The sequence below is a fragment of the Phyllobates terribilis genome, unplaced genomic scaffold (assembly GCF_046119375.1).
Source record: "Phyllobates terribilis strain yellow unplaced genomic scaffold, ASM4611937v1 Scaffold_4__5_contigs__length_816908805, whole genome shotgun sequence".
NCBI lineage: Eukaryota > Metazoa > Chordata > Amphibia > Anura > Dendrobatidae > Phyllobates > Phyllobates terribilis.
In genome coordinates this window covers 281,972,522-282,116,700 of record NW_027362764.1, presented here as the reverse complement: position 1 = coordinate 282,116,700, position 144,179 = coordinate 281,972,522, and the positions used below count along the sequence as shown (strand labels likewise).

General features: G+C 42.9%; 1 protein-coding gene across 1 annotated transcript; it reads left to right on the top strand.

Annotated features, from left to right (window-relative positions):
* The first annotated feature begins 39,629 nt into the window (after positions 1-39,629).
* Positions 39,630-109,070, top strand: AVL9 (AVL9 cell migration associated). Its single transcript, XM_073678283.1, has 16 exons — positions 39,630-40,034; positions 60,852-60,972; positions 62,585-62,670; positions 62,983-63,054; positions 63,553-63,642; positions 64,860-64,926; positions 66,008-66,048; positions 78,407-78,445; positions 82,866-82,935; positions 83,982-84,493; positions 94,468-94,602; positions 97,874-98,093; positions 98,608-98,725; positions 100,356-100,409; positions 100,509-100,597; positions 100,712-109,070. Exons 1-16 carry the CDS (start codon positions 39,939-39,941, stop codon positions 100,816-100,818), a joined length of 1,917 nt encoding a protein of 638 aa, XP_073534384.1. The 5' UTR covers positions 39,630-39,938; the 3' UTR covers positions 100,819-109,070.
* Positions 109,071-144,179: the final 35,109 nt, after the last annotated feature.

Here is a 144,179-nt window from a genome sequence, read left to right as displayed (position 1 = left end):
GATGGCAGAATCATGTTGTGGGGTTGTTTTGCTGCAGGAAGGTCTGGTGCACTTCACAAAATAGATGGCATCATGAGAAATGAAGATTATGTGGCAATAATGAAGCTAAATCTCAAGACCTCAGCCAGGAAGTTAAAGCTTGGGCGGAAATGGGTCTTCCAAATGCACAATGACCTGAAGCATACTGCCAAAATGGTAACAAAGTGGCTTAAGGATAACAAAGTCAATGTTTTGGAGTGGCCATCACCACAAAGCCCTCATCTCAATCCTATTGAAAATTCATGGGCAAAGTAAAAAGGCAGGTGCGAGCAAGGTGACCTACAAACCTGGATCAGTTACACCAGTTTTGTCAGGAGGAATGGGCCCAAATTAGGACCAACTATTGTGAGAAGCTTGTGGAAGGGTATCCCAAACGTTTGACCCAAGTCATTCAGTTTAAGGACAATGGTACCAAATACTAATGAAATGTATGTAAACTTTTGACTTTGCAGTAAGTAATAAAAATGCCTTAAAACATTCTCGCTCTCATTATTCTGGCATTTGGCAAATATTAAAAATTATGGTAATCCTAATTGACCTAAAACGGAAAAGGTTTATTCTGATTTCATGCCAGATATTGAGAAAAACATGCATGTGTCTTTTTATATAGTGTATGTAAACTTCTGGTTTCAACTGTATTGCCTCATCAGATTCAACTTCAGAATCAGAATTCTCATAATCACTTTCCCCACCACTTATGTGGTCCTCATCGTTGGACACTTTGGCAAGCTTTTACAATTGAGGCAGTACCCCGAAACACAGTGTCTGCAAAATTGAGATTTTGGTTTTGGCTATTATCCTAAGTCATGTGACAAGACTCGTTAAAGGGTCGATATTGACTTTTAGGATTGCTACTTCCTATAGGTGGCACTAGAGTTCTAGTTCTCTTCCTCTCTGAAGAGTCAATTTGCATATTTCCCAGAGGAGCATTGCGGTTTAAAAGTCTCCTCACCTTGACATGCTTAACATGTACCTCTCTGCAAGGAGAAACATTACTTCTTGGATACCGGTCAGACGCCTCTCACCCAGCCAAACCAGATCTCACACTTTGCACTGACGAGGGGCAGTGCCCCTAAACACAGTGTCTGCAAATTGAGATTTTGGCTATTATCCTAAGTCATGTGACAAGGCTCGTTAAAGGGTCGATATTGACTTTTAGGATAGCTACTCCCTATAGGTGACACCAGAGTCCTAATTCTCTTCCTCTCTGAAGAGACAATATGGATAAAACAGAAAATGCTATTTTTTAGTAATTATTATGGCACAATGTTTGACCGTAAAAGAATTAATGTTAGACTATATACTTGTCGAGCGACACTTGTCTAAAGGTTTTTCCAATTAAGGAAGACACATTTTCCATGGCTGCAGTATTTAGTAAAAAAAAAAAAAAAAAATGTGCTCATCCTCACAAGTTACAGCAATGAGTTTCCATCGCTGCGCTTGGTGTCTGGTATTGTCTGCAGCGCTAACATCACATCGATAGTGCTATAGGCAATTACCAAGCTCAGCGGCTTTGGCCAAGTTTATGGCATGAGGCACTCAGAACTGCAGAGCTCCATTACAGGTTGCAGGAGTGTGTTTGACTTCATAGTTACAGAGAATAACAAACATCTGGAGCAGCACCAGAGACTCTATGCTAAATACAGAAAGAGTGATTAAAGCGCATGAAATAAATAAATAGCTGATTAAATGTTTTTTTTTGTGGTTTTGGTAAACCACTGTTTGGCCCTTTAACCCGTGACAGCACAAACTGTATGGGGACAGAAGCAATCATTAAAGTAAATCTGTCACATCCCTGAAACTGCCCTGTGCCTGCACAAAAAGTGTGGCTACTAAGAAAAAATTAACTTTATTCCTTCCAACAGCCTGGAATTTTCAGTCATAGAGGAGTGGGTTCAGTCACCATTCATTACATAGTGAGTGTTGGCTATAAGCACACCCAGGCACTGACAGGTAGCTCGGCACTGATATACTGTCGACGAGTCATGGTTGCAGCCGCTGCTCACTGTGTGCTGAGCGGTGACTGAAGCCGCGTCTCTAAGACTGAAAGCCAGAAACTGCCGGAAGGATCAATGTTCATGTGTTCCCTATGTTATGGTAAATATTTATACTTTGCTTTATTATTTAGACAATTCATATATCTTTGATAATTTTGTATTTTAATATTAGCTTTAATAAGTGTTATTCGTAAAAGCAAATGACATTTGGCGTATCTAATATAGAGATGTCTTTGTATTAAAACCTTCTTGGTTCTGGAAGTATAGTAAAACTACATATAACCAGTCTCTAAGGAATTTAGCAGAATACATAATTTACGACTGTTTTTCCCAACTTATCTTCCTTTTTAGGTAACGTAATTAGTGTTGAGCCACCCCCGTAGTGTTCGAGTTCGGTTCGGTTCGTCGAACACCCGTGTGTTCGCCGAACTGTTCGTCGAACTGTTCGTCGAACACCTTCGAACACCGTTAAAACCAATGGCAGGCAAACAAAAACACATAGAAACACATAGAAAACACCTTCAAAGGTGTCCAAAAGCTGACAAACTGCTCACAAGACATAACTAACACATGGAAAAGTGACAAGTACATATAGTCATGCGAAAAGAAAAGAGGTGGAGGAGTAAAAGGAGGGGGAGACACAGATATAGGCATGTCATGCCCTTCTAAAATCCAAAAAGTGAGAAGCTGACACGGCCAGTCCGCTCCTGCCCGTGCCACCTCCGTGTCACCGGGTTTGTGCCAGAGCCGCGGTGAACCCTGACGGCCAGCCCCCCTCTCCCAATACTGGTGCCTGTCCGCTGGTGGGTCGAGCGAGCCCCCCTGTGGTGGAGGCAGCTCTAAGCTTTTTAATTTAAATTGTCTCTCTAATTTGAATGAATACACTTTAAATCCATTTACAAGGATCTATTGGAGGGCAAGTCTCATGCCAGCAGCCGCGTAATTCCAGCTCCAGTAGCGTCCACTAAAGCTGCTGCAGTTAAAAAGCTTTTATAAGGATCGAGCTCGGCTGTCCACCGCAAGGCATCCTACTGCCAGTCCCAGCCCCTATGCCTTGGGGTGCCTCCTGATGCTCTTCACTGAGTATCCCGTGGTCCCGAAGCATTTCCTTTGAAAAAATTAAGTGTCCAAACTACAGGTGGTGTAGCTTGCTTAACAGCCGGGATAATCCGCTGACTAGCAGACACTGCTACTAGGCACAAAGTATTTCCTGGGCTAGATGCAGTTAAAAATTTGTAATTAGATACTCTCGTTGGATGCTGAGAAAGCATTCCATAGAGTCTCCTGGCACGCCATATATTATTCTCTTAAAAAGTTTGGGGTAGGGGTCTAGGGGACCCTTTTATAGCCAAAATCACGGCCCTGTATCGCAATACGTCACCTAGGCTGAAGATAAATGGAACTGTAGCACCCTGAGGGCTCGGTTGCTACAGAGGTATTGCACCTCACCCAGAGGTGTGATATCTCACTCTCAGGTAAGGATGGAGTGTGGATCAGGACCCGACACCTGCATGCATTACACCACATTGCCGTGGGGCAGGGCGACCAATATGCCCCTGAGATGGGCACGACAGTCCCTGACCCTGGCTGGAGTGGGGGGAGGGAACACTGAGGAAGGGGAACCCTGTAGTGCAGGAGCAGGGAGGAAGCAGTTCCTGGGTGCATTGAGAAGGGAGTATAAAAGGTGGGCACCATCTTAGTTCAATGCAGAGAAGTCTGAGCAGAAGTGACAGGGAGCAGGGGCTCTGCATGAGCTCTGCTCCGGAGGCGGGCCTAGTAACAGAGGCCCAGGCCTGGAAGAGGGAGAAGGAAGGAAGAGGAGCGGAGAAGGCTCCAGGAACGAGGAACGAAGGGATCCCAGGGGTGCGGACGGGCGAGTCGCCACCGCATGCCCGAATCCACCTGCGTGGAGGGGTCAGGCCAAAGGGGGAGACCGGTCCCCGAAACTAGTGGAGGCGGGAAACGACCCTCAGCTAGAAACCGGAGGCTGTGACATTTTATGTGGCGCAGCCCCTCGCTACACCCGCTAGGAAGGCACCACATAGGGTCAGGGAAACTGGCGCCAAGTTTACCAAGAGGAGGCCCGAGGCAGCCGGACAGAAGGGTTGGTAAGAAAGGCAAGACAAAGGACACACAAAGAGGGTCCTGTGAAGCGCTCCAAAGTTATCTGGGAGTTGTCTGAGCACCTCACCTGGTGAGCACAGTACGACGTGGGCAGCCGTTACCTGCAGACGTGGTCTGGATAATAAGAACTGTGAGTAAAGGCCCTGGACTGCATCACTGACTCCGTGTCGTTACTGCTGCTGCCCTGCACCATCACCCCCATCCTCCGCATACACTGCCCTGAGGCTATACTCCTCCCGTGGGGAGTTATGCTACGCTCTGCTGCACCCACAACACCAGCCACAGCGGTCTGCCCTGCAGCGGCGGTTCACTCTGACCGCAATCCACGGGTGGCGTAGTCGGACATTTAAACATCAAAACCACATAAATAGTTCGGCCACTGGTTTGACCGCCCTGAGCCACAGAACCGGGTCGCCGTCACGGAGACTACAACCACCAGCATCCACCAAAAAGGGTCCGGCTCCGGGTGTCCCAAGGCCCAGGGGGCGCGTCAGAACATTTTCATCACCTTTCATAATCACCAATGGGACAAGGCAGGGATGTCCTCTGTCCCCTCTCTTATACATCCTAGTGACGGAGCACCTGCTCTCATCAATTCGCCATAACCCCAATATTAGGTGGATTGAGGTGGGACGCACCGAGTACAAGTGCTCTCTATTTGCTGATGATGTCTTAGTATATATCACTCAATCACATATATCCATCCCTGCTGTTATGGCTGAAATAGATCACTTTGTTACATGGACAAATTTTAAAATCAATGCAGCGAAGTCTGAGGCCCTCGATGTCTCCCTCCCCAAATCCATACAGGATTCCATCCAGTCCAACTTTCCCTTTGCCTGGCCCTCACAGGGTATCAAATACTTAGGAATTCGTATTCATAGAGACCTCTCCCATCCACGTTATCTTAATTTTGGGCCCTTTATTGAACAACTCCATACAGACCACGGTTGGCAAGTTAGAACTGTAAGATTCACTACGTGAACCACTGGTGTTTTGTGGAAAAGCACATGTACACTGTGTTCCAAATTATTATGCAAAAAGTGTTTAGGAGTGATAAGGGAAGAATTTGTTTGTTTGTCAGTTAAACTCATTGATGGTGATGTGTGTCAGGGCTCTTTATATCACTGTAAGCAATTGCAGACACCTGTGCTAATTAGTTTGGCAGGTGTGTCCAATGAAAGGCAAGACTACTTAAGAAGGCTGTCCCACATTATTAAGCAGCCTACATTTTCTGCCAAAATGGGCAAGAAAAAGGATGTGTCGGCTGCTGAGAAGCAACAAATTGTGGAGTGTTTAGGTCAAGGCATGACTACAATCAACATTGTGCGATGATCAGGATGAAGTGTCTTGGCAATCAAGAAGTATGTAGCTGATTCACAGTAAACACGTGTGCGTGCTGATAAGGGCAAATTGAGGACTCTTTCCTACAGGCAATTACGTCAGGTTAAAAGAGCAGCGGCAAAAAAGCCTTGTCATAGCAGCAGACAAGTTTTTGAAGCTGCTTGTGCCTCCAACGTCCCCCGAACAACAAGATGCAGGGTCCTTCAGAGGTTTGCAGCTGTGCATACGCCATCCTGTCGACCTCCTCTATCCACTTCACACAAACAGAAACGGCTCCAGTGGGCCAAACATTACATGAAGACTGATTTCAAAACTGTTTTGTTCACGGATGAGTGCCGTGCAACGCTCGATGGTCCAGATGGATGGAGTGGAGGATGGCTGGTTGATGGACACCCCACGCAAACACGGCTACAGCGCCAACAAGGAGGAGGTGGAGTAATGTTTTGGGCTGGAATCATGGGGAGAGAGATTGTCGGCCCCTTTAGGATCCCTGAAGGGGTAAAGATGAACTCCATAATGTATGTGGAGTTTCTCAAACAGCACTTCCTGCCATGGTTCAAGAAGAAGAACCGTGTATTCCACAGCAAGATCATTTTTATGCACGATAATGCACCGTCTCATGCTGCACATAACACATCTGCATCTCTGGCTGATATGGGCATAAAAGGGGACAAACTTATGGTGTGACCCCCATGCTCCCCTGACCTCTACCCCATTCAGAACCTCTGGAGCATCATCAAAAGGAGTGTCTATGATGGCGGGAGGCAGTTCACATCTAAGCAACAGCTCTGGGAGGGTGTTCTGTCCTCATGCAAAACAATTGAAGCAGAAACCATCCAAAACCAGACAAATTCAATGGACGAGAGAGTTCAGAATCTCCTTTCGAACAAGGGGTCCTATGTGCAAATGTAACATCACCTAGAATAAAGTTTTGAGTTGAAAACTGTTTGATTTCAGTTTCTAATAACCTGCTAATGCTTATAATTTCAAAAATGACCATTTTTTTGGTCTTTATTAAAATTAAAAGGTTGGTCGAAGAGTGTGGGGGATCTAAGAGTGTGGCAACCCAGTAGTCAGGATTACTTCGAATTCTGACAATCTGAGGGTCATGTTGCAGGTAGTGCAGCAAGAAGGCACTTATGTGTCTTGCGCATCTCGGAGCCCCAAAATTATTTTCCGGGCTAGATGCAGCTAAAAATTATTATTAATTTTAAATCTGGTGGAGCTTAATATAGATGGCCTAATAGAATCAGTACTTCACACTGCTACAAAGCCCAAATTATTTTCCAGCCAAGATACAGATAAACATGATTAGTAATTTTAAATCTGGTGGAGCTTAGTACAGATGGCCTAATAGAATCAGTACTGCACACTGCTACAAAGCCCAAATAATTTTCCAGCCAAGATACAGATAAACATGATTAGTAATTTGAAAGCTTAAAATGGTTGGTGAGGTGATTTTAACCAATCATCAAGCTTTTACTCTCCCCAGGATGACACAGGGGTAGAAAAGTCATTTCGGATCCATGATTTGTTCATCTTTATAAACGTGAGTCTGTCTACATTATCAGTGGAGAGCCGCGTGCGCTTATCTGTCAGCACACCACCAGCAGCGAACACACGTTCAGACAGAACGCTGGCTGCGGGGCATGACAAGATCTCCAAGGCGTAAGTGGCTAGCTCCGGCCATTTATCCAGATTGGAAGCCCAAAAAGAGCAAGGGTCCAGTGACACAGTCATGGCTTCAATGTTTACTTGGAGATACTCCAGTACCATCGTCTCTAGGCGTTGACTATGTGTCAGACTTCTTGTCTCCTGTGGCCTTGCAAAGGATGGGCTAAAAAAGTGGTGAAATGTTTCCGCAAAATTGATGTTACCAGCAGATACTGTGTTTCTGTTACGGTTTGAGTGCTGAACACTCGACGGTCCCACGGTTGGCAAGTTGGAACTGTGAGATTCAGTACGTGCACCACTGCTGTTTTGTGGAAAAGCACATGTAAGATTCTGCAACAGTCTCTGCTGATACTCCTGCATGCGTGCATCCCTTTCTATGGCAGGAATAATTTCTGCAAATTTACTTTTGTACCGGGGATCTAACAGTGTGGCAACTCAGTAGTCAGGATTATTTCTAATTCTCACAATTCGAGGGTCATGTTGCAAGTAGTGCAGCAAGAAGGCACTCATGTGTGTTGCGCATCCAGGAGCACCAAGTCCCTGTTGTGTTGGTGACGAGGTAACAATCATGCTTCCTTCCTCTGTCCTCTCCCCCCAACCTCGCACAACAAAAATGTGATCAAGGTCTCCCTCATCTGATGAGTCTTCCATCAGTTCGTCCTCCACTTCTTCCTGGGCTCCTGCACCTTCCTCACTAGTTTGGCTGCTACCATGCGCCCTAGTAAAACCATCTCCCCCACCCTCACATGCCTGCCGCCTTGGTGCTGCCGACCGTCTGGACCTTGCAGATGTTAGCCCATCCGCATACAACTTCTCCTCCTCTACTTCCTCCACCTCCTCTTGTGCCACCACCTGACTCCGAATTCTGTTTAACATGTGCTCCAGCATGTAAATCACCGGAATAGTCATGCTGATAATGGCATCGTCAGCACTAAACATCTTCGTCGCCATTTCAAAACTGTGCAGAAGGGTGCATAGGTCCCTGATCTGAGACCACTCCTCCAGCGTGATTTGCCCCACCTCTGGATCTCGTTGGCCCAGGCTATACGTCAGAATGTATTGCACCAGGGCTTGTCGGTGCTGCCACAGTCGCTGCAACATGTGCAGAGTTGAATTCCACCAGGTAGGCACATCGCATTTTAGCCGGTGAAGTGGCAGGCCTAACGACTTCTGTAGAGATGTAAGTCGCTGAGCTGCAGGATGCGAACGGCGGAAGTGAGCACACAGCGACCGTGCCCTCTGCAGAAGGCCATCTAGTCCGGGATAGTGGGCTAAAAATTGCTGGACAACCAGGTTCAACACGTGAGCCATACAAGGCACGTGTGTGACATTGCCCCGGTGAAGGGCCGCACCCAGGTTTGCAGCATTGTCTCACACAGCCTTCCCTGGTTTCAGGTCCAGTGGAGACAACCATTCATGAAATTGGTTCTCCAGAGCTGACCACAACTCCTCAGCTGTGTGACTCACATTTCCGAGACATTTCAAAGTAAAAACCGCCTGATGACGTTGAGCCCTACTGCCAGCATAGTAAGGAGGTGTGCAGGATCCCTTCTGCGCAGTTAGAAAGCTTGTGGCATGACCAGACAGGCTTTGGGTGCAGGTGGAGGACCGAGAGGAGGTTGATGAGGCAGAAGCAGTGGAGGAACTTTGAGATAAAGAGGATTGACGCACAACTCGTGGGGACGGCAAGACTTGGACAGCAGCCCCTTGTCCTGCTGTCACCATAGTTACCCAGTGCCCAGTCAGCGACATGTAACGCCCCTGTCCATGCCTACTCGTCCAAGTATCTGTGGTGAAATGCACCCTGTCACACACAGAGTTTCTCAAAGAAGCGGTGATGCTGTGTGCGACATGCTGGTGGAGCGCAGGCACACCTTTCTTTGAGAAGTAGTGCCGACTGGGCATCTGGTACTGGGGCACTGCGACGGACATAAGGTCTCGAAAATCCTCTGTGTCCACCAGGCGGAAAGGCAGCATTTCTGTAGCTAAGAGCTTGCAGATGGTGAAATTCAACCTCTTAGCTTTCTCATGGCTAGGAGGAAATGGTCTTTTACTTGTCCACATCTGAGGGACCGAGGGCTGGCTATTGTGCTTAGACGGGGTTGATAAGGGTGTCCCCGGCAAACTGCCGGTCTGTGAGGAAGATGCAGGCGGACATGTTAGGTTGCCTTGATCCAAAGGTGGTGCTATCGATGTCGGACAGTGCTCAACACCAGCTGGTGTTACCACCTCCAAAGAAAATGATGACCTGCCAATCACGCTGGCTGTTGCGAGTAAAGAGGTGGCAGGTCTGCGCCCCAAAACAGGTGTGACTGCTGTCCCCCCAGTCACAGAGGATGAAGAGGCCGCGGATGCACAAGATATGGCAGACGGTGGTTGGCCCGGCCGGCTAGGCCGCATTGTAGCACACTGAGCTTCCCACTGCAACTTATGCTTCATGTCCATGTGCCGGTTCATGCATGAAGTACTCAAACTATGTATTTTTTGGCCTCTACTTAGCTTTTGCTGACAAATGTTACAGATAACACGAGTTGGGTCATCTTTATCGATCTGAAAAAATGCCCAGGCTATGCAAGGCTTAGCACCCATCCGACCTGAAGAGCCACCATGACTTGTGGTGAGAGGCAGAGTTGTGTTTGAGGATGCAGTTGTTGACGTGCTTCCAGTACTACGTCTCTGTCCAGGAAGGCGCAATCTGACCTCGTCGTCACTAGCATTCTCCTCCACCTCCTCTGCTGACCTCATCTCTTGGCTGACTGTGGGTTGACAGTAAGTGGGATCTCCAACCTCATCATCATCACCCTGTGCGTTATCACACCCGTCGTCCTCAGAGCCAACCTGTTCCTGCCCTGACAAAAAACTAAAGTTGTCGCTCCAATCAGGTATTTGAGTCTCATCATCGTCTTCCTCATTGTCTCCACCAACAGGAGTTACAGTTTGGAAATGAGGGTCTACATTATGGTCAGAACCTTCAGCGTGTGGTCCTGGATCCGATTCATAATGATTCTGGGCATCAGTGCAGATCATTTCCTCGTCTGGATTCACAGAAGCGCTGGAGTCGACCTCTGATTCCCAGGCTATAGTATGAGTAAACAGCTCTGCAGACTCAACCATCTGTTCTACCTCATACTCAGACGGGCAGCTGGAGATTTGGGAGCTGTGAGGAAGCAAGTGCGATTGGGGTGACATCTTTGAGGACTGGAGTATTTGTGATGTTGAAGTTGATGTGGAGGAGAGCCCACTTAAAGGAGCACTTGATATCCGTTGAAGCACCTGCTGTTTTTGTGCCTCATTTGGAATTTGTAGCAATTGGCGTGGCCGTAAGAAAGGGATCTTATCACATTGTCCGCTAAAAGAAGTAGACATTTTAGTTTGGCTGGAAGATGGTCTTTCTTCTGCAGATGTTACTGTTGCTTTAACACCTACCCCACGGACACAACCTTTTTTCCCCTTCCCAACACGCCTATTCCCCTTTCCAACAGCAGCAGGCCTTTTTCCACTCATTTTGGTGGTTAACTAATTCACAACTCTGGAGTTGTTTGCACAAAAAAACAATGGATGGGAACCGAGCAGAGCTGAGTGGCCAAACTGTGGTATTAGGACAAAACTATTGGCTGGGTTAGATGCAGAAAAAAATTATATTCAATTTGCAACCTGATGGAGGTCAGTATAGATGGACTAATAGAACAAGTCCCACACACAGCTAGAAGCCCAAATATTTTTTCAGAGGAAGATGCAGAAAAAAATTATATTCAGTTTGCAACCTGATGAAGGTCAGTATAGATGGACTAGTAGAACAAGTCCCACACACTGCTAGAAGGACAAATATTTTTTCAGAGCTAGATGCAGAAAAAAATTATATTCAATTTGCAACCTGATGGAGGTCAGTATAGATGGACTAATAGAACAAGTCCCACACACTGCTAGAAGGCCAAATATTTTTCAGAGCTAGATGCAGATAAAAATTATTTTTAATTTGCAACCTGATGGAGGTCAGTATAGATGGACTAATAAAACAAGTCCCACACACTGCTAGAAGCCCAAATATTTTTTCAGAGGTAGATGCAGAAAAAAATTATATTCAGTTTGCAACCTGATGGAGGTCAGTATAGATGGACTAGTAGAACAAGTCCCACACACTGCTAGAAGGACAAATATTTTTTCAGAGGTAGATGCAGATAAAAATTATTTTTAATTTGCAACCTGATGGAGGTCAGTATAGATGGACTAGTAGAACAAGTCCCACACACTGCTAGAAGGCCAAATATTTTTTCAGAGCTAGATGCAGACAAAAAATTATTTTTAATTTGCAACCTGATGGAGGTCAGTATAGATGGACTAATAGAACAAGTCCCACACACTGCTAGAAGGCCAAATATTTTTTCAGAGCTATATGCAGATAAAAATTATTTTTAATTTGCAACCTGATGGAGGTCAGTATAGATGGACTAATAGAACAAGTCCCACACACTGCTAGAAGCCCAAATATTTTTTCAGAGCTAGATGCAGAAAAAAATTATATTCAGTTTGCAACCTGATGGAGGTCAGTATAGATGGACTAATAGAACAAGTCCCACACACTGCTAGAAGGCCAAATATTTTTTCAGAGCTAGATGCAGACAAAAAATTATTTTTAATTTGCAACCTGATGGAGGTCAGTATAGATGGACTAATAGAACAAGTCCCACACACTGCTAGAAGGCCAAATATTTTTTCAGAGCTAGATGCAGATAAAAATTATTTTTAATTTGCAACCTGATGGAGGTCAGTATAGATGGACTAATAGAACAAGTCCCACACACTGCTAGAAGCCCAAATATTTTTTCAGAGCTAGATGCAGATAAAAATTATTTTTAATTTGCAACCTGATGGAGGTCAGTATAGATGGACTAATAGAACAAGTCCCACACACTGCTAGAAGGCCAAATATTTTTTCAGAGCTAGATGCAGACAAAAAAATATTTTTAATTTGCAACCTGATGGAGGTCAGTATAGATGGACTAATAGACCAAGTCCCCCACATTGCTAGAAGGCCAAATATTTTTTCAGAGCTACATGCAGACAAAAAAATGTTTTTAATTTGCAACCTGATGGAGGTCAGTATAGATGGACTAATAGAACAAGTCCCACACACTGCTAGAAGCCCAAATATTTTTTCAGAGCTAGATGCAGACAAAAAATTATTTTGAATTTGCAACCTGATGGAGGTCAGTATAGATGGACTAGTAGAACAAGTCCCACACACTGCTAGAAGGACAAATATTTTTTCAGAGCTAGATGCAGAAAAAAATTATATTCAATTTGCAACCTTATGGAGGTCAGTATAGATGGACTAATAGAATGATGCTATGCCCAAAAGGTTTTACTTCACTAGGTGCAGTAAAAAAATTGGTATTCTATACACAGGTGGTGTATCTTGCAACACAGATAGGCTACTCCACTGACTAACACACTCTGCAATAGGCCAAAAAGGATTAGCTTTGCTAGATTCAGCCAAATGCTGTGAAAAAAACTTGCACAGCACTGGCACAGACCTGCCTGGCAAAAACTGATAGGAACTGATGTAACTTAGTCCTGAAAAGGACTGCAATTACAATTAGTCTTTACTCCCACAACCTATTTAAGAGCACAGACCAGCCTGATAAAAGTCGTAGGAAATGCTGTAACCTAGTCCTTAAAAGGACTGCAATCACAACTATTCCTTACTCCCAAGCTATCTGTAGATTTGTGCGAAAATTGGCTTGAAATTAACAAGGTATAGCGCACACAGCAACAGCGGTGCCGTCTAACACGCAGCTGCAGCAGTGAGAAAATGGTGGCGACAGGGAAAATGGCTGGGTCTTATAGGGCAAGGACATGTGACATACACTGCCAATGACACATGCCCTTGCTTGTGTGAAAAAAAGCACTTCGCTCCGTGTGTGCGCTGCTGATAGGCTGACAGATTGCACCTCCCCACTGTAAATGCGGGAAAGAGAAAAAAAAATGGAGATCTTCATTATTCCTGCAGAGATCCATCCCCTGCCCCTCCCCCCGCCCCGCTGTACACTCAAACTGCGTATTAACATTAATTTTCATCATTACTGAGAAAAAATCCAGTTATGATTTTGGTGCACGAACAGTTATCGAACATAACCTCGAACAGCCGAATTTTTCTCAAATCGTTCGTGTTCGCCGAACGGCTCGAACACCGCCCAAAACAGCTCGAATTTGAGATTGGCGAACAGTTCGAGTCGAACAACGCTCATCTCTACACGTAATGTAAGCAATTCCCACATTCCCTATCTTTGTGGTTTGTAATAAAAACTTGTGACCAGGCATCTGAGTGCAGACAAGTCTGGGACACAGACAGCATTGGTTGTGTTTCCCTTGTCTTCGATTGATCGACTCCCTGATTTGATCAAAACTGGCAAACGTGTGAAACCTTTTGAGTTTCCCCTAAACTTTCCATATAGGTTTCTCCATCATTACATGGTGCCGAAACCCAGGATTGTCAGAACTGGACCTCCTTTGGACCCGGCTGCAAGGATATCTCTCTCGGAACACTGAATGATTATTCGCGGTGAGTAACCCATTGTGTTACTAAAAATCCAGTGTTACTTAGAGGGCTCCAAGACGGGTAATTGGTGGTTCGAACAAGACAATCAGTTGAACCTTTGCCGGTATTTGAATTTTTGTATGTATATTTTATGGTCTGTCATATATTTCAATGTGTCTTTAGATGTATAACTGATGACTGAATGACGGTTGAATGAACATTGAATGAAGTGACAAGTAGCCAATCTTGCCAAACGATGATGGTAAGGCGCCTTTGGAGTTCTGCCTGCAAATTTCAGGAGTCGGAGGATTGTTATATGTTGTCCTCACTGTCTATGTGATTGTAAAGTCTGGAGTGATATTGTTGTAAACTATGAGGATCCTTGAATGTGGGACTGAATGACTTGAGTGACCATTAAGGGACTACGGTCTCTGATTGATAAGGGATCCCTTTAGGTGTGTTCCTTCACATGTGGTGAAGTGAAAAATTGGTCCTTAACAGGATCAGGGAAGTGTGACTATTTATAACAGAGGAATCCTTCACGGTAAGGTAGTATTCGGAGGGTATTATTATTATTATTGTCCCCTGTAAACTGATAAGGGCACTCTCTTGAAAAAGGCGCTGAATGCAGCCTTAGCCCAAATACAGCAGGAGGATTTTATACCAGCGATTGTGGAGTGTGGATTGAGTGACTGGCGTATTGTAAAATTTTGTTGATGAATCAGAATCGTTGTCCTCAGTGTCTGTGCTCTGTTTTATGTGAACTAGTTCTGATGAATCATCATCCTTGGTGTCTGTGCTGTGTGAACTCAAGAGAGAAAATGTAATAATCGGAGTTGTAGTCCATCCAACCAGTATATCCAGAGAAGGGAGAAGTAACACAGATTTCAATGTCAAGCTGTGCCCCCTGCAGGATGTTGAGGGGAACTCCTTGTTTGAAGTACTTAAAACCTGCCATTATGCTCTGATCTATGTAACCCCTCCTCTTTTGTCCTACAAGTAATCTGTCTAAATCAGAGGAGGTGGGCAAAGGTTTTGTAGAAAAAGAATGTATTCTCCCATGACATGTTATTTTGACTAGTAGAAGTAATTGCAATAACTATTGGTAGTATAGTTTATGGATTGTTATTTGTTTAGTTGTGTATCAAAGTTGCACGGGTACATAGGGCTGGTTACCTACTATTGATATTTTCTAAAAATTCTCTTTCGAGGACAGAGGTTCTGGGAGTTGAAATCCTTCTCTTTCGAGTTAACTGGAAGCTGGGAGAAGAGTAAAGTCTTCAGTTCTTCGGTTAACTGCGGGCACTAAAGTTGCAGTCATGAGGACTGGCAACTGAAAGGAAATAAGCAATCTGAGAGGTATCATCTTTGTCCATGCATGTGATATAGTGAAAAGACTAAGAAGGAATGGGAGAAGTGTTTTTGCAATTGGGAAGGATTACTGGAAGATAGATAAGAGCAGACTTGAGCTGTTTAGGATTTGGTTAGAAGTATTCAAAGCGTCTCTCAATGAGTGAACATAAATCAGAGGGGAAAAAAAAGACAGAACTGTGTATGTAATCTATGATAGTATGAAAACATAGAGATCCCTGTAGTCTCTGTACTTGATGTAAAACTTGTATCCTTTGTGACACCCCGGCCTTATGCAGGAATTGCAGATATTTGTGTACTGAGTCCCCGTGGGGTTAATTACTGTGTCCTGAGGGTCCCCATGTCTATGGATGTCCAAGGTGCATTTGCCCCCATGAGGACCACGAGTCATGTACAATTTCTACCTCCTAGGATAAAAAATAAACTGCTGGTACATTATCCACCATAGGTATAGCCAATAGAATAACAATGGCCCTTGTCCCCCAGTGAGCTCATCGCTCTTTGTACCCAGCTCCCGGAACATCTAACATTTATAATACGTCTCCATGGTGTTGAGGAGGCATATCGGGCCACATGGGATGATCTAGTCTCAGTCATTTTACAGTGGTCCTTTATTATTGCTGCAGTGTTTCATGAATGGCCGTAGACCTATAGTCAACACCGCAGTACGCACTACTCGCTCGGAGTGGTGCAATAGATTGATCTGAAGGAAATAGCCCGGGGGGGCTGAAGTAGAAAGCATGTGAAAGAAAGAGTTAATTAGGAGCCTCCAGCAAGAAAGGAAAGAGGGAGTAGGAGAGGGGGAAGCAAAGATCAAGAAATACAGTGTTAGGAGGGCGGTTGCAGACAACTTTATTATAATGGAACGCAACCGACCCCAGGGTCCGCGATGCAGCCTGGAGGATTGCTGCCGAACACTTTCCGGGTGGAAAGTAAAGTAACCAACTTAAATAATAGACCCTTCCGTGTTACTGTACACAGGAACGGGTATAGCGGTTCGCTCTATCTCCGTTAGCAGCACGAGAGATAGGCGGAGAAAAACTGTAGTCCTGTTAACTACATAGGGACTACACTGGCGGCGCTAGGATGCGTGTGTGACTACGCCGACGGGTACACGTGCCTCCAGCCGGCGTGCTACCAGACTGCAGGGTATTACTCCACGTGTCTGACAGACGATAGCCGTGAACAGGACGTCTGCGGACTGCTCGGGGTGTTAGGCGACCCCTTTGGCTGAGCCAGACTGCTAGACGAAGCTACCTGCCTCTATGGAGCTAACCTGCCTAGCGGAAACTACACGTGGAACAGAGTCGTCCACACACCAGCATCACTGCTCGATGATCAGAGCGCGCCGCCATGTTTGTGGGCGGGCCTTTTAAAGACTAAGCCCTGCCCACCGACGCGCCATTGGTGACGCTACCCGTGGACCAATCAGGCGGTGCCAGGTCACCGGGTCAGGTGGGTGCCAAACCACCAATCACGATCCGCCAGGTCACGGGCATGCTCAGTGCGGCAAATCCTGGACTTAGACTCCAAAAGCCCTGTCTCCCTCTGCAACCTATGCTTAACATTGCTAGGCACAAATACCCAGGAGACAATGTGCACATCTCGTGGACCAGCTAGGCGTTGGGGCTGATGATGATGCTGAGCAGCATCAGCCCTGGCTGCCCCAAAATGGGAGACCGCAGAAGGTTCTGGACCCATTTCGAATCCAGCACCAGACCAACACCTAACATTATCCCCCCCCTCCACTTGATGCTCATTTTCCTCCATGAGCAGGGGGGCAAAAATGTGGTCCACCAGGTCACAGAGGGGATTCACAGAACCGTGACCCCTCCGGTGTACAGGGTACCCTTTTTTAAAGCGGGGGGGCAAACCTCGCAGATTACCCGCGTACTTTAGTATTACGAGCCGTTAGCCACACTCTGTCGCCCGGATAGAATACGGGAGCAGGACGACGAGAAGTGACAACCGACTATCTATGTGTGGAATCCGTCACGGGTGACAGATGGGGAAGACCCGCCGGACTTTGGCGGAAAGATTTATCTCCTGCACAGACAGGACATGCGAGGACAAAGACCTTAATGTCCTGTCGCCACCGGGGCCACCAATAGGAACGTTGAAGGGACTTAGCGGTACGTTTAATCGCCAGATGAGCTCCGATCTTAGGGGCATGAGCCCAGGAGAGCACCATATTCTGTAGATTAGGAGAAACAAACGTCCTCCCCGATGGAACCTGGTTAGAGGACACAGCAGTCACCCTCTCTACCTGAGAGCTCCTTTTGACATAGTCTGACAAGACCCGGGTCCTGGTGACAGACAAAGAATCTGTACCGGAAGCCACAACGGTAGAGGGATCAGAGACTACCCTCCGGGTGACTGCGACCATACACTGAGACGCACAATTCTCACTCCAGGAAGAAATTTCCCCCGTAGTCCAGTCAATGTGTGGAGTATGACAACGTCACCAGGGGAGACCCAATAACACCTCGTCTAATCCACCGGGAATAATAAGAAATGAGATGACCTCCCGGTGGCCCTGAGGAAATGACATGGTGAGGGGAATCGACTGGTGGGTGATTTGCGTGTCCAGGAGTGAACCATTGACAACATTAATGTTCATGGGTCTTGACAGTAACTCTAAAGGGATGGCATTCCTCTGGGCAAACGTAGATGATAAAAAATTGCCATCAGCACCAGAGTCCACCCACGCCTTGGCAGTAACTGCAGATGTACCAAAGGACAATGACACATTATATAATAATTTGGAGGAAGAAGTTCCAGAATTTAATATACCTCCTCCAACGGTGGTAAGACCAACTCGTTTACCCGACTGCTTGGAACCCTTATTAACGGGAGACTCCAAGAGATGAACAGGTCGGGAACGAAAAGAGTTAGACTCAGTTCGAGATACATCCATAGCCTCAGGCTCCGGGTCGGGAGTCTCGGGTTTGGAAATGGGTCTAGAGAAGGATGGTGCCAACTGATACTGAGGTCTGGCGACCTCCAGCTCTAACTTGTGTTCCGCATGACGCAAGTCTATACGGTTAGCGAGAGATATTAACTCCTCCAGGGAGGTTGGGATTTCTCTGGTAGATAGAGCATTTTTAACATGACCAGCCAGACCCTTCCAGAATATCGGGATAAGCGACCGCTCAGACCAATCCAGTTCAGCCGCTAGGGTTCTAAACTGGATGGCATAGTGGCTGGCGGTGGCCGAACCCTGAATCAACGCAAGAAGCTTAAGAGCTATATCATGTGTGACCTGAGAACCTAGGAATACACATTTTTTAGGGTTCTGAGAAAGAGACCCGCATTAGTCACTACCGGATCATTGCACTCCCACAAGAGAGTAGCCCACTCCAGAGCTCTGTGGGAGAGTAAAGAGATGACATATCCCACTTTGGCTCTTTCGGAGGGGAACCGTGCCTCCATCATCTCCAAGTGAATGGAGCATAAATTAATAAAACCCCTGCAGGATTTACTGTCCCCAAAAAAAATTTCCGGGAGAGCAAAACGGGGTAATGGGGCAGTTGCAGCTGTCGCAGCATTTATCGCAGCTGAGTTAACCAGATTGGCTGCTTGCGAAGCCGCGTGGGTAGCTACTGCAGTGATATCAGCGGCCGGAGCTTGTTCCAGGGACCTAAGTCTGGTCTCCAGTTGCTGTACAAAATGCTGCAGTTGCTGGTTGTCGGCCATGTTCGGCAAGACCCTGGCACTCTGATAATGTTAGGACGGTTGCAGACAACTTTATTATAATGGAACGTAACCGACCCCGGGGTCTGCGATGCAGCCTGGAGGACTGCTGCCGAATACTTTCCGGGTGGAAAGTAAAGTAACCAACTTAAATGATAGACCCTTCCGTGTTACTGCACACAGGAACGGGTATAGCGGTTCGCTCTATCTCCGTTAGCAGCACGAGAGATAGGTGGAGAAAAACTATCTGTAGTCCTGTTAACTACATAGGGACTACACTGGCGGTACTAGGATGCGTGTGTGACTACGCCGACGGGTACACGTGCCTCCAGCCGGCGTGCTACCGGACTGCAGGGTATTACTCCACGTGTCTGACAGACGATAGCCGTGAACAGGACGTCTGCAGGCAGCTCGGGGTGTTAGGTGACCCCTTTGGCTGAGCCAGACTGCTGGACGAAGCTACCTGCCTCTATGGAGCTAACCTGCCTAGCGGAAACTACACGTGGAACAGAGTCGTCCACACACCAGCATCACTGCTCAATGATCAGAGCGCGCCGCCATGCTTGTGGGCGGGCCTTTTAAAGACTAAGCCCTGCCGACCGACGCGCCATTGGTGACGCTACCCGTGGACCAATCAGGCGGTGCCAGGTCACTGGGTCAGGTGGGTGCCAAACCATCAATCACGATCCGCAAGGTCACGGGCATGCTCAGTGCGGCGAATCCTGGACTTAGACTCCAAAAGCCCTGTCTCCCTCTGCAACCTATGCTTAACATTGCTAGGCACAAATACCCAGGAGACAATCTGCACATCTCGTGGACCAGCTAGGCGTTGGGGCTGATGATGATGCTAAGCAGCATCAGCCCTGGCTAGACTGAAATGGGAGACCACAGAAGGTTTTGGACCCATTTCGAATCCAGCACCAGACTGACGCCTACCATAGAGACTGCAGCAAAGTACATGTTGGTGTTGTGGGAAAGAAAAAAAAAAAAAAAAAGGGGGCCTTTATACAGCCAAATGTCCTAAATCAACAGCTACTATCCTGAACCCCCATAAAAAAACTGGCAATCCAGATGTCTCCCTGTGCCCCCTTATCAACCCCTCAGGGACCCACAATCACTATCCCCATTTCTCTGGGGAGGGACAAACTGTTACTTTCATGATAGATACTGGAGCAGCCAGTACAGTATTAATGCAAGAACACAGATCAGAAGACATACTGTCCCCCGAATATGTAACTTGTGAAGGGGTAGAGGGACGAACTACTAAATTATAAATGACTCAGCCCCTCCAACTGAATTTGCATGATTAAGTTTCAATTGTGACCCAGGTTTTAGCTTCTCTGATGTAACTTTTAATTTGTTCGTGACAGAAGTGTTGCAGAAATTGGAGCCCATATCACCTGCAAATGGCCCCAAGATGATCACCCCCTTAGATGAAGACATGCTGTGTAGTCTCTTGTCCCTGACGCTTCCTACAGCCCTGGACAGTACACGCTCTGAACCCCATTCCCTACCTACTTAATTCAGGAACATAATCAGCCAGCTGTGGGCATGTTACAAACTTTATTTGGGAAAACTACCGATTCCTGGTGAAAGTAAAACTTAAACCAGGTGTCCATCCCCCTGTATAAAATAGCACCCTATTAGTACTGTGGAGAATGAGGTGATACATGATAATGTCTGGGAGCTCCAGAGAGGAGGTCTTATTGTCCCTATAACCTTCCAGTTTAATATTGCTCCATATAGCTATCAAACGCTGTAATGTTCTAAATCCAGCTACGTTATTACCAGTGGATTTAGAAAAGGGAGGAGAATATCAGGGTGGGGAAGAGGGAGGGACGATGAGTCAAGATCTGCCCTTGTGTTTCAAACTAGCAGATGAGGAAGCTTAGTGTGACATTGACACATGAACATGACGGTCAGGCACTGATGGATGCAGAGACAAAGGACTTGTTAGATATCACTTACGTACCCCTCATTAACCCCTCTGCTGAGTATTTTGTAGATGGTTCCAGAGCTCGGGATAGTGATCAAGGACGGTTCATCACCGGGTATGCAGTAGTCAACAATGGTAAGGCAGTAATACAAGAACCACTCCCCTCCAGTTGCTCTACGCAGAGGCCGAGCTTAAGGCATTCGCTGCAGCGTGCAATCTGGGAAATGGTAAAGAGATTTATGTATTTTCGGACTCAAGATATGTTTTAAAGGGTTGCACATGACTTTGGCGCCATTTGGCGGAGCTGTAATTTTCTGGCCTCTGCTAGCAAACCTAGGAGGTGGTAGAGCATCTACTCACAGCACTCACCCTTCCCCAAAGGGCAGCTATCGACACACATACAGAACAAACTCCCCTTGCAGTAGGGATTGCCTTGGCCAACCAGGCAGCTAAGGAAACAGCACAACTACCTCAGACTGGAATACTGGCCATAGCAGACACGTCCCCACTAGGGGACTCAGTGACCGAAAGTGCAGGAAGCCCCCTCTTGACAGAGGAGATTGTCACCGCACCGGCCCCAGTGGCCATTGATTGTGAACTACTACAGGCCATTCAGACCCAGGTTCCCCTAAACAAACAGAACGCATGGGCCAAAGTGGGTGCAGTACGGTCAGCCAGGGGTATGGCAGGTGAACACCAGGATTTGCCTCCCAAGCTGCCTGTTCCCCATGATGGCTGCCCTAGCACATTTCCCCGGTGCACAACACAAAGCGTGTTATGTGTGCAGTGGTACTACATAACTGGTGCGCCCCAGGGTTCCCGAATGCGGCTACAAAGTATGTCTCGTGTGTGCAAAATATAACCGGTAGACCTATTCGAGTCCCACAAAATGCACACCAAAACCAGATTACCTGTTTCAGAGACTGCAGGTGGACTACATAGAGCTACCTAAGGCGGGTACTTATGAATACATCTTGGTATACACTGATCTCTTCCCTTGGTTGCCTGAAGCTTGAGCCGTGACCAAAGTTCAAAATAAAGAAAATTGATAAGTGAGATGGTTTGTAGATATGGGGTAACCAAAACCATAGACAGTGACAGAGACACACTTCACTGGAGAACTGATGAGACAGATCATGGTCACTCTGGGGATCGAACAGGTTTTCCATTTCCCTATCACTTGCAAAGTACTGGGAAGATGGAACGCCTTAATGGTACTCTAAAATTAAAAATCCAGAAGGACATGGAGGAAACACACTTGTCCTGGGTAGATTGCTTGCCCATTAATAATAATCTTTTTATTTATTGCATTGTATTCATTGAGGACCGCCCCAAGGTGTAGAGAGAAGCTGTCGTCCTATGAAATACTGTTTGGCAGTGTCCCTAAGACAGGGTTGTATTTCCCGCAGCAGCTGCAGGCCTCCTACAGTCCCCTCACTGAATATGTCTTGGAGTTGCACAAATATCTGACTGTTACTCATAACCATGTTCTTTCCTCCATCCCAGACCCCAACTGTATAAGCAGCACACACATTGGTACCAGGAGACTGGGTCGTGGTCAAGAGGCATATGAGGAGGCCATTGAACCCAGATACAGTGGGCCTTTAAGGTACTAAAGACCACTGCTATTTCCGTCAACCTCCAAGGCAAAGATACATGGTCCCACGCCAGGCACTGAAAAAGGTCCTGATCCCCGGCAGCAGCAAAGATGATAATCCTGCCCTTTTTGGACAATTCTGATGGTAATTGCATCCCTTGCCCTAACTCTCAATGACGTACTAAAAGAGGAGAGAACTGGGACAACAATCTGATAAGTATCAGCAAGTCCTGCTGTGAGACATAGTTTCTAAAAACATTCCTAAAAACGGCTGGCTATGCACCCATAGCCCAATATCCTCTGATATTCTGTCATATGAGGCTTTCAACTATAGCTGATTCCACAACGAGACTTTTGATACTGCCCGTTATGACGGAGGAAATTTCCGATGCAAGGACCTATATATATGTTGTCTTGGGAGACTCACTGACATCATACCCTGCATACTGCCTAAGGATTTATATCTAGTATGTGGTCACCAGGACTATAAATGGCTTCTCCCGGGTGCAGAGGGAACCTGCACCTTAGCACGCCTTACACCTGCTACCTTCATACTTCTGCATGGTGACCTAGATATAAATGCTGTCCCCAAACATTCCCTATATACATGAGCGGCAGACAATCCAACCAAATGGTAGACCTCATAGTGGAAATGGGGATACGGAATAAGAGTATATGTATAATTCATTACATAAATGCTGGTACTACTAGTGTATGTAACCACTAGAACTGGTATATTTGTTATGACGACTCTATGTAAAGAGACGCAAAAGATCAGACATCATAGACCGTCAGTTAACACATCTGCAAAATATCATAGTGCTCCTTCAGTAAACATATAGGACGAGAAGAAGATATCCGTCAGTGAACGGGATTTGTCCCCTCCAGGCTCCCATAGCATGGGGAAGTAGCTGATGGATAAATTGTCTGTAAATAATAAAAAGGGACGAATTGTTATGGTAAACATTTATACTTTGCTTTATTATTTAGACAATTCATATATCTTTGATAATTTTGTATTTTAATATTCGCTTTATAAGTGTTATTCGTAAAAGCAAATGACATAAGGCGTATCTAATATAGAGCTGTCTTTGTATTAAAGCCTTCCTTTCTTTCTGAAAGTATAGTAAAACTAGATATTTTTAGAGACTTTTCCCACTTTCTCTTTATGCAAAACTAGATATAACCAGTCTCTAAGGAATTTAGCAGAATATATAATTTACGACTTTGTTTTTCCCAATGTATCTTTCTTTTTAGGTAACGTAATGTAAGCCATTCCCATATTCCCTATCTTTGTGGTTTGTAATAAAAAATTGTGACCAGGCATCTGGGTGCAGACAAGTCTGGGACACAGACAGTATTGGTTGTGTTTCCCTTGTCTCCGATTGACTCCCTGATTTGATCAAAACTGGCAAAAGTGTGAAACCTTTTGAGTTTCCCCTAAAACTTTCCATATAGGTTTCTCAAACACCTATTGACCATTTGCCGCACTGAAACATTATTTATGTGCCCCGTGTAACTAATCACTGGAGAACAAGCACTTTGTCCATTAGACAGTATTGTAATGCACCTATTAAGTGTGTAAATGAGACTTCTGATTTATAAAACAATTTTAATAACATACTTTACAATTTAATTTTGCATAATAATGGTATTTGTGTGTAAAATATTCTTATTTTACTCTTTTAAAAGGTATCTTAAATGTGATCAGTTCAGAACACTATCGGAAGTACAATGTCAAAGTTCCATAATTTTTGCACAATCGACCATGAGATTTTATAAATCATGTAATGCAGCGGCATTACAGTGGACTATAAAAAGAAGACATTACAGTACTGGATGAGGCAGATGGAATTTTTGAAGTCCAGAGTGAAACAGAAAAATCTTGTGTATGCAGTTTGGGCTGGCCCTGATGGACTTTGCAGCACATGCAAGTATTGGTACCGATTTCTATTGCCATGTAAGCTCATCGATATGGTGTTCCGTTACACACCTTACAAATGCGGCAATAAAAGCATCTTCTATAGAAAAACCCTTTTTATTTTGCTAGACAATGACTGTTTTCAGGAAACTACAAACAAGATCAAACAAGAGGAGCCGGAAGACATGAGCCAAGAAAATATGCTGGATGATGAAAAGTTGATACTTCAAGTTTAACCCCAGGAAGAAGTAAAAAAAAAACATTTCCAAACGTTAATGTGTAAGAGTGTTGAAAGAGCTTACTGATTGAGTGTATATTTTGCAAAATGCTGAATTTATTAAGATGCTAGAGGGCAAATTTACAGAATGGCTTTTAATGGTGAGAGAGAATATGTCTTCTGATCTTGGAGTAGCATTAGTGCCCATGCAGAAGACTTTAGTTAATGATGATATACATGTTCTCCCCAAAAGAAAATATGGCAAGCAAAAACAACCAGAACTGCGTAGAGTGGGGATTAAAGCTGACAGAGAAGGAAGAGGTGTGGGAGACTGTAATCGGGGAGGACACAAACGGGTCATTCAGTGAAACTAAAGATAATGCTTGGGTGCAAATTAACAACATTAAATTAACACAAGATAATAGAGCTGGGATTTGCAGCAGTGATTGGCTGGATGACAATATCATAAATATTTGTCAGTATCTGTCATCAAAACACCCAAACATTTATGGATTCACGGATGTGATTTTCGCCCATTTAGATACGGAGGACACAATTGGAAACCATGTAGTCCAAATCCACCATTTAGGGGCTCATTGGGCTGTATCAGTGTACAGTAGTGCTATGGTTTCTGTTTATGACTCAATGCTGTTTACAACTGTTTCAGATACCCAAAAGAAACAACTAAAAAATTGTATGGTTCACTGTTTGAACTGGTCAATAAGTGTCTGGATGTGAAATTCCACTGCGTTCAACTACAAAAATGATCAAGTGATTGCGAACTTTTTGCCGTAGCTAACGTGACAGCAGTAACAGAAGGTGTTGACCTTTCATAGTGCCCCGGCCCCTCCACCTGCTTCCAGTGTTTATATCTGCCTCACTAACATACAGTGAAGGAAATAATTACTTGATCCCTTGCTGTTTTTGTAAGTTAGCCCACTGTTTGACATGAGCAGTCTATAATTTTAAGAGTAGGTTAATTTTAACATTGAGAGATAGAATATCCCAAAAAAAAAATCAAGAAAATCACATTGAATTAATTAGATACATTTATTTGCATTTTGCAGTGAGAAATAAGTATTTGATTCCTCTGGCAAACAACACTTAATATTTGGTGGCAAAACCCTTGTTGGCAAGCAAAGCAGTCAGATGTTTTTTCTAGTTGATGATGAGGGTAGCGCACATGTCAGGAGGAATTTTGGTCCACTCCTCTTTGCAGATCATCTCTAAATCATTAAGATTTTGAGGTTGTCGCTTGGCAACTTGGAGCTTCAACTTCCTTAATAAGTTTTCTTTGTGGTTAAGGTCTGGAGACTGGCTAGGCCACTCTATGACCTTAATGTGCTTCTTTTTGAGCCACTCCTTTGTAGCCTAGGCTGTATGTTTTGGGTCATTGTCTTGCTGGAAGAACCAGCCATGACCCATTTTTAATGTCCTGGCGGAGGGAAGGATGTTGTCACTCAGGATTTTACGGTACATGGCTCCATCCATTCTCCCATTGATGAGGTGAAGTAGTCCTGTGCCCTTACTAGAGAAACACCCCCAAAGCATAATGTTTCCACCTCCATGCTTGACAGTGGGGATGGTGTTCTTTCGGTCACAGGCAGCATTTATCTTCCTCCAAACACGGCGAGTTGAGTTAATACCAAAAAGCTAAATTTTTGTCTCTTCTGACCACAGCACCTTCTCACAGAATCATCCAGGTGTTCATTGGCAAACTTCAGACGGGCCTGCACATGTGCCTTCTTGATCAAGGGGACCTTGCGGGCACCGCAGGATTTTAAACCTTTAAGGCATAATGTGTTACCAATGGTTTTCTTGGTGACTATGGTCCCAGCTGCCTTGAGATCATTAACAAGTTGCCCCCGTGTAATTTTAAGCTGATCTCTCACCTTCCTCATGATCAAGAATACCCCATGAGGGGGTGCGTGGCCTGGCCGGGCATGTGAGCAGACGTGAGGCAAAGGAGCTCCTGTGATCCTGTCTTATAATCCTTCTTGCCCGAGGGAAATAATACGTCTAAAAGAACTTACTCGGTGGCCTGAGGTCTCAGGAGTGCGGGGGAGCAACCTGCAGTGCAGCACAGGATGACCAGGCAAGACAGCAAGCTGAGGCAGGTGGCCGGCACAATGCAGCACGAGGGCCAAAATGGTGCCGCGGCCTCTGAGGCGGTGGCCGAGACTCCAAGGCAGTGGGAGAAACGCATGGAGGTAGCGGACCGGCTCTCCAAGTATGCACATGATGGAGGAGCTGAGGAGCCTGCACCCGGCAGACATCAAAAAGCACGGTAACAGAGGGGGAGGTGGAGAAGGCAGCAAAAGAGATACAGGGGAAGCCACATGAAGAGAAAGTACAGGCTGCCAGAACAACAACTACCCCCAGCAGGGAGGCTCAGGTTACCAGTGGTGCTGACTGAGTGGCAGAGGATGGTGAGCCTACTTTAAAGGATGTGCTGCTGGCCATCTCACATAGTAAAGCAGATCTCACTGAACATATAGGGTCTGTGAAAGTGGACATATCTCATATATGCCATTAATGCAGAAAATGAGGGAGCGCCTCACTGCAACAGAGGGCAGAGTGGGGGATTTGGAAGATACTGTGACTCCTATGACTAAAACACTTAAAGCAGCTACTGACTCTATTAACTATTTAATCAACAAAACGGATGATCTTGAGAATCGTCTGAGAAGAAATAACGTGCGTATTGTGGGCGTGCCTGAGAAAGCAGAGGGCAGAGAAGTGGTGGATTTCTTTGTGACATGGCTGCTGCAGTCCTTTGGTAAAGATAAGTTCTCTAAAATGTTCGCCATTGAGAGGGCACACCGGGTCCCCACTAGACCTCCACCGCCTGGGGCCCTGCCATGTACAGTCTTAATTAAAATGCTGCATTTTCGTGACAGAGATAAAATCCTACAACTGGTGCGGTCGACTAATGATTTATGTATAGAGGGGGCGAGAGTATCCTTCTATCCGGACTTCTCTGTGGAGGTTCAAAGGAGACGCGCCCAATTTCAAGATGTCAAGCGCAGACTGAGGGCACTTCAAGTACCCTATGCAATGTTATATCCAGCACGGCTACGGGTCACAGCACTGGGTGAAATTCATTTCTTTGATTCTCCGAAGGAGGCTGCAAAGTGGCTGGATTTAAAAGAGAGACAGATTCGGGCGGGCTGACACCATTTTTGAGAAGATCCTTAACGGAGTATAATAATTCAGGGATTTTGAAACCTAGTGGATAATGCTCCGCTGTTGCCTAATGAATCTCTGTTTATACATGTTATGATTGTTATGTTACAGTTATTGCATTCTATTTAAAACCTGGCTTTCACATATACCTCGGGCAAGCCAATATACTTATATGGTTGGTGAGGTGCTGGTTTCACCTACAATGTATAAACAGGGAAAAGACGCTCTGCCGTTTGAATGTTCTGGGAATGTTGTGTGGGGGAAAAATGGGGGAGTCTGTGGTGCAACTTATGTCACGGCGCCTCGTGTGCTTAAGGCGTGTTAGGTTGCATGAGGCTAAATATCAGGCTCTTCATGTTACGGCTGTTGGTATTCATTTGATTAAGGGGGGGGGATGTTAAATGAGGAAGTAATGGGGGGTAAAAGAACAAAATCTACTTTGATTAATACAGACTGTGTATTAGAAAATGTTATAATGTTGATGGCCAGACGCACGAGTGGGTACAGAGGGGGGCATGTGACAGTTCATTTTCAATCGTTAAAATATGGTTAAGCAGGTTAATGTAGTATCCTGGAATATTAGAGGTATGGGTGATCACAACAAAAGATTTGCGGCGCTTAAATATCTTAAGGAATATCGGGATTCGATAATCTGTCTGCAGGAGACGCATTGCAATACGGAGGCCGCTGCAGCACTGAGCAAGCTTTGGAGGGGGTCGGCCTATCATTCTACACATAGTACTTATTCTAGGGGGGTTAGTATATTGATTCATCCGAATTTACCCTTTGAATGTGAAAGAAGTATTTGTGACAGGGATGGAAGGTATGTATGTCTAGTGTGCAGAGTGGCTGGGCTTAGAATTTGCCTGATTGCTCTGTATGTTCCTCCACCTTTCTGTATACAAACTTTGAGCCAGCTATTCCCGTGGATAACGGAATTTGCTACCATATCCCTGTTAGTCATCGGTGATTTTAATATGTACCTACACGCTGAGCTTGATAAATATAGGGGTAATGTGGGGGGAGGGGCTGCTCAAAAGGGTCTTGCAGGAAGTTAGCTTGGTAGAAGTGTGGCGGGCTCGATTCCCAAATGTTAAGCAGTATTCGTGTTATTCAGCATCCTATTCCTCTCTGTCCAGAATTGACCTGGCTCTGGGAAATAGTCATCTAGTCCCTTTAGTTACTAAAGTAGAATACTGCACGAGATTGTTATCTGATCATTCACCATTATTGGTTGTTTTGGGGGTCGATCCTGGCACCATAAACAGAAGGGCATTGTGGAGGTTTAACCCCTACTGGCTGGATGTATTTGGGAAACAGAGGGACTTACCAGGTAAATTGGATCATTTCTTTAAAGACAATATAGGCTCTGCCCCTTTAAATACAGTATGGGAATCCATGAAGGCATTTTTAAGGGGGATCCTGATTAAGGAAATTTCCATGATCAAATCCAAAAACAGGGCCCGTCTTCAGGAACTGCAGAGGGAAGTAGACATATTGGAACAGAGGTATCTTAGGTCCCCAAGCATAGAGAACAGGGAGCACTGGACACGGGCACAGGCTACACTAAATGATCATATATTGAAACAAGCAGAGCATAAACGGTTCTTTCTTAAACAGCAATTTTATGTAGAGGGAGAGAGTGCAGGGCATTTGCTGGCCACTATAGCCAAGGCCCAGACTGGGGCACCTATGATTGCAGCTATCAGGGATACTAAGGGTGTGGTAATTACTGATTCAAAGGCTATAATGGAAGAATTTTTTCAGTTTTACAGACAATTATACGCCTCCAAACTGACTAAGGCGCAAGGGGACATAGATCTATATCTTCATGATATGCAAATACCATGTCTGACAGATGGCCAGAGAGAGCAACCAGATGCACCAATTACGCTGGAGGAGATGCAGAAAGCTTTAAAAGATTTTCAAAATAACAAAGCCCCTGGTGCTGATGGGAACCCCGTGGAAATTTATAAGGAGGCTGGAGGGGTTTTGCTTCCCAGGTTACTGGAAGTGTTTAAGGGGGCGAGGGAGGGGGGGGGGGGGCTTTGCCGACTTCAATGAGGGAGGCTAGCATAGTTCTTTTGCCAAAACCTGGAAAGGATGCATTAAACCCTGAATCATATAGGCCAATATCCTTACACTCGGTAGATGTCAAAATTTTAGCTAAGGTCTTGGCTACCAGACTGGTGGCGGTTATCACACATTTGGTTGCAGAAGACCAGACTGGATTTATACCGGCCAAGTCAACGTCAATTAACTTGCGTCGGCATTTTCTTAATCTGCAAATGCAGTCACAAAATACGGGTGTTAGGGCAGTGCTATCATTTGACGCCGCTAAGGCTTCTGATAGTGTCAAATGGGAGTATTTATGGGCTGTTTTGAGAAAGATGGGGTTTGGTACTGGATTTCGGGCATGGCTGCGGCTTCTGTATAACAATCCGGTAGCTCGGATTCGAATTAATGGTAATCTTTTTGGTAGCATTGAAATGGGCAGAGGCACGCGTCAGGGCTGCCCATTGTCTCCCTTACTGTTCGCCCTGGCTATGGAGCCGTTGGCTGTTAAGCTTCGCTCCAGCAGCGAAATACAGGGGTTCCACTACAAAACACTGGAGGAGCGGGTGGCCCTATATGCCGACGACCTTCTGTTGTTTTTGGGCGACACGGCGCAATCTCTGACGATGGCTTTGAATTTATTAAGGGAGTTTGGAGATCATTCTGGCTTACGGATTAATTGGGATAACTCAGTTCTTATGCCGGTGGATAGTTTGTCTCTGAATACTAGGGCAGGGAATACTTGCTTGAAGATTGTGCGAGAATTTAAATATCTCGGAGTTAGAGTGACCACATCTATCGCAGATAACATTCCTTTAAACTTACTTGAACTGCTTACCAGATTTCAACAAAAGGCCAATACTTGGAGCAAACCCCCCCTATCAGTAGTAGGTAGAACTAACTTAATTAGAATGGTGTTAATGCCCCAATTATTATATATCCTTCATAATTCACCGGTCTGGATCCCCATGAGAATATTTTATAAATTTCAAGCACTATTTCGGGAATTGATCTGGAAAAAAGGGGTGGCCAGAATCAGTTTGGATACACTTCAAAGGCCCAAAGATCAGGGGGGACTAGCCGCACCTAATCCATGGATATATTTTCTAGCCTCTCAGACTCAACAACTCTGGTTAATTCAGGGGAACCTAGATAAACTGATATGTCTACTCACACACAATTTGCTAATTACCTCCTTTCTAGAAACGGGAATATCGGGGTGGGATGCTAGGCAGCATCTTCTGACTCTAGCACTTATGGGGAAAACGTGGCAGAAAATCAAACTGTTGTTGGGAATAGAGGGCTATACCCCGTTTACCCCGTTGTGGCATAATGCGGGCCTTCCAGAGATCCATACATTGAAAGGATTCGGAATATGGGAAAAATTGGGAATAACTAATATGGCGCAAATATTAGAGGGGGAAATATTTAAATCGTTCCAACAGCTGAAAGAAGAATACTGTATTCCACAAACTAGTTTCTACTTTTATCTCCAAATGAGGCATGCATGGTTTACACAGCCGTGACATATGCAGAGTAAAATTCAACATCATCTACTGTTTAACACATTATTATGCCATAGAGGTGGGAAGGGATTGATTTCCAGAATCTACGGGATACTTATGCAGCAATTTCAGTGGGACAGACCCTTAAATGTTAAGGAGAGGTGGGAACGTGACATTGGTACTATAACCTCGGAAGAATGGGAAGATGTGGTGGGGAGCGTTCCGATACTATCTACATGTGAGGCACATAGACTCTCACAGTTGTACTTATTGTGTAGGGTATATAGAACTCCCAAATTTCTACAGTGCATTGGGGCAAGGAATGACAGTGTGTGTCCAAAATGTGGAGAGGAAGGAGCAGATCTTATGCATATGATGTGGACGTGTAGGAGGGTCGCGGTATTCTGCAATGAGTGTGTGCAGTACATTAATAATGTTTTTGAGTGTAATCTACCTAAAGTGTGTGTGTTGGGCCATGTAGAAATAACAGGATGTGAAGAGGATGAAATAATAGCCGTTAAGAGGACTCTATATCAGATCAGAAAGCTTATAGCTGCACATTGGCTGGATCCCTCCCCTCTCAGGTTCCAGGAATTCTTGGATAGAATGCGTCTTTTATTAAGATTAGAAGAGGGGGTGTACAAAAAGAGGAAGGTTATACGTAAATTTAATAAAATCTGGGGTAAATGGAGCACGATTCATGGTTATCATATTATGTCCATTTTAAATATCAATTGAGTTTGAAATGTTGTGGTCTCTCAGGTTCTACTTAACTAATCACTGACTATTAGATATTATGCTCTGTACCCATGGATCAAAATATCAATGCTTTAACAGATAAGCTATATGATAATATGCGGTCTGTAATTAAATTTCTCTTTGCCATATGGTTTTTGGGGGTGTAATGGGCGAGGGGAGGGGGAACGGGTGGGTTTTGAAGGGCACTGCCAGTTGGGTGATGCCTCAATGTTGTTTATGCATAATGTTAAAAAAGTCTTTTAATAAAAAGTATCTAATTTAAAAAAGAATATCCCACGAGGTGAGATTTTGCATGGTGCCCCAGATTGATGTCGATTGACAGTCATTTTGTATTTCTTCCATTTTCTTACTATTGCACCAACAGTTGTCTCCTTCTCACCCAGCGTCTTGCTTATGGTTTTGTAGCCCATTCCAGCTTTGTGCGGGTCTATGATCTTGTCCCTGATATCCTTAGAAAGCTTTTTGATCTTGCCCATGTTGTAGAGGTTAGAATCTGACTGATTAATTGAGTCTGTGGACAGGAGTCTTTTATACAAGTGACTATGTAAAACAGCTGTCTTTAATGCAGGTAACGAGTTGATTAGGAGAGTCTAAATGGTCTGTAGGAGCCAGAACTCATAATGGTTTGTAGGGGATCAAATACTTATTTCTCACTGCAAAATGCAAATAGATTTATCTAACTTATACAATGTGATTTTCTTGATTTTTTGGGGGGGGATATTCTATCTCTCAATGTTAAAATTAATCTACCCTTAAAATTATAGACTGTTCATGTCTTTGTCAGTGGGTAAACTTACAAAAACAGCAAGGGATCAACTAATTATTTCCTTCACTGTATACCACCAGGAGCCAATACATTCTGAAGTCTTCACTAATACAGTGACTTGTGAAAGTATTCACCCCCTTGGCTTTTTACCTATTTTGTTACATTACAACCTCTGTTTAAATATTTTTGTAATCCGATTTGTGTGTGATGCATCAGCACTAAATAGTCTAAGTTAGTAAAGTGAAGTGAGAAAAATATAGGCATAAATTAAATTTATGCGATTAAATATCTAAAAATTGTCATGTGCATATGTTTTCACCCATTTTGCTATGAAGCCCCTAAAAATTTATGGTGCAACCAATTACCTTCATAAGGCAAATCCTTAGTGAAAGAAAGTCCACCCATGTGCAATCTAATTGTCACATGTCTGTCAGTGTAAACACACCTTTTCTGAAAGGCCACAGAACATGCAACAGCATTAAGCAAGAGGCACCACTAACCAAACAACACCATGAAGACAAAAGACAAAAGAGATCTCCAAACAAGTCAATGTCACGCCAGGTGTGGGAAAGACGTAGTGCAACACAGAGGGAAAAGGGAGCCCAGACACTAGGGAAAGGGGGAAGTGGAGACCTCATAGTCTGATCTGGTGCCACCTTGTCTCAACTGGTGTCCCTATATGGCCTCTTCAGCAATTGCCGCTCGTGTGCCTCACCCTACTCTCCCTGGCGTAAGGCTACGGCTAGGAATGGGAGGAGACGAGCATTAGTCAAACTCTATTGGCAACAAGAGTAGACAAAACGGGGAAAACGGCTTAGCTTTAGATGAACTCCAAATAAGCACAATGCCTCAAGCTCCAGAGAGGACGAAGTATTGCTCCTGCTAAGCTTCACAAGTAGAAATGAGTATAACCGGCGACTCCCTCTCAGACACACCAGGTATATATACACCTGGGCCAGAGAGCTAATTAGCAAAAGAGAGGCAGCCACTCAGTCCTAAAGACAGCCTCTTATCTAAGGAGCAGTCTGAAATGCCAAACGTAGAGATCTCCTGCAACTCACTGCAGGGCGACTGTCTGTCACCTCTGACACACCCGTGACAGTCAGGGTTGGGTTATAAAAAAAAATATCCCAATCTCTGATGATCCCCCGGAGCATCATCAAATCCATTATCATCAAATGGACAGAACATGGTACCACAAAAAACCTGCCAAAAGAGGGCCGCCCACCAAAACTCTTAGGCCGGCAAGGAGGGCATTAATCAGAGAGGCAGCACAGATACCAAAGGTAACCTTGAAGGAGATGCAGAGTTCACAAGCAGAGACTGGAGTATCTATCCATTCGACCACAATAAGCCGTACAATCCATAGAGATGGCCTTTATGGAAGAGTGGGCAGAAAAAAAACTTTATTTATGCACAAAAACTGTAAGACTTGTTTTGGGTTTGCCAAAAGACATGTGGGACACTCCCCAAATGTATGGAGGAAGGTGTGGGGATGTTTTATGGCAGCAGTAACAGGGAAAATGGTCTGAGTCGAGTGGAAGATTGATGGTGCAAAATATGGGGATATTCTTGAGCAAAACCTGTTTCAGTCTGTCAGTGATTTGAGACTGGGACGGAGGTTCACCTTCCAACAAGACAATGACCCAAAACATACTGCTAAAGCAACACTCGAGTGGCTTAAGGGGAAACGTGTAAATGTTTTGGAGTGGCCTTGTCAAAGCCCAGACCTTCATCCAATTGAGAATCTGTAGTCAGACTTAAAGATTGCTGTTCACCAGAGGAAACCATCTAAGTAGAAGGAGCTGGAGCAGTTTTGCCTTAAGGAATGGGCAAAAATCCCTGTGGAAAGCTCATAGAGACTTATACAAAGCGACTTGCAGGTATAATTTGAGCAAAAGGAGGCTCTACAAATTACTGACTTTAGGGGGGTGAATAGTTATGCACACTGAAGTTTTCAGTTATTTTGTCCTATTTGTTAGTTGCTTCACAATAAAAAAAACAAATGTTCACAGTTGTAGGCATGTTCTTTACATGAAGTCACATGTAAATTGTGAGCCCTCGCAGGCAGGGTCCTCTCTCCTCATGCACCAGTCGGTGTCTGATACTGTTTAAGATTACTGTATATATTTATGTATAACCCCTTTTCACATGTACAGCGCCATGGAATAAATGGCGCTATAATAATAAATAATAACTGATGCAAACCTTAAAAAAAACTGTGAAATTCTAGGTTGTGATGTAGCAAAACATGACAAATGATAGGGGGCAGGCTGTGTGAATACTTTCGCAAGCCACTGTATATACCTGGCAGGAGCCCATACAGTCTGATGTCCCCACCAATATATGCCACCAGGAGCCCATACAGTTTGATGTCCTCACTAATACATGCCACCAGGAGCCCATACAGTCTGATGTCCTCACGACTATATGCCACCAGGAACCCATACAGTCTGATGTCCTCACTACTACAACCCCTGGCAAAAATTATGGAATCACCGGGCTCGGAGGATGTTCATTCAGTTGTTTAATGTTGAAAAAAAGCAGATCACAGACATGGCACAAAACTAAAGTCATTTCAAATGGCAACTTTATGGCTTTAAGAAACGCTAAAAGAAATCAAGATAAAAAAATATGGTACTCAGTGAGGGTATTTTTTTTCAAACCAAGCAGAGGGAAAAAAATTATGGAATCACGCAATTGAGGAAAAAATTATAGAATCTGTGGAAAATTGCATGTTCTCTTCATGCAGTCATCTTTATAAATCTCATTGGAACGGCACCAAACAAAAGTTCCAGCATCATCACCTTGCCCAATGCAGATTCGCGATTCATCACTGAATATGACTTTCATCCAGTCATCCACAGTCCACGAATGCTTTTCTTTAGCCCATTGTAACCTTGTTTTTTTCTGTTTAGGTGTTAATGATGGCTTATGTTTAGCTTTTCTGTATGTAAATCACATTTCCTTTAGGCAGTTTCTTACAGTTCGGTCACAGACATTGACTCCAGTTTTTCCCATTCGTTCCTCATTTGTTTTGTGCATTTCCTGTTTTGGAGACATATTGCTTTAAGTTTCCGGTCTAGACGCTTTGATGTCTTCCTTGGTCTACCAGTATGTTTGCCTTTAACAACTTTCCCATGTTGTTTGTATTTGGTCCAGATTTTAGACACAGCTGACTGTGAACAACCAACATCTTCTCCAACATTGCGTGATGATTTACCTTAAGAGTTTGATAATCCTCTCCTTTGTTTGAATTAACATCTCTCGTGTTGGAGCCATGATTCATGTCAGTACACTTGTTTCAACAGCTGCTCAATGAGAAACAAGAGTTTTGACGGCGTAAAAAATTTCTGTATATTTTATTGACAACATTAATCAATATAAAAATGCAAACAGTGATTAAGATAAAGTGCACACTCCCCTTGAGGAAGCAGCCGCAAGTGGCCACGAAACGCGAGTCGGAGCACACCATTGCGCTCTCTTACTACTGGCTTCCATCTGGCCCCCTTCTGGGTAAGAAGGATTAACTGCACTTACATATTATATGCACATTAATTGCAGCAGACACTTTGTCTTGGTATATATATAGTATCCTCTGTAAATATATGCAATGCACTTGGCTCTGTCTCTAAATTACTCACTCCATATGGTACTATTTACTAATTCTATCTTAAGACAGACTCAATTGCCGGCTTCAAAATGTGGTTATGTTATACTTTTTTCCTTTTTGCCTTGATATGGTTTATGGGTTCCATTTACGGATGGGACCATTGGTCTCAATGCCAGTGGTTATTGCTGCAATCTCTGTGCACTTTATCTTAATCACTGTTTGCATTTTTATATTGATTAATGTTGTCAATAAAATATACAGAAATTTTTTATGCCGTCAAAACTTTTGTTTCTCATTGAGCATGTGTATTATGAGTTGGCATTATTTGGCGTCTGTGGGAAGTATCTTATCCCACGTACGCCAATATAGCGGTATAAGGGTCATATTAATAGCATTGTTTCAACAGCTCTCCAAGGTGTGATCACTCCTTTTTAGATGCAGACTAACGAGCAGATCTAATTTGATGCAGGTGTTAGTTTTGGAAATGAAAATTTACAGGGTGATTCCATAATTTTTTTCCTCAGAATTGAGTGATTCCATAATTTTTCCCTCTGCTTGGTTTGAAAAAAATTACCCTTACTGAGTACCACATTTTTTTTCTTGATTTCTTTTAGAGTTTCTTAAAGCCCTAAAGTTGCCATTTGAAATGACTTCAGTTTTGTGCCATGTCTGTGATCTGCTTTCTTTCAACACCATTAAACAACTGAATGAACATCCTCTGAGCCCGGTGATTCCATTTTTGCCAGGGGTTGTATATGCCACCTGGAGCCCATACAGTCTGAGGTCCTCACTACAATATGCCACCAGGAGCCCATACAGTCTGATGTCGTCACTACTATATGCCACCAGGAGACCATACAGTCTGATGTCCTCACTACTATATACCATCAGGAGCCCATACAGTCTGATGTCCTCACTACAGTACTATATACCATCAGGAGCCCATACAGTCTGAAGTCCTCACTATATACCACTAGGAGCCCATACAGTCTGATGTCCTCACTACTATATACCACTAGGAGCCCATACAGTCTGATGTCCTCATGACTATATGCAACCAGGAGCTCATACAGTCTGATGTCCTCATGACTATATGCAACCAGGAGCTCATACAGTCTGATGTCCTCATGACTATATGCAACCAGGAGCTCATACAGTCTGATGTCCTCATGACTATATGCAACCAGGAGCTCATACAGTCTAATGTCCTCACTATTATATGCCACCAGGCGCCCATACAGTCTGATGTCCTCACTATTATATGCCACCAGGCGCCCATACAGTCTGATGTCCTCACTATTATATGCCACCAGGCGCCCATACAGTCTGATGTCCTCACTACTATATGCCACCAGGAGCCCATACAGTCTGATGTCTTCACTATTATATGCCACCAGGCGCCCATACAGTCTGATGTCCTCACTATTATATGCCACCAGGCGCCCATACAGTCTGATGTCCTCACTATTATATACCACCAGGCGCCCATACAGTCTGATGTCCTCACTACTATATACCACTAGGAGCCCATACAGTCTGATGTCCTCATGACTATATGCAACCAGGAGCTCATACAGTCTGATGTCCTCATGACTATATGCAACCAGGAGCTCATACAGTCTGATGTCCTCATGACTATATGCAACCAGGAGCTCATACAGTCTGATGTCCTCATGACTATATGCAACCAGGAGCTCATACAGTCTGATGTCCTCACTATTATATGCCACCAGGCGCCCATACAGTCTGATGTCCTCACTATTATATGCCACCAGGCGCCCATACAGTCTGATGTCCTCACTATTATATGCCACCAGGCGCCCATACAGTCTGATGTCCTCACTACTATATGCCACCAGGAGCCCATACAGTCTGATGTCTTCACTATTATATGCCACCAGGCGCCCATACAGTCTGATGTCCTCACTATTATATGCCACCAGGCGCCCATACAGTCTGATGTCCTCACTATTATATGCCACCAGGCGCCCATACAGTCTGATGTCCTCACTACTATATGCCACCAGGAGCCCATACAGTCTGATGTCCTCATGACTATATGCCACCAGGCGCCCATACAGTCTGATGTCCTCACTATTATATGCCACCAGGAGCCCATACAGTCTGATGTCCTCACTACTATATGCCACCAGGAGCCCATACAGTCTGATGTCCTCATGACTATATGCCACCAGGCGCCCATACAGTCTGATGTCCTCACTACTATATGCAACCAGGAGCTCATACAGTCTGATGTCCTCACTATTATATGCCACCAGGCGCCCATACAGTCTGATGTCCTCACTATTATATGCCACCAGGCGCCCATACAGTCTGATGTCCTCACTACTATATGCCACCAGGAGCCCATACAGTCTGATGTCTTCACTATTATATGCCACCAGGCGCCCATACAGTCTGATGTCCTCACTATTATATGCCACCAGGCGCCCATACAGTCTGATGTCCTCACTACTATATGCCACCAGGAGCCCATACAGTCTGATGTCCTCATGACTATATGCCACCAGGCGCCCATACAGTCTGATGTCCTCACTATTATATGCCACCAGGAGCCCATACAGTCTGATGTCCTCACTACTATATGCCACCAGGAGCCCATACAGTCTGATGTCCTCATGACTATATGCCACCAGGCGCCCATACAGTCTGATGTCCTCACTACTATATGCAACCAGGAGCTCATACAGTCTGATGTCCTCACTATTATATGCCACCAGGCGCCCATACAGTCTGATGTCTTCACTATTATATGCCACCAGGCGCCCATACAGTCTGATGTCTTCACTATTATATGCCACCAGGCGCCCAGTCTGATGTCCTCACTACTATATAGAACCAGGCGCCCATACAGTGGCACTCCAACCTGGCCCAAGGGGCGTCTGTGTGGTAAACATAAAGTATCTGTTACAGCTAAACTCGGTGTCACGCGCTCCCACAGATTACCACAGTGACGCCTCATACATAATGTATGTCACAGGTGACAAGACAGATTCTTAGAGCACAGCGTGGGCTACAGGATTTTTTTCTGAGCATGTAGTAAGGGCATGACATCCCCATGCACCGCCTGCAGGCAAGCTTTAGAGCAGATTGCGCGGTTTTCCCTCACAGCAGTGGCTATTCCCGCTGAGGATACTGCTACACCGGACATGTTACTGAGAACTTCTCCAGTCACCGCCATGTGTCACGGACCGAGCAGCCATTGGCCACTTCCACAATCCTGGTATAGCCTACGCCCCCACCAATCCCGTGTCTGATTCCTGGTCATGTGATCCTTAGTCGCTGAGGGTGGGAGCTGTCGCGATGACGTCACTGTGATCCTGTCACTGACGTGTGACTGCAGGCTAATAGTAGGAAGAGGGGAGGCTGGAGACTGACAGGGCTGGTCTGGATGGCAGGAGAGGCGTGGATCGCCGTCAAGGCACTGCATGCACGGTGCTTAGGATAGTCCGGTATTAGTGCTGCTGGTACACGGCCCTCTGGGTCATACAAGAGCGCTGCAGGAAGCCGCAAACGCTAAACGGCTCAGGTCTGCCCCCTGGTGGTCGTGGCAAAACGGACCGTGTCTCAGTGACGTCACGCATGGATGCCCAGGATGGGCACGAGACCCCTGCGAGCAGAGCTGGGCCTGTGCTGCATATTGTGGTGGTGGGCTTCCACCATAAGAAGGGCTGCCAGGTGAGACACTTCCCACGTACAGGCTGCACATTACTGGTACATGCCTCCTTACCGCTGTGTGTGTACAGGGCATACAGGGGTGACCATGCACTGGGAGCTCTGGTGTCAGCTGCCTGCTGCTCTGTGCAGAATGATTGGGGACAGGTATCAGTCCTGATGGTAGGAGCTCTGCGCTGATAGCTCTGGGTGCTCCTCTGCCATTCAGTAGGGATTGCACCCACCCCACCAGGCGCTGGTTACTGAGGGTGTATAATGATTGATACATGGCATACAATATTTAGCCAATGACCCTCTTTATGTGTTGTTCCTTCATTCCGATATCCTGTCCTCACCATACAGGCTGTACAGAGACTCATAGACTGTAAGCTTGCGAGCAGGGCCCTCACTCCTTTCGATATGAGACATGTTTATTCTGTATTGTCTGTATATGTCCCCCCTAAAATTTGTAAAGTGCTGCGGAATATGTTGGCGCTATAAGAAGAAAAACTATTATTATAACTATTATTACAGAGCACATGTAACATACTATGGTGGCACGTCCTCACTGGGCTGGAGATTGACTGCAACAATTCTGGCCAAAACCTGAGATTTGTCTGTGTATTATGAGACCTGATGGGCTACTAGCAGCTGTAAGAGAAGCCGCCGGGTGTAAACATCGACCTGAGCGGTGTGTGCTCAGTCATCAGCACCCTAAAGCCCTGTATGCTCTTGGGATATGTCTGGTGTCAGGTTTGTGACAGTCTCCATTGACATCCATCAATTTCTCAGGCTGTTACTTAGGAATCGTAGAAGATAACTTATGTCATAGTTTGGCTTGTAAACAAGGCTAAAATACAAGGCGTGTGTGAACCGTATGTATAGTACCAGGAATGGGATCGGAGTTTATCGTGTAATGAGGAAGAAAACCAAATTAGGACGAGCCCCGAGAGCGAGGCTGGAAATTTGGTCTAGAAAATTTGTACCACAGCCTAAGTTTTTGGGTTACAGGGGTTGTACATTTTAAGAAAATGTTCTGCTTTAATCCTCCATAATTATTACAACTAAAAAAACAAACCCTGAGCCACAGTCCCGATCTGTCTGACTGCAGTGCTGATATCATGTAGACAGCACTGCAGTCAATCACTGAGCTCAGCAGTGCTATCCTTGTAGAATCACAAGCTGCTGAGCTCTGCTATTGGCTGCAGCACTGTTGATATGTCGTCAGCACTGCAGAGAAACCAATACCAGGGCGGTGGCGGTTTGTTTTTTTTCTTCACAGGTTATAGCAAAAAAAAAGAAACTATCTAACTGATTCTAACATGTGCAGTAATATAAACTGTACAAGGTGACCATACACTTTTAAAAAAAATAAATCTTGCCTTATATCCACATTTTTCCTTATACCCTTGGGCGCATTTTTACCCTTTGGCGCCTTTTGCATTTTCCTGTTGATCTGGTCTTCTGTTATCTGCAGTCTTGTTTGATGAGCACTTTCTACAGTACTCCCTGTCTGTACATACAGTAACATGATGTTCTAGTTATTCAGGTAAAGTTTTATTTCATAACCCTGCAGTTTTACGCAAGGTGCCATCTGCATTTATTTATTGCAGCTCAGAACACATTGCATTGTTTAGTTCATCCCAGCAATGAAATAACGTGTTAGATCTGTGCTGGTCAGAAGTGGGTAGAATAGAGCTGCTGTTATTTGCTACTATATGGCCGATGTTGCATTATAAATGTATTTACATTAGCATTTCATACTCGAGTCTAAACCAAGAAAAGCAATATTTTCAGGTGAAGGCTATGGACACTTTGAGATGGGAAAATAATTTTACATCTGTCAGTTGTTAACGTTGTAGTTAAAGGGAAAAAAATGCTGTTTTCTGTCAGCAGTCTTCATTTATTCATTTCTGTTCACACCCTCTTGATTTGCAGTTTGCAGCTTTTGCTCTAAGTTTCAGATTTCTCTTTTGTGGTAGTCTCTCCTAGTAATTTTGGCTGGATGTGAAGTCTGTGTGAATTATTAGCTCGTGTATCAGCTCATCTCTAATGCTGTACTGTTTCCTTGTCCTCCTTTCCTCTGCACTCCCTGAGATAGTAGTAGCTTCTGTACATTCCAGTTTGCACATTGTGCAGATCTATGTTCAACCCCTCTCTGCTTCTACTCGAAGGCTTCATTCAGTCATCCATTTATTTATTTTTGTATACTGTTCTTCGAAAATAAGACCGGGTCTTATGTGGTTGTTTGCTCTGAAAGATGGGTTATGGCGTATTTTCAGAGTAGTATCAGTTTCTCTTTGCAAAAAAACAACAGATAAAGGACTCATGAATGCTCTATAGCACTAAATGGTAGAACATTTTCAATGATGAATATTTGGAAAGTTGCTTAATCCCTTAATGATATACAGGGTATGTCATGTGATCTCCCTGCTTCTGTTGTGGGCTTGAAAGCAAAACCAGCATCTCTGACGACAGATGATGGCTGTGATAATCAACCATCATTTGCCTCTAACAGATGCATGTGGTGCAGAGCTCCTGCCGCGGCAGTTAACACGTTAAATGCCGCTGTGAATTTGTGACCATGGCATTGACAGTGTACTAGCAGGGGGGGCGTGCTATTCTATGCGCCCATCTGCATGCTTGTGAGGTGATCTCGAGGGGGCTGATAGATTGCAATGACAGTCAGTTGTCTGTTGAAAACCCCTGTGCCTGTCATGACAGTGCTCCTGTGAAAGCCAGCATGTGGCTGGCGTTCGTAGGAGACCGTGATTATTGCTGTATATTGCACAAGTGATCAGATGATCGCAGGTTTAAGTCCCCTAAGGGGACTAACAAATACAGTCAAAAGTTAAAAAATATACTGTATTTTTAAGATGCACCCCAAATTTGTGGGAGGAAAATAAGAAATAAAAATTGTAATGTTAAAATGGGGGTCAGTCTTATAGTTCGAATTTAGCTTACTGGGGAGGCGGCGGCAATGGAGTGGGTCACAGGAGGCAGTATCACTGCTGTAGGAAGTCGGCGGGGGAGGAATGGGGGGTGATGCTGGGTTGTGAGCAGGGGGGTTCACGGGCTTCAAGAAAATGTCGGCGGTCAGGCGGATACATTGCATGTGTTTGTTTTTTTTGTCTGCGGATTTTCTGCATGAAATGTAAATCTATGGGAAAATCTGCACATAAAACTAAGAGTACTCAAAAGAATAGACATGTTCCGCATTTGAAATGCTCGCCGCAGGTCAGTAAACAATTACAAAAAAGCTCAGTGGGCATGAGTTTTATGTAAATCCCATCCACTTCTCTGGGACTGTTACATTGCGTTTTTGACTGAGCGAAAATGTGCTGGGTCAAAAACTCATGGTGGGCATACAGCCTCAGGCTGTGTGCCCACGATGCGTTTTTTAAGCGTTTCTGCAGCGGCAAAAACGCTACAGAAACGCTTAAACGCATGGTAGAAGGCCTGCCATGGTCCCCAATGATGCATGTGCTGTGCGCATGCTGCGGAAATTTTCGCTGCGGATTATCATTGCGGAAAAAAACACAGCACTACCAATTATTTTGCGGAAGTGCTGCGTTTTCGCCGCCATTGACTTGCATTGGAACACATGGATTACGCTACACACTGCATATGTAGATGCGGATTCCAAGCGTTCCAATGTGTGGCTGGTACCCGGGTCTGGAGGACAGGAGACTCTCCTCCGGACCCGGGTACCATAGTACCTGTGAAAAAAAGAATAAAATAAAAAATAAATTTGACGGCAGGTCCTTCAGTTCAGTGTACCGCGATCTGCTGGCAAGGGAGAACGGAGCGAAGCAAGACATCGGGGGCCATCGGAAGGTAAGTATAGATTTGTTTTTTTATTTTTAACCATAACGGTCACATTATATAAATCCATGCTGGTTGCATGGATTTATATAGTGTGACCAAGTTGTCAAGCTCTTTCCAAGTGATGCTAAAATTGCTTGGAAAGCGCTTGTCAACCCGCATGCGGAAATGCAAGTGAAGAACGCTTCACATCCGGCTGTCCCTGGCAGGAAAACGCATGTACAATCCGCATGCGTTTTTTCTGCCAGGGAGATGCAGAAACACTCAGGAAAAATCCTGAGCATTTCTGCATCGTGGGCACATAACCTTACTATTACCAATTCCTATACATGGACCCTTGGTCTTTCAACAGATTATTCATGCTTTATGTGACCAGATTAGCATTTTGTGCTTATCATAACAACATACTTGACCGTTCCTACCAGACGCTTAGGGCGCAGTCAGACTGCCGTATTACACGGACGACGATCACATCGCAATGCTCAGACTGTCCGGCAGCTCTCCTGACCTGAGCGTGACAGCATGTATTTCTAGGCAGCTGTCACACTCAGGGTCAGGAGAGCTGCCGGACAGTCTGAGCATTGCGATGTGATCGTCATCCGTGTTATACAGCTATTTGACTGCACCCTTAGGCTAAGTATTTGAGCAAGCAGAAGTTTTTGGGTGGTCTTTTGGGCAGATGTGCTCCAAAAATTGCTAAGAAAAAACACATGAAAGACTCTTCCTATTCATTTCTATTGTAAAACGACCTGTTTATATGTTTAGTCTTTCAAGTGTTTTTCTTTAGTTTCAGGTTTTTAAAGCTGATGTGTGCATGGATCAATGAAACCCAATGGGTCATTGTGCTGTCCAAGATTAAAACGGACAGCACTAGGATGTGTCACACAGATGTAAAAGCCAAGGGGATATACAATGCATTGTGAAAGTATTTGGCCCTCTTGAACTTTTCTACCTTTTGCCACATTTCTGGCTTCAAACATAAAGATTCTAATTTTTTTGGGAAGAATCAACAAGTGGGACACAATCGTGAAGTGGAACGAAATTTATTGGATATTTTAAACTTTTTTAACAAATTAAAAACTGAAAAGTGGGGTTTGCAATATTATTCGGCCCCCTTGAGTTAATACTTTGTAGCGCCACCTTTTGCTGCGATTACAGCTGCAAGTCGCTTGGAGTATGTCTCTATCAGTTTTGCACATCGAGAGGCTGAAATTTTTGCCCATTCTTCCTTGCAAAACAGCTCGAGCTCATTGAGGTTGGATGGAGGGCGTTTGTGAACAGCAGTTTTCAGCTCTTTCCACAGATTCTCGATTGGATTCAGGTCTGGACTTTGACTTGGCCATTCTAACACCTGGATACGTTTATTTTTGAACGATTCCATTGTAGATTTTGCTTTGTTTGGGATCATTGTCTTGTTGGAAGATAAATCTCCGTCCCAGTCTCAGGTCTTTTGCAGACTCCAACAGGTTTTCTTCCAGAATGGTCCTGTATTTGGCTCCATCCATCTTCCCATCAATGTTAACCATTTTCCCTGTCCCTGCTGAAGAAAAGCAGGCCCAAACCATGATGCTGCCACCACCATGTTTGACAGTGGGGATGGTGTTTTGAGGGTGATGAGCTGTGTTGCTTTTACGCCAAACATATCGTTTTGCATTGTGGCCAAAAAGTTCGATTTTGGTTTCATCTGACCAGAGCACCTTATTCCACATGTTTGGTGTGTCTCCCAGGTGGCTTGTGGCAAACTTCAAATGAGGCTTTTTTATGGATATCTTTGAGAAATGACTTTCTTCTTTCCACTCTTCCATAAAGGCCAGATTTGTGCAGTGTACGACTGATTGTTGTCCTATGGACAGACTCTCCCACCTCAGCTGTAGATCTCTGCAGTTCATCCAGAGTGATCATGGGTCTTTTGGCTGCATCTCTGATCAGTCTTCTCCTTGTTCGAGATGAAAGTTTAGAGGGACGGCCGGGTCTTGGTAGATTTGCAGTGGTCTGATACTCTTTCCATTTCAATATGATCGCTTGAAACAAGAGGGGATTATAGGGAGAGAAAATAGGAAGCGCAGGCTTCTAAGTGTAGTAGTTAGATTCCAAGGGTATATACTCAGTATAACTCCACTCACCTATTTGGTGTCTTGAGATACTGCATGTAAATCCAATCAGTGGATCACTCCATTCCTCTTTCCATTCAGTTTGCTGCAGAAATCTGGGAGCTGATGAGAGCTCCAAATATCAAGTTCCATCTTCATCCTTCAGGAGCGCATATTGCTGGGAAAAACATTCACAATATGATCACTTGCACAGTGCTCCTTGAGATGTTTAAAACTTGGGAAATCTTTTTGTATCCAAATCCGGCATTAAACTACACAACAGTATCTCGGACCTGCCTGGTGTGTTCCTTGGTCTTCATGATGCTCTCTGCACTTGAAACAGAACCCTGAGACTATCACAGAGCAGGTGCATTTATACGGAGACTTGATTACACACAGGTGGATTCTATTTATCATTACCAGTTATTTAGGACAATATTGGATCATTCAGAGATCCTCACTGAAATTCTGAAGTGAGTTTGCTGCACTGAAAGTAAAGGGGCCGAATAATATTGCATGCCCCACTTTTAAGTTTTTATATTTTTTTTAAATATCCAATAAATTTCGTTCCACTTCACAATTGTGTCCCACTTGTTGTTGATTCTTCCCCAAAAAATTAGAATTTTATATCTTTATGTTTGAAGCTAGAAATGTGGCAAAAGGTAGAAAAGTTCAAGGGGGCCAAATACTTTCACAATGCACTGTATCTTACAACAATGTGTAGACATAGATCTATAAATAGATATCTAAAATCCCTAGCAGTACATGGTTAACATAATTAGGATAGCCCAGCATATGAAGTAATAATTCAGGTATTACCTATTAAAGTGGGCTTAGCGGTAGCTAGAAACAACAACCATTACTATGTCCCTCCACCACGACGTGCGTTTTGCTCTTCCAGCTGTACAGATCAGTTTTAGAGCAGTGCTTACAAGTACTATTGATAAGAGCTTGTAAGTGCTGTTCTCCTTGCCTAGGAAATGTAGTGTAAGCAACAAGCCGGAAAACAATAAAATTTAAATTCACTCTATTCTTGAGAACAAACAATATTATTAATAACAAGTACGGTAAATAGCAAGGTTAGTTATTTTTTACAAAGACTTTGCAATTTTACTGATTTTTAGCTTGATAAAAATAAACATAAAAATCTCTATTTTAAAGACTAGTTGTCACTCCTATCATGTTTATTTATTGTATATAAAAGTGCTTCTCGCTAAATTAGAATATCAAAAAATTCATTTATTTCAGTTCTTCAATACAAAAAGTGAAACTCATATATTATATGGAGTCATTACAGAGTGATCTTTCAAGTGGTTATTTCTGCTAATGTTGATGATTATGGCTTACAGCCAATGAAAACACAAAAGTCATTATCTCAGTAAATTAGAATATTAACAAAAAACACCTGCAAAGACTTCCTAAGGGTTTAAAAAGGTCCCTTAGTCTGTTTCAGTAGGCTCCACAATCATGGGGAAGACTGCTGACTTGACAGATGTCCAGAAGGCAGTCATTGACACCCTCCTTGTGGAATGGGTCAAAGCCACAAAAGGTCATTGCTAAAGAAGCTAGCTGTTCACAGCGTGCTGTATCCAAGCATATTAATGGAAAGTTGAGTGGAAGGAAAAAGTGTGGTAGAAACAGGTGCACAAGCAACCGGGATAACTGCAGCCTTAAAGGATTGTTAAGAAAAGGACATTCAAACATTTTGGGGAGATTCACAAGGAGTGGACTGCTGCTGGAGTCATTGCTTCAAGAGCCACCACACACAGACGTATCCAGGACATGGGCTACAAGTGTCGCATTCCTTGTGCCAAGCCACTCATGACCAATAGACAACGCCAGAAGCGTCTTACCTGGGCCAAGGAGACAAAAACCTGGACTAATGCTCAGTGGGCCAAGGTGTTGTTTTCAGATGAAAGTAAATTTTGCATTTCATTTGAAAATCAAGGTCCGAGAGTCTGGATGAATAGTTGAGAGGCCACAATCCAAGCTGCTTGAGGTCTAGTGTGAAGTTTCCACAATCAGTGATGGTTTGGGGAGCTATGTCATCTGCTGGTGTAGGTCCACTGTGTTTTATCAAGACCAAAGTCAGCGCAGCCGTCTACCAGGAAATTTCAGAGCACTTCATGCTTCCCTCTGCCGACAAGCTATTTGGAGATGGAAATTTCATTCTCCAGCAGGACTTGGCACCTGTCCACACTGCCAAAAGTACCAATACCTGGTTTAAAAACAACAGTATCACTGTGCTTGATTGGCCAGCAAACTTGCCTGACACCTTAACCCCATAGAGAATCTATGGGGTATTGTCAAGAGGAAGATGAGAGACACCAGACCCAACAATGCAGACGAGCTGAAGGCTGCTGTCAAAGCAACCTGGGCTTCCATAACACCTCAGCAGTGCCACAGGCTGATCGCCTCCATGCCACGCCACATTGATGCAGTAATTGATGCAAAAGGAGCCCTGACCAAGTATTGAGTGCATTTACTGAGCATACATTTCAGTAGGACAACATTTCGGATTTTAAAATCATTTTTCAAGCTGTTGTTATAAAGTATTCTAATTTACTGAGTTAATGACTTTTGTGTTTTCATTGGCTGTAAGCCATAATCATCAACATTAACAGAAATAAACACTTGAAATAGATCACTCTGTTTGTACTGACTCTATATAATGAGTTTCACTTTTTGTATTGAAGAACTGAAATAAATAAACTTTTTGATGATATTCTAATTTAGTGAGAACCACTTGTATGTATTTTTCACAAGATAGAAAAATTGAAAACTCTACCAGTCTTGCTACCTCTCTTGACTGTAATGACAAGGGGAAAGAAAACAATTATTTTTATTCTGTTTTGCACAATGCTGCATTAACAAGCTGAACACTTTGGATTTACACAAGCCAGAGAGAATCATGCATGTGGCAATGTCTAATGCACCAGTTAGATTCTTTAATATCCAGTCTGTCTTGGAAAATGGTGGCTTCAGTTCTGCTGGTTACTTTCTGCTTTGGACAATATTATCGTTTGTTTTTATTTTCCTTTACAGTGGTGGCCAAAAGTATTGGCACCCCTGCAATTCTGTTAGATAATACTCAGTTTCTTCCTGAAAATGATTGCAATCACAAATTCTTTGGTATTATTATCTTCATTTAATTTGCTTGCAAGGAAAAAACACAAGAATGAAGCAAAAATCAAATCATTGATCATTTCACATAAAACTCCAAAAATGGGCCAGACAAAAGTATTGGCACCCTCAGCCAAATACTTGGTTGCACAACCTTTAGCCAAAATAACTGCGAACAACCGCTTCCGGTAACCATCAATGAGTTTCTTACAAAGCTCTGCTGGAATTGTAGACCATTCTTCTTTGGCAAACTGCTCCAGGTCCCTGATATTTGAAGGGTGCCTTCTCCAAACTGCCATTTTGAGATCTCTCCACAGGTGTTCTATGGGATTCAGGTCTGGACTCATTGCTGGCCACCTTAGAAGTCTCCAGTGCTTTCTCTGAAACCATTTTATAGTGCTTTTGGAAGTGTGTTTTGGGTCATTGTCCTGCTGGAAGACCCATGACCTCTGAGGGAGACCCAGCTTTCTCACAGTGGGCCCTACATTATGCTGCAAAATTTGTTGGTAGTCTTCAGACTTCATAATGCCATGCACACGGTCAAGCAGTCCAGTGCCAGAGGCAGCAAAGCAACCCCAAAACATCAGGGAACCTCCACCATGTTTGACTGTAGGGACCGTGTTCTTTTCTTTGAATGCCTCTTTTTTTTTTCCTGTACACCCTATGTTGATGCTTTTTCCCAAAAAGCTCTACTTTTGTCTCATCTGACCAGAGAACATTCTTCCAAAAACGTTTTAGGCTTTCTCAGGTAAGTTTTGGCAAACTCCAGCCTGGCTTTTTTATGTCTTGGGGTAAGAAGTGGGGTCTTCCTGGGTATCCTACCATACAGTCCCTTTTCATTCAGATGCCGACGGATAGTACGGGTTGACACTGTTGTACCCTCGGACTGCAGGGCAGCTTGAACTTGTTTGGATGTTCTTTATCCACCGTCCGCACAATCTTGCGTTGAAATCTCTAGTCAATTTTTCTTTTCCGTCCACATCTAGGGAGGTTAGCCACAGTGCCATGGGCTTTAAACTTTTTGATGACACTGCGCACGGAAGACACAGGAACATTCAGGTCTTTGGAGATGGACTTGTAGCCTTGAGATTGCTCATGCTTCCTCACAATTTGGTTTCTCAAGTCCTCAGACAGTTCTTTGGTCTTCTTTCTTTTCTCCATGCTAAATGTGGTACACACAAGGACACAGGACAGAGGTTGAGTCACCTTTAATCCATGTTAACTGGCTGCAAGTGTGATTTAGTTATTGCCAACACCTGTTAGGTGCCACAGGTAAGTTACAGGTGCTGTTAATTACATGAATTAGAGAAGCATCACATGATTTTTCAAACAGTGCCAATACTTTTGTCCACCCCCTTTTTTAGGTTTGGTGTGGAATTATATCCAATTTGGCTTTAAGACAATTCTTTTTGTGTTTTTTCATTGAAGACACATTAAATGAAGATAATAATTCCAAAGAATTTGTGATTGCAATCATTTTCAGGAAGAAACTGAGTATTATCTGACAGAATTGCAGGGGTGCCAATACTTTTGGCCACCACAGTACATCAGTTATATAATTTTGGGCCAGGAGCCACATTTGAGCAGCAATGCTGTTCTCTGCTGCCCTGATCTATCTGCACACAGGCATGCTCAGAAAGATATAGGCACTGATTCATCTATCTGGTATATATACCTGTTTGCACTCAAATTTTGTGAGATTTCAGTGAGTAATTGTGCAAAAAAATCTGCCACTTTTTGTGTTTTTACACCAGCTCTGCCAACTTTTAGCAGACTCTGCTTGGATGACAAAGGAATCCTAATATATGCCACAAAAGTGGTGTAAATTAGAACAGAAGTGTACCCAAGTCCCTGACTGTATTACGTTCCATATGCTGGCCACGCCAGCTGAAAGATGCATCGAATCCATTACCAGGCTCACATCTTTTTCTCATCTGTCTCCTGCATACACTTCATGAAGACTACCATACAAAATTCCACTCCTAATGTTTAAGGGCCATAGAATCAGTTAACAACTCTGTTCTCTTTTCCCTTTATTAATCACTGATGGTGTGGCTGGTTCTATTAAAGAAGCATTCCGCCTCCTCCCATCACAATTTTTTATCCTCTTAATATATTGAAGTCCTCATATTATATAGCACTGTGTACTTACAATTACGTATTTTGCTCTTCTACCTAGCTAATTCTTCTATTTTCCATTAGGTCTATGATATCATGTGATTTAAAATCTGTGTATAAGCAAGAGGTCAATTTTTCCCTGTGACTCATGAGTCACTGCAAAAGTCCCTGGCAGGGGGGGGAGGGAGCAGCTGGGTCAGGATTTGAAGAGGGGAATGATAAATGCAAGGGAAAGAGACTTCTTGATTCTACATAGAGCAGAGAAAAGAGAAGAATTAGCTGTTTAGAAAGGCAAAATGAGCAATTGTAAGTACACAGTGCTATATAATATGATGACTGCAATATATTAAGAGGATAAAAACTTTGATGGGATTGCTTCTTTAAAAGGCACTGTTTGGCCCCATAGAAGGGGCACTGTTCTAATTGTCACAGATTAGAGTGTGCCCCTGTAAACCAAATCTGTCACTATGAATAGCTCCCTGAACCACTGTGTTATGTACATGGATAAAACACACATATGCATTTCTTATCTTTTATTCCCCACCATAAAGGCCTTTTCAAAGAGCAAATAAATTGCACACAAAGTGCCAATTTTTATATTATTTTCATAGTTTTTCATCATGGGAGCAAAACCAAGAAAATATTGGCCAAACTGTCTCATGACTGACACAGTGGGCACCCAATAAACCTCATTCAATATGATTATTTTAAGATTTTGGTAGAAAAACTGTAGGGGAACAAAAGCGCACAAGACCATTGGGTGATACCCTTTTGGATACAAGGAATGTAAAAGGTATATGCTACAGGCCCAACTCCTATGAACACCTGAAGATATCAGCTGCTGCCGACTTGTGGCCCGGGGATGAATGATCTCCTCCAGGATAGTTGACCAGTTTAGATGATAACATGATATCGAGCTGCGCTGCTGTAATGGAGAATCCTTAGAACCAAGATGCGTTAAAGGGTTTTTATTTCCATAACGCATTTCAAAGCTGGACTAGTGACTTTTTCTAGTGAAAAAAAACAATCGAGTTTAAGATTTTGTCATGGTAGTCATTGACTTCACCAGATATATACCAGTAATATTGACCCCTTCAGCAGTGTGTATAAACCTCCAATACTTTAACAATTTTTTTTTCTTTTTCCTTGACTTGTGGATGATTTTTTTGTTTTTTTTCCTGGTCACCAGACAAACCCTATTTATCCTTATATCCATCATTTGACTGGATAAAATGCAGATGTGAGCAGAGCCTTCGATCTAATGACTATGATGCCAAGTTGACAGCCATCCAATTTTTTTTACTTTTTTTTTTTTCTTCCCCATGATCTTTGTTCCCGTCAAAAACAAGTGTAGCTGCTTACCTCCCTTAATAGTGGGAGAGCTGAAAGATGTCTAATGTCTATGGCTTTCTAAAGAATATGATTCTGCCCTCCCTGTGTTCAAAAGCTTAGCCCTTATTAAATAGAAAGAAAAGCTTTTAGTCGTGGCTTTTCCAGGATTTTCAGTGAAGGTAGAGCTGTATTTTTGCTAGTCATCCGGCTTTGTACCGCCGGCTTGCTTCAGACGTGTTCAGTTTACACTGGTGTGGTTGATGTGCTGGAATTAATGTCAGTATATCACAGTGTGAAATCTTTGTACTTTGGCACCTTCCATAGAGAGATTATCAACGCTATTGTACTGAATTTATTTATTACAGATTTTGGTTACTTATAAAATGTATGAAAGGGATACAAGTGTTTTTTTTTTTTTGTTGTTTTTACATAACGTGATCATATGGCTATTCCTTTTGATGCCCATACACATGGAAAAATGACTCCGGCATGCATGTACAGTGGGTACGGAAAGTATTCAGACCCCTTTAAATTTTTCACTCTTTGTTTCATTGCAGCCATTTGGTAAATTCTAAAAAATTCACTTTTTTTCTCATTAAAGTACACTCTGCACCCCATCTTGACTGAAAAGAACAGAAATGTAGAAATTTTTGCAAATTTTTTAAAAAAATATCACATGGTCATGAGTATTCAGACCCTTTGCTCAGACACTCATATTCAAGTCACATGCTGTCCATTTCCTTGTGATCCTCCTTGAGATGGTTCTACTCCTCCATTGGAGTCCAGCTGTGTTTAATTAAACTGATAGTACTTGATTTGGAAAGGTGCACACACCTGTCTATATAAGACCTCACAGCTCCCAGTGTATGCCAGACCAAATGAGAATCATGAGCTCAAAGGAACTGCCCAAGGAGCTCAGAGACAGAATTGTGGCAAGGCACAGATCTGGCCAAGGTTACAAAATATCTGCATTACTCAAGGTTCCTAAGAGCACAGTGGTACCCATAATCCTTAAATGGAAGACGTTTGGGACCACCAGAAGTCTTCCTAGACCTGGCCGTCCAGCCAAAATGAGCAATCGTGGGAGAAGAGCCTTGGTGAGAGAGGTAAAGAAGAACCCCAAGATCACTGTGGCTGAGCTCCAGAGATGCAGTAGGGAGATGAGAGAAAGTTCGACAAAGTCAACTATCACTAGAGCCCTCCACCAGTCGGGCCTTTATGGCAGTGTGGCCCGACGGAAGCCTCTCCTCAGTGCAAGACATATGAGAGCCCACATAGAGTTTGCTCAAAAACACATGAAGGACTCCCAGACTATGAGAAATAAGATTCTCTGGTCTGATGAGATGAAGATAGAACTTTTTGGTGATACTGCTTAGATATATGTGTGAAGAAAACCAGGCACTGCTCATCACCTGCCCAATACAATCCCAACAGTGAGACATGGTGGTGGCAGCATCATACTATGGTGGTGTTTTTCAGCTGCAGGGACAGGACGACTGGTTGCAATTGAAGGAAACATGAATGCGGCCAAGTCAAGAGATATCCTAGATGAAAACCTCTTCCAGAGTGCTCTGGACCTCAGACTTGGCAGAAGGTTCACGTTCCAACAAGACAATGACCCTAAGCACACAGTTAAAATAACAAATGAGTGGCTTCAGAACAACTGTGACCATTCTGACCTAAACCCAATTGAGCATCTCTGGAGAGACCTGAAAATGGCTGTCCACCAACGTTCACCATCCAACCTGACAGAACTGGAGAGGATCTGCAAGGAAGAATGGCAGAGGATCCCCAAATCCAGGTGTGAAAAACTTGTTTCATCATTCCCATGAAGACTCATGGCTGTACGAGCTCAAAATGGTGCTTCTACTCAATACGGAGCAGAGAGTCTGAATACTTATGACCATGTGATATTTCAGTTTTTCTTTTTTAATAAATTTGCAAAAATTTCTACATTTGTTTTTTTTTTCAGTCAAGATGGGGTGCAGAGTGTACGTAAATGAGAAAAAAAAATGAACTTTTTAGAATTTATCAAATGGCTGCAATGAAACAAAGAGTGAAAAATTTAAAGGGGTCTGAATACTTTCTGCACCCACTGTATGTGTTTTTGGTGGGTAGATATGAGTAAGCCTCTTCCAGATACCTCCTATATGTAAGTTATCTCTTAGGAGAATTCATAATGTCCAATACATCCGATCCTTGCTTCTTACTCCAATTTCTGCAGTTGGGGGAGAATCTGGACACTGGCGTAAACGCATGAGATAGTTGGCCAACCATCTAATTTTTCGGCGCCACTTTCGTCTGCAAATGCTCAATGATTCAGTATGTCAGAATAGCACTGTATTTAGAGGTGAGATGACTTGTTTCACAGCTTATAATCGCTAAATGGCTTGCAGTGTATTATGTAACATTTGCTTTGGATATTCGCATACAATCCCTTGTTTACTGATCTGTTAATACAAAAACTTGTATAGACAGATTACGTATAGGTATAGTACCTTGATCAGGTATGTGTGTATATATCATCATGCATAATGGTATGAAGCTAGCAGTGACTCTAACCAGTCTAACCACACTTATATGTTCTCTAATAATAGCAATGACCGAACACGTGAGCTGTCAATAGACAATACTATGTGCAAACATTGTGTGCGACAAGTCCGTTAAATATTCAGCTCTCCAGACATGTTATGCTGTTAGTAAGTAGGTGTGTGTGTGTATGTATGTATGTGTGTCTGAAAAATGCTGAATGCTAACAGCCCAATGCCTGGCGTTTCTGCAAATAATGGAGATTATGTATTGTTATTGCAGTGACAAGTGACAGCAACTGTCTATGTAAAGAGATTGTCTTGGAAACAGCCCCTTTACGTTGGACTTGCAACATGCAGTTGTTTTTTTTCTTTGTCTGTGTGTGTGTGTATATATGTATATGTATATATATATATATATATATATATATATATAATTAGTACAGACCAAAAGTTTGGACACACCTCATTTAAAGATTTTTCTGTATTTTCAGGACTATGAAAATTGTACATTCACACTGAAGGGATCAAAACAATGAATTAACACATGTGGAATTATATACTTAACAAAAAAGTGTGAAACAACTGAAAATATGTCTTATATTCTAGGTTCTTCAAAGTAGCCACCTTTTGCTTTGATGACTGCTTTGCACACTCTTGGCATTCTCTTGATAAGCTTCAAGAGGTAGTCACCGGAAATGGTCTTCTAACAATCTTGAAGGAGTTCCCAGAGATGCTTAGCACTTGTTGTCCCTTTTGCCTTCACTCTGCGGTCCAGCTCACCCCAAACCATCTCGATTGGGTTCAGGTCTGGTGACTGTGGAGGCCAGGTCATCTGGCGTAGCACCCCAACACTCTCCTTCTTGGTCAAATAGCCCTTACACAGTCTGGAGGTGTGTTTGGGGTCATTGTCCTGTTGAAAAATAAATGATGGTCCAACTAAACGCAAACCGGATGGAATAGCATGCCGCTGCAAGATGCTGTGGTAGCCATGCTGGTTCAGTATGCCTTCAATTTTGAATAAATCCCCAACAGTGTCACCAGGAAAGCACCCCCACACCATCACACCTCCTCCTCCATGCTTCACGGTGGGAACCAGGCATGTAGAGTCCATCCGTTCACCTTTTCTGCGTCGCACAAAGACACGGTGGTTGGAACCAAAGATCTCAAATTTGGACTCGTCAGACCAAAGCACAGATTTCCACTGGTCTAATGTCCATTCCTTGTGTTCTTTAGCCCAAACAAGTCTCTTCTGCTTATTGCCTGTCCTTAGCAGTGGTTTCCTAGCAGCTATTTTACCATGAAGGCCTGCTGCACAAAGTCTCCTCTTAACAGCTGTTGTAGAGATGTGTCTGCTGCTAGAACTCTGTGTGGCATTGACCTGGTTTCTAATCTGAGCTGCTGGTGACTCGGATAAACTTATCCTCAGAAGCAGAGGTGACGCTTGGTCTTCCTTTCCTGGGGCAGTCCTCATGTGAGCCAGTTTCTTTGTAGCGCTTGATAGTTTTTGCAACTGCACTTGGGGACACTTTCAAAGTTTGCCCAATTTTTTGGACTGACTGACCTTCATTTCTTAAAGTAATGATGGCCACTCGTTTTTCTTTACTTAGCTGCTTTTTTCTTGCCATAATACAAATTCTAACAGTTTATTCAGTAGGACTATCAGCTGTGTATCCACCAGACTTCTGCACAACACAACTGATGGTCCCAACCCCATTTATAAGACAAGAAATCCCACTTATTAAACCTGACAGGGCACACATGTGAAGTGAAAACCATTTCCGGTGACTACCTCTTGAAGCTCATCAAGAGAATGCCAAGAGTGTGCAAAGCAGTCATCAAAGCAAAAGGTGACTACTTTGAAGAACCTAGAATATAAGACATATTTTCAGTTGTTTCACACTTTTTTGTTAAGTATATAATTCCACATGTGTTAATTCATAGTTTTGATGCCTTCAGTGTGAATGTACAATTTTCATGGTCATGAAAATACAGAAAAATCTTTAAATGAGACGGTGTGTCCAAACTTTTGGTCTGTACTGTATATATCCGTCTATTACACCGGCAATTCTGTCCCTCACACAGCAGCACCTCTCCCTTCTCTGCCTGTTCCCGGGTTAGACTGTGACGAGCATAGGGGCACCAGGTCTTATATAAACCCGATGATGATATGCAGCCAACCAATCTCTGTAATGCCACAACCAAGATGGCTACGGCATTACAGTGCGTGGCTAGCAATCGCTGCATGTTCATTGGCTCTCTAAAGCGCCCCAAACGTGCAGGGAGGGGACCCGAGCTCCCGCCTGAACATCTTGGAAATACGCGCCAAGCATGTTGAGCAGTGAGATGCTCAGGCGAGTACCGAGCAGTGTCGAGCACACTCGCTCATCACTAGTGGACACTGTTTACTTTCACATAATGGTCAGGGGCATTGTTCAGTTTCATACATTGTCAGGCAATGTATAGTTTTACACATTGTTCGGGCAGTGAATTGCTCAGGCATTGTTTACTTAAACACATCACTTATTTAATTAAATTGTACTAATCTTAACAACCACTCTCATGTGAAGACACCAAGACATTTTGGTTTAAACTTGAGAAAGTCGCAAAAATAAATGTGTTTCACATCCTGTTGTACCTACTTCTTTTTTTCACTGAAAACGCAGCAAAAACTGATTAGCAACGTTTTTTGCTGCGTTTTTTGCACTTACTCATTGCTTTCTATGGGTAAAAAAATACTGAAAGAATTGATATGCTGTAATTTTCACGCAGCAAAAATGCAACGTGTGAACATAGCCTAAGTAGTTTGCCTCCCTGTGTACTCAGTGCAAGCTGTTCCTGATATCTATACCGGTGATTGTCTTTGCTGTTCAGAAGTCAACAGGTGACTAAAAGAGCACATCATCAGAGAAGCATCCAATGATGCACATTTGTAATCCTCTGAGCTCTACAGCCATTCACGGGCATACGTAATTATGGTACATTTTTATTTTTATAACATCATCATGCCGGATTTACATTGTGACTGGTGTAGATGGTGTCTCTTATAGTTGTCGTTGTAAAAGACAAATATATTCTAGGTTATGTGAGTCATGAAAATAAAAACTACTTAAAGGTCTGTATGTAATTGAGCTCCTCATTTATTTTAAGTAATGCCTATGAAGAATATAACCCTGGGCACTCTGCATAATTTCTCTTTTCAAACTCATGGGGGTCTTGAGTTACCTAAGTAACAGGTGGAAAGCCAGTCACACTTACATTTCCATAATCGCCACCTGTCATGACATTGGATTCCTTGCCCTCTTGTTTTGTCATCAAGTGTTCGTATTCTTTCTGCTCTGCATCACTCCATTCTGCAGATAATCATAGGTTTCCCATCCAGCCATACAATATCATTTGTATAATGAAACTATCACTCTTAGGCTTACCCCGAGGAATGTTTTAATATCCTGCAGTATAAGCCCATAAAAAGCATATAAATCTAGTTCCTAGAACTGTTCTTTATAACATTGTGACACTGAATCTACAAAGCATGTTAATGTGACCTAAAAATGCTAATTCTTTGCCAGCATCTTCACTGGTTTGTAAGTTCAATGCTGTAACTCGCTGCTGCTGCAACTAACCCAGAGAAGAAAAAAATGGGACCCCTTAGGATCATTTCAAGATAATGGTTTATCTAAAGGTACTTTCCCCTACTTTTAAATGTTAGTGTGTATGGGCCCAGGGTAGGGAATTTTAAAAACCAACTAATAATGTCTCGCCCTCTCCTCGGACTGGCACCTCTCCACCACAACGCACTGAGTATTGTCCCCTGCCAGTTTCCTGACAATATCTCATGCCAGCTGTAGCCAGCAGCTGCCGTCCAAACAGGAATTTGCATGCTTCATCTGATCAGCAACCGCTGATTGACTTCAGCCATCATGTGACATTTTTATGGTACTAGACCGGTGAGGGATTTAGAAGCCAGAGCACCTAGTACACAGGTTCTTTTTGTTTGTTTTTTTAATTCTCCACCCTGGGCCCATACACATTAACCTATAAAGTAGGGTAGAACAATGTTTGCTTGGACAGCATAGCATATATACATATATATTCTTAAAATACATGTTTGTTTTTTTCACATTCTTAAGAAAGGTCATAATAAATAAGTGCAAAGGAAGATGAAGGTCAGAATGGGAAGCCTCATTCCAGGTATAGAAGAGACTAGTGCATGTAACAATTTTTTTTGTTTATTTTTTTTTACATGGGCGCTCGAGTGAAAAAAACTGACCCATTAAGGCTATGCGCCCATGATGCAGAAATGCTCCGGATTTTTACTGAGCGCTTCTGCATCTCCCTGGCAGAAAAAACGCATGCAGATTTTACATGAATTTTTCCTGCCAGGGACATGTGGATGTGAAGCGTTCTTCACTTGCATTTCCGCATGCGGGTTGTCAAGTGCTTTTCTAAGCAATTTTAGCATCACTTGGAAAGTGCTTGACAACTTGGTCACACTATATAAATCCATGCAAAGGGCATGTATTTATATAGTGTGACCATAAAAGAATGTTAATAATTATTATACTTACCTTCTGATGGCCCCCGGAGTCCTTATCCGATCCGTCCTGGCTTGCCGGCATCTCGCGGTGGTCTAAAAGGACTTGACATGACGTCATTTAGTCATGTGACGGGTCACGTGACCGCCAACATCAGTGGTCGCGTGACCCGTCACATGACTAAATAACGTCATGGCAGGTCCTTTTAGACCATCACAAGCTGCCGGCAAGCCAGGACGGATCGGATAAGAACACCGGGGGCCATCAGAAGGTGAGTATAATGTATATTTTTTATTTTATTATTTTTTTTTTACAGGTACTATGGTACCCGGGTCTGGAGGAGAGTCTCCTCTTCTCCAAAACTGTGTACCATCCGCACATTGAACCGCATGATATCCACATGTGCACATGTAGTGATGCGTATGTCATGCGTTCCAATGCAAGTCAATGGCGGTGAAAACGCCTCGATTCCGCAAAATAATTGGTAGTGCTGCAAATTTTTCCGCAATGATAATCCGCAGCGGAAATTTCCGCAGCATGTGCACAGCATATGCAGATTATCATTGGGGAACATGGCAGGCCTTCTACCAAGCGTTTTTAAGCATTTCTGCAGCGGAATTGCCGCTGCGGAAACGCTTAAACGCATAGTGGACACACAGCCTAAATAAAATTTGGGCCATGTGCTATCAATTTTTTTTTTTTTTTCTTTTTTCAAAGACCTCATACTTGCTTATAATACGCTCATCTGAAAGAGCCCTTAAGTGTATGTTCACAGTCTTTTTGATGGTCACAAATCCGAAACTGCTTCAAAAGCTCCTTGAAGATTTTTCCTAATCATTTTAATGGGAAAACCATATTGGTGTTTATACAGCAAATCTCCCCCTCCAAAATGGCTTTAAAAAAATATCTGAAAACCCTTATAGATTTGAGGTCAATTTCTCCTAAAGCTCTACTCGTTTCTGGTAATGTGCAATGTCTTTCTATCTGGATAGGACAAAAAGAATCCCATTGATCACAAAAATATGAGCGAAAATGTTGTTGGTTCCTTTGCCATGCTTTGGGCTGCTTCCCAAAGTGACTTTAATAGAGAGGGTGGAAAATATTTGGTGCATGTCCAGCCCATTAGTGTTCCATTGTGTCCTGTCCATTTCATTTCTAGTCATGTTAATGAAGGTAGCAGGCTGACTGGAAATGCTGTCATTTTAAAATACTAGTACTTTTTAAGGTGAGACCGATCTCCGCAGTAAATTAGAAACCAATAACTGGAGATCTATTTTATTTTTTCCTCAGGTGGAATTTTCTTACCCTCCTTTGATTTCAGGAGAGGGACACGACAGCCACGTCTTACCAGAGGAATGGAAATACCTTCCATTTCTGGCATTGCCGGATGGTGCACACAATTTCCAAGAAGGTATGAGAATGGCCAGTTGCATTATGTTTTTGTATGAGCTTGTATCATAAGCTAGAGAGATGCTTTGTGAGCAGAACCCCATATACTGTGCAGTAAGCTGGCCATTTGCTGTGACCCTTTTCGACTCTGTGTGATGAGACTTGGCTTTCAGTTGTGGACTTTCCAACCTGCAAAATTAAAGGGGATATCCAGCCGTTGAAAAAGAACTGTTAAAATAAAAACGACTTACTTGTTGTCTTTCCCCAGCAATGTTACTGTTCGTTATATAACATGCGCTGTGATATATAGAAGATTCTTTTGTGAAATTTGTAACTCCCATGAAGCATTATTGCAGGACTTTTCTGTTTTTATGGATTTCCAGTTGTGCTCATTTACACATGAAGCGTCCTTTCTTCTTTTTCCGGGGTGCCCATTTTGGTACAATGGGTGTTTTAGTATTCATTGGGACAACTCATTGATTTTCTCATTTCTAAGGTTGCGTCCTGGTGACAGATTTATTTCTGTATCTTATTTAATAATATCTTGTTCTGGAGTTGGAAGAGGGAAAGAAAAGAGACACGCCATAGGGTGATACAGTATAGGGTGGAAGAAGTTAGGGGGAGATGAGGGGGTGCTCACCTGACTAGGTTGTGCATGTCACAAGTCCATTGTATGCCTGTAGTGTATACAGCTGCTGCCCGCAGGTAGAAGGAAATCTTCATCTACTTATGTATTGAGGAGGAAAAGGAGATGGACGTTTCTGGTTGACCACACTGCTGAACTTTTATCCCTCCCTATAGCCGCTCGATTCCAGTCATGAGACGGTGCAGGATAGCGGTTTCAGTCACCGCTCGCTATACTCTGAGCGATGTGCCTGCTCTGCACGCATACACTGAGGAGCAGACTGTTAAAGCCAGGGAGTCATTATAGCCACCAGTCACAGTGCAGATAACAGTGACTGTAAGCGATCCCTGCACTTCCCTGATGACTGGAAGTGAGCAGCTGGAGGGAGGATATTACTTAATTTCTTCCCTGTAGCCGCTCTTCAGCAAGCCTGGCAGGTATGATTTTAACGCTGTTTACCTGCAGATCAGCCCTCTTATCTGCAGATAAATAGCACTTCTATACATGACAGGTTCTCTTTAAGTCACAATATTTCACACAAAAAAACATCTTTTTTAAAAAAATAAATAAACCTTAGGTGCTCTTCTTGTAAAATTTTGGCACTTCCTGATCTGTCCCATGATGGACATTAGTGGTTTCCCACGGGTCCTATTGACTGTAGTGGGGGTTATTCAGATTGGTGTCATGAAGTCCAGTCTTGTAACAGCTAGATTAGAGTCTCCAACGTAGATATGAGCAGAGTCTTAGAGTAAATTCACACAATACAGATTTTGTTGCAGAAAGTCCTGTAACTGTCAGTTCAGTTGAATGAAACTTCTTTTCAGTTGCCGAAATTTCGGCAATAAAATCTGCATCGTGCATCGTCCGCTTTGTACTCCGAGGTCAAGGAGAACTTTGATTTTTCCAGATCTATGCCAATAGTTAGCTACCCCAGACCACCAGGGCAGTGTTTCACCGTGTTTTTTCTCACCTTGACCTGTGGATGAGTTTTCTGTATTTACTCTCACAGACACCGTGTTTTTTCACCTCCCACCAAGAAGCGGAGAGCGGAAGACCGTTTATGGCGTTTCTTGTTACAGACAGATTGAAGCAAAGGTATTGCTCGGATCAACACCGATTTACTGTCTCCCAGCACGTAAAAGCTATTCATGCACTGGTCATTTTTACAGACTTTAATCCTTACCAGGAGTGAACATCTCAGAATTTCTGAATATTTATTTGACAAGTGTTAATGATATGAGATGACAAAGAAAATCCCATTCCGTGCACACATTAATTAGTTGTATGACTAGCTGCCTTTACAGCTCATACTCCTGCATGTAATCGGCTCTTCCTATATAATTATTATGTTGTGCTGTTCTGCTCATTCCTTGCTGCCTTTGCTGTAATCAGTTCTGTATTTTCCAGGCCTTGAAAGTGCGTCAGGCCGATATTACCCGGGAAACTGTGCAGAAGAGTGTCTGTGTGTTGAGTCAGCTGGTAAGATGCCGCTTTGTAGCCCAGTGAATAAATGACATGATTCAGCCATGTTAGAGTATGAATAGCAGGTCAATCCTACTCTCTTGGGCAATAAAAGACGGCTGTTTTCTGCAAATATAATTGTAATGTAATTGCATATCATATAATACAGGACTGACAGTAATACTTTATGCCTATGCCACTAAGTAGAAGATTGCACTTCTTATTTTTCTTGTGTAATTTATTCTTTACAGTTGAGTTGCCTCTAGCTTTGATTCTTTGTAGTTGATGAAGCATATCTTTAGCTACAATTCCATTAGCTAATGTGAAGAATTCTCTGGAACTGCTGCTTCTTCTACAAGACCTGTGAACTGCTGACCCACTGATGGGCTGATTCAGAATATATGCTGCATCTCCAGCAGACAAGACATGTCAGACAGTCCTAAGGCGTTATGGTGGAAAATAGGAAGTGCAATGAAAACTGCCCAGTTTAGATTGTTTTTTGTTTTTTTTCTTAAGCCCCTATATGGATTACTTCAAGCAAAACTTCAATTAATCACTCACGCCTATTTTGAAGAAAAGGATTTTTCACAAATATCTATTCTTAAGGTATGTATGACCAGTCAAGAATGGATCTGAAGCTCACAGAGGCAGTGCATTGTTTTATGATGGGGAAAAGCTAATATAAAGACCATTTTTTTGCAAGTTTCAAATCTGTGCTTGTGTAACACTTGTAACGCTTCATAGAACATGTAGCTGTATGCATTTTATCTAAATCTTTGTTCTGGTGCATTTGAAAAAAGTTCTTGCTCTTATATAAGTTGCTCAACATTGTAAAACTGTACAATTGAATCCAGAAAAACTGTCCACGTTTTTTACTTTGAACCTCTGTTTGAGTTTTGAGTTTGACATCCTTGATCTAGAGCATGACAACTATCCAGAGCCACACTGTATAGAAAATGTACTTTTGCTAAAGGGTTATTACTAAATGAATTAAAAAAGGTTTTCTGGTTTTGGAAAAATCCTGTTCCGTGGTTGCAGGGTTTTTTTTTATTTTATTTTTTAAACAAACTTGTTTTTACTCACCCTACCTGGGTCTGGGCAGAGTCTACGCCACTGCTCTCGGTGTGTTATTGGCTGCACCGTTAACATCACGTTAACAGGGCTGCAGCCAGTCAGAGAGCTCAGGGACTCATGCAGAGCCGCTGATCTCATTTAAAAGCTGTTGTGCTGTTGATGTAATATCAACACTGCAGACAATAACAGACACCGGGAGCAGCAGTAGAGACTCAGTGACGGACCCGGGTAGGGTGAGTAAAGCATAATCTGTGTTTAAAAAAAAAAAAAACTGTAGCCAGGTGACAGTTTTCATGAAACTGGAGAACCCCTTTAATGGCACCTATCTGCGCAGCAAAATAATAAAAGAATGCATATTTACCTCCTGATGTGGCGCTGCTTCTCAGTTGTCGTCGCTGTCTCCCGGCACTCGCTTAACACTGTCAGGTGACTACTGAAGCCATTCAGTATTCCGTTAGAGTGGGAGTTGCCTCTGATGGAATAGAAAAGTCTGCATCCCATCAGCTGCAGCTTATCGGCTACAGTGGTCATGTGACTCTTGGGAGACATAAAACATTCATGGGTAGAGCGAGCAATTCCAGTCCAGAAAATATGCATTTTATTTTGTTCTGCAGGCTGCTGAGGGGGCATGCAAATCTTTGTTTTGCCAGCAGTGTCTTCACAATCACTCTAGAAGGCTACTGACAAATTATTAAAAATAAATGAGTATATGCTCTGGGATTAATTGTACATGTTTTTTTTTGCTCCAGGAACTCTATGAACATATGAATGGTTCATTAGGTGGAAGTGCATTAGAGGGATCACAGTTATATCTTGGTGAGTTGCTCTTTGTTCCTCTCTCTGAAGAGGATGTCAGCTTACATTTGATCAGTCACAATGCCGACCTTTATTGCACAGGACAATTTGACAGCATGATATATTATGCCTGACAGCTATTTAGAGTATATTTAGAAAATGCGCTAAAACAGAATATAGAAAAATAAGCATTATTGCCTAAACTCCTTCATATGAAATATTATTTAAAAAATCCACCTTCTAAAATTGCATGAGATAGATTTAAGTCCACAAACTCTCTCTCGTTGGGACCATGGTTACTTTTTGCTCCAGTAATTGTTGAATCTCCTGTCTAAATGCTGATTAATTCCGATTTTTTTTTTTTTTTAATTTTTTTTTTAGTTTTGTGCATCTATTGATTTTAGAAATGCAGACTATAAGATTATTCCATCAGCTATACACAACATTCATTGAGTGACTCAATCATTTTTTTATAATGTTCATTTACTGAACACCATTGCTTTTTGTCTCATCTGTGATCAGTGTATTTGAAGTAGAAGCTTAGTGGAGAAACTCTATGTATAGTTGGGATTGCTTAATTTCTGCCTGGGGTTGTGAAAGAAAAGAAGATATTGCCTAAAATTTCCTTTTACATGGATTGTGCCACCATAGTGTGTGCTTGTGTGTGTATTTATTTTTATTCTGTTTAAAGATAATGCTTGGTTCTAAATATATCTGTGTTTTGTAATAAGGATGAAGAGTATAGATTTAGTAATATTTGCCTGGCTTGTAGCTTTTTATATGTAATTGTTAGCAGGTGGTCGATCATGCGCAATGAATCTTCTGTCACTCTATCTGCGCCTAACTGAAATGAAATACCTCCATCCAGACCCACAGAGTGCATGTGTAGTAATAAGCAAGTGGTAGTATATACAGCCGGACAGAGCAATCTAATTTTACTGCCCCGCAAAGTAAATGACTGGCCCTGTTTACCCAAGTGACTTATTACCCTATGGAGGATGTGCTACTTTCATGATGTACTAGGAAGTAACCCTGTACAAACAATATCATTTCAAAGGATAACGCGTGATATATTCTAATAATAATTTCTGCTCCTTTCTAGGTCTTTCTCCACGTGATCTGGTGCTTCAGTTTAGACATAAGGTACGTATTTAGTTTTATATCAGTGATGTTCTCTTGTTGTCAAGCATGGCATAGACTATATAGGGATCCTTTTTGGTGATTTAAAGAGGATGCATCACCTCCCTTTCTCATGCACATATCTGATTTGGAAAAAATAAAACATTTCCTCATTGATTTAATGATAAAAGCACTGTCCATTTAAGAGAATGAGACTGACATTTGCACAAGTTGGGGTTGTCCAATGTCTTACCATTTTGACAGCTCTGTGAGACTACCTGCTTCTGCGCTGGCAGCAATCCCTGTGTAGGGGGAACATTGGGAGAGTGCAGATGTAGACATCAGCTTAGTATAATAAACGTCTGTCCGTATGCAAAACACGCAGCACACAGTCCAATGCAAGTCAATGTAGTGGGTCGTATGACCAATCTTCTATGCTGTCCGTCCGATGGTTCATGTGTTTTTGTTTTTTTTGTTTGTTTTTTTAAAAACACAGCCTGTGGTATTTTGGTCAGTTTTTCATATCATACTTGCTCCTTATGTCCATGTATGTGGAAAAAACAGATCACATATGAGTTACCCTTCATATGTCATGCATTTATCACAGATCTATTGCAGTTATTAACATACCAAACTGTATTATATTTTAACATTTTTAATATATGAAATGGACGCCATACAGAAGTAAAAGAGCGGACATACTGATGGCATACCGATGACAATATGAATAAAAACATTGTTCGCTTTTTTTCCTACTTTAAAATGGATGATTTTGCATCTGCTCTTCTGAATCTGGCTTTACTCATGCTGAATGTAGTTCTTCATGTGGCAATATAAGATGAATACCTAAATGTTATGGAGGAGGAGGATAGATGCAGCAGTGTAGGTAAATCCTCTGTGTATTTTGGCTGCTGCTGGCTCTGCACAATATAGAGTAAGAAACTCACATTAACCATTTAGAATCAGCTATGTCTTCTTCCTTTAGCTGGTCTGCAGCATACACAGGGACCCACCTAATAAATAACAATCTTCAGAATAAAGTAAAATTCAGGCACCAGGTTGAAAAGGAGGAAATTTTTCTTCTGAGTTGCGATTTCTTGCTCTTTGGAGTGCATTTGTGAAACGAATCACCACATTTATGATGACAATGGGTTAATCAATACTTCCATTATATTTAATGAACTAGAATCTTAACAAAACGGGCAAATTAAAGAGGCAATCTTATAGAGCACCTGTCACCAGGTCAAAATTTTCCTGTTTTTGTTCTTAGGCCACGGCCCCACTATCAGTATTTGGTCAGTATTCGGTCAGTATTTTTTCTCAGGAGTGGGAGCCAAAACCAGGTGAGGAACAATCAGCGAAAAGATATAATAGAAACAGTTCACAATTTCTGCATTTATCACCCACTCCTGGGAAAAAATACTGACCAAATACCAATAGTGGGGCCTTGGCATTATATTTATTATTCCCACTGCTCCCCTTAGTATTCTGTGTGTTTTGGTTGTGTTTGTTGTTTTTTTTAACCGGTTTCCGACCGCCCACTGTAGATAAACGTCGGCGCTTGCCGGGCTCTGTGCAGCGCCGACGTTTAAAAACGGTGGGTGGTCTCGCAGCGCTCAGGACCCCCAGGGTCCTGCAAGCGCTGCGATTCCGGTGCAGAGCGTTAGCTCTGACAGGGGACATCATCGGGACCTGATTAGATCAGGTCCCAGTGATGTTAACCCTTAGCTGTCTTCTATATGCTGTGATCTATTGTGATCGCGGCATATAGGAGACAGCAGGAGGAGAGGGGGTCGTCAACTTAACTCTCCGAAGACCTCCGAGTCCTTCCAGGACCTGGGGTTGCTATGGCAGCTGGAGGTCACATGACCGCCTCCAGCTCTGCCATATATGGTGTCCTGTCTGGCTCAGCTGCAGCTGTAGCCAGACAGGAGGCTCTGACTGAAACAGTCAGGGAAGATCTCATGTAATGTAATATATGTCTATTACATTACATGAGATCAGAGATCAGAAAAATAAAAATTAATGTCCCATACAGGGACTAAGAAAAAATGTAAAAAAAAAAGTTTTTAAACTATTAATAAAAAAATCACAAAATAAATAAAAATAAATAAATAAAATATTAAACCAATAAATCCGTATATTTTTACAAAACCAAAAAAAGTACACATATTTGGTATCGCCGCGTCCGAAACAACCCGAGCTATAAAACTGTCACACTAATTAACTCCTTCTGTGCACACCGTAATAAAAATAAATAAAAAACGGAGCAAAAAAATATGCTTTTTCATCATATTGCCAAACAAAAAGTGGAAAAAAATGCGATCAAAAAACAAAATAGAAATAAAAATGGTACCGCTGAAAACGTCATCTTGTTACGCAAAAAAAAAGCCGCCATACAGCTCCATCAGCCGAAAAATAAAAAAGTTATAGCGCTCAGAATAAAGCAATGCAAAAAAAATATTTTTTTCTATAAAATAGTTTTATTGTGTAAAAGCGCCAAAACATAAAAAAAATACAGTAAGTGTAGTATCGCTGTAAACGTACTGACCCGAAGAATAACGCTGCCTGATCACTTTTACCACACGCAGAACGGCATAAAAAAAAAACTCAAAAAACAATTCCTGAATTGTTTGTTTTTGTTAATTTTACCTCCCAAAAAACGGAATAGAAAGCGATCAAAAAATGTCACGTCCCCAAAAATGGTACCAATAAAAATGTCCACTCGTCCCGCAAAAAACAAGCCGTCACATGACTCTGTCGGCCGAAATATGGAAAAATTATAGCTCTCAAAATATGGTGATGCAAAAACTAGATTTTGCAAAAAAAGCGTCTTTTAGTGTGTGACAGCTGTCAGTCATAAAAACCCGATATCAATCTGGTATCTCTGTAATCACACCGACCCGAAGAATAAAGTAATCTAATCAGTTATATCACACTAGGAACGGCGTAAAAAATAAATAAAACCAATTCTTCACCTGCTACTGATTTGTTTATTATGTCCCCAAAGATCCCAGTAAGGCTCTGCCCACATTTATCCTGTGCTCTGCGCTGAGCACTTACACCAGAGTTTCCGTGTAAATCTCTGAAATACATGATTCAGCCGGAACCCATGACGGAAGATTCCCTGTAATGAGACAGATATAGGCCACTGTGGACGCCGTCTAGCCTGGGATCCCACGGTGTCATTTGTTTTAGGCGTGCATAAAAGTGCGGTTGGCCACAGTTTTGTGCACTTCTGAAAAAAAGGACACCGCTACACAGAGGCCAGACGGTGTCCAGAGTAACTCTGCTGCCTCATTACAGTGAATGGATCCTGCAGGGGTTTCATCTGAATTACATCACTTGGAAATTTAGATGGAAACCCCGATGTAAGTGCTCAGCCTAGAGCGCCGGATAAATGTTACGTAAAATGTTCCCAATAAAAGCTTCAACTCAGTCCTCAAAAAAAGCTAGTCCCCACTCAGGTCCGTCATCTGTTAAAAATATAAGGGACTTCCAAGTTACTGGTAGCAGAAAGGCTCTGGAAAAGCAAAATGACCCTTGCCCCCCAAAAGAAATTCAGAAAATTTTGTGCTCCCAAATCCAAATGCCTATTCTACAATAATTTGTTCTCCAATTGTCAAATAGCACTCCGTCCCCCCCAGATCTCACCGTATGGCTAAGCGGTACGATACAGCCACATATGGGGTATTGACACTTTTAGAAGAAATTGTGTGACACATTTCGGCACCATTTTTACCCATTGCCCTGTTTGAAAATGTAAAATCTGAGGGTAAAACATTTTTTTGTGGTAAAAATATAATTATGATTTTTTCACTGCCCAATGGTATAAATTTAAAAATTAAAAAATACTCACTACTTCCCTAGATGAATTCCTTGAGAGGTGTAGTTTACAAAATGGGGTCATTTGTGGAGGTTTCTGCTGTTTTGGCATGTCAGCGACTCTTCAAATGTGACATGGTGTCTGCTGCCTATCCCAGCCAACATAGCGCTCCTTTCTCTTCCGAACCCTGCCGTACACCAAAGCAGTGGTTTTCCCCCACATATGGGGTATCGGCGTACTCAGGAGAAATTGTACAACAAATTTCATGGTGCAATTTCTCCGGTTATCCTTATGATAATGCAAAATTAGGGGATGAAAAACATTTTTTATGGGAAAAATGTGAAAATTTTATTTTCACGGCTCAATATTATAAACTTCTGTGAAGCAGCTGGGGGTGCAAGGTGCTCACCACACATCTAGATAAGTTCCCTAAGGGGTCTAGTTTCCAAAATGGTGGCACTTGTGGGGGGTTTCCGCTGTTTAGACACATTAGGGGCTCCCCAAATGCGACATGGCGTCTGCTAATTATTCAAACAAATTTTACATTCAAAAAGTCAAATGGCGCTCCTTCCCTTTCAAACCCTGCCATGCGCCCAAACAGTAATTTGCCTCCACATATGGGGTATCAGCGTGTTCAGGAGAAATTGCACAACAAATTTCATGGTGCAATTTATCCTATTACCCTTATGATAATGCAAAATTAAGGGATGAAAAACGGTTTTGTGGGAAAAATGTGAAAATTTTATTTTTACGGCTCAATATTATAAACTTCTGTGAAGCAGCTGGGGGTGCGAGGTGCTCACCACACATCTAGATAAGTTCCCTAAGGGGTCTAGTTTCCAAAATGGTGGCACTTGTGGGGGGTTTCCACTGTTTAGTCACATTAGGGGCTCCCCAAATGCGACATGGCGTCTGCTAATTATTCAAACAAATTTTACATTCAAAAAGTCAAATGGCGCTCCTTCCCTTTCAAACCCTGCCATGCGCCCAAACAGTAATTTGCCTCCACATATGGGGTATCAGCGTGTTCAGGAGAAATTGCACAACAAATTTCATGGTGCAATTTATCCTATTACCCTTATGATAATGCAAAATTAAGGGATGAAAAACGGTTTTGTGGGAAAAATGTGAAAATTTTATTTTTACAGCTCAATATTATAAACTTCTGTGAAGCACCTTGGGGTTCAAGGTGCTCACCACACATCTAGATAAGTTCCCTAAGGGGTCTAGTTTCCAAAATGGTGTCACTTGTGGGGGGTTTCCACTGTTTAGGCACATCAGGAGCTCTCCAAATGCAACATGGCGTCTGCTAATTATTCAGACAAATTTTACATTCAAAAAGTCTAATGGCGCTCCTTCCCTTCCGAACCCTGCAGTGCGCCCAAACAGTGGTTTTCCCTCACATATGGGGTATCAGCACGCTCAAGAGAAATTGCACAAAAAAATTTGGGGTCCATTTTTTCCTGTTACCCTTGTGAAAATAAAAAAAATTGGGTCTAAAGTAACATTTTTGTGAAAAAAGTTAAATGTTAATTTTTTTTTTCCACATTCCAAAAATTCCTGTGAAGCACCTGAAGGGTTAATAAAGTTCTTGAATGTGGTTTTGAGCACCTTGAGGGGTGCAGTTTTTAGAATGGTGTCAATTTTGGGTATTTTCTGTCATAAAGACCCCTCAAAGTGACTTCAAATATGATGTGGTCCTTAAAAAAATGTTTTTGTAAATTTTGTTGGAAAAATGAGAAATCGCTGGTCAACTTTTAACCCTTATAGCTCCCTAACAAAAAAAAATTTTGGTTCCAAAATTGTGCTGATGTAAAGTAGACATGTGGGAAATGTTATTTATTAACTATTTTGTGTGACATATCTCTCTGATTTAAGGGCATGAAAATTCAAAGTATGAAAATTGCAAAATTTTCTAAATTTTCGCCAAATTTCCGATTTTTTCACAAATAAACGCAAGTTATATGGAAGAAATTTTACCACTATCATGAAGTACAATATGTCATGAAAAAACAGTCTCAGAATCAGGGGAATACGTTGAAGCGTTCCAGAGTAATTACTTCATAAAGTGACAGTGGTCAGAATTGAAAAAATTGGCCCGGTCACGAAGGCAAAAACAGGCTCTGGCGCGAAGTGGTTAATCGCCATACAGATCCAGAGATATGGATCTTTATGTTGTTGCTAATTTTTTTTTTTTTTTTTTTTTTTACTGAAATTTTATCGAAATTATTTTTTGAAATGGTTTTTACAGAAAGTAAAAGGAAAAAAGGCATATGACTTGAAAAATACCAGATAACTTTCCTTGTTAATAAAGGTTGCATTATCGTTAGCATAAAATATACCTAAGTCAGTAAGTCTACTTTTTAGTGGACTATAAAACCCCAATCAATAAGCTGACAAGACAATGATATGTGAGGAAGAGGTAAAGAACATTACTTAATCTGCCTATACTGCCTAAATCATTTTTCTCCCTCCCCCATAACAGCACCACGGAGAGAGGGGATCCGCCCTCCAAAGACAGGAAACCTACATATAAAAAAGGGTGGTACCTCTCCCCGCATCAGTTGGTTTCCTGTCGTTGATAGGATCCTTCAGTGTGGAATGGTACCTGAAGAAAGAAGATTTCAAGATTCCAAGACGTCCCAGGCCTGGCCAGTCCGATCCATGGCAGCCTCAGCTGGTGCAGCGCGCTGAAGCCCCACTGCTGGGTCCGGTGGGCCTTCAGAGTGGGAGAAGGAGCGCAGCTGCTGTGCCACGCTGCGGTGCTGAGCTTCCGAGCGTCCTACTGCGTATGTGCGGGGAGGCACTTCCTGATGACGCGGACCGAGGGGCACGTGACCGGAAGTAACCCAGCGCAGGAGGCCGGCAAATGCTGGGAGGACGCCGGAGACTGCCCCACTTTAAAGAGAGCTATGGATAAGGCTCTGAGCAGTTCTCCGGCAGTCCTCTCTATTAGAAATGGGGTCGACCAAGGAAGAGCTGTCCCAGGAACAGCTGAGCACACTGGATGAGCAGAGCCCGGATCCTGACCCACCACTGCAAGAACAGCAGCAGCGACAGAAACGGAGACAGCAGGAGACGCGGCAGCAGGAGGTCTCCCAGCACCATGGTTGTGGCAGCAGTGGGAGTGGGCGTTCTGCAAAATCCACCAGGCACAGCAAAGATTCCACCGTGACCAAGTCCCCATCCAGCTGAGGGAAATCCACGGCAGTTGTGATCCCTCCTCCTAAACCAGTATTCCTGTTCGCGTCAGGATTGGTTAGTGATCTCTGTGAAAGTTCGTATTATAATTAGCTCCTTTCCCTCTCATTTTTTAGACTGAGAAAAGTGTTAGCAAGACCAAGCATAAAGTCTGTGCGCTCTGCAGTGAAGATTTACCCGTAATTGGGTGCAGAGGCTCTGCAGTTAATGCATACAGCAGACGGTCTGTGAAGAGACCCCCAAGATTTGCCTCTGAACTGCGGTCAATAATTAAGTCAGATGTGGAAAATACCTTTAGGTCCTTACGGGGTGGGGATAAGAGACCTAAGAGGTCTAGACATTTGTCCCCGGATTCTGGGTCTGATTCTGCAGAAAGGGAACTTTCTGATGCAGATTCCTCAGATTCTTCCTCTTCTTCCTCCTTGTCCCCTAAAGAAAGCAGTGGTCGTAATGGTTTCCCCATAGAGGAAACTGCTTGATTAAGGCAGTTAGATCCACTATGGGGTTAATTGACCGTAGGCCAGAAAAAACTGTCCAGGACATAATGTTTGGCGGGCTGGATCAAAAAAGCATAGGTCTTTCCCTCTTAATGACAATATTCAGTCTTTAATTAAAAGGGAATGGAAAAGACCTGAGAGTAAAAGTCTAACTATTCCAAAAAGAAAATATTTTTTTGATGATCCAGTATGTTCATTCTGGGAGAAAGCCCCGAAGCTGGACGTAGCCATAGCTAAAGCATCCAAAAACTTTGCTCTTCCCTTTGAAGATATGGGAGTATAAAAAGGCAGACACTTTCCTAAAAGGATCCTGGGAAGCTGCCGGGGGGGGGGGGGTGTTTAAAACCCACGGTGGCCGCAAGTTGCACCGTTAGATCTATGATGGTCTGGTTGAGTCAGTTGGAGACTCAACTTCGAAATACAGTATCTAGGGAAAAAATTGTAGACACCATCCCTTTAATGTGGGGGGCAGCTGCTTTTTTGGCCGATGCATCCGCCGATTCAGCTACATTGGCTGCCAAATCAGCAGTTTTCTCCAACTCTGGTCGTCGAGCTCTTTGACTCAAATGTTGACCAGGAGCCCTTCAGGCAAAGTCCAGACTTTGCTCTATTCCCTGTGAAGGGGAGTTTTTGTTTGGGTCAACTCTAGACGATATACTTGATAAGGCGGGAGATAATAAAAAACGATTTCCCATCCCCACAATCCCTTCATATAAATCGTCTTTTCGGAGAAAAAGAAAGAGAAATTCATTCGAAGAAAGCCCCCTAAAAACCAAGATGGTTGAGAGGACAAGAAACAAAAGAACAGGGGTTTAATGTTCAATAACCCTTCCCGTGACAACAGAAAACCTGCACAATGAGTTTTTTTTCCCAGGTGGGGGGGCGCGCGGAGACTATCCTTGTGTCTCGCGGCCTGGGAAAAGATTTCCAACAGTGCGTAGATCTCCAATCTGGTAGAGGCCGGTCTAAAGTTTAGAGTTTCTTTCAGTCCCAAAACCAAACTACGAAGTGACTCCCCTACGATCCTCAAAAATAGAGCAGGTATTCCTAGAGCAGGCAGTTCTAAGACTGGTAACAAAAGCTACAGGAAGTCCCCCTTCAAGAAAGAGGAGAAGGATTTTAGTCCCCGTTGTTTCTGGTGAGGAAACCAGACAGATCCTTCAGGACTATCATAAACTTACATAGACTGAACAAATTTTTAAAAATTCCAACATTCAAAATGGAAACAATAAAAACGCCTGTGAAAATTTTGTTTCCAGGTTGTTTCATGACAGTTTTGGACATAAGGGACGCTTACTACGTTGATCCCATTCACAGAGACTTCCGGAAATACCTCAGGGTAGCGATTTCTATAGAGGGAAAAATCAAACACTACCAGTACGCCGCGCTCACAATCGGTCTCGCCATTGCTCCTCGGGTGTTCACCAAATTGATTGCAGAAGCGATGGCACACCTGAGGGAGCAAGACATCTTAATTGTCCCATACCTGGACGACTTCCTGGTTGTGGGCAACTCCAGTCACCACTGCAGAAATCAGCTGAGACTGGTCATGACTTCTCTAACGCGTTTAGGTTGGCTCTTGAACCTAAAGAAATCAAAGACCAAGCCAAGTCAGGTGCAGGAATTTCTGGGTCTCATTCTGGACTCAGAGACAAGTGTCGACTCACAGAGAAAATGATACAAAGGATTATGGGGCAGATGTCTCAAGCAATAGTTCACCCTCTATGACTTTACGGAAGGCTATGTCCCTACTAGGCTCCATGACCTCCTGCATCCCAGCAGTTCAGTAGGCCCAAATCTACACCTTCAGTGGCAGATTTTAATGGCTGAAATTTCCCTAGGAGGGCGTTTAGAAAATCAGCTAACGCTATCTCCAGGAGTCATTCTTTCCCTGGGATGGTGGGGAAAGATAAATAATTTGACCAGCGGTATTCCCTGGGTGGGCAGGGTCACTCAAGTTTTGACCACAGACGCAAGTCCCAGTGGCTGGGGGGCACATCTGAAAGATCAGGTAGCTCAGAGTATCTGGACAAAGGAGCTAATGTTGGTGTCCTCAAATATGAAAGAACTCCTAGCAGTGAAGTTTGCCCTGATAGAATTCTTAGACTCTCTCCGGGGTCCTCATGTGAGAGTGTTCTCAGACAATCAGGTAGTGGTTGCAGATTTGAACCACCAGGGAGGAACCCATTCCTGCCCTTTGATGGAAGTGACAAACTTCATCTTTCAGATAGCCGAGATCAATCTTATGTCCTTATCAGCACTACACATAAGAGGCGTAGAGAATCGCAAAGCAGATTTCCTGAGTCGAACCAGGTTAAGACAGGGCGCATGGGAACTAAGCGAGTCCGTTTTCAACCAGATTGTACAGATGTGGGGCCTTCCTATCATAGATTTGTTCGCCAACAACCGGAACAAAAAGATAGAAACCTTCTGCTCAATTGACCCAGAAGGAAGTCCCCTCGCACTGGATGCCTTCATGATCCCATGGAATCAGGGTCTAGTTTATGCCTTTCCCCCGATGGTACCGATACCGGGGGTCCTGTGAAAGATCAGGGAGGATGGGGCAAGGGTAATATTGACTGCCCCTTTTTGGCCAAAGAGGATATGGTTTTCCTGGCTGAGGAAGTTGTCGATCACCGATCCTTGGGTGCTACCGGAAATTCCGGATCTTCTCTCCCAGGGGCCGGTGTGTCATCCTCAAATTTCAAGCTTACATATGACTGCTTGGAATGTGAGAGGGCTCTCCTAAAAGATAGAGGTTTTTCCCCAAATCTAATTGCCACGCTACTCCAAAGTAAGAAACTGATTACTACTAAACTCTATGGGAAAACTTGGAGGAAATTCCTGGGGTTATCAGGGACTAACGTAACAGGAGAAGGTCCAGTACCAACTATCCTTGAGTTCCTACAGAAAGGGTTAGAGCAAGGTTTAGCTACCAGCACCCTGAAAGTCCAGGTCGCAGCACTAGGGGCACTGTATAATTGTGATTTGGCAGGGGACAGATGGTTAGCTAGGTTCATCAAAGCTTCGGTCAGGTCTAGACCAATAGCTAGTAAAAAACTTCCACCTTGGGACTTAAATTTAGTTTTTATGTCCTTGACTAAGCCCCCCTTCGAACCCGGAGACTGTGCGTCACTAAAAATTCTGTCCCTCAAGACATCATCATTTCTAGTGGTGTTAACATCAGCGAGCAGGGTTAGTGATATCTAGGCCCTGTCAGCAGGATTGCCCTTTACATAGATTTGGAGGACAGAGTAGTTCTCAGACCTGACCCAGCCTATTTGCCCAAAGTGGCCTCTCGATTTCATAGATCCCAAGAAGTCACCCTTCCTTCCTTTTTCGCTTCAATTCGTAGAACAAAGGAGAAAAAGACCTCCATACTCTAGACGTGAGGAGGTGTATAATCCAATACCTGGCAGCCACACAGGAGTAGAAAAAGGGTAGGGCTCTGTTTGTATGTTTTCAGGGTCCTCGTAAAGGGTTAAAGGCCTCGAAGGACACCCTGGCGAGATGGATAAGAGACACCATTTCCCTAGCATATTCATCAAGCGGGGAGACCGCTCCGGAGGGATTGAAGGCTCATTCAACAAGGGCAGTGGCAACTTCCTGGGCGGAGAAACCAGGCGTCTCTATAGAGCGGATATGTAAAGCTGCAACTTAATCTACTTTCTTCAAACATTATCGGCTAGACCTATCCTCTTCCTCTGATCTTACCTTTGGCAGATGGGTTCTGGAAGCGGTGGTCCCTCCCTAGAGTGCAATTCTCTGTAATTCTCTTCTTAGTGCCGTCATGGGGGAGGGAGAAAGACTTAATTACTTACCGGTAACATGATTTCTCTGAGCCCATGACAGCACCCGTATATTCCCTCCCTGCACTTTTGGTGAGCACACTTATTTGTTAATTTTATTTAATTACAGGGTGTTCCTTATAAGCAAGACAATGATGATGTTTTTTTGTTGCATTAATCTGAAGGTCCTTTCGTGCTCTGTAAATAACTGATGCGGGGAGAGGTACCGCCCTTTTTTATCTGTAGGTTTCCTGTCCTTGAAGGGCGGATCCCCTCTCTCCTTGGTGCTGTCATGGGCTCAGAGAAATCCCGTAAGTAACTACGTCTTTTGATGGCTATACTCACTGACAATCTCTTTGAACCCAATATGTGTCCCGCAAGGTCCAAATTGCTTCAAAATACTCAATAGTGTTATTAGAGCTGTGAAATATTCCATACTTTGAACATCCTGTATTCGATAGTGTAACTTGCTGCTTGATAGAGATTGAGTTGACCTCCATTTACAAGCTTTGTTATTGCTAATTTTGACTTGCTGACAGGTCCTTTTTTTAAATCTTTATTTTACTCACTTTTAAAGTGCCATTAGTTCCACAGCGCTTTACAGACCTTATCATCACTGTCCCCATTGGGACTCACAACCTAAATTCCCTATCAATGTGACTTTGGAGTGTGGGAGGAAACCGGAGGACCCGGAGGAAACCCACACAAATACGGGGAGAACATACAAACTCCTTGCAGATGTTGCCCTTGGTGGAATTAGAACCCAGGACCCCAGCACCATAAAGCACACTGCCATTGGATGTAACCGACAGAATGTCTGGTCTCTGTATAAATGTCTTGATTAACTCCATAGGACAGGTGATAAATGTTAGATTAATGTGAATGGAGGAGAGGTCATGTTCGGACACTGTTACAGCCTTTAGGAGACATAGAAAGTGATTCTGTATCTCTCATAGACTCAAGTATTGCAGATTAATTTACAATTATTTTATGGTTGTAGCCCATTGTAGGTATGTGAACAGTAACTGCGTTATTTTCATGTTTTGTTTTTCTTATTCTTTGTTTCACAGGTGTTAATTTTGTTTAAACTTATTCTCCTTGAGAAGAAGGTAAGTGTATTTCATATAGCAATATAAAAATATATAAAGCAACTGTCATCAAAAATTACCTAGCACAGTGTTTATATGCACCTACTATATAAGTTTATTGTGCTTATATAGCACACAGATCATACTTTAGAAGACCCAGCTGGTGGTTAGGTAAACTTATGTGCGATGACAACTGTCATTAGCGAAGTAAAGATAAGCCTTGCACACCTCACAGCTTAAAAGCGGAACTAGAAACTTCCATATTTTTTTTTTTTTAGATTATTCGAAGGTTTATGCTGCAGTGATCACTTTACTGAATAATGAGCAGTGTTTTATTTGTTCATTTTGCTTTATGCCGTGGTCATATAAGACTTTCGTATTCCCATTTTGTTAAAATCCAGCTAATAACTGAAACAAATACATTTTGTGGAAAGACATCTTGACTGTGCATATATACAGCGGTTCACATTAACACTAGTTAGATTAGGTGCCAAAACTTGCCCTAGAACCATTTAACATGATCGTTTTGTCTCAGCTGCAGCTAACCCCCTTAATTTCTATGTAATGCAAAGTCTACAGAAGCGAACCAGTACATATTACAGAAAATGGAACAATTTAATCTAAAATTCAAAAGTTGCCATCACTGACATTTCTGATGTTATCCGCTTTAACCGCTTCCAGACCGCCCACTGTACATGAGCGTTGGCGCTGCCTGGGCTCTGTGCAGCGCCGATGTTTATGAACGGTCGGTGGTCCCTCAGGATCCTCAGGGTCCTGCAAGCGCTGCAGGTGTGGTGCAGAGCGGCAGCTCTGACAGGGGACATCATCGGAAAACAAAAACAGTAGGAGCGCCAATGGTGAAGAGCCTGAGGTTTGGGGGGGGGGGAATGAAGGGGGAGATGTTGTGACCACTCGCCTGGTCCTGTTGTGCAAAGGAGCCCCGCACAACAAGGGAAAACGTTTCCAGGTGGGAGTCTGTAAGATGATCACAACTAAGCAGGAACTGTTGTAGGGAGCTTCTGTCTGATTCAGCGGTCACATGACCAGGACCGTGTGACCGAAGTGGGCATTCCACAATGACATCACGGCAGGTCCTGTAGTAGGCTAGTTGTAAACAGAGCAGCTTTCACCGCTCTCCACAAGGGAGATTAGCAATCAAGAAAGAAGGAATTGTGCGGTGTTAGTGAAGCACTAGAACAACTAGACAGTGGATTAGGTTATAACACACAAACCTTTTATTGTTTAGTACGCTCTCTAACGCCACGACGCGTTTCGATAGCAGACGCTATCTTCCTCAGGTATCTACCTAAGGAAGATAGCGTCTGCTATCGAAACGCGTCGTGGCGTTAGAGAGCGTACTAAACAATAAAAGGTTTGTGTGTTATAACCTAATCCACTGTCTAGTTGTTCTAGCGCTTCACTAACACCGCACAATTCCTTCTTTCTTGAGGGGACATCATCGGGACCTGATTGGATCAGGTCCCAATGATGTTAACCCTTTCCTATCTTCTGTATGCCACGATCTATAGTGATCGCGGCATTTAGAAGATAGTGAGAGGAGAAGGGGTCGTCCACTTACCTCTCCGACGGCCCCCTGATGTCTTACAGGACCTGCCGTTGTCATGGGAGCCGGAGGTCACATGACCGCCTCCGGATTTGCCATATATGGTGTCCTGCTAGGCTCAGTTTGCAGCTGAAGTCTAGCAGGAGACAGACTGTGAAACTGTCAGCAAAGCTGTCATGCAATGCAATACATGTCTATTGCATTGCATGAGAACAGTGATTAGAAAAATAAAAATTAATGTCCCATACAGGACTAAGTAAAAATGTACAAAAAAAGTCTCAAAAATGTTTTCAAACTGTTAAAAAAAAAATCACAAAATAAATAAAAATCAATAAAATATTAAACCAATAAATCCGTATATTTATGCAAAAACAAAAAAAGTACACATATTTGGTATTGCCGCGTCCGAATCAACCCGATCTATAAAACTGTCACACTAATTAACTCCTTTTGTGCACACCGTAATAAAAATAAATAAAAAACGGAGCAAAAAACTATGCTTTTTCATCATATTTCCAAACAAAAAGTGGAAAAAAATGCGATCAAAAAGCAAAATGGAAATAAAAATGGTACCGCTGAAAACGTCATCTTGTTCCGCAAAAAAAAAGCCGACATACAGCTCCATCAGCCGAAGAATAAAAAAGTTATAGCTCTCAGAATAAAGCGATGCAAAAAAAAAAAAATGTTTCTATAAAATTGTTTTATTGTGTAAAAGCGCCAAAACATAAAAAAAATATACTGTAAGTGTAGTATCGCTTTAAACGTACTGACCCGAAGAATAATGCTGCCTTATCACTTTTACCACACGCAGAACGGCATAAAAAAACCTCAAAAAACAATTCCTGAATTGTTGGTTTTTGTTAATTTTACCTCCCAAAAAACGGAATAGAAAGCGATCAAAAAATGTCACATACCCAAAAATGGTTTCAATAAAAATGTCAACTCGTCCCACAAAAAACAAGCAGTCACATGACTGTCGGCCGAAATATGGAAAAATTATAGCTCTCAAAATATGGCGATGCAAAAACTAGATTTTGCAAAAAAAAGCGTCTTTTAGTGTGTGACAGCTGTCAGTCATAAAAACCCGATATAAGTCTGGTATCTCTGTAATCGCACCGACCCGAAGAATAAAGTAATCTCATCACTTTACCGCACGAGGAACGGCGTAAAAAATAAATAAAACCAATTCTTCACCTGCTACTGATTTGTTTATTCTGTATCCCAAAGATCGCAGTAAGGCTCTGCTCACATTTATCCTGCTCTCTGCGCTGAGCACTTACACCAGAGTTGAAATATGTGATTCAGACGGAACCCATGATGGAAGATTCCTTGTAATGAGGCAGATATAGGCCACTGTGGATGCCGTCTGGCCTGTGATCCCATGGTGTCATTTGTTTTAGGCGTGCATAAAAGTGCGGTTGGCCACAGTTTTGTGCACTTCTGAAAAAAAGGACACCGCTAAACAGAGGCCAGACGGAGTCCAGAGTAACTCTGCTGCCTCATTACAGTGAATGGATCCCGCAGGGGTTTCATCTGAATTACATCACTTGGAAATTTAGATGGAAACCCCAATGTAAGTGCTCAGCCTAGAGCGCCGGATAAATGTTACATAAAATGTTCCCAATAAAAGTTTCAACTCAGTCCTCAAAAAAAGCTAGTCCCCACTCAGATCCGTCATCTGTTAAAAATATAAGGGACTTATATTTCCCCCACATATGGGGTATCGGTGTACTCAGGAGAAATTGCACAACAAATTTCATGGTGCAATTTCTCCTGTTATCCTTATGATAATGCAAAATTAAGGGATGAAAAACATTTTTTTGTGGGAAAAATGTGAAAATTTTATTTTTACAGCTCAATATTGTAAACTTCTGTGAAGCACCTTGGGGTTCAAGGTGCTCACCACACATCTAGATAAGTTCCCTAAGGGGTCTAGTTTCCAAAATGGTGTCACTTGTGGGGGGTTTCCACTGTTTAGGCACATCAGGAGCTTTCCAAACGCAACATGGCGTCCGCTAATTATTCAAACAAATTTTACATTCAAAAAGTCTAATGGTGCTCCTTCCCTTCCGAACCCTGCAGTGTGCCCAAACAGTGGTTTTCCCTCACATATGGGGTATCAGCGCGCTCATGAGAAATTGCACTACAAATTGTGTAGTCCATTTTTTCCTGTTACCCTTGTGAAAATAAAAAAATTGGGTCTAAAGTAACATTTTTGTGAAAAAAAGTTAAATGTTCATTGTTTTCTTCCACATTCCAAAAATTCCCATGAAACACCTGAAGGGTTAATAAACTTCTTGAATGTGGTTTTGAGCACCTTGAGGGGTGCAGTTTTTAGAATGGTGTCACTTTTGGGTATTTTCTGTCATAAAGGCCCCTCAAAGTCACTTCAAATAAGATGTGGTCCCTAAAAAAATGTTTTTGTAAATTTTGTGGGTAAAATGAGAAATCGCAGGTCAACTTTTAACCCTTATAGCTTCCTAACAAAAAAAAAATTTGGTTTCAAAATTGTGCTGATGTAAAGTAGACATGTGGGAAATGCTATTTATTAACTCTTTTGTGTGACATATCTCTCTGATTTAAGGGCATGAAAATTCAAAGTTTGAAAATTGCAAAATTTTCAAAATTTTCGCCAAATTTCCGATTTTTTTCACAAATAAACGCAAGTTATATCGAAGAAATTTTACCACTATCATGAAGTACAATATGTCACGAAAAAACAGTCTCAGAGTCAGGGGAATACGTTGAAGCGTTCCAGAGTAATTACTTCATAAAGGGACAGTGGTCAGAATTGTAAAAATTGGCCCGGTCACGAAGGCAAAAACAGGCTCTGGCGCGAAGTGGTTAATAACACATTTTTTTTCTCCTCTTTGACAGGTTCTATTTTATGTGTCTCCCGTTAACAGACTAGTGGGTGCTTTGATGACTGTCTTGTCTCTATTTCCAGGTCAGATGTGATTTAAGATTATATTCCTTCTGTCACTATAGTTCTCACTATTTATAACTTTGTATTTTGTGCAGCATAAGTGCCAAATTTGTGCTGGGAACTGTGTAGTAGCCAGAGCAAATAATCATAAAGGGTCACCCTTCAGCTAACAGAACACTTGCCTGGACACATGAGCTCCACCTCTATTTCACACAAATAATTCAAAAGTCAAATAAAATAAAGACCATACGGCCATCTGCGTTAAATAGATGTTCTCTATCCGTTTATTGGGGGACACAGCAGCTTAATGCTGCTGACACTAGCGGACATTTGCTTTAAATAGATTTTAGCTGCAATAAAACTTTTTTAGGCCAGTTTCTGGAAAGCCCCAATATTTTCTTGAATCCTGGGTTCACTAGAGAAATATTCCATCTGGGACCAGCAGAGGTTGAGCTTTGTAAACCAGTGAGAGCGACTGAGCTACAATGTTTCCGTAACTTCCGGTCATTTCTATGGAAGTTACAGAAAGCAGGTAGCTCAGCCAATGTTTTCATAGATCCACCTTTACTAGTCGGCATTATTCTCAGCTCATCCATGAAAGGCTAAGATGAGAATAACCCTTTAACTAAATAACCCACAACAGCACTCCGCTATGCAGTGGTTTGTATTACATTGGCCCACATATGCCACTGTATTGCTGTATAGCACCATACATACACTGAAATATACTCCAATGTATACTACTCAGTCAGGCAGATGTGAAAAGGGTCTGAAGAGATTTGTAAATGTAAGCCTCAGTTGTCTACAGTTAGTTGGCATACATTTTCTTTTAATTATACATTTTACTATTTTACCTATTAGCTGTTTATACAAACATGTTTTAGGAATTTGTGTTTAAATCCTTTTCTTGTTTCCTTGCCTAGTTGGTTGTGGGTCATTAGATAAGTGTTTATTTGTTGTAAATTATGTAAAACGTTCAATAAAAATGATCTGCATTTTTTTTTTTTTAAAAACTGTTTTAGCCTTAGTGCTGCTTGTTGTAATAGCTTTTTCTTGCTTTCATATAGGTATGATTGAGCATGGACTCACAGACAGCTCCCACTACAGGCCTCGACAAAGTATTGCAGAAGAAGAAGTTCCTGCCGTTGTGTTTTCACAAGACAACAGTCCAACACCATCTCTGATTTCAAGTCCTAAAGATGAAGATACTGAAATCGGACAAGACTCTTTAGTAGAGCCCAGCAAACCAGACGTTTCAGGTACTGACCATGGAGTGGATGTTAATGGCAGTATTGAGCATCTCAGACCTCCGTCTCATACATCTCCAGAGTCCGTTGAGAGTGACTGGGAGACATTAGATCCAAGCATACTGGAGGAGTGTCTTGCAGCAGATGACGGAGAAGTGTGGAATGTAGGACCAGGCCCTTGTGAACTTCTTATTAATGATGCAATGGGTTCAGGAAGTGTTCCCATAACTGTGCAACCTCAGTCTAAAACAGGACAGGCCGTATTTACCCCAGGACTTATATCTGGTCTGGAAGAAGACAAATATGGAATGCCACTAGCAATTTTTACAAAGGTAAGATTAATGGCTAATGTGAGATCGAAGATTGGTACAGCTGGAAACAAAGTGTATTAACCCTCATTGATTAGATACTTTTGACATCCACAAATAAAGCCTGAAATATTAGTGTATATCATAAAATCAATATATGTGTGAAAATGCCACCCGGCCGTATACAAGACTGGGTTCTTTTATGCAGTTTTGCATGGAAGCATATTTTTTTTAGTAAAAACGTGCATAAAAACTAGTGTGTATGTATGTGTGTGTGTGTGTGTGTGTGTGTGTGTGTGTGTGTGTGTGTGTATATATATATATATATATATATATATATATATGTGTGTGTATATATATATATATATATATATATATATATATATATATATATATATATATATAATTTATTTATACAGGGTGGTCCAAAAGTAGGTGGACAGAAAATAATAACATTTATTTTGATTTATATATAAAATTATATTTACTAACAGAAGCATAACATTGACAATTAAATTTTATTACAATAATACAAAAGCCCTTAAATTTTATCAGCGCAGGTGCTCAACCTGTTTTCCATTACAATTTGCACAGCTTTGAAGTCTGCCTCTTACGCTTCGACAAACTTTTTTGCACAAGTCTCTTTGGGTATTAATTTCTTGAAATGCATCTCTTATGTAATTTTTCAAATCACTGACACTTTTTGGTTTTCGACTATAAACTTTGTCCTTGAGTACTCCCCAAAAGAAAAAATCCATTGGGGTCAAGTCTGGTGAATGTGCCAGCCAATCAAGTGGGCCTCTTCGGCCAATCAATTTATTAGGAAATGTTTCATCAAGATACTCGCGGACTACTCTTGAATAATGTGGAGGGGCCCTATCTTGTTGGAAATAAAGGTCATTTGAATTAGGCTGTTGCTGTAACTGGGGAACAACTTGATTCATTAGAATTTCGAGATACTTATCTCCTGTGACTGTTCCATCAAAAAATATTGGTCCTAAAACACCAAAACTTGAAATACCACCCCGAACATTGACACCAGGCTCATTTAGTTGTTGCTCTAATGTTAAATGCATGTTCTCATTATACCAGTAAATACAATTATGTCTGTTAATATGGCCGGATAATTTAAAAGAAGCTTCATCACTCCACATAATGTTATCTAAAATTACTGGATTTTGTTTGATAAAGAAATAAAGAATAAAGTTGTCTTATCAATTTAACCACATTGTGAACGGCATCAAAAACAAAGAAAAAAGCAATTCCTGAATTATTGTTTTTTGCTCTTTTTACCTCCTAAAAATAAAGAGTAGAGAGCATGTGTCCGAAAATGGTACCAATAAAAACATCAATTCATCCTTCAAAGAACAAGCCCTCACATGACTGTCGGCAGAAATATGGAAAAATTATAGCTCTCAAAATAAGATGATGCAAAAACTTTTTTAGTGTGTGATAGCAACCAATCCTAAAAAAAGTTATAAATCTGGTACCGCTGTAATCGCACTGATCCGAAGAATAAAGTCGTCTAATCACTTATACTGCACGAGGAACGGTGTAAAAAATAAAACCAATTTTTAACCTGCTGCTGATTTGTTCATTCTGCGTCCCAAAGATCGCAGTAAGGCTCTGCTCACATTTATCCTGCACTCAGCTCTGAGCACTTACACTGGGGTTTCTGTGTAAATCTCTGAAATACCCAACACCCGGCGGAAGATTTCCTATAATAAAGCAGATGGAGACACTGTGGACGCCGTCTGGCTTGTAACCTTGCGGTGTCTCGCTTTTTAACCCCTTAATGCCGAGAGCATTTTCTGTTTTTGCATTTTCGTTTTTTGCTCCCCTTCTTCCCAGAACTTTTTTATTTTTCGTTCAATATGGCCGAGTGAGGGCCTATTTTTTTCAGGACGAGTTGCACTTTTAAACGTCATCACTGGTTTTACCATATCGTGTACTGGAAAACAGGAAAAAAAATCCAAGTGCGGTGAAATTGCAAAAAAAAATGCAATTCCACAGGTTGTTTTTTTTTTTTTTTTTTTTACCACGTTCACTGAATTCTAAAACTGATCTTCCATTGTGATTCTCCAGGTCATTACGAGTTCAAGGACACCAAACATGTATAGGTCCTTTTTTATTTAAGTGGTGAAAAAAATCCAAAGTTTGAAGAAAAAAAAAATGGCATCATTTTTCGGGATCTGGGGCTGGGTGAGGGCTCATTTCTTGCGCGCCTAGCTGACGTTTTAATTAATACCATTTTGGGATAAATGCGATGTTTTGATCGCCCATTATTGGATTTTACTGCAATGTTGCGGCGACCAAAAAAATGTAATTCTGGCTTTTGAAATTTGTTTCTCGCTACGCCGTTTACTGATTGGATTATTTTTTTATATTGATCGGGCGATTCTGAACGCAGCGGTACTAAATATGTGTATGTGTTTTTGTTGGTTTTTTTTTAGCATTTTATTTTGAATTGGGCAAAGGGGGGTGATTTTAAACTTTTTTTTTTTATATTTTTTTAATATTTTTAAAAACATTTCTTTGACACTTTCTGCATGCTTCAATAGTCTCCATAGGAGACTAGAAGCAGCAGTTTTCTGATTGCTTCTACTGCATACAGGCGATGAGCAGATCACCTGTATGCAGTAGAAATGCTCATGTGCTATGAGCGCCGATCACTAGGTGGCGCTCATAGCAATCTTTATATGACAACCACAGGGGTCTGCTGCAGGGCTGTGGAGTCGGTAAGCCAAACCTCCGACTCCTCAATTTCCCTTACACCGACTCCACGACTCCCACTCCCACATATATTGCTTATATTTAAGTGAAAAATGTATTGTAGTACAATGTGAACATCAGACATTTAATCATTTTTATGATACAATAATCAAGATATTTAGATAGAATATAATATATATTTATAGGAATACTCTTTCTGGTGAAGACTGCAGAATACAGGACAGAGGAGGGGAGATTGCCCCCTGCAGTCTGGAGCCAGTGCAGGACGGGAGCACTGCAGCATACAAGTGAGTTTTGATAGGTGCGTGCCCCTGCTTCTAGGGAGGGGGGGGCAGCTCCCCCCCCCCCCCTGCCACTCGCTGGCTAGTGCCATGATTCACACACAGCGTTTTTGCAGATCCTTTTTTTGCAGTAAAATGCAGTGTCTCTTGGCATCCCAGCAAAGTCAGTGGGTTTCAAGATATGACATTCAGACACATCGTTTTGTGAGGATCCTCACAAAGAATGAGCATGTCAGTTTGTTCGGCGTTTTTCTAGTCTGCTATAACTATTGAAAACATTATCTATGAGCTCAAAAACCTTTCAGCTGATGCGGTTTTTTAAAAAGCTGATCTGCTTTTGCAGCTGAAAAACGTATCCTCAAAAAACGCAGCAAAAACGCTGTGTGTGAATGTAGCCTTAGATCAGGAATAGAACAGCCATTTATAGGTCATTTCATAACTTTCCCAAATTCCTATGAAAAAATATTCCCCACAAACTGCATTGATCTACTGCACTCAATTTAATATATATTTTAGGAGTCGGAGTCGGTCCATTTTATACCGGCTCCACCAAAATGAGCACCGACTCCACGGCTTCGACTCCGACTCCACAGCCCTGGTCTGCTGCAAACCTCAGGTTGCCATGCCCACCCATCAGTAACCCGCGATCACGTCACTTGGTCTCTGATGGGCGGGGTAAGTGACGCGCTTCCAGCGGGGCGCTGTTGAATGCCGCTGTCAGAGATTGACAGCGGCATCAAACTAGTTAATAGCCGCGGGTGGATCGCAATTCCACCCGTGGCTGTTGCAGGCACATGTTAGCTGTATAAATCAGCTGACATGTGCCCGGTTCAGCGTGGGCTCAGCGCCAGAGCCCCCGCTGAACCGGCCTTTCCTATTTGGTGCGTACTATTACTGACCACGTCGGAAAGGGGTTAAGCGTGCATAAAAGCCCAGTCGGACACAGTTTTCTGCACTTCTGAAAAAAAAGACACCGCTGAACAGAGGCCAGTCGGAGTCCAGAGTAACTCTGCTACTTTATTATACTGAATGGATCCCTCTGGGTTGTCATCTGTATCAATTCATTTGAAGATTTAGTTAGAAACCCTGATGTAAGTGCTCGGCGTAGCGCGACTGATAATTGTGATCCCAAATGTTATGTAAAATGTTCCCAATAAAAGCTTAAACTTAAGTACCCACTCAGGTCCGTCATTTCTCAATGGAAATATAGGATGCTTCCACAATACTAGTAGCACATAGGCTTTAGACAAGCACTATGGCTCCTCACCACCCAAAATAAATACACCTCCCAAATGCCCACCTCCTTTCTGGGCCCCACAGTGTGCCTAAACTACATTCAGCATCCATATGTTTGCCATTTTTGTAGCGATGAGAGCCCGCTTAATTTACTGGTGAATGTCTCCGGAAGCACGAGCTGGGCTCAATGGTCCTGGGCACTACAATGGCAGATTTGCAATATTCACTCAGCAACATCCACTGCTGTTTGTTTCTGGAAAACACCCATGAAGTCAAAATCGTCACTATACCTGTAGATAAATTCCCAAAGGTGTATAATTTCCAAAATGGGGTCACTTGATTGGGATTCTACACTTGTGGCACTTAAGGGTTCTGTATATGGAGTATGCAAACTATTCTATGACAATTTGTTCTTCAAGACTCTCTCCTTCTCTCCCAAGTTTTACCATGTGTCTAAGCAGTACTGTACAGCCACAGGGTATTTCCACATTCAGCAGATATTGAGACAGATTTATCTATCAATTCCATCCAATTTTGCACTCCATAAGTCAAATGATGCTCCTTCCTATCTGAACCCTGCTGTCTGCCCAAAGAGTAGTCTTCCTCCACACGTATGGTATCTTTGTAAACTGCACAACAAATTGTATGGTCAATTTTCTCCTGTTACTTTATGAAAATGGAAATTTTGGGGCTAAAGCAACATTTTTGTGGGAAAAAATAAAATTTCCATTTTTTTTTTTACTTCCACGTGGCTTTAATATTTGTGAAGCCCCTAAAGGGTTAATAAACTTCTTGAATATGGTTTTGAGCACTTTGAGGGTTGCAGTTTTTAGAATGGTGTCTGTTTGATATTTTCTGTTACATAGGCCCCTCAGTCACTTCACATGTGATCCTTAAAAAAAAAAAAAAAAAAATATTGGTTTTGTAAATGTTGTTTGACAAATGAGTGCTGCTAAATTTTAGCTCTTCTAACTTTCTAACAAAAAAAAAAATGTTTCAAAAATTATGCTGATGTAAAGTAGACATGTGGGAAATGTTGTTTAGTAACTATTTTGTGTGCTATAAACTATCTGGTTTAAAGGCATATGAATTCTAAGTTTGAAAAATTGCTAATTTTTTTTAAACAAAAATTGTGAAATTTTCAATATTTTCATGAACGCAAATCATATTGACCAAAACTTACCACTAACATGAAGTACAACGTCACGAAAAAACTATCTCCGAATAAGTGAGAGATGTTATAGCATTCCAGAGTTTTTACAACATAAAGTGACACTGGTCAGAATTGAAAATTGGCCCAGTCATGAAGGTGAAAACTGACTTGTGGGTGGGTGTGTGTGTGTGTGTGTGTGTGTGTGTGTGTGTGGTGGTGGTGGGGGGGGGGGGGGGGTGATGGGGTTTAAAGCGGTTATCTAGGAATAGAAAAAAAAATAAAGGATATGTCATAAATTCCTACATTGAATTAGCAAATCACAATAGTTTTGTCTAGAGAGGTAATCACTGTAGAATTAAAATAGGCTTGACTGAGATACTGAAAACTTTCAGATAAATTCTGAATATGCTGTTTTTATGTGCTTTCACAGTAAAAATACATGTAATACACACATGACTTAATCCATAAAGTCTATCAAGGCCAGGTAACTCTGCAAACAGGAAGTTTCCAAAACAAAGTACCGTATATTCCGGCGTATAAGACGACTTTTGAAGACTGAAAAATCTTCTGTCTAGTCTGGGGTCGTCTTATACGCCGGTAATGCTTTTGAACTTTCAGAAATTGACATGCGGGGATACTCTGGGGGTGTTAATAAGCTGCCGTGGCCGTATCCCTGCCATGTCGGAGTTAATATAAGGTGGAGGGAGTTAAAATACGGCGGCGGTAGGTCCAGACAGTCAGCGCTTCTGTGCTGAAACTGACACATCGCTGCGTATTCCAAGCTCCGGACACAGCGCAGGGCTTCTGTGCCGACAGTTTTCACTTGTCACAGAAGCGCTGCGCTGTGTCCGGAGCAGGGAAGTTCGCATCGCTTCTGTGACAATATATGAAAAGCCGGCAATTCAGCAGCGGCATAAGCCGGCACCCGACAATTTAGAATAGAAAGAATAGAGCTTCACACATAGATTAGATAGATAGAAACATGTCAGTCACATATATATGAAGTACAGTGAAAGTATTGCTTACTGTACTTGTCATTTAGTGTAAAGGATTTATTAAAACAAATATTAGTGTTTTCATGCACCATCTCTTTAAAAAAGCCGGCCGGCAATTCAGCATCTGTACCCGACAATTTATAACAGAAAGATAGAGCATCACACATAGATTAGATAGATAGAAACATGTCAGTCACATATATAAGAAGTACAGTGACAGTGCTGGTTACTGTACTTGTCATCTAGTGTTAAAATAACGGATTTATTTAAAAAAAAATTGGCGTGGGGTTCCCCTTAATTTTAGTCTCTAGCGGAGGTTAAGCAGACAGCTGGGGCAGATGTTTGAAGCCTGGGAAGGGGGTAATACCCACGGAGCTTCCCAGGCTACTAATATCAGCCCCCAGCTGAATACTTAGCCTTTACTAGCTATTAAAATGGGGGACCCCCCCAAAAAAATGACGTGGGGTCCCCCCTAATTTAATAGCTAGCAAAGGCTAGGCAGACAGCTGGGGGCTGATATTAATAGCCCAGGAAGGGAGCCATGAATATTGGCCCCCTCCCAGGCTAGAAACACCAGCCGTCAGCCGCCCCAGAAATGGCGCATCCATAGGATGCGCCAATTCTGGCACTTAGCCTCGCTCTTCCACGCTGCCCTGGTGCGGTGGCAGGGGGTAATAGGGCTGGGGTTGATGTCAGCTTATAATGCCAGCTGACATCAAGCCCAGGTTAGTAATGGAGAGGCGTCTATAAGACACCCCCATTACTAACCCCATAGTAAAAGTTAAAAAAAACACAAACACCCAGAATAAAGTCCTTTAATTGAAATAAACACACAATTCTTTATTGTTCTAAATTAAACCATACTTACCATCACGCCCATTCCAGCTGAAGCCAACGATCTCCTGCAATAAAAGAAAAATAATAAAGCAACCTCATCCTTACCTTTCCATGGTTCCCAGGACCGGTCCAGCTCTGCTACATTCACATGACAGGCTGGACCGCAACAGAACGCTGCCATCCAGCCTGTCATCCCGCAGACACTGAGAAGCGCAGGCATGCTTGCGCTCTGCAGTGTCTGGCTGTGACGGCATCCAGATGAGCCGACAATGAACTCAGCTCACCTCCTGGACGTCCGTCACTGACAGCGTGGGAAACTTCTACTGCGCATGCGGGGAGCAGGAGAATTTTCCCACGCTGTCAGTGACGTGCATGAGGTGAGCCGAGTTCATTGGACATGATCTCGGCTCATCTGGATGCCGTTACAGTCAGACACTGAGGAGCACAAGCATGCCTGCGCTTCTCAGTGTCTGCCGCATGGCAAGCTGAACGGCAGCGTTCTGCTGCGGTCCAGCCTGTCATCTCGATGTAGCAGAGCTGAAGCTGTCCTGGGAACCATGGAGAGGTAAGGATGAGGTTGCTTTATTATTTTACTTTTATTGCAGGAGATCGTTGGCTTCAGCTGGAATGGGCGTGATGGTAAGTATGGTTTAATTTAGAACATTAAAAAATTGTGTCTTTATTTCAATTAAAGGACTTTATTCTGGGTGTTTGTGTTTTTTTTAATTACTTTACTAGAAATTCATGGCGGTCATGTCTAATATTGGCGTGACCCCATGAATTTCGGGCTTAGGGCCAGCTGATAATGCCAAGCTGGCCTTAACCCCTTTATTACCCAGTGAGCCACCGCACCAGGGCCCTGGATGAGTTGGGTACAGCGCCAGAAGATGGCGCTTCTATGAACGCGCCATTTTCCGGGGTGGCTGCGGACTGCAATTTGCAGCGGGGGGGGGCCAGAAAGCTTGGGCCTCCCTGCGCTGCAGATTCCAGCCCCCAGCTGCCTAGTTGTACCTGGCTGGACACAAAAATAGGGCGAAGCCCCACGTCTTTTTTTTTTTAATTATTTCATGAAATAATTTAAAAAAAAAGGGCTTCCCTATATTGTTGTGTCCGGCCAGGTACAAATAGGCAGCTGGTGGTTGGGGGCAGCCCGTTCCTGCCTGCTGTACCTGGCTGGACACAAAAATATGGCGAAGCCCACTTCAACATTTTTGGGAAAAATTAATTACAAAATTAATAATAATTTAGGGACTGCATCTTTATTAACCCCTCAATTGTCATTTAGTGTTAAAATAAAGGATTTTTTAAAAAGAAAATTGGCGTGGGATCCACCATCATTATAGTCTCTAGCGGAGGTTAAGCAGACGGCTGGGGCAGATGTTTGAAGTCTGGGAAGGGGGTAATACCCACGGAGCTTCCCAGGCTACTAATATCAGCCCCCAGCTGAATACCTAGCCTTTACTAGCTATTAAAATGGGGGACCCCCCCAAAAAATGACGTGGGGTCCCCCCTATTTTAATATGTTTATGAGTGACAGTTTTCCTGCTATATACCTGCATGTCATAAGAATTTAAATTAAAAAAGGACCATGTTAAATTCAAATCTGTTTTTTTTTAATTTTTACCGGTGTTTGGTATGCGTTGGAAAAGGGGTAGTCTTATACGGTGAATATATCCTAAACTCTATATTTTAACAGGAAAGTAGGGGGGTCGTCTTATACACCAGGTCGTCTTATACGCCGGAATATACGGTAGTTTTATTTAAAACATGATATACCAAAAATAGGCAAAATCCGCTGTAGAAAAAAACGTGATAAAATGCATTAAAAAATGCAAATAGCCTAATTGGTGCAGAAATATTGGAAACAATCTGCAGCATTGAAGACACGCCAAATGCTAATTGTGGGAGCTTAGCCGAATATAGACATATTGTAAACAAAAGACAAAACTTTTCCAAGTAACGTGATCCTTAACTTGTAGTGACCAAAATACCCATTATCATTAGGTTAGCTATTAACTGCTGGATTCTCAGTGATCTAGGAGCTAAGATCCCCACTGATTAACATTACTTGTGTCCCTTCTTTGAATGGAGCAGCGTTCGCCCATGTGTACTGCACTTCATTTAATGTCTCTGAACGCCAGAGAGAGCCAGAGTACACTCTTGTGTCAACACCAAACCCACCTATGGTTCTAAATACCCATTCAAAAGGATAGGACCCAGATTAAGTTCTGTTGTAATCACCTATGTATGAGCTTTCTATGTGGAATCGTATGAACAGATTTGCTGAAATGTATTTTACTTTTTCTAAAATGGATGTTGTAATGGGGTTTCTCCAGCACTTATAATAGTCATTTATCTATAAAATTGATAGTTTGATGCCTGACAAATGTTGATATGGGAAAGAATGTACAATACCACTCATGGCCACTACCAAATGTGTGGCGCTGTGCCCCATTATTCATCTCAGCCAGTCCCATAGACTTAGAATAAAGTGACAATCAAGCATGCATGTTGCGACTCCATTCAACCAGGGGACACGGCACCCTGTTTCTGTGATTGGTTGGGGTCCCAGTGGTGGTAGGATACCCAGCGATGAGACACTTAACCTCTGTCCTGTAGCTGGGTTTTAATTGTTTTATTCTGTGAACACCAGATTCAAGAACTTGGTTATATAAAAATAGAGCTTTGTCATGGAGAGATTAGCTAGTAGCCTTTTTCACAGCGCCTCTCTGTTTTATGCTCTAACGTGTGGTCTTATTTTAGGGATACTTGTGTTTACCGTACATGGCCCTGCAACAGCATCATCTGCTCTCTGATGTCAGTGTCCGTGGATTTGTAGCTGGAGCCACCAACATACTCTTTCGGCAACAGAAACACCTAAGTGATGCCATTGTTGAGGTGTGTAATATCATCTGCATCCTAGCTGGGTTAATTTTGTTATCTAAAAGTATTTGTTTGAGAAGTGTATGTGTATTTATTATATAGGTGTGTGTGTGTGTGTATATATGTATACATACCGTATTTTTCGGACTATAAGATACACCGGACCATGAGATGCACCTAGGTTTTAGAGGAAGAACATAGAAAAAAAAATTTAAGTGAAAAATGTGATCATGATGCCCTGTTAAGGGGGAGGGGGTTTGCTGCTGACTCTGTTATAGAGGTAATGTCACCCAATTCTGTTAATATCCCCCATCCTGGTATATATGGCCCCCTCCTTCCTGTTATTTGTGGCCCTCATCCCCATCCTGATATGCATGGCACCCCAATCCACTATCCTGGTATGCATGGCACTACCATCCTGGTATGCATGGCCCCCCTCATCCCTCTTCCTGGTATGTCTAGCCCCACCTTACACCCATCCTGGTATGTATGGCACCTTCATTCCTCTTCCTGGTATGTATGGCCCCCCCTCATCCCAGTATGTATGGCGCCCCCCCTCGTCCCTGTATGTACGGCACCCCCTCACGCCTTCATCCCGGTACAATGTACAGTTAGGTCCATATATATTTGGACAGAGTCAACATTTTTCTAATTTTGGTTCTAGACATTACCACAATGAATTTTAAACAAAACTATTCAGATGCAGTTGAAGTTCAGACTTTCAGCTTTCATTTGAGGATATCCACATTAAAATTGGATGAAGGGTTTAGGAGTTTCAGCTCCTTAACATGTGTCACCCTGTTTTTAAAGGGACCAAAAGTAATTGGACAATTGACTCCAAGGCTATTTCATGGACAGGTGTGGGCAATCCCTTCGTTATGTCATTCTTAATTAAGCAGATAAAAGGCCTGGAGTTGATTTGAGGTGTGTTGCTTGCATTTGGAAGGTTTTGCTGTGAAGTAAACATAGGGTCAAAGGAGCTCTCCATGAAGGTGAAACAAGCCATCCTTAAGCTGCAAAAACAGAAAAAAAACATCCGAGAAATTGCTACAATATTAGGAGTGGCAAAATCTACAGTTTGGTACATCCTGAGAAAGAAAGCACTGGTGAACTCATCAATGCAAAAAGACCTGGGTGCCCACGGAAGACAACAGTGGTGGATGATCGCAGAATAATCTCCATGGTGAAGAGAAACCCCTTCACAACAGTCAACCAAGTGAACAACACTCTCCAGGATGTAGGCGTATCAATATTCAAATCTACCATAAAGAGAAGACTGCATGAAAGTAAATACAGAGGGTTCACTGCACGGTGCAAGCCACTCATAAGCATCAAGAATAAAAGCCTAGACTGGACTTTGCTAAAAAAACATCTAAAAAAGCCAGCACAGTTCTAGAAGAACATTCTTTGGACAGATGAAACCAAGATCAACCTCTACCAGAATGATGGAAAGAGAAAAGTATGGCGAAGGCGTGGTACAGCTCATGATCCAAAGCATACCACATCATCTGTAAAACACGGCGGAGGCAGTGTGATGGCTTGGGCATGCATGGCTGCCAGTGGCACTGGGTCACTAGTGTTTATTGATGATGTGACACAGGACAGAAGTAGCCGAATGAATTCTGATGTATTCAGAGCCATACTGTGTGCTCAGATCCAGCCAAATGCAGCCAAACTGATTGGTCGTCGTTTCATACTATAGATGGACAATGACCCAAAACATAAAGCCAAAGCAACCCAAGAGTTATTAAAGCAAAGAAGTGGAATATTCTTGAATGGCCAAGTCAGTCACCTGATCTCAACCCAATTGAGCATGCATTTCACTTGTTAAAGACTAAACTTCAGACAGAAAGGCCCACAAACAAACAGCAACTGAAAACCACCGCAGTGAAGGCCTGGCAGAGCATCAAAAAGGAGGAAACACAGCGTCTGGTGATGTCCATGAGTTCAAGACTTCAGGCAGTCATTGCCAACAAAGGGTTTTCAACCAAGTACTAGAAATGAACATTTTATTTACAATTATTTAATCTGTCCAATTACTTTTGGTCCCTTTTAAAAACAGGGTTGCACATGTTAAGGAGCTGAAACTCCTAAACCCTTCATCCAATTTTAATGTGGATACCCTCAAATGAAAGCTGAAAGTCTGAACTTCAACTGCATCTGAATTGTTTTGTTTAAAATTCATTGTGGTAATGTCTAGAACCAAAATTAGAAAAATGTTGTCTCTGTCCAAATATATATGGACCTAACTGTACATATGGAGGTTTTAGCTGACTTATTCCAAATAGTCTGCCAACATTGAGGTGAAATATCCGTATTCAGCAGTTTCTCCAATCTAACCATATAGGAATGCGTGGGAAAATAATTTTTTTTAGGGGCATTAAGGATACTATAAATGTTAGAAATCAGACCCTTAGCTGAAGGGCTTCTCCTACACAATATTTCAAATTCAGTTGGACTGGAGACTTTTGCAGAGCCATAAAGGGTTGAGGCTAGGTGTTTGATTTGTTGGCATTGAAAAATTCCCGATTTGGTTATTGGGATTTTGGATTTGATATAGTCAAATGTTAAAATTTCTAATGTATCCCTATCCACAATATCCGCATATCTGATGAGGCCTACAGAGATCCAGCGGTGGACCATCGCCGGATCTGAGCTATTGGGTAATTAGGGTTGGAAAATGAAAGCGACCATTGGTGAGTTTGGGGAGGATAGACCGAAACATTTCCTGGAAGTTATCCATATATCTCTTGTGAACTGGATGGGGACCTAAGAGTGGGACTGGTAATTTGATGGAGTGTGACGACCATAGTAATGAGTTCGGATGATTAGGTGCTAACTATAGTTTCTCTATCTTCGTCCATTTGTTATATGCCCAGAGTGAGGCCCAAGAAGGGATTCTTCGTAAGTGGGCGGCCCAGTAATATTTAGTAATATCGGCAACAGACAGGCCACCATGTTACTTATGGGTAATCAGAATTTGTTTTGATATTCTATGACGTTTCTCACTCCAAATAAATCTCATGAAACTAGCCTGTAGGGATTTTAGTTCACTCAGGTGGACTTTGACTGGGAGGATTTCGAAAAAGTACATTAATTTAGGAAGTAGGGACATTTTAATTGCTGCTATCCTTCCCATTAGGGAAATTGTTAATGTCTTCCATTTGGTTAATAGACCTTTCAGTTCCCTACTGACACATGTTTTGATGCATGTCATCTAGAATATGTACTGCGTGATAAAGTCATCTTGAAGTGTTGGATAATAATAATCCTTGTGCTTTTTAAGGTAGAAGATGCAAGACTGAACATTCATGACCCTGAGCTGAGGAAGATACTGAACCCCACAACAGCTGACCTCCGGTTCATTGACCACTTAGTGAAGCATGTTACTGAAAACAGGGATGATGTCTTCCTCGATGGCACAGGCTGGGAGGGTGGCGATGAATGGATCAGGGCACAGTTTGCACTTTACTTGCATTCTTTGCTTTCTGCCTCTGCACAGCCAGGTAGTGTAAATCAAAATCCATATTGTCTGGTTAAGTAGACATTTTTTTTTTCCCCCTAGAGTTCTGTATCTTTCAAAACCATTTAACCAGGAACATAACACTATCCCTAGCATGAGACTTAGGCATTCCAACCTGCTTCTTATGAGAGCTGCAGTGATCCCTGTGGTCTTGGATGATCAGGGCAGCACGGTGGCTCAGTGGTTAGCACTGCAGCCTTGCAGCGCTGGGGACCTGGGTTCAAATCCCACCAAGGACAACATCTGCAAGGAGTTTGTATGTTCTCCCCGTGTTTGTGTGGGTTTCTTCCGGGTTCTCCGGTTTCCTCCCACACTCCAAAGACATACTGATAGGGAATGTAGATTGTCTGAATTGTAAAGTGCTGCGGAATACGTTGGCGCTATATAAATAAAAAGATTATTATTATTAATTTACAGACTGGTGGGATTAGTATAAGAGTGTTAGGTTTTCCTTTGATCTCATATATTCCTACTATTTCTCTTTTTTTTCTTTGCAGAGAATGAGAAGATGTTGTCAGATTATGGATCTGCTTTCATTTCAATGTGGAAAATAACACACAACTATAGAGTATGGAACAGCAATAAGCATCCTGCTCTCGCGGAGGTGAATCCATGGTAAGATTAATCAGTATAGAAGAGAGCGCATAAGTTAATAAAGCAGTTTTAGGAAATAATGGTTTTGTTTTTGTATCTATTTCTGTATGAATTATTAATGATTTTAGATAACTGGTTGTGGTTATTTACGGTCGAGCAATTCAAGCCTGTCATGTGATCTGCGCAGCTCGGTACAAGACGGCGCATTGGTAGCTGCACAACAACTATAATCCTTACAGCACCTGTGTGTCGGTCACGTGACCAAGACTGATGATTATTCTTCTCTGACAGTAACCAATAAAAGTTGTTTATAAAATGCAGCAAGCAGAGATCTTGAACACCTTGGGAAATTGGTAAAGTTATGCAATTTCCTAATATACTTTCTTTATCTAAAATACCATTTATTTGCTGAAACCGGAGTACCTTTTCAGTTAGTATTTGTAAATTATTCTGGAATACCTTTTAGATTTATACTTTGTTCTGTTCTCCTTTTAATTCTCATGAAAACAAGCATAAACTGACAGCTAGTACTTCCCTTGTTTATGGGGTGTGTCCACAAATCTAACTGCCTGGCCTTTTTAGTTTAACAAATGGTATTCCGCAGAATTCTATGAGATGATGCTTCGGGAATGCGGGTATTTACTAAATCAGGAGTGGAGGGCTTCGTTAAAAATAACATGCCAATTCTATAATCTCTTGTCTTATAAGGCTACGTGGTGCTATTCTTCTGTTATTCCTATGATAAATTTTAGAACAAATTAATAGCTGGCGATTCCGTTTTCAATTGTCACGTGTTCCTACACTGACTGGCACTGTCCAATCAGCTTTAATTGTGTAGCTATTCGCCCCTTGGACAAGGGGAATTAACATCCATTGGTCAATTTCTTCATACGTTTCTGGGAAGAATTACATTTCTGTGGGAAGTATAATGCTGACAGGTCCTCTTTACATTACTCTGACCTGGCAAGCAGTCATGTGAGTTTGAGTTATGGAAAGATACCCATCAGGAATATTCCTGTGAACATGGGACAAAGTTATGAAGACCCAAGGCTCATTGATGCACACTGGGAGGGAAGGCTAAGGTGTCTGCTCCAATCCCATAGGAAAGCACATAATGCTAAAAATGCTAATGATTGTTTTGATTAAAAAAAAAAAGTCAGAACACACAATGCATTTAAGCTTGCTGCTTATAGGGCTGCATAGACTGATCAATGTTGACCCCCATCCATTCTTGAGGCACCTATAATGGGCAAGTGCACATCAGAACTGTACAATGGAGCACTGGAAGAAAGTGGCCAGGTGCATTTTCACCTAACAAAGAAAGATGGCACCAGGGTACATTATGGGAAGAAGGGAATCTAACAGTAAGACGTTTGATGCTCTGCTGGGATCTCACACTGCTCAGTACAGGCTGCAGCTGTTAGGTTCGGTAGGTGGAGCTTGAATACACTTAGACTTTTAAGTTGGGCTCCTAAAATGTTCATGTCCGTGTCGAAATTATGTAGCCATTCTGACACGGACTTTCATTGTATTTTTCTTGCATCAGTTCCCCCAAAGAGTAACTGCACTGTGACCCTGTGTTTTGTTTTCCATTATCATCACCAATAATGTATTGTGCCTTTTATCTACCTGTACCTGTTTTTTCTTTCAGCCATCCATTCCAGGGCAATTATAGTGTATCAGACGTGAAGCTACGACTTTCACAGTAAGTACTGGTTTTCTGCATTTCATTCACTAGTTTATTAGGCATATTACCCCTATTGACTGCCTTTAAAAAAATTAACATCTCACGGTTATTTTAAAGCTCAGTCCAGAACAGTGAAAGGGGAAAGAAGCTTGGCAATGCTGTTGTCACCACAAGCAGAAACATGGTTCAGACGGGTAAAGCAGTGGGTATGAGAAAACATTTTAATATTACTTATTTGCCCCCAGATCAATTGATACACAGAAAAACTAACATAACTCTTTTGTCACGAGCATTGACCCAGCTTTCTTCTGTTTCCGTAGGTCAGTCAGTTGGCGGCGCACTGATCAGTGCAAAATCTGCAATGTCCTCCTGGCTTTCTACCTTCTCTCAGCCATCAACCCAGGAACAGCAGGAAGAGAAGCACTGAACAATAGGTGGCTGTGGATTTTGTATCTGTTCCCTCTACGGATTGCTTTATGCATAAGTCACGTGTGTGCTCTTCTAAGGCGTCTTACCTCTGTCACTCTCTTTGAGGATTCTATGTTTACTATTTGCCTTTCCTCTATTATGATCCACTTTCTCTATTTTAATTTTTTTTGGCAAATAAAAAATATACCGTCCTTTACAAGTGTGAACGGAAAGAAATGTGAATGCAGGCTTAAAGTGGCCATACACTGTAGATTGTCGGCCAAACCTGCCGATTTAGGCTGGACTAAACAACCAATTAATGAATATGGTGGTATCCAAACTCTCACCCTCCATCAGATGTCGGGGAGAAAATGGATCAGGCTGTTGGATTTCAGCATGTGAGATGTTTGTCAGGGGCTTCATTACCTTCTCACTGAAAACACATACGCAATATGCCAAGCTGAGCTTGTATTTGTGTACGGGATCGGGGTATGAATGTGTTCGCCCAACTTTAGACCGGAGCAATTGTACCATGTATTGAATTCACAAAAACTGGGTTAATCAAAATTATTATTTCTGTACATCTGTTGTTGCTTCTGTTGTTTTTTTGTTTTTTTTCGTTCGGCTACATTCACACATCCGTGTACTTTTGTTTGTTTTTTTTCTTCTCAAACAGTACATGGACCCTTAGCCGAATGCATTCTAAAGATGGATCTGTCTCCCCTGTCCATAAGACTCAGAGTATGTCCTATCCTCATCCATTTTGCGAATCGTTTTCGTCATTAAAGTTCATGGGGAGCCATATTAAATAGATGAAACAAGGAAGACATACTTTTTCATCCATTTTTCATTAATCCATTGTTAAGAGACAATGGAAAGATAAAGTTCACACAATCTACCTCCTTCAGTTTTAAAATAGGATAATGATGGGTTACGCATATATAGTTATGGCTGAAAGCGTTGACACCTTTCAAATTGTTCCAGAAAATGAAGTATTTCTCCCAGAAAATTATTGCAATTACACATGTTTTATCATACACATGTTTGTTTCCTTTTGTGTGCATTGGAACAACACAAAATAAAGAAAAATGGCAAATTGGACATAATTTCACACAAAATCCCAAAAATGGGCTGGACAAAATTGAAATTGCTGGCACCTTTCCAAAATTGTGGGTAAAAACTTGGTTTCAAACATTTGAAGCTTATTCAAACTCTCACGTGACAAGTAACAGGTGTGTGCAATATGAAAATCTCACCTGGATCAAGATAAAAAGGGGAAAAGTTGACTCAATCTTTGCATTATGTGTCTGTGTGCCACACTAAGCATGGAGAATAGAAAGAGGAGAAGAAAACTGTCCGAGGACTTTTAACTTTGAGATTTTTGATACTTTTCAACAATTTTGGTTCTGAAGTCCATCTCCAGAGATCTTGATGTTCCTTTGTGCACGATGTGCTACCCACGGCACTGTAGCTAATCTCCCTGGACGTGGACGGCAGAGAAAAATTGATGAAAGGTTGCAACGCAGAACAGTCTGGATGGTGGATAAGCAGACCTAATCAAGTTCCAAAGAAATTCAAGCTGTTCTGAAGGCTAAGGATGCATCAATGTCAGCGCGAACTATCCCTCGACATTTGAATGAAAATGAAACGCTATGGCAGGAGACCCAAGTGGCATCATGAAATCTGAAGATTACCAACGGATTTTGGGTAACAATGTTGTGTCCAGTGTCAAATGCTGGGTTTGCATCCTAGGTCATGGGTCTTCCAGCAGGACAATGACCCCAAACATACTTCAAGAACCACCCAGAAATAGATGGAAACAAAGCTCTGGCGAGTTTTGAAGTGGCCAGCAGTGAGTCTGAATCTAAATCCCATTGAAAACCTGTGGAGAGATCTTAAAATTGCTCTTGGGAGAAGGCACCCATCAAATATGAGAGACCTGGAGCAGTGTGCAAAAGAAGCATGGTCCAAAATTCCAGTTGAGAGGTGTAAGAAGCTTGCTGATGGTTATAGGAAATGATTGATTCCAAAGGATGTGCAACCAAATATTAAGTTGAGGGTGCCAACAATTTTGTCCGGCCCATTTTTGCATTTTTGGGATTTTGTGTGAAATGTCCTATTTGCCTTTTTTTTTCTTTTTTCTTTTTTTTTTAATATACAAAGGAAAGTTGGCATTAGAGCTAGAACTGAATGCAGTCTTCTGTAGTTTACATTTTTCCCTTACTTAATAGTTACAAGACCATACTTGGTCTTGAACTACTTGGATACTCCATCGTTTTTCAATGTTGTAGCCCCACTGATGAACAGTTATTTTTTTAGATTGTTTTATACAAGTAAAGGTTATATATTTTGCATAGTGAAAGTGAACAGGACTGTTGCACGATACCTGCCAGTCACACATGTATCCCAGAAGGTATCAGTAGATGTGACCCCACTTACATCCTGGTAAGGAGCTGAACAGAGCCAGAATAACTTTTTAGTGGAACAATTATGGTTCAATTTTCACTGGCAGATGGCATGTGTTTGAAATATTGGGGAACAAAAATGTAAAGTATGTAGAAAGTTGCAGAACTTGTCATTGCTTCTTTCTTGCTGAAGCCATTTAGTAGGAAGGTGTTATGATTTTCTTTACAACCCTTTAAAAGTAGCAAATCTTATGACCTTGCACTAGGCAAAGCACAAATATTTTCCCTAAATCTTCCTTTTAATTGGTAGTTAAATAAGCCCAAAATGCCCTTTCAGCAAGTAAATTATGGCTGCTGTCACTGTGTTGCTCCTCACTAGAGTGTGCTGGTACTACTGAGAGGCACAGTCCAGTAGTACCACTAGCTGATGTATATGGTGTGGTGTACTGATATTCTAATGCACATCTGCCATTTTAAAGACATTTGTGTTTTTTGGTTGTTTTGTGTTCTTGACTCTTGGATTATTAGAAGATGCCTAAAAGAAATCATAACACTATTGACTGTCTCTTTATATCCTTCTCTGGTGGTATGGCTATGCGATGCTGCAGCCAATCGTGGCAGTGATGTGTTGGTCACTACTGCAGCCCCATGCATTGGTTACTGTGGCCACATTCCTGTCTCTACTGGTAGGAAAAGCCGGGAGACCCCAGCTACTGCTAAGAGGAACAGCAGTGGCCTGCTGGGATCAGTAGGTGTATTTTTTTTTATTATTATTATGCTGGGCTGCTTACAAACAAAAAAAAAAAAAAAAAAGTTATGCAGCCCTTAAAAGCAAAACGGATTGAAACCAGAAAAGTATCAAGCTTTCCTTCTATATTTCACCCTTGACCTTGGAGTTTATATGCCGCTATCAATAAGTCAAAATAAATGTTTTTAGAGAGTTTTATGATTTTGTTACAAGGATGTGTAGAAATCAGACCAATTGCGGTTTTCTTTTTTTTTCCTTAATCATTAGGTTCTGAAGTTGTTTTGCTGTAAGATGTACCGTATGCTACCTATGTAGAATGCTGTTATTTCTGAGACAGAGCAAGGTCTGCTGCTATAACTGCTAGGAGCACAGTTCTCTTAGCAGAAAACATTTCAGCTGTGTATTATTACTGTTGCATTTATTGATTTGCTGAAATATTTTACTATTATTTTTCTTTTTAAATGTTTGTTTGACTTTGATTTAGAATTTTGCTTTATTTGTACCTGATTTTTCCATTGCACATTACATAAGACTAGGACTAATTGAAGACTTAAAATCTGTGATAATAGACCCACCATTGAACAAGTGCTGTGCAGTACACTCAGAATGAGCCTGCCTAACAACATCAAGCGCCACTTGGGTAGTCTCACTATTTATTATTAGTTTAATACCATAGCCTTGTTTTCCGTTATCAGGGCTAGATTACACCAGTTGGCCCAAAGGAAGTGTTGTCATTGGTTTCAGTCTCCAAAAGCAAGAGATCAAACCAACCTACTTGGCATGTTGCACCTTGCACTCTTTTGCATGTATGTTCATGATGAAGCAGATCTGATATATAATGTTACACTGGCTAATGAAGTGGTAATTCTTGGTGATAGGTTGATTTTCATTCCAAAATGTGTCTGATTGTAAAGGGGGTGTACATTTTTTTTTCTTAAAAGTAATATATTTAATGTTTTAGTTGTATATGTGTGGACCAGTCTGTGTACATAGAAAAGTATGGAAACTATATGAACGGAAATGTAATTGTTTGGTAACCAAGCCAATAACTGATCTGTATCTCTACTGTGGTTTCTCATGTCTGTTGTATATTGCAAATATATGAAGACTAGAAGAATTTAATAACATTTGTTTCCTGTTTTATCGTGTCAACACTTGTCAGTTCATGTGCTCAACATCATATCCTGTGAATGACCTAAATACTCATTTACTTACAAATTACACAATGTGCATGCCTGAAACGTGGAAATTTATTCTGCAATGTTAAGGTGGGAACAACATCCTTTACCTACTATGGCCTCATTCAGACTGCTCGTATGTAACACAGACTGCTTTTCATCAGTGTTTGGTCAGTGTGTCAGTTTTTACCATCAGTATTTCATCATTGATTTTCACTTATGGAAAAAAAAAATAGTGAAGATTCTCCTACCCATTTCAATGTTGAAGGGGTTGTCTGATCTTCTAAAAAGTCTGCAGTCACTCTGTTCTCGCACATCTAGTCAGACCGAAAGTGTGCATATTTTTCATACTTGGCGTCACATGACTGTCCGCTTTCCCTTGCAATACTGTTTGAACCCTGACAGCGTGCGCACCACAGGCTGTCAGTATTCAGAAGTCTGCAGGAAGAGTGATTGCAGACTTTTATCAGAAGACCAGACAACCCCTCTCACGACAGGTGAGATATATGTTGTGTCCCTGCCTTTGATGTAGGCTCGCATGCAGAGGCCTCATCTTTCCTGGCAGATGATGACTGATTTAATCAGCCATCATGCGCATTTAATAGGCTTGGGCGGAACAGAGCTCCGCCCGATGCTGTTAACAGCATATTAAATGCCACTGTCAATCTCTGACAGTGGCATTCAGCACACAACAGCAGGGGGGCACATCATTTCAAGTGCCCATGACATGATCGAGGGGCACTGATGGGTTGTCATGCCAGCCGGGCATCTGCTGACGACCCCCGTGCCTGTTCTTACAACCCTCCTGTGAAAGCCAGCCTGTAGCTGGAGCTCATAGGCGATCATGATTTTAGCAATACAGCCATCAGATGTTCGCAACTTCATCTCCTCTAAGGGGACTATTAAATACAATAAAAAATTAAAAAAAAAATCTAAATATAAAAAATCACAAGTTCAAATCAAACCCCATTTTGCCCCATTAAAAATAAAACAAAAACAACTAAATATTTGGTATCGCTGCTTTCGTGAAAGTCAGATCTATCAAAATATAAAGTAAATTAATCCTATTGGTAAACTGCGTCATAAGAAAGTAAAATCTAAATTACAGGTTTTAGGCTGCTGCGACATTGAGATAAAATGCCGTAAGAGGTGAACAGAACATTGTATCTATACCAAAATGGTATCAATAAAAACGTCAGCTCAGGGCACAAAATTAAGCCCTCACAAAGCCCCCAGATACCGAAAAATTACAACCTTACAGGACTTGGAAAATGGAGACAAAAGCAAAAAAAAATTTTCACACTTAAATATCAGTTTTACCATATAGTGAACATGGTAAATAAGAAAAAAAAACAGTGCACTTGGAATTTTTTTCTGTTTTCCAGTGCACGTGGTAGACTGAATGGTGTCATTCAAAAGTACAAATCGCCCGCAAAAAAACAAACCCTCATCCAGCTATGTGGATGGAAAAATAAAAAGGTTATGGTTCTTAGAAGAAGGAGAGGAAAAAACTAAAGTGGAAAATCGCCATGTCATGATCGGGTTAATCATGGATGGCAGATCAACTTGTATTGGTAATTTTGATCCGAGACAGTGACTGCAGCAAACTGACATGTGAACAGCCCCATTGACTTTAATGGGTACATGTTCTGTCTGTGAAAATCGCAGCTAGAACCCGTTCATGAAAAACTGATGTCTGAGTGAGCCCTAAGTAATTTAGTAATGGGTAAAATTACACCCATGGAATTACTAGGCTTCATTTGTTGAATTCAGTCCTAGTGTCATCAGTGTTTGTCCTCTGACTTTCATCAGTGTTTGGTCAGTGTGCAAAGCTTCTGCTATTCGTTGCAATCTGCTGCACACATAACACGTGCTGAATCCATCCTCGTGCTGTCCATGATTTTCACAGACCCATAGACTTGTATTGGTAATTTCGATCTATGACACTGATCAAAAATGGACACTTCTCCGTGATTTTTTTTGTAGGCACACAGTCTGCCAAAATACGGGAATGTGAATAGTTCCATAGATTATAATGAGTACATGTACTGTCCGTGAAAACCACAAATAAGAAATGTATGTTAAAAAATGGATGTCTGAATGGGGCCTTAGTTCAATCAGTCTGTGGGTAAGTTGTCCAATAGCAGAAGCGCTTGTAGAATAGGTTCATCTGCATACTTTCTCCTAGACCAGGGATCTTTTTTTTTTTTTCCCCAAGGGCCATTTGGATATTTATGCCATCTTTCAGGGGCCGTGCAAAATTATCAACTTGAAAATTACCCTGCTATATTTGGTCAAACATTCAATTAACTCACCCCTAACGTGATGGATGTAGCTGCCTCTCTTTGTGGCTTGTGATATGGAGGATGTTGCTACTTGTAACTGCTTTTCATGGGGCCGGGGCATGCGCATCACCGGAGACGCGGGGCCAAGGCATGCGCATCACCGGAGACGCGGGGCCAGGGCATGCGCATCACCGGAGACGCTTCTGCTTTCTTCTGAGGGACAGGAGAGCATTGTGTGCTAACTCCTCCCAAAGAGTGTATCCTGACTGATGTAATCTTCTGTTGCACGCGCCGCAGCATCCTGTGTGCGCGTGCTCGCAGAGTAAGAAGAAATTTAATGGGCTGTCGGCCAGAGCAGTTCGATCTCTGGAAATCTGCCCGGGGGCTGGAGAAGAGGTCAACACGGGTCGTAAACTACCCCTGGACCGGAGGTTCCTCACCCCTTTCGTAGACCATATGTGCATGTTATACAGATTTCCCTGTTCTGTAAGCTGTTGTGTGCACAGGAGATCACATGTATGAGATCAGTGTCTTGTTACATCTGACAGTGCCATATGAAGGCTGCTTGTACATGAGATTACATTTATTCTGCTCTAAGGCTGCATTCACATGTCTGAGTTTGATGGTCCCTGAGTTTGGGACAAGCTGCGGGTTTCCTGACCCAAAACCAATAGCCTCATAAATGCCTATGGGCGAGTGAGTTCTGGTCAGGAGGCCAGCAGCCAGTCCAGAAATCACGGTACAAATGTGAATGTAGCATAAAACATGATGTGATTACACCTGTCCATATTGGTTCATTGCATCTAAAATAAAAAAACAAAGCAACTTTGTAAAGTCCTGATAAAAAGAACCATTGTGTGTCTACAGCTCCTATGTGTCCATAGTAACAGACTACAAACATATCCCGAGTAATCTGATCCTATATTTATATTCTATTTTACCTATAATGCTAGGGTCACATGACTGTATTTTCTCTCATCCAATAAAATTGTCCTATTATGCTAATCATCCTCTGATCAGTTTGAACTGAGTGTGATCCGATTTTCTCACTATGAAAAGATGGGAAAAAAATATCACCATCTTTTCCATTTTGTTAGTCTATGAATATCTGACTGCGGTCAGATTTCTTTTCGATGGACTTATTGACTTGCTGCAAATCGTGCGTTCTTCGTTTTTTTGTTTTGTTTCTTTTTCTCTCCCCCCTCGGACAGACCCTGTCTGAGGAAAAAGTCGAACATGTGCATGGCCCCATAGAATATCATTCGCCCGAGTGCGATCTGATGTTTTTTTCACATCACACTCTGACCGAAAATATCATTGTCTGCACGATCCCTTAAAGACATTGTATGCTCCAATTCAGTTGCTTCCAATTGCTCTTGGAGTGGAAAAGATGGGGAAATAGCTCATCAGAGAACTATTAGTATTAATGCTTTTATGACTAGGGAATTTTTCATTATTGCGCTGTTTTAATCCTAGTCTTCCGATAGCCATAACTTATTTTTTTTGTCAACATAGACATTCAAAAGCTTGGGGGTGTTTTTGCAGGACAAGCTGTAGTTTTGAATTACACCATTCATTTTGCCCTATAATGTACTGAAGAACAGGAAAAAAAATTCCAAGTGGGGTGAAATGGTGAATAAAAAAATGCAATTCAATCATTTTGTTTTGGGTTTTGTTTTTGCAGCTTTCATTGTATTGTTAAAATGACCTGGAAACATGATTGTCCATGTCAGTGCAATTACAGTGAATTCAAACTTGCATCCATTTATTTTCTGTTTAAGTGGTAAAAAAAATTCAGAATTTTGTATAAGAAAAAAAATAAATAATATATATATATTTTTTTGTGGTGCCTTTTTCTGGGACCCGTAACATTTTTATTTTTCCATGAATTGAGGACTAATTTTTTTGCGTGGTGAGCTGTTTTATTGATGCTATTTTGGGGTACATACAGTTAGGTCCAGAAATATTTGAACAGTGACAAAATCTTTTCGGTTTGGGTTCTGCATGTAATTTAAAATTTAAACAAGTGAGATGCAATTGAAATATAGACTTTCAGGTTTAATTAAAGGGGTTGAACAAAAATATCCTGTGAAATGTTTTTGAATTGAAATCATTTTTCTACAAAGAATCCTCATTTCAGAAGCTGAAAAGCAATTGGACAAATTAAAGGGGTATTCCCATCTCCAAGATCCTAGCCCAATATGTAGTAGGTGCAGGGCTGCCACCAGGAATTTCAGGGCCCCATACTGGCAAAATTTTTGGGCCCCCACCTCCGCTCCGCCTTCACACCTCAAAACTTCCACCGTCCCACCCCTCACTCTTGGAAAAAGTCCATTTATGCACCACGTCCTCACCAATCACATATTAACAGTTCTCATTGAACACCAGATTACATACATAGTCAGCAGCTTTTGTTTTGGCCAAAAGATTTTTGAAGCTGCCACCACGACAAGGAGACTCTTCTGGCCGGTCCTCTAACCTATTAAACATTTGTTAAAATATCCAGTACTCTTTTTAGGTATATTTTTATTTATTTTTCTTTAAGAGAATATGTAACATACATTTTTTTAAATGACCAATACTACCACATACAAGGAACAAATACCGCCACACCATGACCAGACCACATATTACCACCACATAATGACCGGATAATACCACATACAGGGACAAATACCATCACACCATGACTAGACCACATATTACCACCACATAGTAACCAAATAATATCACATACAAGGGACAAATACTGCTACACCATGACCAGACCACATATTACCACCACATAGTGACTGAATACTGCAATACAATGCATTAATAAAAAAACTCAATACTAATATTACCATAAGTGCCAATATACACGGGAGCTCTGTATATAGTGTAGGTGTACAGGTAACACACTGACTCACCAGTGATGTCTCTAGTAGAAGTCCTTCATCTTTGCTTTTCTTTTTTATTCAGTGCAGACTGCTATCACTTCTTCCAGCCAGGACTCATCTCTGCATAAAAGAACACAGTTATCTAGAACACCGCTTCCAAAGCACATTCTCCACTTTTTCCCCTTCTATTCAGCTGAATTCAAACGTGCACCCACCATTAATATATCATTACTTATTATGCAACCCACCATTCCAAATATAAATTGTAATCCACGACTGCACCCCCACTAACTATAAATAGCCACTTTTCCCCACCTAATGTATAAATTAGTTGGCACCCATACTCTTTCCACCAATTCAATCAGTCCTACTCATGAAAACTCAACTCCCCCCACTTTGTACTTCATCATTTGCCGTCCCTCCTCACGTCCTCATTTGCAGTCCCTCGTCCCCCTACTCTATCATTTGCAGCCTCCCCTCACTCCATCATTTCCAGCACCCTACCACTCACTCTATCATTTGCAGTTCCTCATCCCCCTTACTCCATCATTTGCAGCTCCCCCCACTCCATCATTTGCAGCCTTCCTTACACCATCATTTGCAGCCTTCCTTACACCATCATTTGCAGCCTCCTTTACACCATCATGTGCAGCCTCCCTTATACCATCATTTGCAGCCCCCCCTTGCACCATCATTTGCAGTTTCCCCCTTACACCATCATTAGCAGCCTCCATCTCCATGACTTGCAGCCCCCCCTCACGCCATGACTTGCAGCCCCCCCTCACGCCATGACTTGCAGCCCCCCCTCACGCCATGACTTGCAGCCCCCCCTCACGCCATGACTTGCAGCCCCCCCCTCACGCCATGACTTGCAGCCCCCCCTCACGCCATGACTTGCAGCCCCCCCTCACGCCATGACTTGCAGCCCCCCTCTCCATGACTTGCAGCCCCCCTCTCCATGACTTGCAGCCCCCCTCTCCATGACTTGCAGCCCCCCTCTCCATGACTTGCAGCCCCCCTCACTCTGTGACTTGCAGCCCCCCTCACTCTGTGACTTGCAGCCCCCCTCACTCTGTGACTTGCAGCCCCCCTCACTCTGTGACTTGCAGCCCCCCTCACTCTGTGACTTGCAGCCCCCCTCACTCTGTGACTTGCAGCCCCCCTCACTCTGTGACTTGCAGCCCCCCTCACTCTGTGACTTGCAGCCCCCCTCACTCTGTGACTTGCAGCCCCCCTCACTCCGTGACTTTCAGCCCCCCCCTCACTCCATGACTTCCAGACCCCCTCCCCTCACCTATTTAATTCATGTAAGAAAGGAAAAAAAAAAAAGTTTGATCATACTTACCATCATCTGCAGACGCAGCTCGGCATCTGCTGTCCTGGCAACGCTGTAGGTGCTATCCCGGAGCTCCACAGCCAATGCTCCTTCATACTTCTCCTGACTTATGTCATCGCGTACGCGCTGTCACCTGACCAGAAGTCAGGAGAAGTATGAAGCAGCAGGTGCTCCATGACTGCAGAGCTCTGGCCGGGAAAGCACACAGCGCCGAGGTGTGCACCGCCAAAGGCGACGCACATCCCGGCGCTCGACGCGTTATTACACCATGGGGCCCGGTGAGCAGCAGAAGCACAAGAGGGGGGGCCCTGACAGGGCCCAGCCACCCCCCCCCCCCCTCTGTACTGCCGCTCACCAGGCCCCATACAGCAGTAAGGGCAGTAATGCTCTGATAGCGGCCCTGAGTAGGTATAATAATAATAGAAGACACCTCCAATTAGAAATGTATAGTTTTTCTGATTCGCTATGTCTCTTTTCTCATGTGCAGGCATAGCAGAACCTTAGGTATCCATGGCTACGACCACAAGCAACCAGCTAACTAACTGTCTCTATATACAGTACAGACCAAAAGTTTGGACACTCCTTCTCATTTAAAGATTTTTCTGTATTTTCATGACTTTGAAAATTGTACATTCACACTGAGCGCATCAAAACTATGAATTAACACATGTGGAATTATATACTTAACAAAAAAGTGTGAAACAACTGAAAATATGTCTTATATTCTAGGTTCTTCAAAGTAGCCACCTTTTGCTTTGATGACTGCTTTGCACACTCTTGGCATTCTCTTGATGAGCTTCAAGAGGTAGTCACCAGAAATGGTTTTCACTTCACAGGTGTGCCCTGTCATTTTTAATAAGTGGGATTTCTTGCCTTATAAATGGTGTTGAGACCATCAGTTGTGTTGTGCAGAAGTCAGGTGGATACACAGCTGATAGTCCTACTGAATAGACTGTTAGAATTTGTATTATGGCAAGAAAAAAGCAGCTAAGTAAAAAAAACGAGTGGCCATCATTACTTTAAGAAATGAAGGTCAGTCAGTACGAAAAATTGAGCAAACTTTGAAAGTGTCTCCAAGTGCAGTTGCAAAAACCATCAAGCGCTACAAAGAAACTGGCTCACGTGAGGACCGCTCCAGGGAAAGGAAGACCAAGAGTCACCTCTGCTTCTGAGGATAAGTTTATCCGAGTCACCAGCCTCAGAAATCGAAGGTTAACAGCTGCTCAGATTAGAGACTAGGTCAATGCCACACAGAGTTCTAGCAGCAGACACATCTCTACAACAACTGTTAAGAGGAGACTTTGTGCAGCAGGCCTTCATGGTAAAATAGCTGCTAGGAAACCACTGCTAAGGACAGGCAACAAGCAGAAGAGACTTGTTTGGGCTAAAGAACACAAGGAATGTACATTAGACCAGTGGAAATCTGTGCTTTGGTCTGATGAGCCCAAATTTGAGATCTTTGGTTCCAACCACCGTGTCTTTGTGCGACACAGAAAAGGTGAGTGGATGGACTCTACATGCCTGGTTCCCACCGTAAAGCATGGAGGAGGAGGTGTGATGGTGTGGGGGTGCTTTGCTGGTGACACTGTTGGGGATTTATTCAAAATTGAAGGCATACTGAACCAGCATGGCTACCACAGCATCTTGCAGCAGCATGCTATTCCATCCGGTTTGCGTTTAGTTGGACCATCATTTATTTTTCCACAGGACAATGACCCCAAACACACCTCCAGGCTGTGTAAGGGCTATTTGGCCAAGAAGGAGAGTGATGGGGTGCTACGCCAGATGACCTGGCCTCCACAGTCACCAGACTTGAACCCAGTCGAGATGGTTTGGGGTGAGCTGGACCGCAGAGTGAAGGCTAAAGGGCCAACAAGTGCTAAGCATCTCTAGGAACTCCTTCAAGATTGTTGGAAGACCATTTCTGGTGACTACCTCTTGAAGCTCATCAAGAGAATGCCAAGAGTGTGCAAAGCAGTCATCAAAGCAAAAGGTGGCTACTTTGAAGAACCTAGAATATAAGACATATTTTCAGTTGTTTCACACTTTTTTGTTAGATATATAATTCCACATGTGTTAATTCATAGTTTTGATGCCTTCAGTGTGAATGTACAATTTTCATAGTCATGAAAATACAGAAATTTCTTTAAATGAGAAGATGTGTCCAAACTTTTGGTCTGTACTGTATGTGTGTGTGTATATATGTGTGTGTGTGTGTGTGTGTGTGTGTGTATATATATATATATATATATATATATATATATATATATATATAATATGTGCATGTATATGTGTGAGTTCATATGTGTGTGTGCGCGCATATATGTGTGAGCATGTCTAATATGTTTCTATGTGTCAGTGTACATATGTGTATGTGATGCTCATGTATTTAGTACATACATATATTCATATGGCCATATGCGGCATTTCAGCTTCATTACAAGTTTAAGAAAGCCCCTGTGCGGTGGGGCTGAAGTGCCACATGTGACCATATAGGTGAATAAATACATGTAACCCCTTTCTGACATATGTGGTAATAGTACGTTGTTGTGCCCTGGGCGTATTGGGCCAGGGACGTACTATTACGCAGAATGCGATCGCGCCCGCACACAAGCGGTGCTGGGCGATCGCCGCCGGGTGTCAGCTGATTGTCACAGCTGACACCCGGTACTATGTGCCAGGAGCGGTCCTGCACCGCGCCCGGCACACTAACCCCTGAAATGCTGTGATCGAAGTCGATCGCAGAATTCCGGTGGCAAGGGGAGGTAAGCTCCGCTACTTACCTCCTCTCCCGCGTCCCGTGCTGTGTGTGGGGTCCTGGTGGTTGTCATGGTGATCCGATGTCATCATGATCGGTCACCAGACAGCAGGAAGTTAGGTAGACCGTGCTGCAGTCTACATAGCATTGAGATGCTGCTGAAGCATTTCTATGCTATGCCAGCGATCTGGGTGACAAAAATGAAAGTCCCATAGTGGGACAATGTGTAAAAGTTAAAAAAAAGTATCAAAGTGAGGGGAAAACAAATTGTAAATATATTAAAAAAAAAAAAAAAAATGAAAAAAATAATCCTCAAAAAATAAAAATATATTGTACCCATGAATAAATATTATTCTGGAAAAAAAAATCAATAAAAGTATACATATTTGGTATCTCCGCATCTGGAACGACCTGACCTATAAAACTGTCCCACTAGTTAACCCCTTTAGAGAATACGGTAAAAAAAAACAAAAAAAAAACAATGCTTTATCATATTGCCAAACAAAAAATGGAATAAAACACGATCAAAAAGACGAATGTAAATAAAAATGTTAGCGCTGAAAACGTCATCTTGTCCCGCAAAAAACAAGCCGCCATACCACTCCTTTAGCCGAAAAATAGTTATATCTCTCAGAATAAAGCGATGCAAAAAAATGATATTTCTATAAACTAGCTTTTATTGTGTAAAAGCGCCAAAAACCTAAAAAATATATATAAATGTGATACCGCTGTAAACGTACTGACCCGAAGAAAAAAGCTACCTTATCAATCTTAACACACGCAGAACAGCATGAAAAAAAACAAACAAAAAAATTCCTGAATTGTTGGTTTTTGTTTATTTTGCCTCCCAAAAATGTCACGTGCCTGAAAATGGTACCAATAAAAACGTCATTGTCATCATTGTCTCTTGTTGGTGCTGATCTTAGCGCAAGCAGGGACCATGATGACCGATTCCTTCAGCACCTGGCGCTTGGGAACAGCACTAACTGTAGCGCTGATTCCCAGGCGCCTGTATGTGTGATCCTGATGCGGCACATGGGTGCCGGTATGTGTCACACGGATGTCATCCAAGTGTCATCAGTGTGGGACGTTTTGCGGCTCATGCAACGGGTAAAAAGCAGACATATCAACCTGTTTTGCACACAGACACACAGTCCGTGGAAACACACTGACATGTGTGCAGACTCATTCATTTGAATGGGTGGAAGTTGTCAGTGTCTCCAGTACGTGTGGAAACGGACACTACACGTACTGGAGATGCTGACGTGTGGAAGAGCCCTAAGTGCACATATAGGCAGAGACCTGCCAGTCTCCTGTAGCGGGTGGGAGAAGCCACCAGGGACACCTCTGTCTGACTAGTCTCCCATGTGGATCTTTCCCCGGTGGCCTCTAAAGTATGTTTTTCTCTGAAATGCCGCAACGTTTTAGAGTCCAACATCCCTGGCTGAGATATTGCAGTCAGTGCCTGATACCCATGATCCACAGGCCGCATGTATCAGCTGTAGGTTCCCTTTAACCCCTTCACGACATGTATTTTTACGTCATATGTAGTGCCCCAGCATCTGATGCGGACATGCACGCTGAGCCCGCATCTTTCCCCGCTCATAGCAGCTGATGTAATCAGCCATCATGTGCCTTTAACAGCCACGGGTGTTAACCTGTTAAATCCCACTTGTTAATTTCTGACAACAGGATTTAACATGCGCCTGCAAGGAGCGCATCATTCCACGCTCCCATCAGTGCACCCCTGACATCCGCAAGCTGCACAGAGCAGAGCAGCACAAGAGGGGAACGTGTCTAGGAAAGTGGTATTTTCCTTTCTTTTATCAGTTAGTGCATATAGGGCCATCATACTCTGTGGTGGCAGAGACCTTTGTGGGAGTGTTCATACAGTGTGTGGCGGAATTGTACTGGTGGGACCATTATACTGTTCGAGGTGATGTGGGGAGGTCTCATATTTTGTGGACATATTTACTGTGGGGACATCATACTGTTTTGGGATACTGGGGTCATATTGTGCGTGTGGGGGTGTCATGCAATGTGTTAGATGCATTTTTGGAGGCATCATACTCTGTGGGTCCATAAAAGGGATATTGTACTGCGAGAGAACAGTTATGTGCTTCAATGGGAGCAAAAGTATTCTGTATGTGCAGCAATAAATGTCACTCTCCATTTTTAAATTTGAGGCATGCCATTTTTTGACTCCTCCAGTGCGCCGTGACCCCGCCTACTACAACGATAGGGAAGGGGGAGGGGCCCAATTAGGACTTTTTGCTACGGGGCCCCATGGTTTATATGTACGCTCCTGATCTTGAATATATTTAGAATGACAAATTTGTCACTGTCCAAACATTTATGGACCTATGAACATTTTGATAGCTTTTTATTGCATTCTTTATACAGTTTAAGTGACCCCAAAATATAATGCAATTCTGTTTTTTCTACTTTTCTCTTTTACGGTGTTTACCGTATGGTATGGATTAATGTTATGTTTTGATTGGGCTTTTATGGACACTGCACCACCAAATGTTTTTTGTGTGTTTTCAATTAACACAAAATGACATCCTTTATGCTTGAACTGTTAAATACTATTTATTTATTATGCTTTGCTTGTATAGCTCCATCATATTCCACAGCACTTTACGTACATTAATATTGCTGTCCCAATGGGGATCACAATCTAAATTCCCTATCCGTATGTCTGTGGACGCAAACAGGGGGAGAACATACAAACTCCTTGCAGATGTTGTTCTTGGTGGGATATGAATCCAGGACCTCAGCACTGCAGTTTGGACACCCATGGTCAAAATTACTGTTATTGCGAATAGTTAAGCAAGTTGAAGATGAAATGATCTCTAAAAGGTCTAAAGTTAAAGATGACACATTCCCTTTGTATTTTAGGCAAAAAAATATATATATATATATTGTAAATTTTTTACATTTTAAAAATTACAAAAAGGAAAATGGGCCGATGCAAAGGTTTGGGCACCCTTGGAAATTTGTGTGCTCAGATAACTTTGATCAAAGTTTCAGACCTTAACTAGCCTGTTAGGGTTATGGCTTGTTCACTATCATCGTTAGGAAAGGACAGGTGATGCAAAATATAATAATAAAAAAATATATATATATATAATGCTTTCTGCACAAAAAAAACTGTGGAAAGAAATGTAGTTTATGCTACATATGAACATGACTTTCGGTAGCATTTTTGCTGTCCAAATTCTGATTAGTCTTCTCACAGTCCTGCAAGTCTGTTTCCAACATAAGTACTCTCTGAAATTCCTGGATATGACAATTTGGCTACATTAACACATTGAGTATTTGGTCAGTATTTTACATCAGTATTTTTAAGCCAAAACCAGGAATGGGTGAAAAATGCAGAAGTGGTGACTTGTTTCTATTATACTTCTCCTCTGATTGTTCCACTTCTGATTTTGTTAAGTTCAGACACTTCTCTTCCCGACTGTTCGAATGATAACATGTAGGAAGTGTAACCAGTAGTGCTATGTACTCGGTTATTGTAGGTCCAGAGCAATTCAGGCAAATAATCCGGCCACTTCAATTTCTTGTCTCCCTCTAGGGTTCAAAGCAGCTGTAGCAGTGTTCGATTAAATCGCTCACAGGCGAATTTTCCTTTTGGTTGATAAGGTGTTGTTCGGGACCTCTGAATCTCATTGTCATGCTAGGTATGGGAAGGACCCAGCATATGACGATGGGAAAAGGGGGAAGCCCAGCACCTGGGGAAAGGAAGAGTGGAGACCAATAGGCAGATCTAACAACACCCTGACTCCCCTATCGTCCCTAAATAGGTTCTGCACCTATCGCCGAGCAGGATACCTTAGCCCTGGCTGTCCCTAGAGCTATGCCCTAGGAAGGGAGGGGGAGGGGTAAGCACTAGTCAGCCCCACTGCAACTAAAGAAAAACAAGGGAAACAGACAAGAGGATACACTTGGCTTTGAGAAGACACCAGAGAGATCGCGATTACAATCCACAAAGGAACTCCAAGAATAATTTAGTCAACTGCTAGAACTCCAGACCTGAACAGAGGAATTTACTCTATCACCAGCGATTCTCTAACGAAACTGAGGGTATTTAAAGATCCAGCAAGGGTGTGTTAATTAGTACCAGAAAGTGGAGATCATTGTTGGGTATTAGAGAGGGAGGGATGATGAAAGGATCAATAAGGTTTCTGCAAGGCCAAGCGCAGCGACCTTCTACAGTCGGATCCAGAATAACTGTCTGTCAAACCTGATACACCCATGACACTCATAGAGCTTTTCCATGACTTTTCCTTGAAAGCATGCTCCTTGGTCAGAGTGAATCGTCCTTGGACATCCGTATACCTGAATGAAGTGTCTACCCACGACCCCAGCCGCCGTCTCTGCAGTTTGGTCGCGGGTCGGTACGGCCACCGCAAACTTTAAAAAGTGATCCATCATTACTAAACAGTACTATAGTCCTCCTGCGTTGGGCCCGACCAGTAGATAATCGATCATCTAGATCTCCCGAGGTGCAGTGGACTGGATGACTTGAGTCAGCGTCCCTCTGCTCCGATGTCTTCGCCAGCTCCCGAGCTCTGCATTGCTGGCAGACTTCTCTGACGATCTGCTCCAGCTGAGGACAGTACACAAATCGTTGTATCCATTTGTAAGTTTTCTCTGGACCGAAATGGGCTCTTTTCTCATGGCCCTCCTTAGCCACACACCGAGCTAGGCTGCTAGGAATCACGACTTGCCACTTCTTTTCCCCTTCTGATGGCAAATATACTGTTCGATACATTACGCCATCTTTAACATGGAGTCTTTCCCACTGATGCAGAATCTTCCAGCTATCCGAGGATAATTCAGCCCAAGCCATCACTGAAGGCCATTTCCCTTCTAATAGCCAGCCCTTGATCATCCAGATTACAGGGTCTTCATCTTCGGTCTGGGTCCATTCGGCCGGTCTCCTGCTGAGCCACATCATCTGGCCTGCTGTTACTCCATTAGTCTTGGCTATGGAGGCCAAGGGTTTCACTCAACCTAAGTCCGGTATCTCTGTCTCTTCTTCTTCTTCATCCACCTCTCCGGAGGGGAGGGTGACTCGAGACAAAGCATCAGCATTAGCATTAGCAGTCCATACTTGATGGGCTAATTAAACTTCCCCATTTGGGCAACCCACCTCTGTTCCATGGCCCCCAGTTTCACACTTTGCAGATGATCTTATGGAATATTGTCGGTCCAAACCAAGACCTGTGCTACAGTGAGGTATTTGGCGAACTTCTCGATCATGGCCCAGATGAGCGCCAACAGCTCCAGCTTAAAGGAACTGTAGTTATCTGGGTTTCGTTCGGAGTCTCTCATGGACCGACTGCTGTACGCTATTACTCGTTCCTGGGCTCCTTGCTCCTGGGCCCAATCCATGAAGACTTTCGTTCGTATATAGAATGAATGGACAATCATATTGGGCATATGTCAACACCGGGGCCTTGGTCAAAGCTTCTTTCAGCTGATCCAGGGCTCATTACAGATGAATATGTAATCAGAGCACTAGATAGAGCGCCCCTCACAGGCCGCCCAGAAGCACGAGCATATCATTATCTCCAAACTGAAAGTAAAGATTACGCAAGAACCACAGGACGGAGTTCAACAACCAAGGTATCATATTAATCAGTGTAATGTCGCCAACCTGTATGTAGTTTACTGAGCACAATCCTGCTGACAAGTGCATTTTAACGATCTGCTCCTGACGAGGCAAGATAATATTTTGTCGCCCTGGTGGGACGCAATCCCCATCACTTCATCTTCAGGAACACTGTAGCGAATCCCACATACCCGACTTTGGAACGCCTTCTGTGTAGGCTGATGTTTGGTGACTCATTGCCAGTATCCCGGGCCATCTTTGTGTAACATCAATCGGTCTAGATCACGCAGGATATTCATTTCTAATATAATCGAGGTTCCTAACCATGAATCGCAATCCACCAGCACGATCCCTTTTTGACCCACATTTAGGTCTCCAATCTTCACGTGCATCCACACTATCCTGTGGACTGGAATCTTCGTCTGGTTAACGGCCGTCAGCTTAATCAGTTTCCTTGCTAGGCTTTGATAAAATGACCCAAATAGGTTTCAAAGTACTCCAGTGGCATGGTGGAGACTTCGGCTCCTGTATTCACTAGGCCGCACATGGTCTTGTCTTCAATCAGTACGTTCATCACTGGACTTCGGGACATCAAGTTCTTAGGGCATTTCAGGTCTTGCCTACATGGGTGATTCCCTCTAGTGCACCCTACCACTGGAGGTGATCCTTGTTTAAATGTCCTGACTTGCACGCTACTATCCGTTGTCTGAGCTGGGGGCAATTCCTGGAGACACGAACTCTTTCTCGGCACCTCCAGCATATTGGGTCCCGGGGTAGAGAGTTTTCAAGTGTTATCGGGTTTGGTCCTGGTTTGGACAGGATTGTCCTTGGGGGTGGGTAAGTCTGCACTGGGGCTTTCCGGTCCCGGGTCTCTTCTGCTGACCTATACAAAGGGATGTTTGTCGGATATCTCAGTTCTTCCCGCCCCATCTGTCAGGGTGATGGGTCATGCGTCGAAAGGACCGGCTTTCCCCACCCCATTTGACAAAGCAAAAGACCTTCTTAGCTGATCCACTTGCCGGGTCAGTTCCTGGATTACGGCCCTCATCTCAGCCAAAGAGTCAGACTGCTGATTTTCAGCCGGGACTGCCTGTCCTCTGGGGCCATACATTTGCACAGTGCTGGGGCCCATATCACCCTCACCTTCATGAGCCAAAGTTTCTGCAGCAACCTGGGCAAACTGAAGTGTCTCATTTGCCCGTATCTGATCCTGCAATGTCCGCCTCAGCAATATATCCATCAGTCCCTGAATAAACTGTTCTTTCAGGATGGTGTCAGGATCTGTGAAAATAAAGGATCCAGCCTTGCACTTTTTTTTGGCAGGTCTGTAACATTCTCTGTAAAGCATTTTCTGGGCTTCTCCCTCTAGTGCGTGGAGCGTGAAGTCAGAGTGAAGCTCCTCAGCTATGTTGCACAGTCTGTATGTACTTCGCATTCGATCTGCCCATTCTTCGATTGACATGTTATCATCGTTAAATTTTGCAAGTTGTCTCAGTATGGACCCTGCTGACAAGCTCAGGCTCGGAGCATTTAGAGTCGGCAGGAGAATGACTGGGATAGGTGCTCCAGTGGACCCTGCGGCCTGTACCGCACTACTATCCACAGTCGCGTTCTGCATTATGATGCTATACCCTGCTTGCAGCGGCAAATAAAACATGGGCGAGCGACGGCCACAGGACGAAGGGTAAAGCAACAGTCAGCAGACTTGCACAAATATTTAGTAAATATTTATATTATATTATTTAACAGTTTCTAAAAAAAAACAAAGGAAAGGATGGTAAGTAAACAGTGAATAAATAACAAACATGATGACAGCAATTCCTCTCAATAACATCGAATAAGAGTATTGACAGGTACAGTTAACAAAATTAACAGTTATATGCCAGCAAAAATACATGAGCTTAACCATTTCTATGCATAAAGCCATAAAACGACAGTGTTGTGCCAGTACTTTAGTTATTGCCTACTCGGAGCAGTTTTTGAAGTGTCTCTTACAGAAGAGACCTTTTTTCCTAACTAACTAGACCTCCATAAAGTTTTATATATATATATATATATATATATATATATACAATACAGACCAAAAGTTTGGATACACCTTCTCATTTAAAGATTTTTCTGTATTTTCATGACTATAAAAATTGTACATTCACACTGAAAGCATCAAAACTATGAATTAACACATGTGGAATTATATACTTAACAAAAAAGTGTGAAACAACTGAAAATATGTCTTATATTCTAGGTTCTTCAAAGTAGCCACCTTTTGCTTTGATGACAGCTTTGCACACTCTTGGCATTCTCTTGATAAGCTTCAAGAGGTAGTCACCGGAAATGGTTTTCCAGCAATCTTGAAGGAGTTCCCAGAGATGCTTAGCACTTGTTGGCCCTTTTGCCTTCACTCTGCGGTCCAGCTCACCCCAAACCATCTCGATTGGGTTCAGGTCTGGTGACTGTGGAGGCCAGGTCATCTGGCGTAGCACCCCATCACTCTCCTTCTTGGTCAAATAGCCCTGACACAGCCTGGAGGTGTGTTTGGGGTCATTGTCCTGTTGAAAAATAAATGATGGTCCAACTAAACGCAAACCGGATGGAATAGCATGCCACAGCAAGATGCTGTGGTAGCCATGCTGATTCAGTATGACTTCAATTTTGAATAAATCCCCAACAGTATCACCAGCAAAGCACCCCCACACCATCACACCTCCTCCTCCATGCTTCACGGTGGGAACCAGGCATGTAGAGTCCATCCGTTCACCTTTTTTGCGTCGCACAAAGACATGGTGGTTGGAACCAAAGATCTCAAATTTGGACTCATCAGACCAAAGCACAGATTTCCATTGGTCTAATGTCCATTCCTTGTGTTCTTTAGCCCAAACAAGTCTCTTCTACTTGTTGCCTGTCCTTAGCAGTGGTTTCCTAGCAGCATTTTACCATGAAAGCCAGCTGCACAAAGTCTCCTCTTAACAGTTGTTGAAGAGATGTGTCTGTTGCTAGAACTCTGTGTGGCATTGACCTGGTCTCTGATCTGAGCTGTTAACCTGCGATTTCTGAGGCTGGTGGCTCGGATAAACTTATCCTCAGAAGCAGAGGTGACTCTTGGTCTTCCTTTCCTGGGGCGGTCCTCATGTGAGCCAGTTTCTTTGTAGCGCTTGATGGTTTTTGTAACTGCACTTGGGGACACTTTCAAAGTTTTCCCAATTTTTCGGACTGACTGACCTTCATTTCTTAAAGTAATAACGGCCACTCGTTTTTCTTTACTTAGCTGCTTTTTTCTTGCCATAATACAAATTCAGTAGGACTATCAGCTGTGTATCCACCAAGAGAATGCCAAGAGTGTGCAAAGCTGTCATCAAAGCAAAAGGTGGCTACTTTGAAGAACCTGGAATATAAGACATATTTTCAGTTGTTTCACACTTTCTTGTTAAGTATATAATTCCACTTGTGTTAATTCATAGTTTTGATGCCTTCAGTGTGAATGTACAATTTTCATAGTCCTGAAAATACAGAAAAATCTTTAAATGAGAAGGTGTGTCCAAACTTTTGGTCTGTACTGTACATTATATATATATATATATATATATATATATATATTATATTTACAGATTTTCATATACAGGTCATACAGGCACGTGGAGGCCACACACAATATTGAGCTTCATTTTGACTTGTTTTAAGGACATTACATCAAAGTTGGATCAGCCTGTAGTGTGTTTTTCCACTTTAATTTTGGGGGTCACTCCAAATCCAGGCCGCCATTGGTTAATAAATTTGATTTCCATTGATGATTTTTGTGTGATTTTGTTGTCAGCACATTCAACTTCGTACAGAACAAAGTATTCAATGAGAATATTTCATTCATTCAGATCTAGGATGTGTTATTTGAGTGTTCCCTTTATTTTTTTGAGCCATGTGTATATGTATATGTGTATGTGTATGTATATATATATATATATATATATATATATATATATATATATATATATATATATATAGTACAGACCAAAAGTTTGGACACACCTCATTTAAAGATTTTTCTGTATTTTCATGACTATGAAAATTGTACATTCACAATGAAGGCATCAAAACTATGAATTAACACATGTGGAATTATATAGTTAACAAAAAAGTGTGAAACAACTGAAAATATGTCTTATATTCTAGGTTCTTCAAAGTAGCCACCTTTGGCTTTGATGACTGCTTTGCACACTCTTGGTATTCTCTTGATGAGCTTCAAGAGGTAGTCACCGGAAATAGTCTTCCAACAATCTTGAAGGAGTTCCCAGAGATGCTTAGCACTTGTTGGCCCTTTTGCCTTCACTCTGCGGTCCAGCTCACCCCAAATCATCTCGATTGGGTTCAGGTCTGGTGACTGTGGAGGCCAGTTCATCTGGCGTAGCACCCCATCATTCTCCTTCTTGGTTAAATAGCCCTTACACAGCCTGGAGGTGTGTTTGGGGTCATTGTCCTGTTGAAAAATAAATGATGGTCCATCTAAACGCAAACCGGAAGGAATAGCATGCCGCTGCAAGATGCTGTGGTAGCCATGCTGGTTCAGTATGCCTTCAATTTTGATTAAATCCCCAACAGTGTCACCAGTAAAGCACCCCCACACCATCACATCTCCTCCTCCATGCTTCACGGTGGGAACCAGGCATGTAGAGTCCATCCGTTCACCTTTTCTGTGTCGCACAAAGACACGGTGGTTGGAACCAAAGATCTCAAATTTGGACTCATCAGACCAAAACACAGATTTCCACTGTTCTAATGTCCATTCCTTGTGTTCTTTAGCCCAAAGAAGTCTCTTCTGCTTGTTGCCTGTCCTTAGCAATGGTTTCCTAGCAGCTATTTTACCATGAAGGCCTGCTGCACAAAGTCTCCTCTTAATAGTTGTTGTAGAGATGTGTCTGCTGCTAGACCTCTGTGTGGCATTGACCTGGTCTCTAATCTGAGCTGCTGTTAACCTGCGATTTCTGAGGCTGGTGACTCCGATAAACTTATCCTCAGAAGCAGAGGTCTTCCTTTCCTGGGGCGGTCCTCATGTGAGCCAATATCTTTGTAGCGCTTGATGGTTTTTGCAACTGCACTTGGGGACACTTTCAAAGTTTGCCCAATTTTTCACACTGACTGATCTTCATTTCTTAAAGTAATGATGGCCACTCGTTTTTCTTTACTTAGCTGCTTTTTTCTTACCATAACACAAATTCTAACAGTCTATTCAGTAGGACTATCAGCTGTGTATCCACCAGACTTCTGCACAACACAACTGATGGTCCCAACACCATTTATAAGGCAAGAAATCCCACTTATTAAACCTCAGAGGGCACACCTGTGAAGTGAAAACCATTTCCGGTGACTACCTCTTGAAGCTCATCAAGAGAATGCCAAGAGTGTGCAAAGCAGTCATCAAAGCAAAAGGTGGCTACTTTGAAGAGCCTAGAATATAAGACATTTTCAGTTGCTTCACACTTTTTTGTTAAGTATATAATTCCACATGTGCTAATTCATAGTTTTGATGCCTTCAGTGTGAATGTACAATTTTCATAGTCATGAAAATACAGAAAAATCTTTAAATGAGAAGGTGTGTCCAAACTTTTGGTCTGTACTGTATATATATAATATATAATATATACATACAATGTGTGTATATGTACCAGCAAGATGTACTGGTACTTCCTGAGACTGAAGTGGTTCCTTGCTGGACTGAGTTCCAAATAACCAGGAACGTTGACTGGAATCTCTTAGAGAATGCCGATCTCTCTAACGCAATTAGAGAATTAGAAATTAGGCCTCACGTGGCTTAGCCCAAGATACTGTGTCCTTGGTTGTCCTCACCGAGTCTTCTCATGTCAAGCCGAACAACGTGTCCCAGAGTTGCACTGCTCTATCCAGACTTTTTTCCAACGATGCATAGCTTCACTGTCTCCTTGAACTCCCCTAGCAACAATCACCAACTGCCAATCCCCTGCACTGCAACTCTAGCCTCTCCGCTGCCTTCTACTGGCCAGATCATATATTACATCGCAAATCCCCAACAATACAGTAAACTGTGATTAACCCTTACAATTGCATCAAGATCTTTATTCTATATCATAATTTTAGGGCTGAGATTTTTTCTCTACTTTATAGGATCTAGAATGCTACAAGGGCCCATACATCTGACCAACATGCCAGTGGGGGCCCAGGTCCAAATTTTGCCATTGGACTCTAGTTACGCCACTGCGTAAGACACATGTCGCTGTGTAGCCATAACAAATTGACATTAGTGTTTTAACTGCAATGTATGGGAAGAGGACTGTGCAAATTCTTGGGGGAGTTGCAGCAATCAGAGCTGAGAACAACAATCAGTGCAAGCACCTGGACTATGTTAATAGACATACAGCATTGTATATCTAATGGAACTAAATAAGTCCATTACTCCAGACATGATCAAAAAGTATACCTGGAAACATGCTGCCACCTATTGTTATCAATGTGAAAGAGCTTGAATCCAGGATCATTTCATAATAGCGTTAGGGCCATACACCTGCGTCCTGTGTTTTTTGTTTTTTTCTTATTTACTACAGGAATTTATCACTTTTGCCCTGCATGATATCATTTGCATCCAGCAAGTCCCCACAAAGGTGACATTACAGTGTAAAACGTAAGTCTTCATTTTTATTGCAGCTTGATGCATGGAATAATGTGTTTCGCAAGCCGCAATAATGACTTCTTTATTGAGAAGACTCTTTTATTTTGCACATAGAACATTAGCTTTTAGAGCACAAATGATCTCCAGCAAAAGAGTTTTGAGGGTACACATATAGGCTCCAGCTTGGTAAGACAGCAATAATGCAGGAGCATTTTAGTGTACACAGTATAGCTGCAAGTCCTGGCCTGACTGAGTTTTATTACCTGAACCAACCTTAACATAGGGATCTGTGATGCTGTAAATTTGTGTCATTAACTTCTCAAATTGAAATACAGATGCTAAAACACATTACAACTGTCTGAATTAGGCCTTAAGGCGACTGATTCCATTATTATTTCCAAGAAATGAAAGATTGGAATTGAAAGTTGTAAAAAAAAAAGTGAAACTGAGATTCCTGAACATGTGATGAATTTAAAGAGACAGTATTAGATGTCAGGGGTGGACATTATAAACCGGTTCCTTGTCCACCAACATCTCTAGAACTTGCATGTCCACAGCTGCTTTTTGCAATGACTTTTGTGAAATATCTTAATATTTTCAAAAAATTTTTAGAAAATTTTTAATATGAAAATTGCAAAACTGTTTGTAACCCCTTAGGGTTATATTCATAAAGATAAATGATTAGAATTACAAAGTGCTTGTAATTACAAACAGTTTTGCAATTTACTTCATAAAAATTGTAGGTATTACATTTTGTGGCTTACTACTTGTTGCCTAGGTTAACAACCACTTCCACAGTCTTTCAGCAGTGGCTAGTCTCCTAGGCAAGAAGCAAATGCTTAAAAGTTCTTTTCTATATAGCTTGTAAGTAAGTTGAAGCTGGTTGGATCTGACCAGCTTCAATGCCACTGCATTCATTCAGTGTTGTAGAAGCAAAGTTGTCTCTGCTCACTGCATAGCATAGCGCACCCTTCAGGTCAGTGTTCCTACTGGTCTGAGCTCATTCAGGAGCGTGGTGAGTGGTGCACTGCTGAGCATTAATGTTGAGAATAACTCTGTAAACATTTTTATTTTTTCAACTAGTGATGATCTAGGGAAGTGGGTGGATTATAATGTTCTTCTCTGGTGGTCAAGGTTTGCTCCTTTCATCCTTTCAACAAAATGTGCTTTAAAGGTTATCCCCCCCAGTATTCTCAATTATCTTCCCTTATTTTCAGGTCCATACTTTTAGACTTTTCCGTCCTTCTCCCTTCAAGTGGCAGTTGTGTATCGCTCTCTGCACCCCTCCTGTCAATTCCTGGAACAATTTGCCACCTGGTTTTCAGTTGTATCATGTCTCATCATTGGGGACTTTAACCCCTTAATGACCTTGGACGTATAGGTACATCCAAGGTCATCTCCCTGCATTTGATGCGGTCTCTGGTGCTGAGCCCACATCTTTCCCGGAACATGACAGCTGATCTTATCATCTGTCAAGTACCTCTAAGACCAAGGGTAGATCCGAGATCTACCCGCGGCTGTTAAGTTAAATGCCGCTGTCAATCTATGACAGCGGCATTTAACACATGCTCGGCAGAAGTGCACAAGACACACCCATCAGCGCCCCTGTCACATAATCGCGGGGCGCCCATGAGTTGTCACGACAGTCACGGATCTACAGAAATCCCTGGTGCCTGTCGTTGTAAATCTCCTATGAACGCCAGTGCGTGGCCGACGTTCATAGGAGATCATGATTTCTGCTACACATAGCGATAGTGAAGCCCTGCTATGTGTAGCACAGGCGATCAGATGATTGCAGCTTCAAGTCTCCTAAGGGGACTATTGAAACCAGTAAAAAGTTAAAAAAAAAATGTTAAAAATATTACAATAATTAATAAATCACAAGTTCAAATCACCCCCCTTTACCCCATTTAAAATGAAACAATAAAAAATACACATACAGTGGGGGAAATATGTATTTGATACCTTGCTGTTTTTGTAAGTTTGCCCACTGACAAAGACATGAACAGTCTATAATTTTAAGGGTAGGTTAATTATAACATTGAGAGATAGAATATCCAAAAAAATCAAGAAATTCACATTGTATAAATTAGATAAATTTATTTGCATTTTGCAGTGAGAAGTATTTGATGCCCTACAAACCATTATGAGTTCTGGCTCCTACAGACCAGTTAGATGCTCCTAATCAACCCGTTACCTGCATTAAAGACAGCTGTCTTACATAGTCACCTGTATAAAAGACTCCTGTCTACAGAATCAATTAATTAAGTCAGACTCTAACCTCCACAACATGGGCAAGACCAAAAAGCTTTCTAAGGATGTCAGGGACAAGATCATAGACCTGGACAAAGCTGGAATGGGCTACAAAACCATAAGTAAGACGCTGGCTGAGAAGGAGGCAACTGTTGGTGCAATAGTAAGAAAATGGAAGAAATACAAAATGACTGTCAATCGACATTGATCTGGGGCACCATGCAAATTCTCACCTTGTGGGGTATCCTTGATCATGAGGAAGGTGAGAGATCGGCCTAAAACTACACGGGGGAAACTTGTTTATTATCTCAAGGCAGCTGGGACCACAGTCACCAAGAAAACCATTGGTAACACATTAAAATCCTGCAGTACCCGCAAGGCCCCCCTGCTCAAGAAGGCACATATGCAGGCCCGTCTGAAATTTGCCAATGAACACCGGGATGATTCTGTTAGTTATTGGGAAAAGGTGCTGTGGTCCGATACGACAAATGTTGTGCTCTTTGTCATTAACTCAACTCGCCGTGTCTGGGGGAAGAAGAAGAATGAATACAACCCTAAGAACATCGTCCAAAACATGAAGCATGGTGGGGGAAACATTATACTTTGGGGTGCTTTTCTGCAAAGAGGACATGACGACTGCACCGTACTGAAGGGAAGATGGATGGGGTCATGTATCGCGAGATTTTGGCCAACAACCTCCTTCACTCAGTAAGAGCATTGAAGATGGGTCATGGCTGGGTCTTCTAGCAAGACAATGACCAGAAACATGCAGCCAAGGCAACAAAGGAGTGGTTCAAAAAGAAGCACATTAAGGTCATGGAGTGGCCTAGCCATACTCCAAACCTTAATCTCATAGAAAACTTATGGAGGGAGTTGAAGCTCCGAGTTGCCAAGCGACAGCCTCAAAATCTTAATGATTTAGAGATGATCTGCAAAGATCCTCCTGACATGTGCGCAAATCTCATCATCAATTACAAAAAAGTCTGACTGCTGTGCTTGCCAACAAGGGTTTTGCCACCAAGTATTAAGTGTTGTTTGCCAGAGTGATCAAATACTTATTTCTCACTGCAAAATGCAAATACATTTATCTAATTTATACAATGTGATTTTCATTATTTTTTGGGGATATTCTATCTCTCAATGTTAAAATTAACCTACCCTTAACCCCTTTACCCCCGAGGGTGGTTTGCATGTTTATGACGGGGCCAATTTTTACAATTCTGACCACTGACACTTTATGAGGTAAGAACTCTCACTTCAACGGATCCCCCTGATTCTGAGATTGTTTTTTCGTTAGATATTGTACTTCATGATAGTAGTAAAATTTCTTCACTATCACTTGCATTTATTTGTGAAAAAAAAAACGGAAATTTGGCAAAAATTTAGAAAATTTAGCAATTTTCAAATTTTGAATTTTTCTGCCCTTAAATCAGAGAGATATGTCACACAAAATAGTTAATAAATAACATTTCCCACATGTCTACTTTACATCAGCACAATTTTGGAACCCAAATTTTTTTTTGTTAGTAAGTTATAAGGGTTAAAAGTTGACAATCGCATTTGAAGTGACTTTGAGGGGCCTTTATGACAGAAAATACCCAAAAGTGACACAATTCTAAAAACTGCACCCCTGAAGGTGCTTAAAACCACATTCAAGAAGTTTATTAAACCTCCAGGTGCTTCACAGGAATTTTTGGAATGTGGAAGAAAAAAATGAACATTTAACTTTTTTCACAAAAATGTTACTTTAGACCCCAATTTTTTTATTTTTGAAAGGTTATCAGGAAAAAATGGACCACAAAATTTGTTGTGCAACTCATCCGGAGCACGCCGATACCCCATATGTGGGGGAAAACCACTGTTTGGGCGCACGGCAGGGTTCGGAAGCGAAGGAGCGCTATTTGACTTTTTGAATGTAAAATTTGCTTGAATAATTAGCGGACGCCATGTTGCGTTTGGGGAGCCCCTGATGTGCCTAAACAATGGAAACCTCCCACAAGTGACACCATTTTGGAAACTAGACCCCTCAAGGATTTTATCAAGGAGTATAGTGAACATTTTGAACCCAGAGGTATGACATAGAATTTGATAACATTAGATCATCATATTGAATAAGTTGTCATTAGTCTTGAGCGCAAGTGATCACTAATTGAATTTGCATCGGGTATTCGGGTATGCACCAAGTATCGTTGGTGCTCGAGTGACATGCTCGAGTCCCCGCTCGCATGTTTCACGGTTATTAGACACCCAAAAAAAACATGTGGGGATCACTCGTACATGGCAGGCAATCCCCGTGAGGTTTTTTTGACTGTTTAACAGCTGCAAAACATATAGGGCGGAGACTCGAGCATGTCACTCGAGCACCTATGATACTGGGTGCATACCCGATCACCCGATGCTAACTCAAGTAGCAAGCACTTGCGCTCAACACTAGTTGCCATATCGTCGTCATTTTTTTTCTTTACTTTTGAAAAAATCCCAACCTCAACACAACCCTAACCATAATACAACCCCAACCCTAACCCTAGCCCAACCATAACCCAACCCTAACCCTAGCCCAACCATAACCCAACCCCAACCCTAACCCTAGCTCAACCCTAACCCTAGCCCAACCCTAACCCTAGCCCAACCCTAACCCTAGCACAACCCTAACCCTAGCCCAACCCTAACCCAACCCCAACCCTAACCCTAGCTCAACCATAACCCTAGCATAACCCTAACCCTAGCCCTAACCCAACCTTAACGCTAGCCCAACCCTAACCCTACCCTAGCCTAACCCTAACCCAACCCTAGCTCAACCCTAACCCTAGCCCAACCCTAACACAACCCTAACCCTAGCACAACCCTAACCATAATCCTAGCCCAACCCTAACCCAAGCCCAACCCTAACCCAAGCCCAACCCTAACCCTAGCACAACCCTGGAGTTTATTTTTTACGCTGTTCCTCGCACGGTATAATTCATTAGACGACTTTATTCTCCAGGTCGGTGTGATTACAGTAATACTAGATTCATATCAGTTTTTTTATGATTGACAGCTGTGACACACTAAAATACGCTTTTTTTTGCAAAGACTAGTTTTTGCATCACCATATTTTGAGAGCAATAATTTTTCCATATTTTGGCTGACAGAGTCAAGTGATGGCTTGTTTTTTACGGGACAAGTTGAAGTTTTTACTGGTACCATTATTGAGCACCTGACATTTTTTGATCGCTTTCTATTTTGATTTTTGGGAGGCAGAATAAACAAAAATCAACAAGTCCGGAATTGTTTTTTTTTATGCCGTTCCGTGTGTGGTAAAATTGATAAGGCAGCATTATTCTTCGGGTCAGTACATGTACAGCGGTACCACATTTATATCGTTTTTTTATGTTTTGGCACTTTTACACAATAAAAACTATTTTAGAGAAAAAATATTTTTTTTGTATCGCTTTATTCTGAGAGCTATAACTTTTTTATTTTTCGGCTGATGGAGCTGTATGGTGGCTTGTTTTTTGTGGAGCAAGATGACGTTTTCAGTGGTACCATTTTTATTTGCATTCATATTTTTGATAGCATTTTATTGCATTTTTTTGGGGGTGGTATGATGATAAAGCATAGTTTTTTGCTTTGTTTTTTTTTTTTTTTTTTTACCGTGTTCACTAAAGGGGTTAACTAGTGGGACAGTTTTATACGTCAGGTCGTTCCGGATGTGGCGATACCACATATGTGTACTTTTATTTTATTTTTTTTTCCACAATAATATTTATTTATGGGTACAGTATATTTTTATTTTTTTGGATTATTTTTTTAATTTTTTTTAATATTTTTACAATTTTGTTTTATTTTGTTTCTCTTTCTGAGACTTTTGGTACTTTTACACATTGTCCCACTATGGGACTTTCACTTTTCACATTCAGATCGCCTGTATAGCACAGGAATGCGCTATACAGGCTGTCACAGCTGCAGTCACAGCTGCAGAGGAGGTGAATATCTGCGCTTACCTCTGACTCGCCCCCTGGGCCGTGGGGCACTCGGATCTGGGCAATAGGGGGAACGATGGGAGTAGTAGTGGCAACCTGGTTCCGTGGCTCAGGGTGGTCAGGCCAGTGGTAGTCCGTTACGTGTTGTTGATTATGTCCGACTACGCCACCCGTGGATTTGCGGTCATTAGGAACCGCCGCTGCAAGGCAGACCGCTGGGGCTGATGATATGTGCAGCTGGGATGGTGTGACTCCCCACGGGAAGAGTGCGGCCCCAGGGCAGTGTAGTGGATGGTGGGACTGATGGTGGTGAGAGTCCCAGTACCGGTAGTGCTGGAGGCGCGAAGGAGCACACAGACAATAGGTTGCAGTCCAGGGTCTTTACTGAAACAGGTAAACTGACCCATAAACAGTCCCAGCTAGGAGGGGACCTGGATGTCTGAGAGCAACGGGGAAATTGGCCCTGGTCAGGGTGAGGGTGTAGGCCTACCGTGCTTTCTGCGCTCCTTCTGGCTATCTCCTCATTATAGGGTAACAGCCCACGTTTCCGAGCTTTCCGTGTATTCTCGCCTGTATGGCCTGCGACGTGGGTTCCTTTCTACTCCCAGCCTGGTACGGCTTTACTGGTCCCTTCGGTTGTGGCAGGGCCTCCAGGCTTCTTAGGCCAAGGAATATACAGTCCCTTGCGGACTGGTTATCTGCTGGAGGATGTAGAATCCTCTCAGCCTCAGACACCAAAGTCTGGTAAATTAAGTCCTTTCTCTGCCAAGACAGGCTCTCTTCGCCTCTTGTCTCTGGCTTGTGGCTCTCCTCCTGCCACACTTCCTCTTAGGTGCAGTGCAACTGTCTGTCCCTGCTCTGCTCTGGGACCAGTCTCAGTGCTGAGACAGGCCATCAAGTTCTCTCTAACCCTGCCCCCAGTACCAGCTTTTATAGGGGCAGCCTGCTCCCCCTACTGGCCTGAGACAGGAGATACTGCATGCTAATGTTCCCCTGACTAGAGAACCTCCCCCTTGCTCTCAGACACAGCTTTAATACATTTTGTGGCATCCAGGCCAGGGTGACACACCTCTCCTTGCCCCCGCAATGCTGCGATGAATTTTGATCGCAGCATTTCTCGGGTTAATGTGCAGTGAGCAGTGCGGGACCATTCCCTGCACATAGTACCGGGTGTCAGCTGTGACAATCAGCTGACACCCGGTGGCGATCACCCCGCACCGCCTGTGTGCGGGCACGATCACCGTATGAAATCATAGTACATCATTGGCCCAATAGGTCCCAGGTCACCATGACGTACTATTACCACAAATGTCAGAAAGGGGTTAAAATTATAGACTGTTCATGTCTTTGTCAGTGGGCAAAGTTACAAAAACAGCAAGGGATCAAATATTTATTTCCCCCATTGTATTTGGTATCGCTGCATTCAGAAATGTCCATTGTACCAAAATATAAAGTAAATTAATCTAATCGGTAAGCGGCATAATGAGAAAAAAAATCGAAACGCCAGAATTACTTTTTTTTTGTACACCGCAACATTGCAATAAAATGGAATAACAGCCCATCAAAACATCGTATATATCCCAAAATTGTATCAATAAAAACGTCAGCTCGGCATGCAAAAAAAAACCCTCACCCAGCCCCAGATCCTTAAAAATGGAGTCGCTACGGGTCTCGGAAAATGGCAACAATTTTTTTTTCTTACAAATTTTCAATATTTTTTTCACCACTTCAATAAAAAATAATCTATAAGAATCTATTTGGTATGTGCATACTCATACTGACCTGAAGAATCACAGTGGCAGGTCAGTTTTTGCATTTAGTGAACATGGTAAATAAAAAACCCAAAAAACAATTGTGGAATTGCACTTTTTTTGAAATTTCACCGCATTTGGAATTAGTTTCCCCTTTTCCAGTACACTAGGTAGTTGAATCAATGGTGTCATTCAAAAGTACAACTCGTCCCGCAAAAATCAAGCCCTCATACAGCTACAGTGGGTACGGAAAGTATTCAGACCCCTTTAAATTTTTCACTCTTTGTTTCATTGCAGCCATTTGGTAAATTCTAAAAAAATCATTTTTTTTCTCATTAATGTACACTCTGCACCCCATCTTGACTGAAAAAAAACAGAAATGTAGAAATTTTTGCAAATTTATTAAAAGAGAAAAACTGAAATATCACATGGTCATGAGTATTCAGACCCTTTGCTCAGTATTGAGTAGAAGCACCCTTTTGAGCTAGTGCAGCCATGAGTCTTCTTGGGAGTGATGCAGCAAGTTTTTCACACCTGGATTTGGGGATCCTCTGCCATTCTTCCTTGCTGATCCTCTCCAGTTCCGTCAGGTTGGATGGTGAACGTTGGTGGCAGCCATTTTCAAGTCTCTTCAGAGATGCTCAATTGGGTCAACCTGATGGTGTGGACCTCAAAAGAAGGGAATGAGAGTGATGGGACTGGTGGGATGACCTGAAAAGTGCATTGTGGGGACAGGAGTAAGCCGACTCCACCACCACGTCTGTTTGCAGGTCTCGGGGAATGGGAAAAATGTAAGCATCCATAAGAAATAGCAGCAGGGGAGACCGTGTCAGAGTCCTGAATCCAGGTTTCAGTGAGGGCCAGCAGATTAAGAAAGTTAGTGAGAAAGAAATTGTGCAGGTAAGGAAGAGTGTTGCATACAGACCATGAATTTCAAAGTGCACACTTAAAAGAGGGAGATGGAGTACAACTGGTGTTAATAAGGTTAGCAGGGTTTTGATGTCAGGTGGTGGAGGGGTTGAAGTTGGCGGAGGGTGGACCAGGGTTAGGAAAGTTATCTCCTGAAATAAGTAGAATCAGTAAAATGAGAAAGAGCAAATAGTTTTTGGATTTGTGACATGGTTTATTGTGCAATATCTTGGGACAAGATGGACTGAGATTATACAGGAAGGTGAAAAGAGCATGGGAGCTGTACATGGGAGAGGGAAGAAGAGAGGGGCTGATATAGATGTGTGGTGATGGAGCGGGGATCGGGCACTGAATTTAGAGGACAAAAGCACAAAGCAAGATGGACTTTGAAATTAAGCACATAATTAAAAGAGAGTATAAAGTGTGGGTTACCTGCCCTAACTGCCGAATGAAATAACTGCACGTACTTAGCGCCAAAAGACACTTTGCGCAAGAAGACACGTGCATGCACCCCACACGCGTGCACCCCTTATGCTGCTTCTAGATTTATAGGGCAGACTATAACATCAGGTGAGGGGCATTGTCGGAGCTGCTTGTGGATAAATTAGCAGTTGATCAACACACCAGGGGATGACTAGCTGATCAAAGACAGAACTAAGACTATGCATGGCTATGCAGTGTAACACCTCCAACCATCAGATATAGTTTACAATGAAGGAAGGACTGACATACATCAGTGAGTATTGAATGAAATACAACAGATAACATATAGCAGAGATACAGCAAGCAGAGATATTGTACCATTAAAATGTTTCAGGGGGATATAGCAACAGATGACAGATACAGTAAGCAGAGATATTATACCATTAAAATGTTTCAGGGGGAAACATGTCCCCTCTGAATTATAAAGTACTGCAAAATATGTTGGCGCTAAAGAAATAAAAATTATTATTGGCAGTTAAAAATGTTAATGGCCACATCTAAGGAGTTCTAGAACAGCAAAGGTTTTCAAGGTTATGTCCCTGGTGAGCTAGGGGGTTAAATGTAATATCACAGGGTGTTGCTGTAGACTGTTCAGGTACATGGACATGTGCATAATCACTGGAACGCTGAAATATAAAGAATATAAATTGTGAGTAGGATACTTGTCTTACAACTTCCTGGGGCCAAATTGGCCCCCTTCCTCCTCCATGCCCTGAGGCAGCTACACAAACTACGGTATAAGTCCACCCCTGCCATTCTTGTCTATAGGCTTTCCCCTTGGTTTGCTTGGTGTAAGTAAATGATGAAGATTAAACACAATTGTAATTAGATTATCTGTAAACATTAATGACAGGACATGGGATTTCTTGCCTCTTTATTTTTTTATTTTTGCATGTCACTAATTAAGTTAATTATGTAAATGTGTGATTTTTGAGACATATACAGTTGTAATCAAAATTATTCATCCTCTTTTGCAAATGAGATATTTTAGCAAAAAAGTACAAACTGCTTTTTATGATAAACTAATCAAACCAAAACAAATCAAGTAGCTTAATGCAACTAATACAGTGCATTGTGAAAGTATTTGGCCCCCTTGAACTTTTCTACCTTTTGCCACATTTCTGGCTTCAAACATAAAGATTAGTGTTGAGCCACCCCCGTAGTGTTCGAGTTCGGTTCGGTTCGTCGAACACCCGTGTGTTCGTCGAACACCTTCGAACACCGTTAAAACCAATGGCAGGCAAACAAAAACACATAGAAACACATAGAAAACACCTTCAAAGGTGTCCAAAAGCTGACAAACTGCTCAGAAGACATAACTAACACATGGAAAAGTGACAAGTACATATAGTCATGCGAAAATAAAAGAGGTGGAGGAGTAAAAGGAGGGGGAGACACAGATATAGGCATGTCATGCCCTTCTAAAATCCAAAAAGTGAGAAGCCGACACGGCCAGTCCGCTCCTGCCCGTGCCACCTCCGTGTCGCCGGGTTTGTGCCAGAGCCGCGGTGAACCCTGACGGCCAGCCCCCCTCTCCCAATACTGGTGCCTGTCCGCTGGTGGGTCGAGCGAGCCCCCTTGTGGTGGAGGCAGCTCTAAGCTTTTTAATTTAAATTGTCTCTCTAATTTGAATGAATACACTTTAAATCCATTTACAAGGATCTATTGGAGGGCAAGTCTCATGCCAGCAGCCGCGGTAATTCCAGCTCCAGTAGCGTCCACTAAAGCTGCTGCAGTTAAAAAGCTTTTATAAGGATCGAGCTCGGCTGTCCACCGCAAGGCATCCTACTGCCAGTCCCAGCCCCTATGCCTTGGGGTGCCTCCTGATGCTCTTCACTAAGTATCCCATGGTCCCGAAGCATTTCCTTTGAAAAAATTAAGTGTCTAAACTACAGGTGGTGCAGCTTGCTTAACAGCCGGGATAATCCGCTTACTAGCAGACACTGCTACTAGGCACAAAGTATTTCCTGGGCTAGATGCAGTTAAAAATTTGTAATTAGATACTCTCGTTGGATGCTGAGAAAGCATTCCATAGAGTCTCCTGGCACGCCATATATGATTCTCTTAAAAAGCTTGGGGTAGGGGTCTAGGGGACCCTTTTATAGCCAAAATCACGGCCCTGTATCGCAATACGTCACCTAGGCTGAAGATAAATGGAACTGTAGCACCCTGAGGGCTCGGTTGCTAAAGACGTATTGCACCTCACCCAGAGGTGTGATATCTCACTCTCAGGTAAGGATGGAGTGTGGATCAGGACCCGACACCTGCATGCATTACACCACATTGCCGTGGGGCAGGGCGACCAATATGCCCCTGAGATGGGCACGACAGTCCCTGTCCCTGGCTGGAGTGGGGGGAGGGAACACTGAGGAAGGGGAACCCTGTAGTGCAGGAGCAGGGAGGAAGCAGTTCCTGGGTGCATTGAGAAGGGAGTATAAAAGGTGGGCACCATCTTAGTTCAGTGCAGAGAAGTCTGAGCAGAAGTGGCAGGGAGCAGGGGCTCTGCATGAGCTCTGCTCCGGAGGCGGGCCTAGTAACAGAGGCCCAGGCCTGGAAGAGGGAGAAGGAAGGAAGAGGAGCGGAGAAGGCTCCAGGAACGAGGAATGAAGGGATCCCAGGGGTGCGGACGGGCGAGTCGCCACCGCACGCCCGAATCCACCTGCGTGGAGGGGTCAGGCCAAAGGGGGAGACCGGTCCCCGAACTAGTGGAGGCAGGAAACGACCCTCAGCTAGAAACCGGAGGCTCTGACATTTTATGTGGCGCAGCCCCTCGCTACACCCGCTAGGAAGGCACCACATAGGGTCAGGGAAACTGGCGCCAAGTTTACCAAGAGGAGGCCCGAGGCAGCCGGACAGAAGTGTTGGTAAGAAAGGCCAGACAAAGGACACACAAAGGGGGTCCTGTGAAGTGCTCCAAAGTTATCTGGGAGTTGTCTGAGCCCCTCACCTGGTGAGCACAGTACGACGTGGGCAGCCGTTACCTGCAGACGTGGTCTGGATAATAAGAACTGTGAGTAAAGGCCCTGAACTGCATCACTGACTCCGTGTCGTTACTGCTGCTGCCCTGCACCATCACCCCCATCCTCCGCATACACTGCCCTGAGGCTATACTCCTCCCGTGGGGAGTTATGCTACGCTCTGCTGCACCCACAACACCAGCCTCAGTGGTCTGCCCTGTAGCGGCGGTTCACTCTGACCGCAATCCACGGGTGGCGTAGTCGGACATTTAAACATCAAAACCACATAAATAGTTCCGCCACTGGTTTGACCGCCCTGAGCCACGGAACTGGGTCGCCGCCACGAAGACTACAACCACCAGCATCCACCAAAAAGGGTCCGGCTCCGGGTGTCCCAAGGCCCAGGGGGTGCGTCAGAACATTTTCATCACCTTTCACAATCACCAATGGGACAAGGCAGTGATGTCCTCTGTCCCCTCTCTTATACATCCTAGTGACGGAGCACCTGCTCTCATCAATTCGCCATAACCCCAATATTAGGTGGATTGAGGTGGGAGGCACCGAGTACAAGTGCTCTCTATTTGCTGATGATGTCCTAGTATATATCACTCAATCACATATATCCATCCATGCTGTTATGGCTGAAATAGATCACTTTGTTACATGGTAAAATTTTAAAATCAATGCAGCGAAGTCTGAGGCCCTCGATGTCTCCCTCCCCAAATCCATATAGGATTCCATCCAGTCCAACTTTCCCTTTGCCTGGCCCTCACAGGGTATCAAATACTTACGAATTCCTATTCATAGAGACCTCTCCCATCTATGTTATCTTAATTTTGGGCCCTTTATTGAACAACTCCATACAGACCACGGTTGGCAAGTTAGAACTGTAAGATTCACTACGTGAACCACTGGTGTTTTGTGGAAAAGCACATGTACACTGCGTTCCAAATTATTATACAAAAAGTGTTTAGGAGTGATAAGGGAAGAATTTGTTTGTTTGTCAGTTAAACTCATTGATGGTGATGTGTGTCAGGGCTCTTTATATCACTGTAAGCAATTGCAGACACCTGTGCTAATTAGTTTGGCAGGTGTGTCCAATGAAAGGCAAGACTACTTAAGAAGGCTCTCTCACATTATTAAGCAGCCTACATTTTCTGCCAAAATGGGAAAGAAAAAGGATGTGTCGGCTGCTGAGAAGCAACAAATTGTGGAGTGTTTAGGTCAAGGCATGACTACAATCAACATTGTGCGATGATCAGGATGAAGTGTCTTGGCAATCAAGAAGTATGTAGCTGATTCACAGTACACACGTGTGCGTGCTGATAAGGGCAAATTGAGGACTCTTTCCTACAGGCAATTACGTCAGGTTGAAAGAGCAGCGGCAAAAAAGCCTTGTCATAGCAGCAGACAAGTTTTTGAAGCTGCTTGTGCCTCCAACGTCCCCCGAACAACAAGATGCAGGGTCCTTCAGAGGTTTGCAGCTGTGCATGCGCCATCCTGTCGACCTCCTCTATCCACTTCACACAAGCAGAAACGGCTCCAGTGGGCCAAACATTACATGAAGACTGATTTCAAAACTGTTTTGTTCACGGATGAGTGCCGTGCAGCGCTCGATGGTCCAGATGGATGGAGTGGAGGATGGCTGGTTGATGGACACCCCACGCAAACACGGCTACAGCGCCAACAAGGAGGAGGTGGAGTAATGTTTTGGGCTGGAATCATGGGGAGAGAGATTGTCGGCCCCTTTAGGATCCCTGAAGGCGCTAAAGATGAACTCCAAAATGTATGTGGATTTTCTCAAACAGCACTTCCTGCCATGGTTCAAGAAGAAGAACCGTGTATTTCACAGCAAGATCATTTTTCTGCATGATAATGCACCATCTCATGCTGCACATAAAACATCTGCATCTCTGGCTGATATGGGCATAAAAGGGGACAAACTTATGGTGTGACCCCCATGCTCCCCTGACCTCTACCCCATTCAGAACCTTTGGAGCATCATTAAAAGGAGTGTCTATGATGGCGGGAGGCAGTTCACATCTAAGCAACAGCTCTGGGAGGGTATTCTGTCCTCATGCAAAACAATTGAAGCAGAAACCATCCAAAACCTGACAAATTCAATGGACGAGAGAGTTCAGAAGCTCCTTTCGAACAAGGGGTCCTATGTGAAAATGTAACATCACCTAGAATAAAGTTTTGAGTTGAAAACTGTTTGATTTCAGTTTCTAACAACCTGCTAATGCTTATAATTTCAAAAATGACCATTTTTTTGGTCTTTATTAAAATGAAAAGGTTGATCGAAAAGTTTGGGGGATCTAAGAGTGTGGCAACCCAGTAGTCATGATTACTTCGAATTCTGACAATATGAGGGTCATGCTGCAGGTAGTGCAGCAAGAAGGCACTTATGTGCCTTGCGCATCTCGGAGCCCCAAAATTATTTTCCGGGCTAGATGCAGCTAAAAATTATTTTTAATTTTAAATCTGGTGAAGCTTTAGTATAGATGGCCTAATAGGATCAGTGCTGCACACTGCTACAAAGCCCAAATTATTTTCCAGTCAAGATACAGATAAACATGATTAGTAATTTGAAAGCTTAAAACAGTTGGTAGGGTGATTTTAACCAATCATCAAGCTTTTACTCTCCCCAGGATGACACAGGGGTAGAAAAGTCGTTTCGGATCCATGATTTGTTCATCTTTATGAACGTGAGTCTGTCTACATTATCAGTGGAGAGCCGCGTGCGCTTATCTGTCAGCACACCACCAGCAGCGCTGAACACACGTTCAGACAGAACGCTGGCTGCGGGGCATGACAAGATCTCCAAGGCGTAAGTGGCTAGCTCCGGCCATTTATCCAGATTGGAAGCCCAAAAAGAGCAAGGGTCCAGTGACACAGTCGTGGCTTCAATGTTTACTTGGAGATACTCCTGTACCATCGTCTCTAGGCGTTGACTATGTGTCAGACTTCTTGTCTCCTGTGGCCTTGCAAAGGATGGGCTAAAAAAGTGGTGAAATGATTCCGCAAAATTGATGTTACCAGCAGATACTGTGGTTCTGTTACGGTTTGAGTGCTGAACACTTGACGGTCCCACGGTTGGCAAGTTGGAACTGTGAGATTCACTACGTGCACCACTGGTATTTTGTGGAAAAGCACATGTAAGATTCTGCAACAGTCTCTGCTGATACTCCTGCATGCGTGCATCCCTTTCTATGGCAGGAATAATTTCTGCAAATTTACTTTTGTACCGGGGATCTAACAGTGTGGCAACCCAGTAGTCAGGATTATTTCTAATTCTCACAATTCGAGGGTCATGTTGCAGGTAGTGCAGCAAGAAGGCACTCATGTGTGTTGCGCATCCAGGAGCACCAAGTCCCTGTTGTGTTGGTGGCGAGGTAACAATCATGCTTCCTTCCTCTGTCCTCTCCCCCCAACCTCGCACAACAGAAATGTGATCAAGGTCTCCCTCATCTGATGAGTCTTCCATCAGTTCGTCCTCCACTTCTTCCTGGGCTCCTGCACCTTCCTCACTAGTTTGGCTGCTACCATGCGCCCTGGTAAAACCATCTCCCCCACCCTCACATGCCTGCCGCCTTGGTGCTGCCGACCGTCTGGACCTTGCAGATGTTAGCCCTTCCGCATACAACTCCTCCTCCTCTACTTCCTCCACCTCCTCTTGTGCCACCACCTGACTCCGAATTCTGTTTAACATGTGCTCCAGCATGTAAATCACCGGAATAGTCATGCTGATAATGGCATCGTCAGCACTAAACATCTTCGTCGCCATTTCAAAACTGTGCAGAAGGGTGCATAGGTCCCTGATCTGAGACCACTCCTCCAGCGTGATTTGCCCCACCTCTGAATCTCGTTGGCCCAGGCTATACGTCAGAACGTATTGCACCAGGGCTTGTCGGTGCTGCCACAGTCGCTGCAACATGTGCAGAGTTGAATTCCACCGGGTAGGCACATCGCATTTTAGCCGGTGAAGTGGCAGGCCCAACGACTTCTGTAGAGATGTAAGTCGCTGAGCTGCGGGATGCGAACGGCGGAAGTGAGCACACAGCGACCGTGCCCTCTGCAGAAGGCAATCTAGTCTGGGATAGTGGGCTAAAAATTGCTGGACAACCAGGTTCAACACGTGAGCCATACAAGGCACGTGTGTGACATTGCCCCGGCGAAGGGCCGCACCCAGGTTTGCAGCATTGTCGCACACGGCCTTCCCTGGTTTCAGGTCCAGTGGAGACAACCATTCATGAAATTGGTTCTCCAGAGCTGACCACAACTCCTCAGCTGTGTGACTCACATTTCCCAGACATTTCAATGTAAAAACCGCCTGATGACGTTGAGCCCTACTGCCAGCATAGTAAGGAGGTGTGCAGGATCCCTTCTGCGCAGTTAGAAAGCTTGTGGCATGACCAGACAGGCTTTGGGTGCAGGTGGAAGACCGAGAGGAGGTTGAGGAGGCAGAAGCAGTGGTGGAAAAATGACATAAAGAGGATTGACGCACAACTCGTGGGGACGGCAAGACTTGGACAGCAGCCCCTTGTCCTGCTGTCACCATAGTTACCCAGTGCCCAGTCAGCGACATGTAACGCCCCTGTCCATGCCTACTCGTCCAAGTGTCTGTGGTGAAATGCACCCTGTCACACACAGAGTTTCTCAAAGAAGCGGTGATGTTGTGTGCGACATGCTGGTGGAGCGCAGGCACACCTTTCTTTGAGAAGTAGTGCCGACTGGGCATCTGGTACTGGGGCACTGCGACGGACATAAGGTCTCGAAAATCCTCTGTGTCCACCAGGCGGAAAGGCAGCATTTCTGTAGCCAAGAGCTTGCAGATGGTGAAATTCAACCTCTTAGCTTTCTCATGGCTAGGAGGAAATGGTCTTTTACTTGTCCACATCTGAGGGACCGAGGGCTGGCTATTGTGCTTAGACGGGGTTGATAAGGATGTCCCCGGCAAACTGCCGGTCTGTGAGGAAGATGCAGGCGGACATGTTAGGTTGCCTTGATCCAAAGGTGGTGCTATCGATGTCGGACAGCGCTCAAGACCAGCTGGTGTTACCCCCTCCAAAGAAAATGATGACCTGCCAATCACGCTGGCTGTTGCAGGTAAAGAGGTGGCAGGTCTGCGCCCCAAAACAGGTGTGACTGCTGTCCCCCCAGTCACAGAGGATGAAGAGGCCGCGGATGCACAAGATATGGCAGACGGTGGTTGGCCCGGC

What these genes read in the sequence shown, in the direction of transcription:
- AVL9 (XM_073678283.1), top strand. Translation starts at nt 39,939, where the DNA reads ATGGATGCCCAGGATGGGCACGAGACCCCTGCGAGCAGAGCTGGGCCT. An exon ending in TGTCTTGTCTCTATTTCCAG is followed by an intron (nt 82,936 to 83,981) that starts GTCAGATGTGAT and finishes GCTTTCATATAG; the next exon opens with GTATGATTGAGCATGGACTC. An exon ending in TCAGACGGGTAAAGCAGTGG is followed by an intron (nt 100,598 to 100,711) that starts GTATGAGAAAAC and finishes CTGTTTCCGTAG; the next exon opens with GTCAGTCAGTTGGCGGCGCA.